Source organism: Jatropha curcas, chromosome 4, assembly GCF_041381405.1.
Source record: "Jatropha curcas cultivar XTBG-Jc1 chromosome 4, XTBG_Jcur_1.0, whole genome shotgun sequence".
Taxonomy (NCBI): domain Eukaryota; kingdom Viridiplantae; phylum Streptophyta; class Magnoliopsida; order Malpighiales; family Euphorbiaceae; genus Jatropha; species Jatropha curcas.
Window position 1 is genome coordinate 3,473,661 of NC_143154.1, and position 144,179 is coordinate 3,617,839.

The 144,179-nt window shown below is 31.2% G+C and overlaps 10 protein-coding genes, 1 long non-coding RNA gene and 1 pseudogene across 12 annotated transcripts in view; 7 read left to right on the forward strand and 5 right to left on the reverse strand.

Moving 5' to 3' along the window:
- Positions 1–4,573: 4,573 nt before the first annotated feature.
- Positions 4,574–10,845, forward strand: LOC149496700 (uncharacterized). The gene is made up of 2 exons (XR_016320533.1): positions 4,574–5,891; positions 10,388–10,845. It is a non-coding gene; the product is annotated as an uncharacterized LOC149496700 (long non-coding RNA).
- STY1 (Lateral root primordium (LRP) protein-like protein) lies at positions 10,214–12,513 on the reverse strand. Its single transcript, XM_089720534.1, has 2 exons — positions 11,231–12,513; positions 10,214–10,775 (listed from the first exon to the last, which is right to left on the reverse strand). Exons 1-2 carry the CDS (start codon positions 11,865–11,867, stop codon positions 10,366–10,368), a joined length of 1,047 nt encoding a protein of 348 aa, XP_089576660.1. The 5' UTR covers positions 11,868–12,513; the 3' UTR covers positions 10,214–10,365.
- A 38,643-nt stretch (positions 12,514–51,156) lies between these two features.
- LOC105639070 (FG-GAP repeat-containing protein) lies at positions 51,157–59,470 on the reverse strand. Its single transcript, XM_012223009.4, has 13 exons — positions 59,199–59,470; positions 58,908–59,066; positions 58,563–58,814; positions 58,373–58,492; positions 57,807–57,887; positions 56,966–57,061; positions 56,436–56,531; positions 56,021–56,074; positions 55,726–55,929; positions 54,465–54,590; positions 54,095–54,160; positions 52,561–52,860; positions 51,157–52,168 (listed from the first exon to the last, which is right to left on the reverse strand). Exons 1-13 carry the CDS (start codon positions 59,259–59,261, stop codon positions 51,692–51,694), a joined length of 2,094 nt encoding a protein of 697 aa, XP_012078399.1. The 5' UTR covers positions 59,262–59,470; the 3' UTR covers positions 51,157–51,691.
- A 1,728-nt stretch (positions 59,471–61,198) lies between these two features.
- LOC105639069 (protein MICRORCHIDIA 2) lies at positions 61,199–79,820 on the reverse strand. Of its 2 annotated transcripts, none has more exons than XM_012223008.4 (18): positions 79,284–79,820; positions 79,113–79,187; positions 78,829–78,863; positions 77,524–77,602; positions 77,315–77,404; positions 76,535–76,610; positions 75,305–75,383; positions 75,077–75,205; positions 72,579–72,677; positions 71,073–71,177; positions 70,834–70,983; positions 68,373–68,468; positions 68,083–68,134; positions 67,888–67,999; positions 65,341–65,521; positions 63,211–63,287; positions 62,032–62,074; positions 61,199–61,561 (listed from the first exon to the last, which is right to left on the reverse strand). In XM_012223008.4, the coding sequence occupies exons 1-18, from the start codon at positions 79,582–79,584 to the stop codon at positions 61,442–61,444; spliced, it is 1,899 nt and encodes a 632-aa protein (XP_012078398.1). In that variant the 5' UTR covers positions 79,585–79,820; the 3' UTR covers positions 61,199–61,441. The 2 variants fall into 2 exon arrangements, with proteins under 2 accessions (XP_012078398.1, XP_012078397.1); XM_012223007.4 differs by having other exon boundaries at positions 65,332–65,521.
- Positions 79,821–96,026: 16,206 nt separating this feature from the next.
- Positions 96,027–98,279, forward strand: LOC105639068 (WAT1-related protein At3g53210). Its single transcript, XM_012223006.4, has 6 exons — positions 96,027–96,362; positions 96,439–96,501; positions 96,674–96,790; positions 96,877–97,282; positions 97,486–97,637; positions 97,766–98,279. Exons 1-6 carry the CDS (start codon positions 96,145–96,147, stop codon positions 97,941–97,943), a joined length of 1,134 nt encoding a protein of 377 aa, XP_012078396.1. The 5' UTR covers positions 96,027–96,144; the 3' UTR covers positions 97,944–98,279.
- Positions 98,280–98,619: 340 nt separating this feature from the next.
- LOC105639067 (purple acid phosphatase 25) lies at positions 98,620–100,921 on the reverse strand. Its single transcript, XM_012223002.4, has 8 exons — positions 100,710–100,921; positions 100,394–100,618; positions 100,192–100,303; positions 99,856–100,082; positions 99,600–99,738; positions 99,275–99,495; positions 99,054–99,175; positions 98,620–98,965 (listed from the first exon to the last, which is right to left on the reverse strand). The coding sequence occupies exons 1-8, from the start codon at positions 100,863–100,865 to the stop codon at positions 98,779–98,781; spliced, it is 1,389 nt and encodes a 462-aa protein (XP_012078392.2). The 5' UTR covers positions 100,866–100,921; the 3' UTR covers positions 98,620–98,778.
- Positions 100,922–102,233: 1,312 nt separating this feature from the next.
- LOC149496702 (uncharacterized) lies at positions 102,234–105,161 on the forward strand. The gene has a single exon (XM_089720413.1). It carries the CDS (start codon positions 102,234–102,236, stop codon positions 105,159–105,161), a length of 2,928 nt encoding a protein of 975 aa, XP_089576539.1.
- Positions 105,162–113,522: 8,361 nt separating this feature from the next.
- LOC149496703 (uncharacterized) lies at positions 113,523–115,544 on the forward strand. The gene is made up of 2 exons (XM_089720415.1): positions 113,523–114,996; positions 115,336–115,544. The coding sequence occupies exons 1-2, from the start codon at positions 113,523–113,525 to the stop codon at positions 115,542–115,544; spliced, it is 1,683 nt and encodes a 560-aa protein (XP_089576541.1).
- Positions 115,545–119,031: 3,487 nt separating this feature from the next.
- On the forward strand, positions 119,032–120,639 carry LOC149496704 (uncharacterized). Its single transcript, XM_089720416.1, has one exon. It carries the CDS (start codon positions 119,032–119,034, stop codon positions 120,637–120,639), a length of 1,608 nt encoding a protein of 535 aa, XP_089576542.1.
- A 1,741-nt stretch (positions 120,640–122,380) lies between these two features.
- On the forward strand, positions 122,381–124,652 carry RTH (RTE1-homolog). The gene is made up of 3 exons (XM_012223011.4): positions 122,381–122,520; positions 123,561–123,852; positions 124,104–124,652. Exons 2-3 carry the CDS (start codon positions 123,589–123,591, stop codon positions 124,527–124,529), a joined length of 690 nt encoding a protein of 229 aa, XP_012078401.1. The 5' UTR covers positions 122,381–122,520; positions 123,561–123,588; the 3' UTR covers positions 124,530–124,652.
- Positions 124,653–127,505: 2,853 nt separating this feature from the next.
- LOC149496705 (uncharacterized) lies at positions 127,506–132,969 on the reverse strand (annotated as a pseudogene).
- A 10,515-nt stretch (positions 132,970–143,484) lies between these two features.
- TRX1 (thioredoxin H-type 1) overlaps positions 143,485–144,179 on the forward strand; it is a 2,718-nt gene continuing 2,023 nt past the window's right edge. The window contains exon 1 of the mRNA XM_012223012.4: positions 143,485–143,650. Coding sequence (XP_012078402.1) covers positions 143,561–143,650 — 90 coding nt within the window. The 5' untranslated portion in view covers positions 143,485–143,560. The remainder of the gene's footprint in view (positions 143,651–144,179) is intronic.

Sequence of the window (144,179 nt, forward strand, 5' to 3'; positions counted from 1 at the left end):
CTCCACCTGCCGTTCCAGCCCCTTTCGGCCGCCAACACCACCAGTTCCAACCGAAGACAAGCTCCAGTAGCCATTGGACGGTGAATGGCAGCCAAGGGAGTCAAAAAAAAAAAAAAAAAAAAAAACGGTGTTGAAATCACAAATCTCTAAACTGCAATTTCAAAACTAATTCGCCGGCAACAATGGAGGTTCTCAGGTGGGTTTTGAGGTGTTAAACCAACGGCAACCATGAAAAACACAATCTTTGTTCAATAATTCCCTAAAATCATCAATGGCGTTATACTCAAGCCAAGATTTCGATCAAAATCCACAAACCTATACTGTTTTTTTTTTTTTTTTATTAAACAAAACCCTCTATCCGTAAACAGTAGGGAAAAAAAAAAAAAACATTACGAAAATCAATCTAAAATCTAGCAATTATGCACAAGGCTCTGATACCACTTGTTAAGAATTAATCTCAAATAATTCAATAATAACCTAGATCGTGCAAACCACTAGATTCAACAAAATAGATTGAATAAGAAAAGGTTACGTACCTGACATCGTTGTTCGTCGATCTTGATGTATAGAATTAGGTTTGCAGCCTTCCAGAGAATTGAAGAATCGATTTAGCGGAAGCAATACGAAAGGAACGTAAAACTGAATCGTATTCAACTCCTCTGGGGACCACGACCTTTATATACCTGTAGGGTTAGTACAATTCCTATTTCGGTCCTTTAACGAAATAGGAATTATATAATGGTCTCTACACTTAATATCTATAATTAGTTGATACCTCAATAGTCAATTATTCACAATCAAGACCACATTTGAAATTGACTTTACAATTAGACTGCTGTACATATTTAATTTTACATATTAAGCCCACAATAGAAAATTAAATCCAACACTAAGTACCAAAAAAAAAAAAAAAGGTTCTTGTGTTATTTTTTAATTTTATTCTTTCAAAATATGCATTAATTGAGTTAACATTAATATTAATACTATTAATAATATTTAATATTCTTCAATTTTTTAATAATTAACTAAAAATTAAAAACATATTAGTATTATATCATATAATTTTTGGTTTCTTTTTTTAATTTAGTAATATTAAATGTTCAGTTTTTTAACCTGTTATAATATCAAACTATTGAAAGTTTGAGGTGACACAGAAAATAATTATTAAAGTGTTGAGTTTGTAAGGAAAAAAATTTTAAATTATTTTTTAATTTTTTAAGTTAGATATTAATTGAGATAACATGAATGTTAATATCATTAATAATATTAGATGTCGTTCAATGTTTTTCAATAATTAATTAAATAATTAATAATATTACTAATATATTTCAAATAATAAAAATTTTCAATTTTTTCTAAAAAATAATGAAGTCAATAATATTAATTAACAATATTATTATTAATAAAAATTTCAAAATCATTTTTCTTATACTATTGAAAATTTTTGAAAGCTTGCAAAATGAATACGAATAACTGAGTTGGCAAGAAAAATTAGTTTTTATGTTGTTTTGTAATTTCATGTTCTTCACTTTAAATATTAATTAAGTTAGCACTAACATTAATATCATTAATAATATTATGTATCCTTTCAACTGTTCAATAATTAAGTAAATAAGCAATAATACCATTAATATTATTTCAAATAATAAAACATTTTAATATCTTTTTTTAGTAATTAATGAAATTAATAATATGATTTAACAATTCAATAATACAAATTTCAAATTATTTTTCTTATAAATTTGCAAAATGAATATAAATAGAAAAAACACTAAAAAAATTAGAAACTAAAATTTATATGATGTTGTTAATTAGTTTTAAAAAACTGAAGAGTATTTTTATTAATGCAATAAAATTATTGATTGTTATAAAAAAAAGCAATCGAAAAGGTTTTTCATCAATACAGTAAACTTATCATAGAATTATTAATTATTGAGTTCAATTATTATATATAAGTAATTAAATTTTATATCTTTTAAGACTTTGGAACGTAATTATATACAAATATTATATTCATAAAATATTATTTAAATTCTAAAATAATTTAATAAAATTGCATATTCCATAATACGAGCGAAGTTTATACTAATTTCACTAACTAGTCTCACTTCTCTAAAAGTTAGTCACTAGATCCGAAATACAATTCACACACAAGTAATCTTATAATTTTCAAAACATTAATGAATATAATTGGAGAATAAAATTAATAAGTAATTTTTAACTTAGAAACTATTTTGCATTCGTATAGCCTAGTAGTAAGTGCATATACGGCCTAGTAATAGATCCAGGTTTGATTTCCCCTTCCTCCAATACTCGAAAAAAAAAAAAAAAAAAAAACTATTTTAATCATTTGTGTTACAAAATAAAATCATTGAATTTATTTTAAAAACATTGATACTTAATATTCTAAATGGTGAATTTTATTTATTTTGAGCCATTGGATTAAGTTAAACCAATGTGATTAGGTGGGTTCCAAATCAATTGCAATATTTTTCACCAAAAATCTTAAGCCCAATAACATGGGTATTGATCTACATTTGGAAAGTGAACATATGACCCATAAGACAAAGTGACTATAACAAAGGCATTGGAAGCCCATTTTGGAGGAGAGAGATTTTTACCCAAAAAGGATAAAAGTTAATTAGTCCAAATAACATTTCTTAATTCTAACTTGGGTAAATTAAAATTTTTAGAAATTATAAAAAAAAAACCCTAAAATAATGTATATATAGTGGAGAATTTCTTGAGTATTAGTGCTCCATTATTTTATTAAGTGAAGCACTCACCTAATACATGACCCATCAAAGTGAGTCTTATGTTGGACAAAGTGAAGGCAAATGTTGAACTTGCCAAACCCCAACATGGACCCTAAAATAGGGCACCCTTGGCCCCAAATTTTTGAGTTTAGATATATGTTGGGATGATTTGGGTCTACAACAAAACAATAATACTTAATTAGGAATATAATGTTAGGGTTTAGACAACATTATTGCATTCCAAATGTTTTGTTGTCCCTATAAGCTGTTACCAGATTTTGGGAACAAATGTTTCCTGTTTCAATATACTCCTTTAGAGGATTTTTTTTTTTTTCTTTTTACATTTTGAAATTGGAGAAGCAAACTTGAATGTCAAATCAATTATGCAACAAGAGGCCCCATTCAATAATATTTGAATTTAAAACCTTGCAAAAAAAAAAAAGAAATCATTTTTACTTTGATTAGGGTTTCACTCCACAATTTCAAATTCTCTAAAATAATTTTTAGTTTCACTAAGGATAAGTTTGAAAATAATTTTTTAAGTAGCTTTTAGCGTTTTGGTTATTTTTTACAGTGTTCAGTAACGTAGCGGTTAAACTAGATTTTAGAAGTTAAGGTAGCATTTAATAAAAAAAAACTATTCAAACAATTAAACGCTATTAAAACAACTGCTAAAACATCTAATTTTGTTGAACAAACCCATCAAATCTCATGGCTTTTTTATAAAATCTAAAATATGAAGTTATTAAAATATTTATACATTCTAATCCAATCTCACCTTTCTTTTGTAAAAACCAGAAAATTGAATTAGGCAGATCTTTATTAGTGGATTTTCAATAAAGATTATAGCAATTGAAAGTTTTTGATAAAACAGAAAATTTAGTTAGGTTTGAGAAATCAAATCAATTCCAGCTTAATAATAGGATTATACATGACTAAAGAATAGCATATCATGCCACTAAGACATAATTTACCTACTCTTAATACAAGAAATACGATAAAAATCATTTGAAATAAAATGAGGATATGTTTTTTCACTGGAAAAAACTGTTAAAATAAAAATAAAGGGTAATTTATTTTTTAAATGATAAATTTTAATTAATTTAGTGTATGAATAGACTTATATATTAAATTCAGACAAATTTTATATTTAGATTTTTTTTTTTTTGAAAAAAAAAAAGAATCAAATAGTGAAAGATGTAATTTTGAGATTTGGCACCTCTCCTTCAAGTCATGATACAGTAGAATAAAGTTTACCAAAAACTATTACAACATGTGTTTATTTGGAGTAAATGTCAGGACAGAATTTGGACATTATCAATAAAAATCTCCAGCTTTATATTTAAAATAAATAAATAAATTAAGGTTGTTGCGTAAGTATTAAGGATATAATGAATTCTCCCGAAAGTAATATGACCAAATTATCATTTATCTCAAAATTAATAATTTATGTGAAAATATTTATTATGTTAATCCAAACAAGAGTAATATTAAAAAAATATAATTTATTACTCTTTAAAAATACTCTTTAAAATTCAATTATATTATTAATTAAAATGGTAATTCAATAGTAAATATCACGGATTAAATAGTAACATTAATTAAATGTGAATTACCGAATAGTTTAACTCTTAAAATGACTAAATAGCTTAAAGAAGCTAAATCTTAAAGACCGGTAATTATATTTATAAAAAAAAAAGAAAGACGACGCACTCGGAAATCTATAGCTCTTTATCCTAATTCTAAAATTTAAAGAAACACAATCATATGATGAATCGCACGGAGTGCAAAGCTTTCTCCGTTGCTTTCAATTTTTTTTTTTTTTTTTTTTTTTTTCCAGTTGATGGAGAGGACTGAGGAGGGAAATTTTATACAGATGCCTTTGGATCTTTCGAAATCAATTATCAGTTTATGATTAGCGCTTGAAATTCGTTTGAAAAAGGGTAAATAATTTGCAGTAATTGGAAATGACAGATGACAAAAAACACAGAAGAAAATGGTCGAGTCATGAGCCATATAATCAAATCAATAAATCAGCACCGAAAGAGTAATTATGGTGAGTCATTGAAGAGACAATTCAGGGACTAACGTCAAAAAGCCACACAATCTTCCTCAAACACCGCCTCCACTTTAATAATATAACCAATTAATCTTGCAGCCTCAGCTTTTTTTTGTTTTTTTTTTTAAATGTTTTCATTAGGGTTACTTTATATCCACCGGTTTGATTTACCTTATAACGCGTTATAAATTATATAGAAAGTGAAAAATCTCGAATATGAATCTTTACTTTTAAAATTATGATCAACTCAGTGAATGTTATTAAAAGCGGAAAACTAAACTTCCGGTGTAGAAGAACTTGCAGTAATATACCAGGGAAAAAGAAGACCAGCAATTGGCACCTGCAACTTTCTGCTGAAGAGGAGAAACAAGAACTTGCACTCATTTTCAGCCTTTTATTTATTTTTTTTTTTTAAAAAAATTATTTTCCATTGTTGTTGTTTAGTGTCAATGCTTCCCAGTTGCTCATCCAGTCTGTCTCCTGCTTTCTCACAAGTGGAATAGGCTCACTTAACGGTAAAATTGAGCAAAGCAAAGCAAAATGTTGTAGCTGAGCGAATTTTAATTTCTCATTTTTGGCTAATTGGACTTGCTTTGTTTCCATTAGGGACCACACCAATTATGCCCACAAATTACTAAATCCATTAATATAGTACTGTAGATTCCTATGAATCTGCCCTCACTCTATGCTACTCCACAGCTGAAATTGCCTAAAACCCTATTTTATTTTTTTTAATTATTATTATTATTATTATATATACTGCCCTAATACAATAGCAAACCCTAGTTAGTATTCTATTATCTTCCCTATGCTCATGACTTCACAGACTAAAAAATAATCTCTCAAAGATGCTTAATGATTGATGTTGGTCTCTCTGGCTGAGCTTTTTTTTAGCATATACTTCCAAATCAGAAACAGCCAAGAAACTACAAATGTATCAGTTACTCCATCACAATTCTTTGTTCTATTTTTGCTCATCAAGCATGCAGTAATGACTGTGCATGGCAAACGTGGCAGACCTCCAATCAAGAACAAGCATCAATTTGGCGAAGCTGTGACCACTAATTATAATTAAGGTTGGTATGAACCCCTCTTCCCGACTTCGATTTCAAAGTTTTTCTTTCATTTTTTATACAATTTTTGTTCGCAATTGTTCTATATATAATCTATACACAGTGAGATTTGCTTTATTGTTCCCTTTGTGTTGCTCAAGAAAACATGAGAATCCGAGCAAAGTGGAAGTTCCTGAGCAAACAATTCAGGAACTTACACTTTTCTTTATATATATATATATATATATATATATAGATAAGCAACATCTGTGTAGTGTAGGAGAAATGAGGGGAATATTTTTGGCATTGGGAAAGGGATGGGATATGATACCCACACTCAAAAGTGTTTGATTGGGTTTAGCTTTACCATATTGGATTTCAATTCTGGCTTTGTACTAGCATCGTGCTTTCGCATTTGCTTCTACTGAAACTACATAATATACAAAGGGAATATACGCAGAAGAAATAATTTAAACAAACAAACTTCCCATTCATATATTTTAGAAAAAGAAAATTTTATCAATTGGTAAAAAGGATTAGCTATAGAACCAACTCTTTACCAATTAGTACACTGAAACAAACATAATTCTCTGTAAAAGTAAAATTAATTGCAAGCTGAAATTTTCACCATTCTTATTGAAAAATCACTCCCATTACGACAGTGCGATAGTAGATGGTTGAACAAATCCAGGGAATAAGCATATAAAATAAAAAAACAATCATAAAGCATTTAGTAAAAGATATGGTTCTTGTACTTAGATTGTAAAGATGGAATGGAATATGAAGCAAAGTGTTGGATTATGACAGCAATCACTCATAGACCTGATGCATTTCTAAACTTTAAATTTAAGAGGCTTAAATGCAAATATTTTAAGCTTTCAACTTAGAGGTTCTTTTACCCATTCAACTTACTTTCAAAAATGTTATGTTTCTGAATGTGTCATTGAAAAATATGCTACACCTTCAAACTGAAAAGCATATAGTAAAAACAGATGCAGACATGGAAAGAAGTTCTGCATGTAGAAAACATCAAACTAATTACATTATCGAACAAAAAGTAACTAAGATTACCAATTTTCCAATAATGTAAGCACCAAAATGAGAAAAAAAAAATGGAATCATGTTATGCTTCATAGTTATGTAGCCTCCACTTTTCTTAAATAACATGCTAATGCATATAAATATGAAAGAAAATTGCATCAAATGGTTAACAAAACAATTTGCTGCTTACTCGGGTTTATTTTGCATGACTTCTTGAATTTTTTGCAATGTATTTGCATCACATTCATGGCTACAAAGACATACTTTTGTCTTATTGTTTTTTTATTCCTGTACTTTTTCCTTCTCATAAATAATTTGGCAGACCAACAACATACTTGTTTATTTCAATGGGGGCATGTGAAGGGCTTTTACTAAATTATTATACATACTTTAGAAGAGACATTACTAATAAGTATCAGAATCTAAATCACAAAAGGAAAAAGGAAGATGTCCATGATGCTTCTTGATGCAAATAAACAATGCAATCAATGTCCAATGAGTTTTGGTTCAGTGGTATTAGAATGGTCTTCAGAACTATAACATTGCAAATTTGAACCCCAAACAAGGCCAAATTAACCAAAAAAAAAAAAAAAGCTCAATCAATGAGAACAAATAACTCATATAAAATGACAAAATTAAGCTTCAACACCTACAACATTAGTTCCTTTGAGTAGATAAATCTCAATCTAGTTTTATGCATACCATTACTTTCCCTAAAATGGATATGTCCATGGAATTAGCTTCTTTTTTTTTTTTTTTTTCTCTGTTGCAAGAGATGCAAAATTTCATTTAGAACAATCATTTCTGAAATTAAGAACAATTTTTTTTTTTTTAACCGTTAACTGTGAATATATTATCTTGAAAAATTATTTGTGTTTTAAAGAAACAATTAAACTACATTCATATGCTTTCAAGAATACATCATTATACATGTCAAATCATAAATATTTTGTTTTTTCCCTTAGCCAAGATTTCATTATTACTATCTTCATCATTATTACTCTCTTCACTATTACTATATTCCTATATAAAGGTTTTCAGCCAAAGTAGAATAGCAGAAAAAAAAATACTAAATAGGCAAATGATGTACTGTGCTGGTGACAGACACAGCAACAACCCTGCTCAATTATATTTTTTTAAAATACTTTATATAACATGAACATTTAAAACAAGTAGATAGATGCATCCAATAAATTTTCCACAGAAAGTATGTTCCACTGAAATCAAGCTTAGATTACACAGTTTACATATAGCAGAAAATTCATTTCCAGTTATAATATCTAGCCAAACAACTTATAATGCACCTTAACTTTCCAAACCAAGTGTAGATAGCCAATATTGGCTCAAAATGACAAAAACAAATTAATATTTAACAGAAAAAATCCATAATCATCAGCTAGTATCTAAGGTAAAACACTTCACATCACTGATCTGGTATACAAACAACTTCCACATTTTTCTATTAATCATGTATATGATATACATAGTAGTCTACTATATATAACAAAATTATGAATTTTGTTCTAGAGGATTTTTTATTCATTTTAAAACTAGCAATAATAATAAAGTATGCATTGGTTTTGATAGCATTTAATCTCATAATAACTATATTTTTAGAATGAAAATTAACACCTAAAAGGACATTTCTTTGCCTGTAATTGGAAATGAGTGAGATTTGGTTAAAGTAACTTCTTTAATTTAGACTTCACAAAAGATTAGATGCAAATGATGTGAACAAAAATAATATTTAAACAAATTATTTATGCACTTAAACTAAAATAGAGGTAATCATATATATATATATATATATATATATATATATATATATTAATAAAAAGAAAGAAGATCCGTCAGCAATCTTTTTGTTTCTGAGAAAGAAATAAAGAAAAAAAAAGGTCTTTTTTTTTTTAATTACTTCATACAAGAAAATGAACACATTAAAGACAACCAAATCTTAGTTAAACAAAAAGAAAATGTACCCATCTGAAGAGGCGAAAGCTTGTGGTTTCTATTTGATCTTAGTTGATGTTGCAGTACAAAAACTAAACCAGTGCAATATGACAAATATACATTTAATAGGAAAGATACAGAATGGATGTGGGTAGTCTCATTAGGTGTCGGCAATATTGAAAACAAACTGTTTACATCCAAAAATAATAGTATTAGCAAAGAAACAAGAAACCATTTTTCAAGAAACAAAGACTTCTTTTTCTTCTTATTGGGAGGAGAGAAATCTTTTAGGTGCAGAGAGTCTATATATAATGTATAGTAATTAAAAGAAGAGAACATGTTTTGGGTCAGATGGTTTGTAGAGTAAGGAAAGCTTCTCAATCTTTCAGTTTCTTCACATGATCCAAATTTTCACTTATTAAGAAACATTAATATAACCATATCAAAATCACATCAACTCTACATATATAACAGTAGGTGTACATATAAATAACATGTTGCAGGTGCATTAAACTAGAGTAGTTGATGAGTAATATTTCCATTTTTATCATCAAAGTCACATCTTTGCATGTCTATTCTAATTAAGGAACTCATGAGAGAAAATTAATGATATAATAATAATAATAATGTAATAATAAGTGTTCACATGAGCATGTTTTATTTGTTTTGTTTAATTAAATTCTGATAAGTACTAAGACCATTTCAATATCAATTTGCAAAAGAACATTTACGATTTGTGAACTTGTTTTTCAGGAAAGAGGGAAAATTTTAATTTAAAATAATAATTAATTAATAATATTATATAATAACAATATCACATGAGCATTTTTTGTTTCTTTTAATTAATTAGGCTTAATTAGCAACCTTACCCTTGTAAAACCATTTCAATATCAGTATTAAAAAAACAAAAATCATTTATTTGTGAACATGTTTTTCAAGAAAGAGGAAGAGAGAGAGAGTTTTTTTTCTTATTTCAATTTTTCTTTGAGTTACCTTTTGAACTAGAATGATCTCTCATGCATGGCTGGACACTGCCCATACCGCGTTAAGAAAAATGTTGTCGTCTTTGTAGTTTGTCCAACCATAGAAGAAACCATTTCAAACCGGCAAATTTACGGGTAAGCAGGGAAAAAGCACCTTCCAATATCAATATGCTACAACTAGCTAGCTAGTGTAATGCAAATTCAACTCAAACAGACAAAAAATTATATAATAATAACAATAATAGTAAATTTAGAAAAGAAAATCAAGAAACAGCCACATACTACACTACACTATACGCTACATGCTTGTACCAACACAACTTCAGAAAGAAATAAATCAAGAATCAAGAATTAAAGAAATGAAGAACCAAGTAAGAAAGAAAAATATGAATAACTTAAATTTAAGCTATGAAATTTGGACGAGAACAACAACAACAGCACGTTCTCTATTTCTCTCTCTCTCTCTCTCTTTTTTTTTTTCTCTTTCTTTCTTTTTTTTTCTTTTTTTTTATTACTATTATTTTTCATGATCTTGGATTTGGGAAGAATTGCGTACCAGCAATGAAAGTATTGAGTGGAGTTGGGTATAGAGAAGATGCATCCATAAAAGCAGCTGCACTAGATGAAGCAGATGTTACACCACCACCACCAGCAGTGGGAGATATTGCAACTGATGACGCAGAGACAGTACCAGCTGTAATTAAATTTAACGGTTGAACCCCGACGCTACCGCCGCCGGAGGAAGACTCACCAGCTGGAATATAAGAGCTTTCAGATCCGTGATCATATAAAATCCCTTTAAACACATGGCCTCCAATATTAACAGCCGTCTGATATGCGTATTGATCATCATTTTCATCAATGCCACTCACTCTAACGCAGCGAAATGTAGCTGGAGAACTCACTTCTGCTGGAAAATTCCCAACATCCAACCCTAAACCAAACAAAAACAACAATTAGAGTGTGTATAAATATATGAGATTAGAAATGGGTTTTTTATTTAATTATATTTTATGTGATTTATATGAAATAAAATGGGATGTTACACAGAAAATATATACACACTCACACGCAAAGAGGGAGAAACAGTTTCTTCCCTGTCAATCCCTCTCGTCAGAAATACCAAAAACAGTCTTCAGTTTCTTTTTTTCAAGGAAAGAAACAGAAAAGCTGATGGGTTTTACTATGGAAGTCGATTTCATTACACGCAATAGATATGGTGTCTCATTCCCTTTTCTTTTGTTTTCTTTTTATATATTTTTTTAGATACTTCTCTCAAAATTCTTCTTTTAAAAGAGAGTCAATCACTGGAACTGTGAGTTGTTGGTGTCATTGATTTGGCAGAGAGAAAGAAAACAAACTAAACGAGAAAGAAAAGGAGAAAAGAACCTGTAGTGTTGTTTGAGGGTAAGCGAGTGCAGGCAAGAGAAGAAGAAGTGGGATTCTCTCTATGTCTTTTAGGATTTTGATCCCCGCGGAGCTGCAGTTGCTGCTGCTGCTGTTGTAACGCCGCGAGTTGTTGTCTCTCGCGCCGTTTAGAAGCAGGAACCCAAGTGCTTTTTACATGGGTTTGGCAATCAAAGCCACGGCTTTTACAACAAGTTCTACACCGCATGTGCATACAATCTTTCTTTGCTTGGTTACCGCAATCTTGGCAACTCATTCCTCCCGCACCACCACTACCACCACCGGCTCCGCTGACAGACCTCATCATCATAAAAGCTGATCTTGATGAAGACTCATCAGAAACGTTGATTGAGCTTCTGCTGGGTCCTACACCTAACCCAGCAGCTGAAGAGTAAAGATCTTGATTCTGGTGGTGGTGTTGGTGGTGACGATGATGAAGAAATTCTTGTTGTTGCCATAGCTCAAAAGTTGTACCTTTGTAAGGAATGTCTTCATTTTTGTACCAAAACCAGCTCTCTTGTGGAATTTCAGTTGGTGGGTTGTTATTATGTTGGTCGTCTTGATTACTTCCTCTACCACCACCTCCTCCACCACCACCTAATGAGAACAACCCAGCCATTTCTCTTCCTTTAAACCTGACCCAATCCTCAATTTTGACAGAAAATCCATATCAAAAACGTCACTATCTGGGTTTCGCTTGTCTTCGAAACCCAGATTATCAAATGGGTACTCCTCTTTCTGAATTCTTATTATTAATAACTCTAGAAATTCTCTTATGGGAAAAAAGAAAGAGGCGTAATCGAGTTTTTTTAGAATTCTCTATATTTCCTCTCTAACTACAAATCTGCTCACTGACATTCAGTTTTCTCTTCTGGTTTTGATGGTGGGTAAATTGAGACAGCCAGCTAGTAGTAACTAAAGACCAGCAAGCTAGCGTTAATCGCGCCTTGAATTCTATTTTCTTTTCTTTCTTTACTTGACTGTGTTGGTGTTGGTGTTGGTGTTGGTGTTGGTGTTGGTGGTGGCGTTGGTGTGGAGAGAGACCATTAAATTCTAAGAAAATTCTCTCTCTAAAAACTCTGCAACGCCGCCATAGCCACTCTCTCTCTACTGTTAACCCAATTTAATTCTCTCGCAACCCATCATCCATCCTCTTCTTTCTCTCTCTCTCTTTCTCTCTGTCTCTCTGTTGCAGTGCTGACCCTTTTAGCTTCTCTGTCTGAGCAATGCCTCGTGTCTCTATAACAACAACGAAAACCAGAAAAAAAAAAAAAAAAAAAAGAAAAAACTAGTCTCTCTTCCCTCTCTCTTTCTTCATTGGCTATGGACGTCACGATCTCATCTCTCTCTCAATCAGAACGAACGATTTCTCATGCTCATCGAACGGTTCCTTTCTATGCCACGTGTTCATACTCCAGCTTTTTCCCTTCTTTCGTTCCTTTGCACCGGAAAACCCGCTAACTTTTCTTTTTCCTTTTAATTTATTCTATCTATTCGTTTTTTCACGTATTAATTTTAATTTATCACGTTAATCACCTCCCAAAATAAATTAATTAATTTTTACATTCACGTAACAGTAGACTAATGCTTGTATATAGGAAGGATTATTTTGTTGGATATTGGACGTGGAGTTTTTTTAAATATTCGGAAAATATCTTTAACTTTTATTCGCCTCTTTATAATTTAAATTTATCGAATTAAAATGTTCAATGTGAATTTGAAATAATTTCAATTTCGATTATGGGACTAAATAGTTTAAAAACAAAAGAAAAAATAATTTTAATTTTAAGATCTATTTTCAGAAATTTTAATAAAAAAAAATAATAGAGTGTGTAGAATTAGAGGAATATAATTTAAATATTTAATGTATTTATTAGATTTTTTATTTGACTAAAACAAAGATGTTATAATTTATAAATTAAATAAAGTTATCATGTCTTACTTTTATTTTAATTTAAAATTTATGAATTGAATATTTATTTATTAATTATGAAATTTAAATCATTTAATTTTATTTTAAAAATATATTTTAATTTTGTGAATTTTATATATTTAATTCTACTAATTTAACATTCTCTGAGTTCAAACAACTCTAAGAAATAAATATTTTTTTTTACATATTAAATGAATCTATTTGACATTAGAATTAATTGATAAATTTTAGAAAATTATTTAGAAAAATTGATTAAATTTTTTATGATAAATAATTTTTTCAATTAATATTTTATTAAAATAGCAATACAAAACATAACTTTTACTTTAAAAATCAAAATTTATTGTCTGAAATTTTGTCATTGTCCAAATAATTACTTCAATAATAGTCTGATTAGAATTTAAATAGTACAAGTAAAAAAAAAGTGATATTGAAAAAGAGTTATTTCCTTTTATTTTATGTGAAAGGAAAAAGTTTAATAATATTTACTTGGAGGGAGTAGCTGTAAAGCATAGTCTTATTATACCCTTATCCATTGTTTCAACCCCATATGCCTATGTTTTAGGGTCTCTCTATACTGAATATTTGTTCATTTCTCGTTTCATTATGATAATATATATAAATTATCGAAAAAGATATCAATAATTGTATTTATGATTATTATAATTTTCTTTTTGGTTTTAACCACAAAGTGTCATATAATTCGACTATTTTTTTTTTTCAAAAAAACAGGTGTACGTTAAAATGATTTAATATTTATAATCTCGTGGATGCTTAAATCCTCAAAAATTATTTGACACTAAAATTTATTATTATTATTATTATTATTATTATAAATTTTAAAATATAAATATTGTTTTGGAGTTGTCATTATGCTAGCCATGCAAATAATCTCACGCCAAATCTTTGTTTTGTAACAGAAATTTAATTATTTTATTAATATACAAGATAGATTTGGGCAGTGAAAAATAGGAGTATTTTATCGAATTCTTAAAACAAATAAAAATGGTAATCATGTTTTATATATGTCTTGTGCCGGTATAGGGGGACACAGCGCCACCTCCTCGTACTTTTTATTATTATCATTATGCGCTAGATTATTATTATTAATAAAATAAAATATAAAATTTATTATGTTGCAAAAACAATTTTACTGTCAAATAAAAAAGATAATGTTATTATAATATCGTATACCTAGAATTAAAAAATATTGTATTATATTATTTATGTGTACAATAATATTAATTAATTTTCAATCTCAAATTCACAATATAAATCGATTATTTTTATCCTTTCTGACTCATAACTAAGTCCACACTAATAATAAAAATTAATATTTAATTCGAAATGTTTAATTAACTTGCTAATTCATCTTTATTGTCTAATAAAATTATTGATTCATTCATTAAATTGTATTAACGTTTAGTCTTTTATCCAAAAAGTGGTGATTTAACCATTAAAATGATATAATAAGTTACATTAAATATAAATGATCAAAGAATCAAATGTTATATATTACAGGATAAACGAAAAAAATGATATTTTTGGGAGGAAATGATTAGATAATGAAACTAAGGCTTTATATGGTTCAAAATGGCCTACTGTAGGAAGTATATACGTCTAAAAAATTATTTTTCAAAAAATATAATTTGAATGTATTTAATATATAAATTAATTTTTTGAAAAGTAAATTGTCGTTAATTTACAAAAAATAATAATATTTATAACGTAAATTGAAGTTTGTATAAATAATAAGACAAATTCGTAAATCATTAAATTTAATAAGGGAACTTACGTACTATAATCATCTTTAAGGAAATTATTTCCCTTATATGATTAAATAGTCTATTTTTCGAGAAGTAAAATATACAAATCAAATATGAACATTCTATACATTTTTCGAAAAATTACACTTCCCTAATCTACTTTCCTTTAACAAAAAAAATATCTAAATGTCATGAATGAATAGTAATTCTACTAAAATAATAAGGATGAATTAATAATTTCGATCAAAACTTAAGGACTAAATAGCAATGGAAAAAAATGAGAAGAGGAACATAACCAAATGGTACTATAGTAAGTTTTGAGTGATCATACATAGAAAGAAAGAAGGGTAATATTGTGATTTCAAAGATTCTATTCTAGTTTACATTCCATTATCATGAAGAGTACAATAGAATAAAAAGGAATGATGAACCATAAATACAGTTACTGAGCCCGCCGGCCTGCAGTGTCCATGTATTAGGCCTGTTCACACCGATTAGAGTCTCTGTCTACCTAACCAATACCCATTAAAACCAAAATATTTATGGCTTTAAATTGATTATTTTATTGTTCATGTCCCGAGTACAATTCCATCTTAATGTGGAATTTGCTTTGTTTCACATTTAATATTTTTTTACTAATAAACAAAATTCAAAGTTTAACCAATATATATATATATATAAGAAAATTATTTTTGATTTCATAATTAATTACAATATTTTATACTAATTTGTTCATTACATTATTTACTAGGGTTTAATTATTAAGAATAGCATGAAAAAGGTAATTTTTGAATGTCTAAGTCCAATAGTAGAAAAGTGAGTTAAGTTAAAGAATTAATTTCCATTACCAACTAAATTTATTAACCAATGCTTTCGCCTTTTAAAGATTTATCCAACAGTCTCATGTCTCTTTTAATTAAAGAGAGACCTATGTGTCTTATGCAAATTCATGCTATATATATGTATGTATGAGGTATTTTTATTCAAATCTTTAAGAATGAAGTTTAAATTCATTACTCCGAAAGATTTTGAGAGTGTCATAATGCCCTAAAATACTGGTGGTTTATAAAATTTCTTCTTGATAATCTCTGGAATTTTAAGAACAAAAATAAGAACAAGAAGAGAGAAGAGAAAGATCAGAGAGAAAAACTAAATTACAACAAAATTTTTAGTTGCCTTTCAACATAATTGACAACTCTAACGGCACATAACAAACTACCAGCTGAATGGTTCATATTATATAACTGATAGAAATTGATAATAGTTGATAGCTGATGGCTGTTAGCGATTAGTTGATGAATGTCAGTTTTTGGAAGAATTTTGATAGCAGGTGATGTTAAAATATAAAATGACTAGTTAGGAGTATATTTGTTTTCATATGTGAATATATTATTTTATTTTAATATATTAGATAAATAAAAATATTAAATATGTTTTTTAAAATAAGAATTTATAAAAATAATTATAATAAAATGATGATAAAAATATTAAATTAAAAAAAGACTATTAGTTATTATTTTTATGAAATTAACTCAATCCAAATATAATATAAATGCCATGAACTACTAGTTAATATAAAGAAAGCTCCAAAATGTAGCTGGTGGGTAGAATCAATAACTGTTTGGAATTTCTATCGACTATCAGCTGCTGATTAAAAAACTTACTAAACACCTATAATCAAGTATGTATATAAAGTCATTTTTGTATAATTATAAACTGCAAACAAGGTAAATTCGACCTAATTTAGGTTCCATTTATTTATGCGATGTAACTTACCTTTGAATATTTTCTAAGAAATTATTTTGCTTGAAAAATAGTTTTAAAATAATTTATTTTTATTATTGTTTGTTTGAAATATTGAAAATTAATTAAAATATATTAATATCTTTAATCTATAAGGTCATAAAAATATATATAATAATAGAAATATCATATTTTAAAAATTTATTATTAAATATGAGAAAACAATGGAAAAAAAAACTAGTAAATTAGTAAATTATGAATATCATATTTTAATATAATAATACTAATAACGTAATATTTTGGTCTATTATTTTTGAATATTAGTTAATATTTCTTAATTTAATAATACTCAAATCATTAGTGCTTGATAGCCACTTTGCTGTCATTTAGGAAGAGAAACAGGAAATGGTCAACGAACATTGACGGCAAGGATTTGACGCTGTTTCACTCTTTGTCTCCACATAAACCTATATCCACGTCCTATGGGACCTACATTCTGGTGGGACAAACTGCTGACGTGGCAATGAACATCTAACTAAGTAGGATCCACTTTCAGACCAATGGCATACTGGTATGGTCTAATGAAGTGACTAAACTTTAGTTTGGTTCCTAGTACTGGTCTGCTACTTGCCTTTGTATTGAATTGTAACGTTGGATGCTGCTTATGCTTCTGAGGGTGGAAGGGGACAAGTACTTAATTGCGCGGCTTCCATCCATTTATGTAATTATAAATGAATTTGAAATAAATATAGATAATAAAATTACTGCTCATAATAAATATAAGTATAAATTATTAGATATCCACTATTATTAAATGGATTTATGCTATATTTGAAAAGAGAGATGAATTAAAATATTTAGAAGTAAATAAGAGTATAAAATCACACTATTCCTTCTCCCTCAAAATGGAGGGAAATTAGACTAGAAAAAGTGTAAAATAAATTTATTTTACATTCTTCTTAACATTTTCACCTACATCAAATAAGGAATTTTGAAAATTCTAAAGCATTTTCACCTTCTATTTTACATGCTTTATATGTTTTACTTCCATCCAAACAACTCATTTGTCATGGATACCCGTGCGAATACTCGCTTTAGTCCCATTCTTACTTCTTTTATATTTATATAATTAGAATTTTAGAGCATATTCAACCATCCTTTTTCTAGGCCTTTAACTCATCATTAAGATGACTCGAACTCAAGACTTCTCACTTCTCATATAAGCGAGAAGACCAACTAAACCACACCTGATTAGCACAGTACTAGGCTTTTTAGTTGTCTTTCATTGAACTTAAATTCTACAAGTACACCAAATATGGATTTGTGGATATATTAATTCATAATTGATCATATTAATGATAACCCCGAACATATATGCTAATCATTCATTGAATAGCTAGAAAATGAGTAATTTTCTCCTTAATTATAATCTTTTCACTAGACTATAAAGAAATCGAAATTTGAAATTAGTCCAATCTCTTTGAAACATATTAACCACATTACACTTTCTAAAACAAAATAAAAAAAATCATAAATTCTCTCTCTATCAAATTCCTCTACATAAATCCGGCTAATAGGATTATTGCTGATAATAATATCATTAACAATATTTTTCTTTCCAATCTCCTTTTATTTTTATATTATTATATTTTCTTCTTTGTTGTTTTATTATATTTTTATGGATATAGTCTCATTATTTTGCTCGCACTCTCAAAATAGATCTATGGATATACTTTTATTTTTACATTATTGCTTATTAAGCTTCATTCTTATTGGCAACTATTCAAAGTAGGAATATCTCATAGGGGTAGCTAGGTACAACAAAGAACATTTAGTATTCCAAATTATAATGAAAAAGAATTCATAAGATCTATATATTTTAGTATAACTGAAAAGTGTAAGAGAGTGTGTTTATATAGACAATCGAAGAGAGTAAGTTCTCACTCTAACCAATATGAGATTATGGTATTGACCTAGTTTCAATTATATATACTATATTAAAGGACATATCATATATACATAAGCTAATATTTGCTCTAATACTCCTTTCCCTCAAACTCATGGGAGTTAAATAGAGACCAACTTAAGTTTCAAAACTAGTGGTGGAAGTTCTTTGTAAAAAAGGATTTTATAAAACTATCTGCCAATTAATCTGATGATGAGATAGGAATAAGCTAAAGAGTGCCATAAGTGAAATGAGTATGAATAATATGACAGGTAATCTCAATGTGTTTAGTTCTCTTATGAAAGACATTATTCTGTATAATTTAATAACATTTTGACTGTCACGTAAGGATAATAGAGTCTAAAGTAATACCTATGTCCTTAAGCAACTAATGCTGGCAAATAACTTAGTGATGGTTTAATAAGAGCTCAATATTTAAATTCTTTACTAGAGTGAGAGACAATAAATTGTTTCTTACTCCGAAAGGAAGTAAGATCATCACCAAGAAAGAAATAAAACTTGTAGTTGAATATTGATTGATGAAAGCTTTTCCCTAGTCTGCATTAGAGAAGGCAGCAATTGATGATAGATAATACAAGCCATGGAATATTGGCCTTTATGTATTGCCAAAAAAATCATAGAATTGCAGTAAAGTGAACTGAAGAAGGACCAACCATAAACTAATTAACTTGATGAACAACATTTAGGATATTAGGATGAGTCACAATGAGATAGATCAAACTACTAACTAATCACAATATATAGTAGGATCAAAAGATCCTTATCAATTAGTGTACATGCTCCTAATTCTTTTCCGTAGGTGAAGTGACTATATCATTAAAGGAGAGATAAATTAGGTGATCGAATCAAAATCATACTTTGCTTGAGAGAGAAAATATTCAGTTTGATTTGATGTAACCTTAAGACCAAGAAAATACTAAAGCTTACCAAGATCCTTCATCTAAAACTAATTACCAAGAGGAATTTTTAAAGAATAAATGCTTGGAAGTTCTTCAACATAAAGAAGTACTAATATGAAGCCTGAGTTAGTCTTTTATTTAAAGTGAGCAAAGTCATATATACTAGGAACAAATTTAAGTAATGTTAAGATAGAGCTAGACTTAAAAAACCAATCCTATGGACCTTACTTAAGTCCATAAAATACTTTCCGAAAATGTCACTCCTAATGTGGAGGATGAGAATAACTGGGTGGAGGTTTTATGTATACCTCCTCTGTAACATCCTAGTGAGTTGAGTTGAGTCATTTCATAGAGGTAAGTTGAGTTGGGTTGAATCAAACCTTGTTGGGGTAGAATGAGAGTATAAGTGGACTTATGTGAATGTAAAGTTAGGACTTGCTTGCATTAAAACATACAGCTTGGGTATGAAGTTGTAGCCTTTGTACACTTGAGGTACCAATTAGATATGTTACACAGCCAACTCACTTCTTCTAGAGACTACCCGTTCTTATCAGTTCACTTTCCTATTTTCATGTTTATCATTCTCTTCTTACTTGTCCCGCCCATTTTCTTTCCATTGTCAACATAGTTAAGCATTAAGTCAACTGCAAGTAAGTAAAATTCCTTGAAGTGTGATGTTATTTCCTATTTCATTGAGTTATATTGGAGATGAGTTATGAGAATTCTTGTGTATAGGAGAAGAAAGTTCAACAGTTGCAGAAAAGAGAAGCTAAAACAGAGTCCCAGCTTTTTGAAACCAAGGTTTGATATCTCTTGTTATTTCCCATGTTCTTTGCATGTAAACTTGTATGGAGTGTTGTTCATGAGAATTCTTGTTGAGTATTGTTGGATGAAAGAAGTGGGAAGGAGGTGAAAACAGGGGATAAATATATGAAGTGGAAACAGAGTTTGCTGGAAATTTTACCAGCAACTTTATCTTGATTTTGACCTCATTTAATGATGGAACTAGGAATTGTCATAGAAGAGTTATTTGTTCCTCTATGTGTTATCTTTACGTGGGCTTTTGAATCATTCAATTTGGAGTTGTATATTGAGAGTTATGGCCAAAAGAACACAGACTGCACAATCTGGAAACACGGCGCGCGCTCGCGCGGTCTGGAAAGCAAGTCGCGCTCGCGACTTTCACATGCGCGGTCGCGACTTTGGCCAGAAGCTCTCTGACTCTCAGTGTGCGCATCTCGCGCTCGCGAATCACACAAGCGCGCTCGCGACTTCATCTCGCGCTCGCGACTTGTGCTGCGCAGTCGCGACTTCAGCCAGAAACACACTGACTCTCAGGATGCACAAGTCGCGCTCGCGACTTTCACATACGCGGTCGCGACTTGAGCCAGAAAACTCTCTGACTCTCATTTGACATTCTCGCGCTCGCGACTTTCAAAAGCGCGCTCGCGACTTACCTCTTCAGTGTAATTCGCGCTCGCGACTTGGCATGTCGCGCTCGCGACTGATGCTTTGACATTCTTTTTGTCTTCATTTCCTATGCAATTAACTTCCCTTGCTCATCATGCATGCATCCAATCATTTTTCAGCAAAAAATACAACATAAGAACATGGATTAAAACAACATGTAAGCATTTATATGGTGTGAAATCAAATCAACATGATGAACTATGAAGTTATGCAACCATTTATGTATTATGGTGTTATATTATTGACATGTACATAATAAGCTCCATTGAGGTTAGGGAGAAACCATGTAGATAAGGCTATGTCGCGACATAGAATAGCAGATCTGCGCCCCATACAGTTTGGAACTCCGGCTACAGGCCGTTGAGTGGATATGATTAAACCGTGCGGTGCAAATCCGGTTAGGGGCACCAAAGCGGACAGTATCTCACTAGGTCATACAGTGGCATAGGCGAATCCGGTTCGGGGCCTATAGCCTACAGTATTCATACAGTTTATCTTATCACTTCGGTTTCACTATAACCTTATGGAGCCATACAGATATCTTGACATAACATTGCATGAATCATACAGTATACTATACAGTAAGAAAGATCATCAAGTGAAACATGACAGTATCATGATATGTGTGCTTACATTCCATATGCGAGTAAATGTGTATTTATTTCCACATATGTATGTGCTTATATGTTTCTTCATTCATTGTGATATTCACTGAGTTTAATCAAAGTTGCAGAGTTCATACAGCATAAAGAACATCAGGTAAGATCATGAAAGTATAATGTTATATATGCTCACAAGTTTATTTATTTAATTCTTAAGAAGCCATACAGTCATGAGTTGTTATTAATCATAATTTATATGATGTGACTAAAAGGGCATAAGTCATACAGCATAATGAATAGCAAGTAAGACAATGAACATATACTGCTATGTATTCTTACATATTTATTGATTTCATGCAGACAACACAATGAACAGCAGGTAAGACCATGATAGTATCATAATGTGTAATATACGGTTCATGTAAAGGAGTTATGAGAGAAGTAGATTAATATGTTTATGAATTAGAAGTTTATTCGTTGCTACAAAGAGACATTCATGTTAAAATTTACTGATTCTATGAGTATCAATGCTTTATGAAATTGGTATTTGAAGTTAGTTGCCATCGCACTTTGTTTAGTATGTGAATTATGAGCACCACTGAGTTTTATACTCAGCGCGTCGATTTTCATCACGCGCAGGTTGAAGATCGTGGTTGCTACTTGAAGACTTGAGGAGTCCTATCAAAGCAAAAGTGCTTAATTTGGTCATAATAGATTGAGAGATGTAGAATTAAGATTTATGGCATGTATTAAGAGTTATGGCATGTATAATTCTTTTATTGTTAGAGCTTATGTGATTGTAAATATAAGTGAAACATGTAATTATTTTGGTGTAAGTAGTTGGTGATAAGAATAATATTTATGAAATGATTGAAGATGAAATAGTTTACTATAGTTGGTATGATTAGGTCATGAAAACTTGATATAGATTCTGAATGAAATTAATTGCTAGATATTAAATGCTTTTGAGGATTTATATAATTATGTAAAGATATTTATATAAAGGGTTATTGTGTTATGATGATTCTTGGAGATGTTGGAAGTTTAGAGTGTAATTGGGAGTGTTTATATTCATATTTTGCATACAGTATGCTATCAGCATGACAAGATATAAGTGCAACCAGATTGTAGCGTCTCGGCTTGGTTCATTCGGGTTAACGGGTGGACCGGGAAGGGGTGTTACATCCTCAATGGGCTCCCCACTAAGGAAAGCATTCTTTTTTTTTTTTTGAAAAGGTACTTCTTTAATAAGAATAATGAGAAATCAATACATGTGGTATGATATCCCACACATGGAGATGAGAATGATCATAAGAGGCTCTGGCTAAAGAGAAATTAATACATGTGGTATAGTATCCCATACATGTGGTATATTATCTTGTCTCTTACCTATCTAATTGCAATATTAGATCTAACCTGAAACAAAGTTTTACAATCCTCAATAACAGAACCATCATCAGAAAAATCTTGAGAAGAAAAGCTCAATGCAAATAGAAAGCATTGGGAATTAATATATATGCAACCATGGGATAAAATATTATCTTGAATCCAAGTCAACGTGGTCCGGAGTGCTAAAGCTTCAACCATCTGTGGGTCTTAGATAACTATCTAAAAATCTTGCCTTGAGAAATTCTCCCCCATATCCTCAAATATCGCTCAAAAACCTCCCAGCCTAAGCTCGCGGAAGACAACACCATCTATAAAGTATTACCACCCTATATTAGTCAAAGATCCCCATGTTGGAACTAACGAAGACCTATTAGCTCTCCCGTGAACACGTAACTATGGCTGTTGCATGGCAATCTGAGCCTCCTGTCAATCCCTCATGAATGTATGTGCCTCATGCAATATATGCATGGTTGTGGTAACCCTCTGCTTCCAAATAACGTCATTATGTGCTTGCCATATTCTTTATGCAATAGTAATTATAGTATATATTATGGCCTCATCCTACATCTCCAAAACCTGCATAATAAATAGTATAAAAGATCCAGCCTCCAACAAGACCTGGATACTACTAAGATCCCACACTTCCTACGCCTTATGACATTTTAGTAAAGCATGATCCCTATCTTCATCCAAGTCATAGTAACAACATTGTCCCCCCTACCTCCATGCCCCTTTACCTTTAGTTTTACTTTGGTAGGTAAGATCCCTTTTAGTGCTCGCCGTATGAAATCCTTAATTTTCAGATAATACTTTAGACTCTAAACCCTCTTCCATACATCTCCTTCCAAAGGCTCCCCTCCCCTCCCAAAAACCCTTAAACATAAGCAGTACCCATTTTTAACATTATATATGCCTCTCATCTCATAATGTCTTATAATTCTATCCTCTCTATCCCTTAAAATTAAAGGAATATTAAGTATAGCCCTTATGTCCCTCACATTAAAAAGCACTAAAATTTTATCAACGTCCCAAGATCTCTTCTCCTTATCAATAAACTCGCTCACCTTCATGTGACGGTTAATGAAAGAAAACTCATCTTCCACTATAAAATTTCCATCCTTTGGTACCCAAGGGTTTGTATATTCTCCCTATTCCCAACTCGCCACCAGTACCCCTGTTTTAATATATCCCTAGCAGCTAATATACTCCTTCAAGTGAAACTCGGATTGCAACTTAAAGCCACAGAAAAGAAATTCCATGTTGGGTAGTATTTTACTTTGAAAATACGAGAAAGAAGGGTGTTAGGATTAATAACTAATCGCGAACATTGCTTGCCTAGTAACACTATATTAAAAACTATAAAGATCCCGGAATCTCATTCCCCCTCCTTCTTACCATGGCACAAACACCTCTAAGTAATCCAGTGAATTTTCCTATCCCCCCCTCTCTTAGACCCCCACCAAAACAAGTTCATATTTTGGAGATCCTTAAAAATAGATGATAAGAGCAAAAAAAAAAAAAAAAAATGCTCATGCAATAGGAAGGGATAACATGTGCTATGGATTTTAATAACCTCCTTCCTAGCTCTTGACAATATCATATTATTCCAGGTATTAATGCGACTCCAAAGTCTCTCCTTAAGGTAATTAAAAATTCAATTTTTTTTATGACCTATAAAAGACGGTAGCCCTAAATTACTTGCTCTCCCCTAACGGACTAAACACCCCTAAAATATTAGAAATAACACTCTTAATTGTACCTGACACATCAGGACTAAACAATATCTACTTTTGGAGATTAACAGCTTGGCTCGATGCCTCCTCATATACTTTCAAAATATTATTGATTCTCCTAGCCTCCCTATCCTCCGCCTTAAAAAACAAAAATGAATCATCCACAAAAAGGTGATGTGTCACCCTTGAGCATCTAATCCCAGCTTTAGTCCTATGCACCCAACCCTTTCTCTCATCTTCCTCAAACAATAAAGACAATCCCTTAAAGCAAAGTATAGGGGGACAATAGGTATCCTTGTCTTAGACCTATACTCAGAAAAATAGGTCCCACAATGGGACCATTGCAAATGACAGAATATTTAACTGTAGACACACATAAAATAATTCGGTCCAGCCATCTCATAGAGAAACCCAAGCCTAGCATCATAGCTTTTAAAAAGTTCCAATTAACACGATCATAGGCCTTAGAAATGTCTATCTTAAGAGCAGTAACGCCTTACCTATTCCTATATCTACGTTTCATTCCATGAAGGATTTTAAAGGTTATCCTAAATAGACCTTCTTGGAACAAAAGCTAATTGGCTTAAAGAAATAATTTTAGACAAAATAACATTAAGTCTATTCGCTAAGACTTTAGAAATAATCTTACACAGCACATTACAAAGGGTTATGGGTCTAAAATCTTTCACATGTTCAGGATTGCTAGTTTTAGGAATGAGCACAATTAAGTGTCATTAAGAGACTCAGGGAAAATACCTCATTCAAGTTAGAATTTTCGACCTTTAACCACATCGCCTCCAATCAAGTGCTAAAATTTAAGGAAAGTAATCTTAAAGGTAGACATTATGTCATTTCGATAAATTGTTGACTAAACCTGCTTCACCAATTTATCGAATTAAATTTTTTCACTTTACCAATACTGATTGAATTTTGACATTTATTGAGTTTTGATTTACAAACCTAGTTATTGGTTCGACAATGGTAAATTAGTAATTTCATTTTTGTAAGATAAAATCTCCATAACATGAGCATACTAGAAAACAATATATCTCTCAACTCTAAAAGAACTAATATGTTTTAAATACATCCCAATATTATAAAATACACTGTAAAACAACAGTTCAATATAAATCAAGAATATAACTTATAGAGCAATAACATGTCAATCATCAAATATAACCAAATTAAAATAGGTAATATGTTATAAAATAAAATTCCAATTACAATATTAAATATGGATCTTGATACTTGTTACAACATAAATGTTACCATGCATGGTCTTTGATAACATGTCCCAGGGCTTCAAACTCATCTTCTTTCGTAAATCACAATATACATTCTTCTAAATTTAGATTAAAAGAAAAAAAAATTTAAATAAGTGTTAAATAATCAAACTAATAGAATTTTAGAGGCAATAATTAGAACATTTATTGTTCTTAAATAAAAAATATTAGAACTATAGAAATAATTTATAATATGGCAAAACTGAAAGCAAATATATCAATTTAAATATCAGAACTTCAAGCACAAAACCTAAGCTATATATGGAAAGTGCTATAATATTGACTTATCTTTTATCAAATGCTACTCATATTCTCATTTGTGTCACTCATAAATAACACTTAATATGTTAGTCCAAATTATATTTATTGCAAAAAAAATAATAAAAATAACAAAATATAAAATATTTTTAATAAATTTTAAATAAAGTGAAGCTTGTTATGAAGGGAGGATGATTAACCTTTTCTTCTTCATGTGAGTTTATGATAGTTTTATGGAAGCCTCTTCATTTAAACGATATAGGGACTTAGATTTGATAGTTTATGTGGAATATCAATTTTTTATTTTTATGCATACTAACTGTTAGATTAAATGTGTGAATAGACATATTCAGTTTTTATTTGTTTTCCACAAGCTACCATCAGTCCACATGAAGCAGAAATGCTCCATCGCACTCTCCACATTAACAACCTTTACTTTTTGGTAATTCAAAAGTTTAATAGTTTTTGTTTGAGAGAAAGGAATGATATGATTTTGAGGCTAAAGGCAAACAGAGGAAGTTTATTGGTAAAATCATGTACTAGGCATATGTAAACAGTAATGTGGGTTTATTTTTTTCCATGTAAGATTCCGTCTTAATAAAAATGGATTTCATATAGTGTCTGTTAGCTTTTCGATCATCGATCATCGTGAGCAATCTTGCATACCGCAAGTATATTGGTCGTGCAAGTAATATAGAAAAGTATCGATCCTATAGGGATTGGGTTATTGAATACTAGAATCTATGGTTATGATTATCTAGAATTCAAAATGGGTTTATAAATGAAAAAAGTAACCTACTAACTAAAGTGTAAAAAACACGATTGATAAATAATAAATTAAAGAAACTAAAAAAAAAGTTAAAAGTCTAGTGTCGGGTTGTACTATATTAGCCTAACATGATTTATCAACGACCTTTCCAAATTGTATCTTGAAGGAGGGTTGGTCCAATAATATTTATGCCCTCTTCCAAATGACATAAACATGCAGAAATCACAAAAATACCTACTTTCATGGTTTAGTTATGATTTTAGCCCATTAATCTCTATGACTCTCTTTAATCCTCAAGAGTTATAGTTGATCCCTAGGTCCAAATCTCAGGTTCAATAATTAGCCATTCTGATGCTAGATTTCATCTTTCGATCCATCGTCTACACATCTAAAATCATACAAATATGGAATCCATCATATTCATAGGCATTAAGCTCACCAAAGTTGAATCAAAGAGTATAGACATTCATTAATAAAGGAAAATGTATTTTTGTAAACATATTAGAACTAATTTGTACCAACCCAACACTAGAAAAGGTTTTAATCTAATATGTACATGGAATCATTACAAGCAAATGAAAAATACCCATAATAAAGTAAGAAAGATACAATCCAAAGAGGGAGTGTAGAGTAAGAATAAACTCAGTTGATGCTCAAGATCTCCTCTTTATACAACACCTCATATTAAAATTCAAAACCTCTCAAACCTCAGATTAATGAGAAAACTAATTATACAACACCTTATTAATTTATCCCTTCTAAAACTAAATGGAATCTAAAGGAACACCTCTACCTAGCCAAGTTTCACTCTATAATCAAAATGGAATGGTAATTTACTATAACTTTGGGCACTCGCTTCTAAAACTAAATTGAAATTGATTTAATACTTTTGGTTTTAGCTTTTGAAATTTGGATTACGTTTTGATCACTTTAAAATTGAAAGTGACCGTGATTTAGAAAACTTATTAGGACTTGATTAAAAAAGAAAAAAAAAAAACTTAATTTCAAAATCTGAATTTTTTTTTTACTCAATTTAAAAAAAAAAAAAGTAAAGAATTTTTTTAGCAAAAAATTATCCAATCATTTTCTGACAATATTATAGATTTTTATTATTGAACCAAATTTTCAAATTTAACATTAAATAGATTGTATTTTACTATTTAGTAAACTTTAAAAATTGACTCAAAGGTATGAATCTTTTCAACTAAACCTTTTTGTAATCTTCACTGAAAATCACTTTAGTGTCCAATGAGAGAAGATAAAGAAAATAGTTATAACAATTCGCTTAAATATTTAAAGAATTTTAGAAATATTCAGAAACCTTTGAAAAAAAATTTTTAAAAAAATATATTTTATATTATAATATTCAAAAAGATTGGAATAAAAGAAATAGGTGATAGTGCAAGTAGCTTTCATGAATAAAGAGATTTCCTTTTAGTTATTGGTCAAGGATTAGCATGCACCTAACTAAAATTTTGCTATCGCAAAAAAGAAAGAAGAAAAGTGGACCCCACCTTACAAAATCTGCATGTGGTTTAATAGTAAACAAAGTCAAATACTTAAACCAAATATCCTATGAATTTGATTGATGGACCACCAAAAAAAAAAAAAACAAAAAAAAATTTCCTCCTATTTTCACCATCCTATAGAATGGTCCTTATTTTAATAATAAGAGACTCAAAATCAATAAATAAATAAATACATTAAGTAATTTTTCATTTCAATAATTTAAATTTTAGAAATTAATTCTTGAATTTTAGTTCCAAAAATTGAATTTTTGAATAATTTGTGCTATTTTCAAATCAATAATTGTTTGAATACTCTCTTCAAAATAATTTACATCTCTTGAAATTCAAGTTGATAGTTTTAAGTATTAGTATTTGGATTTCGATTATTAGTCATAATTATCAATAAGTCAACAGCTAACCACAACCACTTGATCAAACAGGTTTTCAAATAATAATCGAATCAATGTATCCAACATTTAAAATAAAAATCGATAATATGTTTATATTTTATACTAATTTTTTTTATCAGCAAAAATTTTCTTTTATTATTAAAATTCGTGAAAAACTTAATATAACCAAATATCTAAATCTGGGTCATCATGCGTTCTCAATATACCCATTCTACCTCGTGCCAATACATTCATCCTAACTTGAAAATGTTAAGTAAAAAAATCTAATAAATTATATATCAGCTTAAAGTTTCTCCTCCAAAGAAAAAAAAAATAAAAAAATAAAAAATTCTCTAGAAGGAGAGCTTGGAATCTCCCATCTTGTGATTGACAGCCACACTCTTTAACCAACTAAGCTATTCTAACAATATTTACATTGTATAATATCATCATAGCATATGGTCAAACTTTGATTTTGATACATAGGTATGATAAAATTTCTCTAAATGTCATATTTTTTTTTCTCTAAATGCAATATTTTTTATTAAAGGTTTGAATTAGCTTGGTTGTATCTAGTTTTCAATGTAAAAAGAAGAAGGGAAAAGAATAGGTTAATTCTATGAAATTAAATGTCACATTGATATTTAGTTGATATGTCACATGAAATCATAGTGCAATAGTCTTGCATTTGATTATGATGATTCTTTGCTGCTATTTCAAGAGAAAATGACTTTGTGTAAACACAAAATCAATGTAGCTTACCTTTCCAGAATTGCATTATTATTAGAAATTTTACAAAATCATGTTTAGAATAAATTCTTAAATAAAAATTTATTTATTTTTATTTCTTATAATACTCTTGAAATTTACGAAATGGCCCAGAATGTTTCTGTTTTTGCAAAATAAACCCAGAATGTTTTAATTTATTTGCATAAATAGACCAGAACACTAAATTTTAACATTTTCAACCAAAAATGTTAATTTTATTTGCAAAATTGTCTTAAAAATATATTATTTTGCAATTTTGATTATAATTAATTTATTTTAATTATATGAATTAATTTGTGAGTGGTTTTTTGTTACTTTCTAGTTGTAATTATTTGCATTTCTTCCCCATCGGAAGATGTCATGTTTTAATATAATTACTGAGCTAGTCTAATTTGTCTGTATTGATTTAACTCTCCATCTGAGTAAATTAATTAGTGACATGAATCAGATGTAATATTTTCTCACACATTAATGTTAATTTAAGAGGCATGTTATCTCCCATCGAGTAGTATGTGCCGGTCTTATCTAATTATAATATGCAAAACATGTGATTGGTTGAATTCTCCCATCGAGGTTGCTATTCATGAGTGTTGTGAATGTGTATTTTTTTTTGAATTGTGATATCAATGTTGTATATTTGCAATTTTGATTTATTCAATGTTTATTATTGATATGCTATTTTTGTTTAATGCATTATATAGAAATGGCATCATTCAGTCCCCTTGCAAACATCTTAACCCAAAACAAACTTGAGGGTCCAAACTATGTTGACTGGAAGAGGAATTTGGACATTTTGCTTACTGCTGAGGAGTATAAGTTTGTGCTTACTGAAGTTTGTCCTGAAAAACCCGGTGAGGGTGCCTCTGAAGAGGTCACCAGAGCTTACCAGAAATGGGTTAAAGCTGATGAGATGGCGCGATGTTACATTTTGGCTTCTGTGTCAAATGTTTTGCAACATCAGCATCAGAAGATGGACACAGCTTTTGACATGCTCGAAAATCTCAAGGAGATGTTTGGAGATCAAACTAGTGCAGCAAGGCAAAATGCACTGAGGGAGATTCTTACTTCCAAAATGGAGGAGGGAACTCCAGTTAGAACTCATGTCTTGAAGATGATGAGTCTTCTGAATGACATGGAGGTTCTTGGTGCTGAGGTTGACAATGCTACACAGGTAGAAATGATCTTGAACACTTTGCCAGCCAGTTTTCAGCAGTTTCGTTTGAACTATAACATGAATAAGATGGATTTCACTCTGTCTAAGTTGCTGAATGAGCTGGTGGCTGCTGAGACTATCATTAAGCAAGGAGCTACACCTGTTGTGCTTAATGTTGAGCGAGGTTCTTCTTCTGCCCAGAACAAGGGTAAGAAGAAGAAAAATGCTCACAAGGCTAAGCCTAAAACGAGTGGTGCATCTACTAGTGCAAGTGTTGCTGTGAAAAAGCCTAAGGGTAAGTGTTTTCACTGCAAGCAACCTGGGCACTGGAAGTCACAATGTCCAACATGGTTAGCCAAGAAGAAGCAAGGTATGTCTCTGTTTTATATGCTGATAGTTGAAACCTGTTTAGCGGTGTTGACTACACTCCAATGGTGTGTAGATTCTGGAGCCACTAATCATGTCTGCAATTCATTGCAGGGGTTTCAGGTAACTCGTCAGCTAAATAAAGGAGATGTAAGCATTTTTCTGGGAGATGGCACAGAAGTTGCAGTTCTAGCTATAGGAAATGTTTCTTTGAATTTTGAGAATAATAGAACATTGTTTTTGAAGGATGTTTTATATGTACCTTCAATTAGAAGGAATTTAATTTCAGTTTCTAGTTTGAGCAAGAATGGATATTCGGTTTGTTTTAATGAATTTTATGATGATTCTGTCGTTATTAAATTTAGAAAACAAATGATATGTTCTGGCTCAATGATTGATGATCTTTTTATTCTCAAAGTTTCACCTGAACTGCAAATTCCCAATTCTGAAGTTAATAACTTTGATGTCATTGTTCCATTGAAAAGAAAACGTCCTATTGAATTTAGTCATACCTATTTGTGGCATTTAAGGCTTGGTCATATTAATTTAGATAGGATTTCTAGGTTGGTCAAGGATGGACCATTGAGTTCATTGAAAGTGGAGGCACTACCAACCTGTGAATCTTGTTTAGAAGGTAAAATGACTAAGAGGCCTTTTTCCTATAAAGGGTAATAGAACTAATGATGTACTTGAATTAATTCATTCTGATTTGTGTGGTCCAATGAGTGTCCAAGCTAGGGGTGGTTTTGAGTATTTTGTGACTTTCACAGATGATTACTCAAGATATGGATATATTTACCTGTTGCGCCGTAAGTCTGAATGCTTTGAGAAATTCAAAGAGTTCAAGGCAGAAACGGAGAAACGACATGGAAAATATATCAAGTCGTTACGGTCTGACCGTGGTGGCGAATACCTCTCTAGGGAATTCATTACTTATTTATCAGAACAAGGAATTACTTCACAGTTGTCTGCACCTGGTATGCCACAACAGAATGGTGTAGCAGAAAGAAGAAATAGGACGCTTATGGAAATGGTTAGATCAATAATGAGTTATTCAGATTTGCCCATTTCGTTTTGGGGGTATGCCATAGAAACAGCAGCATATATTCTGAATTTGGTTCCATCTAAGTCAGTACCTAAAACTCCTACAGAACTGTGGACTGGGCGAAAGCCAAGTCTAAGACATGTTGGGATGTGGGGTTGTCCAGCCCATGTGCTGAAAGGGAAAGCAGATAAGTTGGAATCAAAAACAGACTTATGCTTCTTTATTGGATATCCTAGAGGAACGAAAGGTGGTTTATTTTATAGTTCTCAAGATAAAAAGGTCATTGTTAGCACCAATGCACATTATCTTGAGGAAGACTATATTAAAAACCATATTCCCAAAAGTCAATTAGCCTTGTATGAATTGAGAGGAGAAAATATACCAACTAGAACCTTTCCAATAGAACAACAACCTAAACCATCACTGGTTGGAGCTGACATTCCATTGCCTAGTCGCAGTGGAAGAAATGTTAGTCGACCAGTAAATCAACATCAGCCTGAACATTCAGTACCTAACATTTCACTACCACCTGAAAGTAGTGGGAGTTATGTAGAAACTGAAGTGGCAGCTGTTGATCCAAATATACAGGAGCACAATGTTGGGGCTTCTAACATTTCATTGCCTCCTGGTGATGACAGACATGTTGAAGTTCCAGAACATGATCAAAATGTAGTCCCACCAGTCATGGACTTGCCGGCTTTACAGCCACAGCAAGATGAAGGTGTGATTGTAGAACCTGTAGTACTTCGTCGTAGTGGGAGAATTAGACGACCACCGGTTCGATATACACTTTTGGGAGAAGCTTTTGATAGAATCCCTGAAGAAGTGAATATTGAACCTGTCTGTTACGATGAAGCACTACAAGATAAAGATGCTGATAAGTGGCTTGTAGCTATGAAATCTGAGATGGAGTCCATGTACTCTAATCAAGTCTGGGAACTTGTAGAACCACCTGAAGGGGTTAAACCCATCGGATGCAAGTGGATCTATAAGAAAAAGAGGGGTATAGATGGTAAAGTGCAAACTTATAAGGCAAGGCTTGTTGCGAAAGGGTTTACTCAGAAAGAAGGGATCGATTATGAGGAAACTTTTTCGCCGGTAGCCATGCTAAAGTCTATTAGAACTCTTCTATCCATTGCAGCTCATTATGATTATGAGATTTGGCAAATGGATGTCAAGACAGCTTTCCTAAATGGAAGTCTTGATGAATGCATCTATATGAAGCAACCAGAAGGTTTCATAAACAATGGCCAAGAAAATTTGCTTTGCAAATTGAATAGGTCCATTTATGGGCTTAAACAAGCATCTAGGTCATGGAATACTTGTTTTGACCAGGCGATTAAAAGTTTTGGCTTTGATCAGTGTCATGATGAGTCTTGTGTGTATAAGAAATGGAATGGTAGTAAGGTTGTTTTTCTAGTTCTATATGTGGATGATATTCTGCTTATAGGGAATTGTGTAGGTATGTTGAATTCTATCAAAGATTGGCTATCCCAACGTTTTGATATGAAGGATTTGGGAGAGGCTGCTCATATTCTTGGGATTAAGCTTATGCGAGATCGCAAGAAAAGGATGATTGGCTTATCTCAAGCACTTTATATTGATACCATTCTTGCTCGTTTCAGCATGCAGGATTCCAAGAAGGGTTTTCTTCCCTTCAGACATGGAATCACTCTATCTAAGGACCAATGTCCTAAGACACCTGAGGAGATAGAGAACATGAAGGCAGTTCCATATGCTTCTGCAGTTGGAAGCCTTATGTATGCAATGTTGTGTACCAGACCTGATATCTGTTTTGCTGTTGGCATGGTTAGCAGATTTCAATCTAATCCTGGGCGAGAACACTGGACTGCAGTCAAGCATATAATCAAGTACTTGAAAAGGACTAGGGATTATATGTTAGTTTATCAGTCTGACGATCTTGTACCCATTGGGTATACAGATTCGGATTTTCAGACTGATAAGGACTCTCGGAAGTCAACCTCTGGTAATGTTTTTGTCTTGGGAGGTGGAGCCATAAGTTGGAGGAGTATTAAGCAAACTTGTGTTGCTGACTCCACCATGGAAGCTGAATATGTGGCAGCTTCTGAAGCTGCAAAGGAAGCTGTATGGCTTAGGAACTTCCTTATGGATCTAGGCGTAGTTTCTTCAGTGCAATTGCCTATTACACTTTATTGTGATAATAGTGGGGCAGTTGCAAACTCGAAGGAGCCACGGAGCCATAAAAGGGCAAAACACATTGAGAGGAAGTATCATTTGATACGAGACATAGTTCAAAGGGGAGATGTGGTAGTGACAAAGATTGCATCGGAAAACAACCTGGCAGATCCTTTTACAAAAAGCTTACCAGCAAAGACTTTTGACAGTCATGTAGAAGGAATGGGAGTTAAAGTTATAGATGCATGGTTATGAGTCTAAGTGGGAGATTGATAGAGATATACTATTAACCATGCATATGTAATAGTATAGCTATGAATGATTTTCTATTGACAATTATTTCTTTGTATTTAATTGGAAATTTGCATTAAATAAATGTTATTAGCATATGAACAATAATTGTGATTAGTACATTTTGTATGTATTTAATTGGACCAAGTAGAGAATGGATGTTTAGTACTGACTGTTAAACATATTCTCTAGGACATTAGAAATAATATTTATTGTTCTTAATCTTGATTTATTTTAATATGAGCAAACATTGATTGTCTTGTGCTTTGATTCATTAAAGGGTGAGTTTCATTATTGGAATAATATTCTCGGTGAATTGGGCAAAGATTTTTTATGTTTGTGAAATATTAATTAATGATAGAATCCATGTCTCGGTTTAGAGATTGATGATGCACTTTAAGTAAGCTTATAAGGTTTCATTGTGTAAACCCTGCAGGTGGATTTTAAATCCGACACATGAAATAAGTTGAGCGACAATCTTAAAGTTATATTGTGATTTAAATAAATTGTCAGTAAGTTATTTAAATGACAGCATCTGTAATCTTAACGTGGGGAACATTATTTTATTATGTTGTGGAATTGTAAAATAAATAAGGAGTTCAGTCATGAGTTTTTAGTGGAATAATTCATGATTAATTATAATAAGAATATGTTGGTCTACATAGGTTCTTATTATAATTAGTAGCCTGATTTATTTTATTCTTGCGGTCCCTGTAGTGCCCTAATTATTTGGAAAGTTAAGGGTGTATTAAATAATAGATAAATTATTTAGTTTTAAAATAATTGATAATTATTTTAATTAAATAATTTTTTATTTAATTTATTTTATATTAAAAAATATCTTCCTATCGAAGAGAGGTTTTTTAATATAAGATTTGAAAACTCTAAGAATAAATAGACACACGTTATTCTATTCTCTGCCACTCAGAGAGTTCAAAAAGAGAGATAGTTAGGGATTACTGCAGAAGATCGTGGGTGACTCCAAGATCTCTGGAAAGAAGACCGGTGAGCGATTCTGCGCTTCAAGAGGTCAGTTTATTGATTTGTTCGATAATGTTTTTAGTTTGCCTCATATAGTTTCGATGAGGGTTGTTTCCGCTTTATACCCGCTCCCATCAAAAGAATAGGTTAATTCTATGAAATTAAATGTCACATTGATATTTAGTTGATATGTCACATGAAATCATAGTGCAATAGTCTTGCATTTGATTATGATGATTCTTTGCTGCTATTTCAAGAGAAAATGACTTTGTGTAAACACAAAATCAATGTAGCTTACCTTTCCAGAATTGCATTATTATTAGAAATTTTACAAAATCATGTTTAGAATAAATTCTTAAATAAAAATTTATTTGTTTTTATTTCTTATAATACTCTTGACATGATGATTTAATAGAAAATAAATAAAAAATGCCAATTATATTTATTATATACAATAGAATAACTTGTTATTTTTTATTAATTAATTAATTAATTAATTATATAAGTATTAACATTCATCATAATGATTATTTTAATTGTTAAAAGTCTTATTGATTTAAGTAATTAATTTGAAAACTAGAAAAATATTTAAAAAGGTTATTACTGTTTTCAATTGAATTTGAAAACAATTGTTGATAGTCAATTTTACAGTTAGTAGTTATTACTAGTTTGGATTTTTCAAAAAAAAAAAAACAAAAGGAAAAAAAAAGTAAAAATATAAAATTAGCTATTACCATATTTCAAGAAAAAAATAATGTTATGGGAATTTCAAAAAAAAAAAAAAAAGGGAAAAAAAGAGTAAAAACAAAAGAGTTTATGGCGGAGGGTAATTTTGTCAATAAAAATTTCAATAGTTTAATTTTGTGAAATTCATTTAAAAATTCCGTTAATTTTATTATAATTTGAATTAGTCATGTCTAATTTCATAGAATCAAATTCGTGAAATTCAAATCTGTATTTTTTTTCGTTCCAAACATAAAACTTTGAATTTCCACAATTTTATGAAATTTATTTGTTCCGAATGGGCTGTAAGTGTTATTTTTACCCCATTAAGGTAAGCATAATAACTTTGTCTTTTAAGTCTTAGTATTCTATGATTTTGTTTTTGAAAAAAAGTATTATATTTTTTAAAAAAAATAAAAAACATTATTCTATATTATTAGTAAGTCGTTTTCTCTAACATTAATAATAAAATTATACAAGAAAAAATTATTAATCATATATCATTTTACAAGATATGAGTACGTGGAGATTTCAAGTTTAAATCTTTCGTACTATAAAAGTTATTAATAATTGAGTGATGTTATTTGAAAGTGACAGCTACCCTAAAAAAGCTACGCAAATTACTATATATATATATATATATATATATATTATTATACTTCATCCACAACTATACAAAGATTCTATTGTAATTCTCCATCCAAAATGTAAACAGAATCAATTAGTTGAATCAACGGTTGACGTGTGATTTCATATATCAATCAACATATATAATTTTCATCTACTGTCAATTATTAGCTTTATACAAATTATCAATCACTAATTTTTGAAAATATATATTAAAAAGAGGAAAATTACAAAAAAGGAAGCACTTTAAAAAGAATTGGTTTGCTTGTTTGCAGTTAGATGACAAGAAATATCAAAGAACAACTCAACTATTACCTATCAAATTGCTAAAAATATGGCATCCCTTGAATTACAAAATTGACCTTATCTTTTGAGTTAAATGGAAGGAAGAGAACCAAGGTTAAGATGTCCTTATCAACTTTTCAAAATTACAGCTGGCTTAATTTCATCCTCATCATCATCATCGTCAACTAGAGATTTTCACTGTTTAAACACCATTCTAGACTTTTTTTTTTTTTTTTTTTTTTTTACAAAAAAAAGGTACCAGAAAAAATTTAAACTTATTTATTAATAAACATGAAAATCAATATTCACAAAATATAACAGCTTATTACGAAAAATATTTTTATTATAAATATTATATTTTGGAGTAGATAAAATTTTAAAATATTAAAATTTAGTAGAGCAAGATAATTTTATAATTGGTAGCAATTACTACTAACCCATTGGACATTAGTATGAAAAATCAGCTGTTTTGGTAGATGTTATCTGTTTTAGTGGCGAAGTTTAATTGTTTAAGTAGTTTTTTATAAAATGCTAAAAGCTAAATGTTATAGAGATTAACATTTTACAAAATACTATCTTATCCTCTAAAATTAAATCAAACGTTAAGTTACCGAACATTATAAAAAATAGTCTTTAGTCAAAATTAAAAGCTACTTAAAAAGTTATTATTGAACATAGGTGCGATCAGAAGACAGTTTTAATTATCTTACACAATCTTTTTTTTCACGAGTACAATTAGTATATTCTTTGAGTACGAGACTAATTTCGTTTCGCAATTTATTACGATCCTTTTTTTCGTGAATTGAATCCTTAATTAGATTAAACTACCAACCTTGTAGAGATCATCCATTGAATTTAATTATGCCTTATCACTTTTGTCGTAAGTAGTTTTTTTGAACGTGTTGCATATTGTTTGTATTCGGGATTTTTTCACGAAAAGTAATTTAATTTATATAATTTTTATTAATTTTATGTGAAGAATTTATATTATTAAAAATCTAAGAGTATTCACAAAATAAAAAAATTAGGAAATAATAAAATAAAAAATTCAATAATTAGATAAACTTGTTAAAGAAACAACATATCTATAATAATACAATATTATTACAATTTGGCAATCAAATTTCATGGAAATAAAATTAGTTATCAACAAATTTAAATTTCTATATAATAATTAAAATTTAATTAATTTAATTTTTCATATATAATATAATATTATAAACTGTTTATATTACTAAATATGAGAGACCACTAAATATGAGAGACCAATATTAACTATTATAATAATTAATATATTAAATATGATTTTAGAGTATTGTTTATATTTTATTTTTTGCTAAATTCTATGAGCATATAATTAATTTTAAAGTTGCTTTTTAAGGAAAAGATCTTTTAATTAATTTTATGGTTTCTTTTTTGGAAAAATAATTCTTTCAATGTTATATAGTTTATTAATATAACGTGTTACATCATAATTTTATATGTTATATATATTTCTAGTGAGTTTTATTTTTCATTTTATATCAAATAATAAGTCTCATAATATATTTCTTAATAAATAATAATAAATTATATTTATATTTGTAGAATAAATTACTTGTAGAAAATAATTATAACCAATCAAATTAAAAATTTAACATATTATATTCTTGTCATATTTAATATATACCTTATATAATATAATCAATCAAAATTATATTACATGTTATTTTTTCAATCAATAAAATTAAAATCCTTAAAGATATTATATTCTTACCATATTTAATATATATCTTATTTAGTCTACCATATAATTTTTTAGTTTATCGAATGAAATTTAGATTTAAATAAGATATTAATATAACTAATCAAAATTAAGTTCTTTTTTTATTTTTTCAATCAATAAAATTAAAATCCTTAAAAATATTATATTCTTACCATATTTAATATATACCTTATATAGTATATAATATAATTTTTTATTTTATGCAATAAAATTTAGATTTAAATAGAAAATTAATATGATAAGTCAAAAATAAATTATCTTTATTTTTTAGCCAGTAAAATTAAAATCCTTAATACTATTTTTGTCAATCCCTAAACTTAGTAGGGGTATTTTTAACAATTTCAAAATTCACTCATTCCTACTTTTATAAGTAATTAGTATCTAACAAGGTGCATTCCACATTAATACTCGTTATAGTTACTCTTTCTGGTTTTTTATTTTTTAAATATAGTTGACTAATTTTTTTATTATATAATAAAAATGATAATAAGTTATCGAGAAAAATATAAATAAAATTAGGTACTTTTATTTAATATTTTATTATAAAGATGATAATATGTATGAAAAATGAATAAATATTATAAAAATTATTGAAATGGAGTGCACAAATAAGATTTTATGATTGAAACAAGGTGAAAAAATAAAAATAATAAAAACTGAAGTTAAATAATTCCTCTAAAATTGAGAAGTAAGTCAATAAGGAAAAAAGCTTTTCATGTAAAATAAAAATAAATTCTATAACAAAAGAAAATAAAATTTTTATGGTGACTTTTGATAGGGCAAATTCACAAGCGCACGAAATCGCAATAAGTAATAAAGAATGAGTATAGTATTATTACCATGAGGATTGTATACCAAGTACCAAAATTGTATTAATATATTATTATCTTAAATGACAATAAGAAGAATAATTGTAAAAATAAAAGAGATAAAATAAGCAATAAGAAATCAAACAGGATAATTTGATGAAAATAAATGAAGGATTAAAGACTACTAAGGATTTTAACTTCACTTAACCCTTCCAATTTATTTTATTAGTTTGATAATCAATTTTAAACTTTTAAGAAAGGAAAACAACCCTAAAATCGCTAACAAGCTCTCCCAATATATTGTTAGCTATTTTCACGCAATCTAATTACCTATCTTCCAATAGCGAAATTAATCATGAATTAAATCATTAAATTTTATGATTTGTTTATGAATTTATAACCTAAGATTATTAATTTATGAGAACTCCCATGAGTCAAACCATATAGTTTCCGCAATAAGTTATTATTCCCATGCAAATTATTACCTTTTTCATATCAAAAATCCTTCTCGTGATAGTGATTAATGAAATAAATCAATACAGGGAAGAAACTTTACCTGGAAGCATTAAGTTCAATAATAAATTATATCTTAAATAAGGAAAAACAAATCTAATATTATAAATTGGGATAGAAGTTAAGCTACATAAAATCCCTAATATACGAGTTTAGTTCGACATAGTAATTAAATAAAACTCAATTAAACTTAAAAATAATTCCATAGACAATATGAATAATGAAAATTAGAAACAAAATTAAAAGTTTAGAGATAAAAACTAATAAACAAATAGTGTGAACGGCTTCCTTGATTCTTTACACAAACTTAAATGCTCGAAGTCTTTAATTGTTGTAGTGATTTCTCTTTATGTAGACTTTATATGATGCATTTGAATCTAAGTAGGAAACTAGCTGGCCTAATTAGGAAGAAATATTATTTGAGTAGAAAACTGATTTTGTGTTGTATTTCTTCCCAATTATGAGTCTTCTTTGACCAAATAGAGCTGGAACTCAAACAAGATAGGTCTTCTATTATTTCTATGTAACTCCATGCATAAGACATGATGCAGGCTTCAATTCTACACGGGCTAAATAATTAAATTTTGCTCACTTTGAATTTTCAGCTTTCTTGGAAATACGGCTGTGTACTTTATTGACTTGGCCATGTTGAGCTTTTATCTCTATTTTTCAGCTCCAAACTTCTTTGATGCAAATTTGGCTATTTTCCTACTAAAAACCCTTCAAATCAAGCTTATAAGAATCAAGGAAACTTAATTAAAAACATAAATAAATCTAAACAAAAATTAATCTAAATAATTAAAAATGCTAAAAATCCTAATAAAAATTAAACTAAAAATACTATAAAAATAAGACCTATCAACTTTTTCTATAAAAATTAAATATATAGATATTGTTAATTTATAATAAAGTGGTAAGCTAATAAGTTTTTTTAATTTATTTATAATTATAATCCTTAAAAATTCATAATTAAAATATTCTTCATTAATCTTATCTTTTACTATTGAAAATATAACAATAAATTTAAATAATAACTATCAATCTTTTATTATAGGTTATTAAACCTCTCATGGATAAAAAAAAAATCTCATTTCAAATAAATTAGTTTAAAATAACTTGTTTGGCTAAGGAGCATGCAATCTATATATCTCTTTGCTAGTTAGTTCATATGTAACTAAGAAAAAAAAGAATTAGTTGTGGGAGAACTAATAAAAAACGTGGAGCTTAGGTATCATTAAATGAGGAGCCAAAAGTCAATCCCATTGGAATCTTTTATCACAAGATGGGAAAGTCACCAATTCAAAGCAAATCTTAGTTGGTAAATGGAATTTTTGTTGCCCAAACTAAAAAACAAAAACAGAACACTACCAAAGAAGATAAAGTCAAATCCTTTTTTGGCCCACTCCACAAAGTTAATTTCATGACACAAAAGCAATTTCTGTTACTCCTCTAATTTACCTAACTAAAAATATACCTTTTCTTCTTCTCTTCTTTTTTTTTTTTTTTTTTTTTTTTTTTTAAATATTGTTAAGTAAGAAAGTTGTACTTGGCACCAAGTTTTTGTCATTTGGGTAAGAAAATCATCTATCAAATTAAAATTATAATGTTATGAGTTCAAATTTAACTAATTAAGACTAATTAATTAGAAAAAGTACTTGGCCATTAAGAGTTAAACTACTTGTTAGACGTGCACGATTCGTAAAATATTCGAAATTCATTCAATTTTAAAATTTAGAAAGTTTAAAATTAAATTTAAATATATTGAATACATAAATTCACTTTTTGACTCTGTAGTTTTAATTTTATAATGTGTTTAGCTTTTGTTTTAACCTATCAAAAATTTCAACTTATAAAATTACACTTATTAAACACTTCAACTTGTAAAATTATTTTATTGAGCATCTTAATTTATAAAATTAGATCAATTAAATAAATATTAAATAGTTAAAAAATGTATAAATTATTATTTCAAAAATTATGCTTACTTTTCAAATCAATATTTTATATATAAAAGTCAAAAACCTTTAAAATTATTATTGTTAATGTGGAAAGATGTATAATATTAACAAAATTTACAAGTTTAAATACACGAAAGATATATATAAAATTTAGAGTGCAACATGATTAAAATTGTAAAGTTCAAAAGTGAATTTATATACTCGATTCTTGAATTCTAAGTTGAATAGCTTGGATCATTGTACATTGATGGAGGATATTCAATGTGCCTCTTTAACCATTTTGTTAATTATAGTAGTTACTGCCTACATCTTCCATATTTTTGTTCAGAGAAAATCATCCTTTTCATTGAAAATTTTAATTAGTACTAAGGATTTTTTATTCAAACTTTGAGTGCACGTTATATGTGCATTCATTCATTTATCCAATTTTTCTATAATTTTGATTTTGAGAAATATAATATTATTTTTTTTATAGAAATAAAATAAGTTTTCGTTGGTTTAGTAATAAAAATTATGATTATACTTAATTATCCAATACATTCAATTCTAATTTGATTTTTATTTAAAAAGCATCAACTATAATTAGTTAGGTACGATAGGTTACACTAATACTCACCTAACTTTACATTTTTTTTATTAGCAAATTCAATTTATTTTATTAATATATCAGGAAAAATTTAACTTATCCAAGCAACTAAACCGAATTAATAAACTTTATATTATATTCAAAATTTGCTTAGAAAAATTAAATAAAGAATTTAAAAGAAATATAAATGCATAGTGTCTCTTCTTGAGATGAGAATATAAATTACTAGATCAACATCCAAAATTAAGATTTATTTTCATTAATATGACATGACTTCATTTTTTTTTCATTTTTTAGTTAAAATTTGATTTTTTTTGTTTCAAAATGAAATTATTCACCAGAAATTGGTAATTGGAGAGGTAATATAGTTTTAAACACATAAACAATCTTGATTTCCTTCACAATCTAATCTTTTATTTTTATTTTTATTTTTTTATTCAAAATTTCCTTCCTAGATGTTGGCTTGGTTGTGAGGAAGATTAGACAGACACCTGAAAGAAATATTTGTTTTTTTTTTTTTTAATTTTTAATTTTTTAAGCTGTGAATAAAAAATAAAAATGAAAAGTGAAAAATGAAAAAGAAAGAAAGATAGGCGAGAAAATGAATGATGTGTACGAGTCCCAATAATTGTGTACCTGTGGGTGTGGCTGTGTCTGTGTCTGTGTCTGTCTTTGTTATGTGTCTCGAGCCCTGTGTTTGTTCCCATGGTTGACTCATTTCAATTAATTAAACATACCCTTCTCCTTCTGCCATTGCTTTTCTTTTACTTCATTCTCTGCCATTTCCTTTCTTTCTTTTATTTTACTTTCTTTGTTATTATTACTATTTTTTTTAAAAGCTTAATTTCCCGTTATTGAAGTTTTTTTTAGAATTAAAGTTGTATTCGATAATAATTTTTTAATTAATTTTTAGTATTTTGACCGGTCAATTTAATGTTATTTTTTATTATATTATGTAACACAGTGTTTGAATTAGCTTTTAAAGGTTAAAGTGGAGTTTTATAAAAAAATTAACTCATTGTGACGTTTAACTTTTGATGTTTTATATAAATTTACTCTACCAGTTAAATACTACTAAAATAGCTAATAGCTAATAAAACAACTAATTTTATTAAAACTACCGTAAGCTTCAGCGCTTAAATTCACTTTTTTTTATAGCTAATGATTTATAATAATAATAATAATAATAATATAGAAACAAATTGAAGTTGTGTTCACAAGACCACAAATCCCAAAGTTAACAAACTGAATTTTGGGCTCACAAGCAAAGCTATAATTTTCATGTTATTATCAACTTCCTTTTTGGGTAAAACCCAATATATAGAAGTCCCATCTCAGTTGGTAAATAAAGCTTTTTATTTTTATTTTTATTTATTTTTATTTTTATTTATTTCTGGGTTCAAAGCTAAGAGTGTCCTTTCTTCCCTGATCTTCTTCTTCTTCTTCTTCTTCTTCTTCTTCTTCTTTACTGCAATTAGTTTTTTGTTTGCATTTGGCTTTGGAATTTGAGATTGTGAACTTTGAATTGTTAAAGAGAGGCCTTAAAAGTCACTTTCAATGTAGTAAATAGACTTCTGATGGCTACAAGGAAGCATGTGACATTTGGAAGCAATAGTCAAGAATTTGTGTAAAAGATTTAGTTTCCTTTTGTCCTCTTACATCTTAGCAAGCTATGCATTTAGTTATTTGGCAATTTTCTTAATGTTGATGTGCGGTTTATTGGATCTAGGTCCAAATAATAATTATTAGAGATAAATTCAAAATTTATAACTATATAGAGTTAGATATTGATGATTGAAGACTGTTATATATAATTTTTTTAAGCTTGTAAAAAACTATATTTCAGAAAAAAATTACTCCTACCAAAAGTTTCCATTTTGAGTGTATTTTTTATATAGAAAATTTTGCCTAATTTGATAACTTTGAAAACTATGCCAATATGAAAAGTCTACCTTACCCTTATTTTAATCTTTTGTAAAGTTTTTAATGTGGAAGATTCTCAAGATATTGGCAGATTAGAGGATAAACTTCATTTTGGCAATTGTTTATATTCTCTTCATTTCAATAAATCATTTAAAAACTTATTAAAGATTAAAATATAATTTAAGGCATGCATTGATATTAAATGAGGAATAAATGATATATTAGGGGTAAACTAGGAAAATAATCAAAAAAATTAGTTAAACTACTTTCTTAATCTTAATAAAAAATTAATTGTTCCTATATAAAAAAAAAAAAACAAAGGGAGTATATTGATTAAATTAATATGATTGCTCATATAGTTATATAACAGTTTGTAATTAATAATGATTATGCTAAACAAGTCCTAGTAAAACTTAGAACACCCTTCATTTTTATGCTATAACTTTAACCCGCCAAATACACAAGTTTTAGGTGATGTTCTACGATATTAGTTGTACTAATGACTATTAGTTGTTGTAATAGTTATTAGTTATTTTACTAGCTATTAGATATCAGTTGTTAGTAATTAGTTGTTTATATAGCGATTAAGAATAAAAGTGTTCGGTAAAAATAAATGTTTGATTAGTTGTAAAATGAAAAAAAGAGTATAGACAAATATTAATGCAGCAGGCAACAAGGCAAAAACCAGTGATAGTATAGGTGTTATAAAAAATTTTTAAAACGCTAAATATTAGTGATGATAAACATTGCCTCAAACTCGTGAGCAGAGCAGAATACAAAATTAGTGGGGCCAAAATAAAATTTTCAAAATTAAGGGGGTCTAAATTAAAGAACAAAAAATTTTTTTGAACAATTTACGGGTGAATTTTAAATTTTTTTTTTTTTGATTTTGGGGGACCTGGGCCCCCAGTCTCCCCTCCCCCGCCTCTAGTCAAATTCTAAACACTAGGATAGAAGTTATATTACTGAACGCTATAATTAATTAAGATAATATTTTCAACCAATCAAAGCACTATACACTACTTCAACCGCGGTTGTCGAACATGGCTGTAACGTCTAAACGTTGATAAAAAGAAAACCTTATGTGACTCTAAATTTCACTTTTTGTAATAATCTTGCATCTGCTTGCACTAAAGACAATAATTTTTAAAATTTTTAGTTGTTATTAGTTTGATATGTGGTTAATATAACTTTTGGAGCAACAATTTTTAGATGAATATATGTATTCAGCCAATTTTAACCATTAACCCTCTCAATTTGAATGGTCAAAACTTTATTCTCCTAAAAATATATTTCTGGTGTTGCTAATGCTAAAAATAAATTTAAAATCTATTGAATAAAATTAATTGTTTGAGTAACTGTTTAATTAATTTTTCAATGTTTTATAATCCGCTTCCTCGGACACTGAAATTTGATTTTGTTCTAAATGGAACTCCTAAATCAAATGGAACCAATTTGATTGGGTTGGTTGAATTGAATGGAGGTATGCTCAGCAAATAGAAGGAGTTATTTGTTAGATAAATTTGGATTGTTGTGTGATAAGGAAATCCACATTTTATGGTACTTTTGGACCATGTATTGGCCCACTATTCCTCGTTTTATCTTGAAATTTTGTTAATGTGGGGCCCTTTAGAATTTAGGGTTTTGGTCCCCCATTCTCTATTGTATCGTATGACTTTCTAATTTAAAAGATATTACCAAGATTCCATGAATATTGCATTTTCCTTTTTTTTTTTTTTAAAGAAAAAAAATAGCTTTAATTATAATTCAAAATTGAGAATTCTTAATAATATTTTTCATGGGTAAACATATATCGGAATTCTGTTTATAAAGATCATGAATTTTTCAAATTAGATCAAATTGCAAAATGTATGCTTTTTATAATTTATTATTAATAATAATGTATTTTCATGTTTGAAAACCATTCCTTTCATCTAAAAAAATAAGGATCAAATTAAAACTTCCATTCATATTAATGCATATACCATAGCTTCTTTGAAATTAATTATTCTTTCTTCTTTTTCATTTTTCAACGTTCTCATATTGGTTTCCAAACAAAGAATATCATTAAGTTTCTTCTTTTTGGCATAATTTTCTTTTTTTTTTTTTTTTGGTAGGAATAAAGAAATAAAAAAAACACTAACTATTACAAAAACAGGCATAAGCTATGCCACATATATCATGAGCCATAACAGGCAAAACACTATAAGAAGAGTTATAAAAAACTTGAAATCCTAAAGAAATTAATGAAGTAAATTTGAAAAGAAAGTCGGCGCATGAGTTAGCTTCGCGAAAGATATGAGAAATAAAAACTTGAAACAGAACGGAAGAAGACTCTAAATTTGAGAGACCACCTAGTGAAACTTAGCTAGATGATCGAAAATCTCTTTAACAAATTGAATTAGCTAAAAGAATATTAAACTCCACAAATAAATCAAGATAACAGAATTTCCAAGAACAAAGCCCATAATTTTGCACCTAAAATAGTAGTTATGAGAAGAAATATTTTAAAAATAGGTGTGGGCATTACATGGTCTATGAACAAATATTCAATTTTCCTCTCATTTAATTTAATATTCTAAAAACAAATATATGTATGTATAATTAAAATGCATTTGATGAATATGACAACATAGAGGTCTTCTATCAGAATAATATGGGGCAAAAAAATAAATGAATAAATAAATAAAGGGGAAGAATTTCTGTTCCAAAATCATAATGAAAAGAAGAGGAGAGAGAGAAGAGAATTTATTAAAAACCCTATTCAAATTGTCAATAAGTGTGAAACTCATTGAAATATTAAATCTGAAAATGACCCAATTCCAGTTTTAAAAAATAATTTTTTTTAAAAAAAAAAAAAAAAAAAGAAAGGGAAAGAAAATGACCCCAACTAGAGTCCAGTTAAGATCTAATTGGCAGCCAGTGACAGATTCCATGATTTGAATAATTGAAGACAAGACTACTGGAATATTATTCCCTTTCCTTTACACCATTTTGCAACCCAAATATTTTTCTGCTTCTTTCTATTCTTTTTTTTATAGGAATTTACTTCATCAAATTTGGTGCTTCTTATTTTATTTGGTTCTTCTACAAAATTATAACTCAAAAATCAATTTTTTTTTTTTTTTTAATTACCAACAACTAATGATCATTAATTGTAAGATAAAATATATTCTTAACTTTTTCTTATGGTTTTGCGAAGAAATTTACAAATCAACTGTTCATACAACAGCAAGGGCAGCTGTTTGAAATGCTGATTTCGAATGGTTTATACTCTTTATGAACATGCTATTGAATGATATGAGTTTTGAACTCTTAAAAGAAAGTTGCTTTTCAAAAATCCCGAATATCTTGAATGATATGTCAGATCATATCATGCTATTGAATGATATGAGTTTTGAACTCTTAAATGTATTATGACCCTTGGATTAAATCATGAAGACTTTGTATAAACAAAATTAAAATTTTGGTGCAGCTACTGAAATAAATAATGCATGCAATAATAACTTTAATTTGCAAGAAGCAATTTGAGGTTAATGAAGAAAGGGACTTATGTACATGCGTGTGTGAGAGAGACAGAGTTAAAACTTTGCCACTCGTGTGGTGGGTTAGGCTTTGACCACAAAAATGCATTACAGCCAGTGACTTGCTCAATTTCTTGAATCAAAATTCTTCGGTTTGGTATAAACGTGCTTGTATTGATGTGATTAAGTTAAGTACTTAAGAAGAGAAAATCAAAGCCTCTGGACCTTCAATTAAGCTCTCTCTCTCTCTCTCTCTCTCTCTTTCTCTCTCCTTTCATGTCCTTTTTACATATAAGGACTAGAGGCTGTAGTCAACAAAAGAATACTATCTTGTCTACATCTAAGGCTCAAACCCATGACTTGAATTTTGACAAATATGATTTTTGTTTTTTGGGTTCTTTGTAGGTTTCACATATTGTTTATATTTATAGGTTGGGAAATTTTTGTCTTATTTTGGTTAACCTTGAAAAGTTTGTTTCATGAGTTTAATCAATCAATGGTCACTTCAACAAGCTAGTTGAAGTGATTTTATTTTTGTTCTAGATAGTTGTATATATGAGCATGGAGTATTGTCTCTTTGTGTGTATTTGGTGGTTATTGGATTTTTTTTTTTTTTTTTTTTTTTTATAACCAAGAGATTTGATCTCCTTGGATCGTAGAGCATATAGATTTTTAACTCTCTCAATAAAGTGCATTTTTCGGGAATCAAATTTGTATTCTCACCTTTACAATGATTGAGATCGCTAACCACTTCAACCAACACCTTAATGGTTATCGGGTCATTTTTAGTCTGTCCCCACTCTAATAATAATAAGAATTAAGACTCAAATAATGAATTAGAGTCATTGACTTGCTCATCTTGTGCCTAATTTTCTTTAGGGGGCAGAAATTATGGAGTAATTATGGTGATATTTACATTAACGGGCTTTGAATTGAAAGTAAATCAATTAATTAATCACTTTTCATTTAGATTTTTTAAATAGATCACTAAGTCCAAATCCAAAGTTTATTAACATTTTGTGATAAAGTCAATTTTAACAAACTCATTTAACCTTGCAAAAATGTCATTTTGTGGTTGACCACACTAGTCAATTATAACTAGCTAGCTTGCCTGTCAATAGTTTAAGTTGGGTTGTCATTATGCCAATCTATTGAAGTCAAAAGGTTCATAAATTATTTATGTAAATCTATTGTCATTATTATCACTTTATATTAAATTATTTATGTAAAATACTCTTAAAAACATAATTTCTTAGTGTTGCATTTTGATATTTGGAAAAGATAAACTTACCAATTTTCAGCTTTGTCAAAACTTCAACTTGAGTAAGTTATTTTGTTAGGTAGTATATATAATAATAAAAAAATGAAATTATTTCAAATGAAATTGACATTTTTCAAGGAACTATATAACTAATTAATAAATAAATTGATTTTTTCCGATAAATTATATAAAAAAAAATTAGTTATAAGATTTTTTAAGATGTCTCAACTATATTATAAGTATCAACTGTTATTAAAAAGATAACAATGATGATAGTAATAGTAGTAATGTTGTGAGCATAATTCTATCATTCAGATTCTATAAATCCAAATTACAATTTAAATTAATTTTGTCTCATTGGAGATAAAAAAAAAAAAAGAATTTGCACATAAAATTTTTTAATTTTTTATGAAGTAGATATTTAAATGCTAAAACATTGATTCAATAGCTCATCTATTGATTTATAAATTTAAACTAGAAGAGAAAATAATAATAATAATAATAATAATAAATGTAAGTTATACTCTATTCTAAATTTATTTTTATTAATGCAAATGCATTGCATTGGGAATTGTCCCAATGCAATTTTGATGATTTTAAAGATTGCCAGGATTAGACAAACAGAGCATAAATACCATTCTCACAGCGCATGGTGAAAGTGATGCACACCCCAAATTAGTAAAACATGCCCACATCACACTTTTACTTGCACCTCTTCACATTTTTTTAATACCAAATATATTTAATAATATTGCTATATGTTCAAGAAAATTTATTTAATAGAACGAAGATTAGTTTAAAATAATTAATTAATTTGGTGCAGATAATTAAAAGAGGAAAATTACTCCTAATGTCCATAATGTTATTTCGATCGGTTTATTTTCTCATTAAATATAATAATAATAATAATAATAATAATAAAAAAAGGCTCTATATCATATAACGTGACATGTAGATATAAAAACATAATTTCTCAGAGGTTTTCTTGTGAGTTTAATTAATAATAAGAAATGGTTCGTTTTTCTGGCAAATTGGGATTCTTTCACGCAGAATCAGATCACGAGGAGAAAACCTTTTTATTTTTTATTTGGTTTTTGTGAAGGATGGTCCTGCTCTGCTTATCCTTTCACCTGACAACCCTAACCCTAACAATTCATCACTGCAACTTCATTTAGTTTATAATTATTATCTACCTTTTCAATAAATAAAAACTCTTTTCCTAAACAATTAATTCTTAATTTTTAAACAATTATCTTATAAAAATAAAATAGAAATTTGTAAATATTTGGAAAAAAAAAATTTTAAGTCCGGGAGATAAGTTTTATGAAGCCTCCTCCATTCCCAAATTTTATCAAATTTTCTACAAAAGAACAGCCAATGGAAATATTTTATGAAAGCGAGTTCAGAGTTCTACTCCTGATAATTTTTGAATGAAAGGAACGAAGAAATTGTAAATCAGTTCAAATTGACCTTAAAGAAAAAAGAATATAATAGTTTTGTGCCTCAAAAGAGCGTCTGAGATGCAGAATTTTTGACAAATGTGTTCTTAGAGAAGTCTCCTAAATAATATACAGCCTGGACCATGCAGCAATATCCCTTAGAGCCAACATTTTACCAAACTCTCTACAGTAAAAAAGACTCTCCCAACACAGTTAATATAACAAGGCATAACTTCTGACTTCTTAGATGGTAAATTTTCCGTAATTTTTTAACAATGAAGCTACAAAAAGGAAAAAACAAAACTCTTGCACTACAAGTTAATTCAAGATTTTCTAAAAACCACACTGAGCTAACTGCAGTCCTCCATAATGTTAATTCTATAAATTTCACAGTAAGATTAAACCAGGCAAGACCATCAGATCAAAATTCTTCTCTCTGATGCGTGCTCTGCAGTTCATACTTTATATCGGTTTCCCATAAAACCATTTTGATGCCTCGTTTTTGTTCAGGGGCTGCCATCATTAGTTTTGAACAAAGATTTGAAGTATAAATTGCTGTCTTCACCGAGAACCAGATGAAGCCCGTGGTTTGCCCTTCATTGAGTTCAAGTGTTGGGTGACAAAGATGACTCCCATCACAATCAAAAGGCAACCAACTAGTGTACTGAAGAAGAGGGCACCTGGTGTTCGTGTCTGTACAAAACCATACACTCCGTTCGATGTCACAACGATAATGTCAGTAAGTCCATCATTTGAGAAGTCTTCGCAGATTAGGGCATGGGTGGGTGGTGCTGGAAGATCAATTGTTGTTTGTATGCTTCCTCTTGGAGATATAACTACTGCCTCCTGATCTCCTGCTGCAAGAATCATTTGTTGATTGTCATGAAGTCGTAAAGTGAATGCTTTCAGTGTCGGGACAACTGTGCCACCTTCCATCATCCCTGATGGAGATGGAAGATTTGTCCAAGTCGCATCTGTCAACAGTTGCCATTGCCAGATTGCATCATGGCCATGCAAGCCAGGAGAGTATGATGTTACCTGAAAGATGTGGTTCATTTGTGACTCACCAATACGTCAGAAATATTTGTCTTAAAGCTAATAATTCAACCTAGTAAATAATTTATGTACACCACATAGGCTCCGATTTACCACTGGTATGGCTAAGGTGGTGTTAACTGAAAGTGCACGCAAAAAATTTAAGCACTGAATATTAGAAATTCCAAAGTTGTTCAAAAGTCCAATGACTAAATCTATTCAATGCAAATTTTAATTTTTGACTATCATTTTTTAAGTGAATTTTAGCTCAATGAATGTAGATTAAGTGTAATCAAATAATCATTTAAAATTTAATTCTAAACTACTGAATCAAAACAATTTCTTCACCAGATAAGGATGTAGCTACAAGAAATTAGAGTCAGGCCACAGCATACCTCCCCGCGATTTGTCAAGAAGATGACATCGCCATGACTTCCCTTGCGATGCCTATGGCCATCACTTCTTGGGATGAGAATAGGTGTTGCTACCTCCAATGAAGAGACGTCAGATGCTCGACCAAAATTCCTAGAGAACTCTCCATGTTGGAATAAGTTAAATGGGGAATGATGACATATTGAAGCATTAAAGAGTTGTTCTCGAACTGGTACACCAGAGGTCGCAACTGCCCAACAGGGTCGCAGCACTTCCATTGATCCACTAACGACAGTCTGCTCAGCTCCATTTCCCCCAACAGCCTGAAGAGAAAGAATCATGATACTGTGCCACTTTAGCACCCATATCTAGCCAACTTTTTCTAGTAATAAAATTGTCTTTCTCCAGCATTATTTTATAACTGGTCTATAGAAAGGATGTAAAGTATAAATAATGAAAGGCAATGTATTAATATTAGTATATTCAACTTGATTTAACCGTGGACCTGGGTTACTGTCATAACTAAATCATGCATTACGACAATGTCTTTAAGAAATAAATTTCTGTAAAAATAGAAGTGCATGGAAAAGAGAAAGTTAAACATAAAATTTGCAGATTAACAATGGATATATAACTCTAGGACCACAGAACCCATCAATTCAACTATTGTGATGCTTGTTAGTCTTGAAACTATCAATAAAGGACCACATAAATGTATCTGCAGTCGTATGAGTAGACCTTAGCAAAGGAGATATGGAATACTGGCACCTATGATGCATGGACACGGAAACGGACACGGGGAAACGGCATTTTCAAAAATATAAGAAACAGAAACGTGGGGGAAACGCATAAATATAAAAAATATAGGGGTTTATTTATAAAATTTAAAAATATAGGAATAAATATAAAAATAATTTAGAAAGAGTAAGCTTATAATTTTTAAAGGACAATCAGCCACAGTTAAAGTTTTCTAACTATAACTGAAAATAAATCATTATAATTTTATAAATCATATCCAAAAGAGAGAAAAAGATGTTTATAAATTCCATACTCAACAAAAGAAAAAAGAAAACAAAATATTCAAATGTTAAAATGGAAAAAGATAATGAAATTCTATTAAATTTGAAGTTTGAATATTGAAATTAAAAGTAGCATTATTTGTCCTTTCCCAAATAGGATTTGCAAATCATCCAAATTTAATTTGGATTTGAAATCTGATTTTTTTCTTTGATGCAAAAAACGTTTCTGGGGAGGGGAAAAGGGTGTCCGATTTTCAGTATTTATGGAAACCGACCCGACATGTGTCCGAGCTGTTTCCTGGTGTTTCTGTTTCCAAAATGCGGAAATGTCAAGCCTCTCGCGTGTCCGTGCAACACACACTGGCACTATGCAACATATGATTGAAAGGAAATAAACTGCAATATTTTGATCAAACCAGCAAAATTGAGATGTAGATAGAGCTCAATGAACAATAACTCCAACAGTCACCGATATAGTTCTTATTACAAGAATTGAGATACACATCAAATTGGAGAGAGAGAAGAAACAAACACACACCTGGACATGATCTAGGACACCATCCCCATTAATATCAGCATGAAGGCCACCTTCTTGCAGATGAAGCTGATGAAATTGATGAATTTCCATTGGACTTGTTAGACACAATAAATATATAAAAAAAAACATGACAAATTTATTGGTGGCTATAATGATATTATTGATGGAGCACACACAGATTTCATTTGTCCATAAACAGGCAAGCATAAAATAAAAAAGGCTGGCCATTCTCACTGTTTAATACTATTAAATTATGATATTAGGTTTGGCAGCTAGAAAAGTAACTTCCTTGGCAGCTGCATATTTACTAATTCACTAGTATGTTATAAAACACTCTTCTTGGAACAATGTTATGGCCTTTACTATCTACCTTACAAAGTGTGCGCCCAGATGCCAAATGAACAGCTTCTATCCCTTCTTTTTGATGAGCCACGACAACATTAGGAACCCACCAAAGCTGAGTGTAGTTTGTTATGGTTGGAATATAAGGTAATGACTGCATGAACAAAGTGAAGTGGGTTATGAGAAGAGTATAACATTTATAAGATAAATCCCAAAGGAAATTTTCGTGTGGATACTGCTACACGTGACCCCCCCCCCCCCCCCAACACACACACACACACACACACACACACAGCAAACTTGTTAGTGTGGTTTACAAGCATCAATCTGTTTTTTTCTCCCTATCTTTTATATTCTTTTCCTAGCAAGTAATAGATAGAACTGGCCCACCACATCTAACCAGTTCTACATTACAAGCAATTTCTGCTCAAGGAAATACTCAACCTACCAAACTTAAAATTTAACAAACAATATTCAAGTCACTCCTTTTTTATGGAATGGATTGTGTTCCTCAAATGACCAACTTTTCAGACCAAGTCTCAAACTCAGAATGAAAAGGTTAAAACCAAAATTTAATTTTTAAAATTCCATTTCAATTGAAAAAGCAGAATGAAATACAAAGGTGTGACTAATTCAGTAGCATATAAAGGATTTATGAGTGAACAGGCAAAAAAATTTATAATGGAACAGGTTCATGTATTTGCAAGGTGACATCAGGTTTGCAAATACTTGGAAAGACTCAAAAGGTAGTGAAAAGTGGAAAAGTATTTGATTACATAACTGCTTAGATGCTCAAACAATTATAAGCATTAGCAAATGTGATGGGCATAAAGGTTTAGAGGCACATGACTACATAATCAATGAATTATATGTCTGAGTAATTGGACAATGATAGAATAACCGAAAACCAATTCACTTCTTTGTTTTGATCTTGTGTCTTCTTTTATATGCTAACACCATAAAACTTCGCATGTCGACCAAAGCATGAACAAACTTCAAAGCATTGCAATTTGTCAGTATTATGGTATCCATATGATTTTACTATACGAAGAGATACTGACTGGTAAAGTTGCCAATAAATGAAATCATGGAGGTCAAATGAAAAAGGTGGTTACTTAGAAAGAGAACTATTTATTCTTATAAACAGTTATAAACAATTTTTTAAGCAAAGGCCATATATCAAAGGTAACCTGCACAGAACATCCAGCATATAACTTCAAGTTAACTAACTGTAGCAAGTTTCAACTATATCTAAACTGCATATAGACATGATAAACAACAGGCCATACCTTCTTAGATTTTGCTGAGCCAGCATAATTTGCAGCTTTTCCAATGATGTTAGAAATTTTTTTGGTCGAGTCCTTCCCAGGAGGATGATGCTCCTCAGGCTTGTGAAAAGGATAGTTTGTAGTCTTTCCTGGAACTTTTTTCAAAGTTTTTCTTTTGTGACGCCTGAAGTGCGCCAACTTCAATTTAGTATCTTCTCTCCTCTCCTGATATAAATACAAACATAGTATGAACCATTCCCATCATGAAGCATCTTATGAATTAAATGCATAAACAAAGGATATCTCATGTACTCACCCAATGATGTGGCATAACTCCAAGGATTGATTCCCTAAATTCCCTGCATTCAAACTAAGGTGCAATATGTCTCAGAGCTTCTATGAGAGCCAATAGAAGTAAAGAGGGAGTATAAGGACTCTTATCTACAGAGCAAATCATTTTGGGTTGAATATTAGTTTGGGGCTTCAAAATTTGTGATAGAAGCATATTCAAGTTGATTTCAATTTGAAACAATACAACAAAAGGACCGATTAAGATAAATCAATAGAATCCGAAACCTTAATATATACAATGGCTTCAATGACTATTTTAGAATAGTGTAAAAATAAAAATAATTACAGATATTAATATCAACAAAGAATTATGGTTTATATAAGAAATGGGCAAACAAAACTCGTAGAGTAGTTGTTTTCAAAATGGCTTCAAGGCCTACCTCTCCAGGTTGACGGCTATTTAGTGCATGCACATCAAGCTTGTAGTTATGTTGTGGAATTAGTTCGGATGCATCTGAAGATTGTGCTTCAATGTTCTAAACCACAAAAATGATGACATTAGTAATTGAAAAGATAGCTGATATTCTATACAAGTACTACAATAATATTATCAGGTATCAGGAAGGTGCTATCATGAATTGTAGTTTCCTACTCAATGTTATGATCATAATTTTTTGAGAAAAAGTAAGACAAAAAATAAATTGACCTTACAAATTCCCTCAAAATGAAGGTTTTGCAACCCTTCATAGGAGGGGGTTAGTGAAATCCCTCATTTTAATGAATCAGGAATTCTAAATCTTTTTTAGTGCATAGTTATCTTTCAATTTCACAGATTTTACTTGCATAGCGAACAAGGGAGATTTTACTAATACAAGCAATTGAAAGCTTATGAAAAACCTAGGTTGTCAATCCAAGGATTTCTTTTGGTCCCTATTCAAGTACAAGTAATAATAATTGATGAGCCAGTCACCTCATTCTTTCTGCTCCATCGAAGGACGCCAGTTCGACCAGCAAATGCATAAAAGGCAAAATGGCGTAAATTCACAGTTCCAGAGTTCTCTGAAGCCTACAAAGGATATAAAAAGGAATTTTAAGAATCTCACCACTAAAAGGAAACAAATAAAATAACATCAGATATGATTGCAACTGAGGAATAGGATACAGAGAGCTTGAAACAAAAAAGGCTACTATATAAATCAATTAGCACATGCCAAGACAAATAATTACAATAAATGCAAGAGGAGAAAATCTCTTCATATTATACAAGTATAATAAAAAGATTTTCAGTCAACACAAACCACCAGTGATTTTAGAATGATGTAATCTCAATACAATTGCATCAATGAAACGCCATAGACAAATGTTACATGAAGCCATTTAGATGGGATATGTATATATGCACATTAGTAATTGTATTTTCCTAATTCGAATTCTGAAGTGCACAGCCATCTTCACATATCTGTGATTCTCAAGAGTTCAATTCCAAGACAACTTTCTGTAAGGAATAACACCTAAAATTAGGACTTAATATTCAAACTACAAGGCAGAAGTGTCAATAATTTTGCACAATACTAGGATAGTGCGTCAGCTTTGGTGTAAGAGTAAGGTTGCATCATGGCTTGGAGTTCATGGGTTTAAACTTTTATTGTCCTAAGAGACACTATTAAGTCACATAATATGCAAGAAAGTTGGCCACCCTATATGTGTTTCAGTTGAGAAATGTTTTGTTCATAATTCCTTTCGGGCAAACAAAATAGATATAGGATTTACTTCACGTTAGAAGGTGTAATTCACGTTTAAGATGTCCATACCTCCTTCTCATTAGCACTTCTTCTATGCTGCTCAGCATTTCTCTCAGCTGTTCCAATTTCTTCAAATGGATCCAAGTAAATCTGGAAATGATAACCAGAGATATGCACACGTAAATGCATTTAAGTAATGATATTATTCAATTTATACAACCTTATAACATCTCTATGCAAACTATTTAAATTTATCAAGTCAACATGTTGAAAAAAAGTCAAGTCTCCATCATCTTCAATCTGGACCCACAGGTTAGCAAGGGCCGCATCAAAGGATACATAGAAACTTGCAGAAGTGAAACAGTAGGAAACAACGAAAACAGTAGGCAAAAAACTTGGGGAAACAAAAAATGACATGGCAAGCCCAATAATAAAACTTATTTAAGATTTCTATAGCCCCAAATAAAACGAATATTATTAGGAGATAACTTCTTTATTATTTCAAGTTCTACCTGTCAAACTTGAAAGCTATTACAGCAATAACGCTGAAACAAAAAAATATATGGCCTGGTGGAAACAAAGTAGAAATGATTAAATACAAAACAAAGTGCAACCTAAAATTACAAGAAACATACATGTGGTTGCACTTCCATTCTCCCACCAACAATAACCAATCCTGTATCACCATGCTTCAAGGTATAGTTACTTATTGAGATTGATATTTCCCTGTGGTGAGCATTATGTGGAAAATCCTCCTAAAAAAAAAGGTGTTAGTAAACAAGAAATTGCAAATACCGCACAGGCACAAGCACATTAGAGATTGACCTGCAAATTTGTTTCCCACAGCTTTTTGAGGTTGTGATCAAAGCACATCACTGTCCAACCTGAAGTAACCACAACCAACACCTGCTTTTGAGGTTGGCCTGGCTTATAAATTCTATCAATAACGCCAGCAGCCATGGCCACTGCCCGTCTACCAGATGCAACACGAATTTTGTCGGGCAACAATGACAACTCCGTAAGCACTCTCGCTTCACTGAACCCCTCGTCCACCCGCCTAGAATGAGGCTCCAATACCTAACACATACACCCAATTAATAAACCACCGATTTTCTACTGCCAGAGAAAGCAAAAAGGTTCAAAAATTAGATAAACGATTTTCAAAAGTACCTGAATTTTGGCATCATGAGTGGCAACAAGCACCTCCTTCTTTCCATCGCCGTTTAGATCGGCGACTATAGGCGGCGGGAGACGATCAGCTTCATATTTAATCGGAAAATCATCGGATAAATGAAACCATGCTTCTCTAAACGAGAAATCGCCTTCATGCTTTAAATCAAGAATTAATCCAACAAAAGAAATGCTTTAATTACAATTAGAAAACAGTAATTAGCAAAAACTCTATCAAAATAAAGGTGAAATTGAGGGTTTTAGGGTTTTGGAAATGATTATTAGTATTACCTGAAGAGAGAAGAAGATTGCAAAAGCTGAAAGCATAAGAATAGCTAAGTCACGTTTCCTCATGGTTGGCTTTCTCGTATTAATGGATCACGATCGCATGTTAAACATTCGATAAATTTCTCGTTTTGAGGAAGAGCTTCAGTGTCACAGCGATAAAATTAACACAGCTGAATAAAAATAAACTCAGGGAGTATCACAGGCCAAATAATCTATGATCTCTATCTATCGGGGGTGTCCATAAAACCCCCGCAGGTGCCCAGACCGATCTACAACCCAATTTTTAAGAGTCGATGGTTTGAGTTGATTTTTAAAATTAAAAAAAAAAAAAAAAAAAAAAAAATGAGCTTTCGGTTCGATTTATAATTCTATGGTGAAATCTTTGTCTAAACCGAACCTCCGTATATATTGAATAATAGATAATTTAATTCAATTTTTGAATGAAAATTTATTTTGTATTGCACAGTTTATATTGAATGATAATTATATCATAATCCCATACTAGTTAGATAAATTATATAATTATTTTATAAAAAGTTTAAATGTTAAAGGTTTTCATGAAATATATATATTATCAAAATTAACTACAAATTATACACGGGTGAAACTATAATTTTTTTTATAATTTGTATATTAATAAATGTAGAATAAATTAATACTTAAATTTATATGAATAGGTTGCTAAGTTAAACTGAATATTTTTTTTTTTTTTGAATATGCTCAGATGAACGTATAAAAAATAATTTAAAAAATTTTAACCACTATTTAAAATTATGTATGTTTTATGTGATTGTTTGTATATATCATTTTTTATGTTTAATATAGTAGTTTTTTTTCATTAACTAGATGAATGAGAAAATTTAATTTCTCTTCTTTTAAACCGTCTTCAATTCAAACCAAACTAAATGAATATATATATATATAACCACCTTTACACTTACATCGGTTACAACCAAATCCAAACAAACAATAGAAACGAAACAGAGAAAGGGGAGTTTAGAACATATATATATATATAAAAGCAATTTTTATAGATAATCCTATAACAATATTTATTGACATAGAATATCTATAGATATAATAATTATTAATTAATAATTAACAATATACGAATACTGACTCCATTCTTTTTATATAGATAAACTTTCTTCTTTTTTTTTTTTTTTTGTTCTTTTTATACAGACAAACTTTCTTATTTATAACATTGGAAAAAAAAGCTAATGTGAAAACCTTATTATTACTCGTCTTATTCTTTGTGCAAAGTTTTATTTAGGAGATTATAATGGTAATGACAGATAAAAGTTTAGATTAATATTAAATGTGAAGAAAATTTTGTAACATAGTTAGTTATTCTTTAAATTTACGTTGGAAAAAATAAATATGGTCCAATTAAGAAACTATGCTCTGATTAAATGAAACTTGAGTTTTTAAAGGACACAAAATTTAAAAATGGAGCATAGTTAAGGGTGTAAAATTGAGTTTCCAAAATTTAAATTTTTATCCCCTAATCAAATCTCTTAATATCCCATTTATTTGCAACACTAAAACAAATCACTCTTTTTTTTTTTTTTCATTATTTAATCAAGAAAGTTATTAAAGACAATTTTACATTTTAGAGGAAGAGTTAACGTATAAAATTACATATTTCAATTACACAATTAAAAATTTAATGTGTAGAATTTATATTTCAATTATCCATAATTAAATTTAATGAGATTTAAATTTAATGTGTAGTATTTACATCGTAAGCGTTCAATAAGAATCATTTTGGAAGCTATAATGTTCAACAAATACGATTTTACAAGTTAAAAGCTCAGGAAGCCATAATCATATTGAGGGGAGAAAATAAATCTAGGGAAGAAAATTAAGAGACTGTAACATATCGGGAAAGAGAAAATTAAAAACAGTTGAAAAAGTTAATTCTCTATTTAGATAAATAATAAAATGAGAACTTTCTTTCTTTTGTTTTTTTTTTTTTTTCTCATTTTTACCTGCAAGATAAATTTGAAACTAAGATTTTCAAATTAGGGTTAAATAGCATTTTTACATAATCTGGGGTAAAATTGCAAGGCATAAAATTTGAGGTATTTAAAACCCATTGGATCATCTGTTTCTTGCAATTCAATCTCGGATGCACACTCTCACAATAGACTTTGGCATTTCTATACACTACAAAGTTGGTAAATTGGTACCACAACTGAGCTTTACAAAACCTAAAAAACATTACAAGTAACAGTTTAGTATCATTATGAAACTTTATGGGTTTGCTGTTCTAATGCCTTCTGTTTCTTCTTCGTCTCCAAGTGCACAGAAAGTTGAGCAAGCTTCCTCTTCTCTTGTTCCAATTCTTTCTCCAAGTCTGTTACCTGATAATTTGGCCAACATAAACATCACTATATAAACATTTGAAGAAAAGTACTCCGGAACCCTTGGATTTGTCATGCTTTGTCCATTGAGCCTCCAAATTTTTATTTCTCAGCATTAAGCCCATCAACTTTCATTTTACTTATTGCAAAAGTAAAATTGATGAGAAATTTGTTGACAATATTTCACAAATTACTAAAAAGTTGTGTTGCTTTTCAAAAAAATTGTGCTGCTAATAACGAAGTTCAAGGGCACAAAAATGAGTTCCTCCTCTTTTTTAGCTTGAATAATTTCCACAGGTTAATGAATTTTACTTTGGCACAAAAATGTCCTGAATGTCATAAAAAAAAAAAACAAAAAACACAGATTTCAAAGGCTCAATAGACAAAATACGATGGGCCTCGATGGTGTTTTCATAAACATTTATCAAAAAACTTGCAAAAGGTCATGTTTCCAGCTTAAAGATACCTACCAGGCGTTTTAACTCAGCCTCTTTCTGCCTGTGTTCCTCACACCTGTAGAAGGCATTAGATGCAATTTAACAACAAATGTATTTGAGACAATTAATACATAATCGGCTAATTGTAAAAAATAAATAAATAGGAACATCAAGGAAGATATCACAAGGTCCCGAGAAGAAAGGTCCAATTAAACCTCTATATCTGTTCCTTGTATTTAAAATATATGAAGGAAAAATAAATTGATCAATTGAACGGCCATGAATAGTTTATGTCGATAGCCCAGATAGGACAATGTATGAATAAAATCTAATTTAACGGTCTAAATATCCCTTAAGCTGATCAAGCCAAAAGCTGTCATTTTCAGAGAAAACAAGAAGAAAGTTGAAGGCTTCATGCATACCCAGTACAGTGCATTTGCCCTGTCTACCAAAATGCATTCTATTAAAGAACAATTCCATTTACACCACAAACTGTTTGCTTGGATGTGTATTCTTTTTCCTATCACAGCAGTTAAACTCTACAAGCTATTTATTATGTTTCTCTTCTCTATTTCAATCACTAGATTTTAATATCTACTTATAAATTCCAATACCTTCATTTTTTAAATTCTTATTCCTCCACCTAAACACTAAGATGGGATCCTTTGCTCCTACAACCACTGTCAGGTTGCATTAATATCACAGCAAGCCTTGCCAATGATATAAAGGATGCAACTTTAAGTAGCACGATTATGCTTCCCAAGCACATGGTTGACCAAAATGATGACTGATGAACCCAATTCACATCTGGTATGGACTGTTTAACTTAAGCTAGACATACAATTTCCTTTATGGTAGGATATTTGTGTTGAACTTTAACAGCTAGAGAATGGGCTGAACATACACTAAAAGTGACCATATGTTCAATGCCTCTAATCATTCTTTGTTCTTTCATAAAATAAAGAATCCCAAGGTAATTAATTAGTTCTACAATTTGATATTTATCCCTTGTTATAACTGCATGTTATTCTTGCGCCACTATAACGTAAGAGGCAAAATGTTTTTCTTCCTCAAAATGGTCACATTTGAATTGGAGTACTGCTGGAAGTAAATTTTGCGAAAAGCATGTATATCCTAGCAACTGAAGATGGAAGGAATCAATATATAACATGATTATTCAGAAATTGCTAGATTGAAAATAAAATAATCCACCTCATAAAAAGTTGTATGTTCTCTTCACAAATCTGATCAATTGATATGAACCCAGCAATATCTTCATCGAGTGATCCCTACAAAAAAGAGGCATTTAACCATGAATTGTAATTAGACAAGTGAAAAATATTGCTCATCCACTAAGATATCAATAAACAGAATAGGCATTCTGAACAGAAAATATTCCTCTCATCAGGTGTAGCTGAAGCCCTAATTATGAAAGCAAGCCGGTATAGATAGGACATACTTTCACTTATTCATTCTTCAGCCATTCTATGAGTAGCAGACTATGTAATTTTATGTTTCTTAAGGCAGTTTGTTGATTTTCTATTTTATTTCTCCAAATAAGCTTGACCCTCCATAGGCACACTAGTTTTGGTTGAATTGTAGTATTTAGGTGTTCAAACCTAAGCTTCTGCTTCACATTTCTGCCCATTAGCCATGCATCATGACAAATAGACAAACTCATTAGTTAGCAGCAACTATTATGGGATTTTAGACGCCATCTCAGATTGATTTGCCACAGTCAACTTGTCTATCAACTAAATTTGAATCCCACGTCAAGTACATATCCATATATTTAAATGATTCCCCAACACAGACTAAAACTTGACATAAAAAGTATTTGCAATTTCAGGTTCCAATACCTTGAGAAAATTGAAACTACCATCCAAAAAAAGCGATCACTTGAGCATGCCACAATGGAAGAATAACTGTAATTTTTATTTCCCATTTATTAGGTCTTAACCTAGCAGAATGGAGAAAAAAGATCTGCTTGTACCAACTATGTTCAGATTAACAGTTGATTTAATTTGATCATTTAGACTTTAATTTTAACTGAACATTTTATTTCTATCTCATTGTAATTCAAACTATTTACAGTTTACATTAAATTTAGGAATCAAACTAAAACTGGAAAAAAAGTATTTTATTAGGCCTACTCCTTATGAGAGGCAGTCAGCTCTCTGCGCACCCAACCCCCACAGGCCGCGTCCCCCACAAATCTCTCTCTCTCTCTTCCACCACAATAGAAGATAATATTTTACCTATTTCTTGTGAGAGGCAGTCATCTCTCTGCAAACCCCCACCACCCCTCCCACAACAATCTCTCCCTATGTCTATATTGTATAGACATGGAACACCTAGAACATAAAAAGCAAGCTGATCTGAACCAATTGGCGCCTCAGCCCTCATCCTCTTTTGCCATTGGTCACTGCTATGTTTAGTTTTAAAAAAATGTCTCTCAAATTCAAAATACAAGACATAATGACCAAAAAAATTGAAAAAAAAAAAAAATAATGAGGAAAAGCTAGAGGACCTTGACATGCATTGCTAATGACTTTATGTGTCAAATTAACTTGGAAAGAATAAATGATTTTGATATGGTTAAACTTAAAGGGTGTTTAATAAAATTAAAAATTTAATATTTGAATTTTGAACAATGAAAATTTAAGTGATAAAGTTTCTCAATAGCAAAAAAATTAAAAATTTATCGACTTATTATATCCAATGCAAATTTTCAAGTTAAAAATTTAAGTAAATTTTAATTTAATCGAAAATTTAGGTGATATACAAATAAGTGTTACTAAATAATTTAAAACTAATAGTAAGTACCACAAAATTTTAATTGTATATGTACTAAATCATGTTGTCACGCTTAGCCATTAAATTGACATGGCACCTAATACAAGAATCCATTAATTGGGTTTTCGTTTTCCATTAAGCTAGGATAACTTGTCCAATCAAATTATAATATAAGAAGGACCATAGCTATGTATATTGGATGAGTCTTTTTTTTAAATAGTTTAAACTAAATATATATGTAGTATCTTTTTAATATTATACCTATATACAATGATATGTAGACATTTGAACACCCGGAACATAAAACCAAAAGCATGCTGGTCAGAAACAATTGGTCTCTCTCTCTCTCTCTCTCTCTCTCTCTCTCAACTGTTATATCGTAGGCATCTGAATGCCTAGAACACAAAAGCACACTGGTCTCAACCAAAAGATTTTATTAAAGATTAGAATTAGACTCAACTCGTTGCAGATGGCCTGTGCTCATGCCTCTCTGGTATAATGAAATTAAATTTGCAAATGAAATAAGAAAGGACGTACATCACTTACGTCTGCAGACCCAGTAATCGGATGTTCCAAAGGAAAATTAATTTGGCCATCATTACGAGGTTGATCGAGATGCATTTCTTCTTCATCAAGCTGGTTGATAGACAATGGCATCCTTGATTTAGCAGAATGTTTCTTTTGTGCCAGACCATACTGATATCCGACTAAATGGCAGTGATTATTCCTGTCAAAAGGGCAAAAAAAAAAAAAAATCAGCTTCCAAATATTAGATATACATATTCAGCAACAGTTCATGAATTTATTCATTAACAAAACCATAAAGCATCCATTAATTGATCATTGTGGATGATTATTAATAAGAGCAATGATTGATGACTTGATTCGAGCCCGATACGAATCAATAAAAAAATGGTACAGGCCCTACTAGATTAATACTTTTTGGTACCCCTATTGCCATATTTAATCTCTCTCTCTTCACCATGCACTCCTTCATTTCCAACTCCAACTGCTGCTGCAGCCTCTCCTTTGGACAAGCAATCATAAACTCTGGCTTCAGCACCATCACTCACTCTATTTTTCCATGTGGATTATTCTTGTTTTGATTTAGTTATGATGATTGTGGTGGCGTTTTCCTCTCCCTGTTGAGCTCAATTTGAGGTCTCAGCAACAAAGAGGATAAAAGATAAGAAATGGGTCTTAGTTTTGAGAGAAAGAGTAGATGTAAAGTAAGAGGGGTGTGATAATTTTGCTATATTAGTCTTTTTTTTGGTTTTGGTAGTTAGATGATTCATATTCTTCCCTAGCACTCAGTTGTTGATCCACATGAAGACCATGGTAAATGTATTTACTTAGTGGTTTATGTTGATGATATAGTTATAACAGGCAATGATCATGAAGGGATTTCTCAACTCAAACAACATTTGTTTAGTCATTTTCAAACCAAAGGTTTAGGAAAGCTTAAGCATTTTCTGGGAAATGAAGTGGCACAATCCAAGACAGCATTGATATTTTACAAAGGAAATATGCTCTGGACAGCATGTTAAATTGCAAACATGCGGATACTCCCGTGGATCCAAATGTTAAACTTGTTTTTAGACAGGAGAAGCCATTGGAAGACTCAGATAGATATCAAAGATCGGTTCGTAAGCTCAACTATCAAACAATCACACGTGAAGAGGGTATTTACGTTTGGCGTGCCCTTCATATCGAAATCCGAGGCCGGAGGACCATTCCTTTAACTCGTACTAATGAGAATTTGACTCCGCCGAGAAATTGAGCAAAAAGTACAAGTTGGCCTATTTTTTGGGTGCACCAATTGAAGTAATTTGAAATGAGCTGAAGAATGAACATTTTCTTAGGAGTGAAGAAATCCAAGAGTCTTATATTTTTGCTATAGCATAACTTAACTGAAAATTCTTCACAATGTTGATGAACCAAAGAATACGGAGAATATTCTTTTGCTATTATAAGTGTGTTTAGTCAATTTCTCCAATCCCCATTGTGTTATGATTGGAGGGAATTTAATATCTTCAAAGAGTAAAAAGCAAGACATTGTGTTCAGATCAAGTGAAGAAGTAGAACACTAAGCCATGGGATTAGCCACCTGTGAACTTGTTTGGTTGAAGCAACTTCTTCAAAAATTAAAATATGGAGAAATCAAACAAATGATATTGATATGTAACAATCAAGCTGCATTTTATAATGCCTCAAATCTAATATTTCACAAAAGAACAAAACATATAGAGACAAATTATCACATCATCAACCAGAAAATTGAGTCAGGATGTATTACTACCTCCTTTGTCAATTCAAACAATCAGTTGGCAGATATCCTTCTTATATCTCTCAGAGGTCCTTGGATTGAATATATTTGTAACAAGCTAGGAGCATATGACATGTATGCTCCAGCTTAAGGGGGAATGTAAAATTTGTTAGGATGCTGTTATTAAAGCTAGAGTTCAAGAATATAACTGTGGGACTGATGTGCTGTGGTTGAGGCAGGAATTAAGGCTATAATTTAGGGCTGTAATTAGGTGACTACACAGCTATTATCATGGGATTGATGTGCTGTAATTAGGGTATGAATCAAGGCTATGATTGGGCCAGCAAATATGGGATTTATTTATATATACTAACAAGCTTGAAGGAATAATCGAGCTGAATGCTTCAAACATCTCTCTTAATCTTCTCTATTTTCACCTAAATCCATCTTTGTATCCTGGGAACCCTAAATTCCTAACCTAATTGCAATTACACCCTAATTTGATAATGATGATAAAGATCCTAGTTAGGGGTTTATGGTATGGACCATTGAAAGAAGAATTAATATTGCCAGCAGAGAGGAAAAGGAGTAGTAACCAATAAAAAGATGGCAAGCAAGTGGTGGGGGTCCTTTTACTATCATCAACTCTAATTCTTCCAAGATGCAAACACTAGAATGAGGAATGGTTACGCACAAACATAATGTTAGTGAATATCATTCGCTCGAATTCTTACAGGATGCTATACTTAATTGACTAATGATATTGGTTATGCAAATCATAGTGTTCCACATAAAGAAATTCGAAGATCCACAAGAACATTACAAACCAGTAATCCGTCAATATCTGTTTAAGTTTGGCTTCCAGTCGAATGAACACTGATGACCTCTCAAAGTCTTGCTTATCATGTGCTGGTTCTATAAAATTTGCTTCAAGGACTCCTGTAATATATCGACAAAGCAGCTATTAAAGAAAATTTAAGGAAATACTTTGGAACAGAAAAATGTAGACGAAAGTAGAATACCAACAACACCGTTCCCCTTCGAACTACCATCGCTGGTGACTTTCCAGAAGGGCTGTGAAAATGAAAACAGCCCAACTAATTAGTTTAGAAAAAGCAACTATGCTACTTTTATTCAAGACAAAGACATGAACTATGTTTAAACCATAAAAGTTTATTGAACTTGCTAATTGATCACAGAGGTTAAAACCCAAATTTTAACAATATTCATCTACATCAAACATGCCATTGCAACTATATTCATGGATATAGAACAAGGCACAAAAAGACGTGTGGAAGTTACTAAGGGATACCCTTATCAGGCGATTTTTATGGTATACGTTGAATCCAGAAATACAAAGAGCAGGTGCCTCTTTGATGAAACCAATACTTGTTTCCACAGCAGCAACCTAGCAGCCACCAAAAAGAAAAACTCAAACACACATGCCTTTTGATCAAACAACTAAGATGCTCAAAATAGATTGAGTTCTCAGACTTTGCAAACAAATGATTATTCCAAAGAAACCATAAGATATTAGACATATGTTAGGCATATAAATTTCCTTTTGTTCTGAAAAGACCATCAAGGAGATGCAGAAGATATAATTAAAAAAGAATAAAAACGGAGATGATACATTCATGCAAAAAACTAGCAACAGTACTGAAAAATTCTCCTCCCAATGTGGTGTGAAGGTATTAATCCATTCAAAAAGTTCAAATTTGTTAGCATACATAAACTTATATAGAATGAACATTTAAAAGAAATTAAAATAAATAAATAAATAAATAAATAAAATATAGGACATTGCACAAAAACCAAGTTCTATAAAATGCATAAGCAGAAATTTTGAGATTTTGCATCAATTGGATAGCAAACGCACCCAAAACACAAATTTCTCTTCATCACCTTGCAAGATGAGGCAGAATATGGCAAAATTCAAGAATTGGATTGTTTTTAGACAGCAGATGTGCAGATTTGAGTCAAGATATGCCACCTGAACTCGTTGGTAAAAATTTCCTGTAATTATGCGTAAATTAACTTATTTCTAAAACGACAGTTACAAGCAAAAAGCTATCTGTTCATGTTTGGCTTGTCCATTAAACTGGCTTCATTTTAAGGCTTGGAATTGCTCATGGTTTTAACTAGAAGACTTGAAACAATTTCTTGATGAGCCAAGTCTCACAACTTATTTGTTAGTATCAACAGTCCTTAACAACTTTAAGTAGTCAAGTTGCTAGTGAAACTTTAAAGAAAATATCAACAGCTTCAACAATCATTATAATTTTAGGGTAAATTACAAAACCCCTTGAAGTTTAGCAAAATTAATACATAGCTCCCTCCTTTTATGAAAGCACATTAAATGGTCCTCAACTTTTGAATTTCACTATAATTTAGTACTTATAATAAATTTTAGTCCCTCACATTTTGAAGTACAATAATCTTTTAGTACCTTACTTTTAAAATGATATAACATGTTAGTCCTCCACCTTTTCACTTTATAGGGATTGAAAAGTGGTTTCACATGAAAACTGAAGGACTAAAATGTTGGATGAAATATATAACAAATTTTAATGCAAGTAGTAAAGGGTGGTGAAATTAAAAGGACAATCACCACTTTTAAAGAAGAGGGACTATTAAGCATTCACAATAGAAAACTTCAGGAAGGTTTTAGCATTTTTACCCTTAATATTAATATAGTAAGACATGATAGAATGCATGATGTCTGGAACAAAATTGTAAGTGATACGTCATTCAAAATGCTATCTTTTTTCAGTAGGATACTTTCGCCCCAAAAAAAAAAAAAAAAAAAAAGAAAAAAAAAAGTTACATGTGAATTTACGAGTTAGTTGGTTTCAAGGTTTAAATAAGTTGATTTCGCACAAGTTCAAAAAGTAAGCTGAACTTGGCTTACTTAATGCCCTAACTGCTTTTGAAGAGTTTGCTGGAAATCAGAGGCATGCAACTCAAACAGAAAATAGTATAAGAGACGTACAAAGAGAAAGGAGAACAAGACACTGGGATTTTTACATGACTCAGCAATGTGCCTACATCCATAGAGAACACCTGCAATTTTTACCTTTTAACAATGAGGGAGAACAGTGCATGGACCTACTTATAGAGATGTTAGATTGTTCCTTTACAAATGGGAATAGGAGAAACTCACAATTATAAAATATTATTCATAATTAGAACAGCCTTGGGCAATCCAACCGGTACCATATTATGGGCCTGAAAAATCTTTCTTGAGTCGTTTGACAAGAGAGACAAACACCCCCCCCCCCCCAAAAAAAAAAAAAAAACCTTCCCCAGTGAGAAGACATTCCCTATCCCTGAAAATTTTAGCATGCAGTATCTTCTGTTGAATATGATTCACATCTCAACATATTTCTTGTAAATTAGTTTTATCTTGAGATATTCACAATTACTAAAATATGCAAAGAACTTCTAGTTATAAAATTTTCATTATACTGAACAACAATTATGCTAAAGAATAATTCCTAAATCGTCTTCAAGACCACCACTAACACCAAAGATTTGGGTTTTTTTTTTTCAATGAATAGTTGTTATCATTAGTCAAAGTGAATAAGATTGTATGTTGTTAGTCAAGCCATAAACAGCAGGTAAGAGAGAAAACATTAGCAAAGATGTGAGCACCCAGCAACTAGAGGAGGAAATAAGGTCAGGCCAGACTTGAGTCGGGCTTCGGTTTGTTTCCTGTGTTTTCTTTTTTCAGGGAAAAAAGCATGTCCCTTGCTTTTTACTATGTATCTTACCTCTTTTGATGCCATTCCAAGCTGAGGCTTGTAGGTCACCAGTTTTGAGTATTTCAAGTCATCTGCAATATTGAACTGCTCTACAGGCTTCCCCCTTAATATAATACTGAAGTTTGTGAACTTTCTTAGGTATAAAATTGAAGCATAAGCCTGTAGAAAGAAAAAATGTTTTTACAAGTCAAGAAAGTAATACTAAAGAATAGAAATCAAATACAAGGACAAAATATTTGAAAGCTTACCCTTAATGAATAGCGAATGCGATAAGAAATATGAGATTGAAGTTCAACAACTTTTTTATTTAGTTTTTGACCAGCACAACTAGCTTCGTCCCTCAAACGTATATCCTACATCAAATATCAATATATATATTTGAATGGAACACGGGTCCTCAAAACAAATAGGGATTAATAACACTAACGGGCTCAAAACTTCCACTCTATTTGTGTTGAAGTTTCACAATGCATGCTTAAATGTATTTTAGTTATTTTAATTAAGTATTTTTGGTTAGAATCTCTCACTGAAATGCCTTTATGGTCATTTGGGATATTTTTGTCATAAATCAAAACCTATAAAGGAAAGTGGATTTTTTTGATGTCGTTATTTAATTTTCCAACAGTAAGTCAGCTATTTATTCATATTTTTATGATGATATCATGCTTGAAAATGATTTTGATGGTGTCCTTAGTAGGAAACCCAAAAACAGACTTTTCCTTAATTAATAATGCTATAATTTAAATAGAAAAAGAAAAAAAAAAAAAAAACTCCACATTTTAACCTACAAAAAGGAGACCTTAATGTCGTGAAACTTGCCACTAAAAATACACTTCATTAGAAAAATTTGCTTGCTAAGACAATTAAGTCCAAAAGGTTAAAGACAAAGCATTTGTAAAGTTTAAGAAAGGAATTTTTCTTGGCACAGAATGGAGGGGAGTGAGCATGGATGACAAAGGATACTCCTAAAATCACAGGAAACAACAAAAGAAAAGAGCATAAAGAAAAGCTAAAATAGTAATGCTTTCATATCAAGTTGAATAACACTAAAAGGAACCTCTCTAAAGCATGTGTCCGCATAAAAGCCAAAAACACCTATTACTTCAGAATATATTAAAAGATGAAATCAGCTTTGTGAAGATGTGTGCATATTTTTCCAACCTAAACAGTGAAAAAATAAAAGAGAAAAAAGAAAAAAGAATACAGATTTCTCCACCTCCTTCTAAGTATAATCTCTGACTCTCCTTTGGATCCTTACCTTCCTGAGATTTCTAAATTTAATGCAATTTTTGTTTAGACATGAAAGAAGGTTCAGGCCAACTCATGTTCAGCAGAAAACTATGATGGAATTAATATACAACTTTCTAATCAAATAAAATATATCAAGGAAAGATTCTTACTTGCAACTTTGCATATTTGTCAAATAAGCATAAGCAATCAAAGAAAACCCTTCTTTTTCAAGTCCCCAATATATAGGTCCTAAAAATTCTAGGTGAGCAAATCCTTATCAAGCAAAGCCAAAACGTTTAGCAAAAATAGCCAAATAAGTACAATTTTCCAGCTTTAAAAAGTATAATTTTCCAAAAATGTAAAAATGACAAACGTTTGGTACAAGGTAGATATTAAATTTAGTGTAATAGATTCCGCAGAAACAATACCATAGCAAGCAGATTATTTTGCAAAACATATTACAAACACATTAAATGAAAAAACTAGTAAGTTGTCAAACAGACCATTGTGCCAAAACAACATACCTCGTCGTCGTCATCAAAACTCAGTTCATAGATGCCTTCATCATTTAGCCATAAGTTGTATATTATTATTTTTGTTCCATGTCGTCCAATATCCTCAAACTGGGAACAAAAACAAATTAGAGACGCACATAAGCATGTTTGTAAATGCATCCCTAAGGTAGAAAAAAGTAGCCATCTAATGCTTTAAACATGTTATGTGAAATTATGCAGTGAGGACATCAAACATTATGGCTCTGTAATGGCATTAGGCAAACATCCTAATAAGTAATAAGGCAAGAATTTAATGTCAGAGGCAGTGGTGGGCTGGTGTCACCAATACATTGTCTATGATAAAATAACAACAACAATAACTAAGAATAAATCAAACTAGTTGGGGTCGACTATATGAATCATTTGTCTCTACTCCATTATAGCTACACATGCACTAATGTCAAGGGACTTTAGATCTTTTGCAACAAGTTCCTTCATTATAGTTCTAGGTCTACCTCTTCCCCATTTAGCACCGTCCACCATCAATGTTTCACATGTACAGATTGGGACATAAGAGGGTCTATATAAGATATGACCAAACCATCTCAAACATCCTTCTCTCATTTTATCCCGAGTTGTGCTACATGTACCTTTTGTCCAATGTAGTCATTTTTAATCTTATTCAATCATGTGTGACCATATATCCATCTCAACATTCGCATCTCTACAACATTTATCTTGTGAACATGTTGGGCATTTATACCCAACATTTACTCCAGTATAACATTGCAAGTCTCACTGCCATCTTACAAAGAGTGCCTTTCACTTTGTTAGATATCTTCCTACCACATAGCACACTTGCATCACTCCTCCCTTTCAGACATCCTATTTTAATTCCATGAATTATATCTCCATACATCATATCGCCCTTCTTAAAAATAGAGCCTAGATATCTAAATTAACTGCACTTTGGCACCACAATGCCATCCAATCTAACCTCAACTCCATTTTGCTTATTGGAGTAAAACTCACAATGCAAGTATTATGTCTTACTTTTGCTTAGCCTAAAATCCCTAATCTCAACGCCGTTCTTCTTTGCATGTATTATATTCGACTTTTGCTTAGCCTAAAATCCAACACTCTCAAGAGTGCTCCTCCGTAATTCCAACTTCTAATGGTATAAAAAAAATCATACCTATTAACAAAATGGGATATTGAAAAGAACATTCCCACAAACTTCCACAATGAGATTGTTCACTTAGCATAATTTGCACCAAAATATTATACATCCAACTAAGAACTATGCTGAAAAGTAAATGTTGACCACACCAATATCATTTGCCCTTTAGCAAATGCTTAAGGATATAGGTAAAACCAACAACAAGAAAATGCGTTTCCCACACTAGAATTCTACGAATGCATCCAAATAACATTTCCTAGCTTCTTCAAGAAAAATATTGTGTTTAACAAGGTTTCAAATAATTTGAGAATGCTATCAAACTATATATATATATATATATATATATATATATATATATATATATATATATATATATATATATATATATATCAATGTATTTATATATGAGGGGTGGACATTCAACCAATTTGGTCAACCATTTACTAATTTATTGATTGAGTATTTACCATTTATCGACCAATTTACATATTTACCGATTTACCAATAAAGTTTTACCATTTACCGACCAATTTACCGAATTGACCGATTTACCATGCAAGGTTGGCTTTTTTCCAAAAAAAGAATTAAAACGAAAAAACCTGACTTGAATGATCCTATATTAAAAGCTAAATTGGCTAAGGGAATGGGTCGAATTATTACGGAGAACCTGCATGGCCCAATGACCTTTTATACATTTTTCCAGTAGTAATTCTAGGTACTATTGCATGTTATGTAGGATTAGTAGTTCTAGAGCCGTCAATGATTGGTGAACCTGCAGATGCATTTGCTTTTGGGTTCTTTTACCGAATTTTGTCTAAATAATTTACTGACCATTTACTGTTTACCGATTTACCAAACCATTTTCACCGAACAACCTCAGTTTGGCTCGGTAAATCGATAATTACTGAAGTTTGTCCACCATTATAGTACTTCAAATACTTAAAACATCTACTAATTTTGGGATGTGCCTATCAAGCTCTATTGTAGCTTTTCTTTTCTTTTGCGCCTATGAAGGTCCAATAAACCAAATTCTTATTTAAGAAATGGGAAGCCATTTTCCTTGAAAAGTATTCCCTAATGTCGAATATATCTACATTGAATAATTTTCCTCCAGAACTAGAAAATGCAGAAAAAATGTGTTTTGAAAAAACTATTCTACAAGAAACAAATCATTTTCTCTACTAGTGGCAAACAAATTGGCTTATCACCAAAAAATCATGCACCTAGAAACTTTTGAGTGATGAGCAATGAGCCTATAGTGCTGAAGACAATGTCCTCCTTGTTAATAAAATCAAGACACATAAAACTTAATCATTCCATAGTTCAACTTGAGACTAACTCAATAAACCTGTTGCAAAAGCTCATCCTTGGATGAGAAAGGAGACCATTCAAGAATCGTTTTCAAATTGGCAGACCAATCATCTTGTGAGCTATAAATTATTGGTTCTGCCCAATGGCCAGAAATGTCAAAATCTACCTGAAATGTAAGTGAAACCAACAGCGCAAGGTCAGGATAATAAGTAATGACTAAGACATGCTTTAACAGAAATTATACATTAAGAATAAGAAGAATTACCATAGGAACAATAACATCATCCTGCCCAGTTTTCCGCAAAAAAGTATAGGATAAAAGACCAACACTCTGAGTTGCTTTGCTAAAAGAAAATTTTAAAAAGAGAAATCAGCTTTAAAAATGAAGACTTGGATTTCAAGATAGTTTTATGCATATGATAGTTTGCCCCTTTTTCCTGAACAGTGATGCTATATTAATTTCATCCCTCGTGGATAAAATGTCAAACATAGTTGTAAGATTTCTGAAAGTGAGCATTTTATAGCAAACAAAATTATGTCAAGATAGGAAAAGTATACAGAGATACAACTTGGATTTGCTCCAGATTCCGCTTCAGGCAATAACACCCATTGTCAAGAAATCAAAACACCAATTACGTTATGCCTTTCTTACAAAAATGCCACTGAAAGAGAAATCAGACAGTGAAAGAAAACGCCCAGCTGTGTATTTAAAAAGTGGGAAGGGTGGTCCTATCATCAAATGCTTGCAATATTTCTTTATCCAATTATTTAAAGTAAAAAGAAAGCAAGGGGTGATGCACTCCAAGAAAAAGATATAGAACTTTCTTTGATTTTATCCTTAAGTTTGATAATTTAGATTTTTCTATTTAGGAGTATCATGTAACTTCCCATTCAGGAATATAGGTTTATTATTGTTTAGGAACTTTTGATTTTCATTAGGAATCTTCTAATTTAATGGATTCAAAATCCTTACTGAACAAGGAAAAGTTTGTTTAGGAATCTTTGTTCCTTGTTTCTTCATTTTTGAGAAGAAGAAGATCGGGAAAGAAGGGGGGATGTCTGATAATGGAATTAAGAGTATTTTTATTTATTTGGACGAATGAGTTTCTAGCATGTCTCCCCTTTCTCCCCCTTCCTTCCTTTCATTCACAATATTGCTGAAACAATACCATGTGATACCATAGCACGGTATCAGGCACCAAATACTTCTGAATGTAATTTAATTCAATTTCCCAACCTCAAACTCTGTTCTTATCTAAACTCTACAACTCATCAATTCATTGAACATGTATCCATTACGAAGCACTGATCAGGAGATTTCCCAACATTACAGATCTTCTCAAAATAAAAAAGTCTCTATTGCATAACCAAAAAGGTATGATTCCGAAAAGAAAGAGAGGAATAAAAAGAATAAGCAATAGACATTCCATAAAACACATAAATTCAGCTGAGATATGATGTTGCATATGCAAAAGAGGGGAAAACAAAACATTACCTTGCATGAGAAGCACGGCTAAAAACAATAACATCAGCGCCCAATCTCATGGTACTAGTCTTGAATCCATTACCATCTGAAAACATGCTAGCCTTAAGAAATGCAAAATCTAGGAGTTGAATACAAGTAAAGCAGAATAACCAAATTTGATTGCAATTAGAGCATACATCCCAAGAAAATATATCAGCAATATTGCATAATAATTATCTTAATTATTACTACCACCTCAGCACCATCAATAATACAGCTTATATAGCATTAAGAATACTTGCCAGGAGCATATTAGAAAAGATCTTAAGGCAAAAAGTTATTTTAGTTCCAAAAAAGATCAATAAAAAAGCCCCAGTTCTGCAGGCCAACCTGATTCCCTTCATTTTTTTATTATTTATTTTTTTTTTTTGCACACAATTCAGTTTCTCAATTCTCCTGAGTTGGAAATGACATGAGAGTACAGGTCTCAGAAGAACCTAACCAAGCTTACCACATTGATCTTCCCTAAGAAATTAACAAATAGCGATGGAGAAACAGAAAAGGCCAAGTAGCAAATCAAACCACTAATTTCAGAGTTTTAAGCACCAATATCATTTTGGAAATTGATACACAGAAATCATGCAGAAAGTAAATACAAAAATCTCGATATCCATAACTGAAGTTTACAACCAAAAGGTGAAAATAACACAAAAGAAAATGTGTCTAAGAGAGAGAAAATAGTCATACAATGTCAACTATCATGCAAAATGGAGTGAAAAGCTGCATTCAAAAGAAAACCATGATAATTACATTGTCCAATCGTTTTGTTTGATTTCTTTGAAGAATAGCCCAAGCTCATGCATTTCCGGATAGATTCAGGATCCATTCCACCACCATCATCTGTATAGAACATAAGAAATTATGGCTTTCAACATTAATAAAAAAAAAAAAAAAAAAGGCACATGAATGGAAATGCATCCTTTGATCAATAGCAGCAGTTGACACATATGGATGCATGCCTTGAAACAATAAAGCAGGAGAGTTGTCCTTCAAGATATCAATTTTATCAACCATCACAAAGGTTGCACCATTCTGAATCTGAAAACAAAAACAGACGCATGAATGCAGTTTACTCATCTAATCCATAGCTGGTATACATTCTCAAAAAAAAATGTTGAAAAAGTTGTTTGGTACCCTTAGTCCACTCCAAAAAGAAAAAAGGAGCAGGAGAGATATGAATAGTTATATGAAACTAAAAGATAAGTAGTACTGTTGCCTCTTTTCTTTTAGAAAGATTACTAAATCATCCCTTCCCTCGATATATTTGCTCTTTCAAGCTTATGGTTCAGATTTTTACACTGAATTACAACTCTAGCATGAGAATTGGAGTAGTTACCTAGCCATGTAGAAATATTCAAAGAACGGTATAGGAAGCTTAAAAGTTTTTATAATCTAAATAGAATAAACTGCCATTATATGGCACATGCACCGCCCTCTCGGGGGGAAAAAAAGATTGCTCCCAAAAAGAATTAATTATCACACTTCCTCAAACTACACTGAAGGAAGCAGCTGGATGCATACACAACAACTACCTCCTGAAGCCCACAACACTCAAATCTGGGAGAAAATAACTCACCAAAACTTATCAACTATATTTTATTTATCCTTTACCATCAACCAAAGATCAAAAAGAACTAGATGAATCTAAGACTAAAAAGAAAATGAACAACAAACAACTAAGAAAGCAACAAGAATGACATTGCAACTTGCAACTAAGGTGAACATAATCAGAAGTCAGGATTGGAAAACGAACACATATCAAACATCTCAAGCTTGGATTAAGAAATAGTAAAGTCTGCTGGTCTAAGAGAGGGAGGGAAATCAGCCTTCTTTCTACAATTGTGAAATGCCAGTGCAATATATAAACTACAAGAGAAAGAGAAGGGGAAGAACAGAAAAACAGAACCTTCAGTTATGCAATTGCAAGATGTTGATCATTGCAGCACAACAGTTCTTCTCTAACCCAAGCGCTTTCCTTACTAACAGTTCCAAAATTTGATTATCAGCTAACATATGCAAAATCTCTAAACTTTTGGTTTAATGGCCCTACATTCTTTCCACATATACCAATATCAACTGAAAGGTAGGCCTTAAATTTCTGTTTCAGCTATCCATATTGTGATACAGAACTTAGATAACTGATGTGCAGCAAGGAAAAGGGTAAACAAAAACGCATAATTGTATGGCATATTATAAAAATACTGTTTATTATTAATTAATGAGTAAAAAATAAATGCAACTTGACTTGAATAGTTGAGCGGTACCTCATCAACAGCATTATCCAGTAGTTCAGCAATTGCTGTCAAAACACAATTACATAATTAAGAATAAGAAAGGAAATTTAATCAAAGTAAATACAATTTATGACTAAAATTTTATATTATTATTTGAGTACTGTGACATTTTGAAGCAGGTGCTTGCTATGCCAAAACTAACTTCAATTCTGCTAACAATAATACAAAATAAATAAAAAAATTGAAGTCAGCGTTATTTCTTCTGTTTTACCGATTAACAAATTAATAAAAAAGATACTATAAAAAATAATTACCTCCAAAAGCCCATTTATGTGAAGTTGCATTTGAATGAAGAAACTTTGGATGAACTCTTGCATGTTCTAACTCACCTGTAAATTAAGGATTAAAAGATAATAACTAGGGCATAAGTTTCCCATAAATGATTAAAACAAACATGATAAATAAGCAACTTAAAAAACTAAGACCTGTAGGCAGAGAAGTTCTAGCTGTGAGAACCACATCATAAGCTTGAGCTTTCCAGAAACTGCGGCAAAGGAGACTTTCAGACTGCGGCACCGGGGCCGGGGCAGGTGGTGTTACTACGGTTTCTTCAGAGCTCTGATTCTGCTGCGGGTGTGGTTTTGGTTTTGGTTTCAATGAAAATGATGAGGATTTGTTAGTTGTTGTTGATATAACCACTGCTACGCCATCATCGTCTTCATCGCTGCTACTATCGATTTGTACCACATTGATCGGTTGCGGTTTCTGCTCTTTTTTATGAGGCATTTTTATTGTGTGTTAGTGTTTAGGGTTTCGATATATTTGTGTCACAAAAAGGAAAACCATAATTTTTCAGTTTTGATTGAGAGTTAGCATTTGATTCTCCGGTGTAGCCTGAAAACCGGGAGCTCTCTCCAATCATAACTCTTTCAAAATTTATATACCAGTAACATTACCGTGCACCGGTAAGAAAAATAAATAAAATTGAAAGGAAAAAACAGATGCTCTGTCCCTAGTTCCACTTTAACATACACATTTTAGTTTGATGCATTTTAAACACTCTTTTGATATTTAAAAAATGTATTGATTATTTCTTTCAAATTTTGTCCATATTGATAGTCTCAAAATCTTTAAGATATCTCAAGAATGAACCATGTTTTATTATATTCTTTGATGGCGAAAAGATAATTCATCTTTTTTTATTTATTTTAAAATATAATTTACTTTTTTTTCATTATAGTAATTTTTAAATTATTTAATACACTTTTGTTAAATTTTACCTTATTTTAATAATTTTTATTAATTATTAGTTATTATTTCAACACTCATGTATTATTTAACTCATGTATTATTTAAGATGCGCATAATAAAAAAGTTATATGAATAAAATTGCACTTTAACCATATTTTTTAATATGCGTAGCGAACTATCTTTTTGGAACGAAAGGAGTATCAGATAAAATGAATTTGACATTAACCTTTGTTAGGAAAAAAGGTTCATCCTTATATACATGACTAGTCATCAGCTCAAGCGTTGCAAGAATTTTAAAATTTTTTATTAATTTTTTTATTGACTTTAATTGAAAATTTTAGGAAGTAAGTTGTGTTTTTATTTATGATAATTTTGTTTTATACTATGATTTTTTTTTTATTTGGATATTTATGTTTGAGAAGCATTTAAATATAAATGTGTTTTATCATTTACATACAAAAAACTATATAAAAATTGATCAAAACCTATATAGTATTATGTACCGTAAAATATACATATTATTTTAATTCTAAAATTTTATTTTTTTACAATAGAAACATTTTTGTAGAACGCTTATTTTAATTTTCATGAGCTCTATAGCAACCTTGTAAAAATACATGTAAAAGAATATTTTTCATTGTTGTAACCAAACATCTCTCCTATTTTTCCATCATTTGCTTTAACATTTTATCATGCGTAATTAAATTTGACATACACAAACTTCATATCCCATAGAGATGATCGTTATATAAGATTATTACATGTTTCACATTTTTATTTTTTGTATCCTGAACGAATTGAATGAAAGCCAATTAGTCCCATTTGTCTGAAAATTTCAAGCATCTAACGAAAATTTAAAGTTATTGGCCCTCGGTGAAAACTTGTTCCATAAGAATTATGTCTTTAAGAATTTGCACAAATAATAATCAACGGTGCCGCATGTTTTGATGATCATGGATAAATTTATAAAGCAATGATTTATAGGCAAAATAGAATTCCTAACAAATGTTCCTACATCTTAACCCAGCAAAGCGAAAACAACTTAGTGATGTGTTTCAAACAGTAATGTTGTGATCAATTTTGTAGAAATGATGTTCTTTCTTAATGAAAATAATTTACCTCCAATTTCATCTCCAAAGCTAACGACATTTCCAAAATTATGCATGAGAGAAAGATGATGATTATGTGAAAGAATAAACTGCATTAAAATAAAAATCTTCTTTATACCACTATTAATGTAGCTACTCATTGAATTTTAATCAATAAATGACTGTAAAAAACCAAATCTTTATATTCATTAGTGGAAAAGCTGCACAAATCGCTTAATTGTAGGTTTAAAACTTAAATTTATTGCCTTTTTAGTTTATCAATTAATAGTCTTCTTGCCATTACTACTATTATAAGGACCTAATTTAGAAGGAGAAGAAGAAACAAAGCAAAGGAATAGAAATTATAGATATTAACTATTCTAAATTAAAAACTCTAGATTAAAAATATAAATAAAAAAAATCAAATCAACATTTTAAAATTCTAATTTGGTGTGATATCATCATCCAAGTTTCTGTTTTTATATATTTATATAGATAGATAGATAAAAGACAATAAAATATAACATATATATATATATACATATATGGCTTGATGACCCAAAAAATTAAATTTGAAAATTTATAAAATAGAAGGCAATAAAAATGCTCTCCATTTTAATAGAAAGATATGTTTAAAATTAACTAATTGCTGAATTTTCGAAATTAAAAGATGAGTAGTTTTTTTTTTTGAAATTAATTCTCCCTCCATTTTAATTAGGAAACATAAGTTTTTAATTACTCCATTTTAATGAGAATAAAAAGTCAATAAAAAGCAAATGATTCTCTCTAATTAAATACTTGGGATTTAAAGTCTTTCTCAATCTTAAAAGATAACTAAAATTTAATCCAAATTAATCCTGGTCAACCTAAAAAATAAAAAAAAAAAACTCAAATATTATACACTCTCTCTCCTTGGTGAACATGTCACGTTAGCATTGAGGAAAACAGCCATGATTCTCCTTTATATGATATGATGATGTGAATGCTAGGTAGGTTACTCGAATAATAGGTTGACACTATCTTCTAATATCAAGTCCATATACTCTTTCTATTATTTTGAGATATCATATGGCCCTCAAATCTCGATAAGATTGGTATTTATCACATATGTATTAGGTGTAAGTTTTTTTATATATCCATTAAGAAGGACAATTCAGATATTTTACTATATATTTCTATAAAATCAATAAATTTCAATCATTTTTTAATCATTGTGAAAAAGAGCAAATATTATTATTAAAGCGGAACGGAGAGAATAAAAAGTATGAGTGAAATTTTTTATATTATACAATTAAAAAATATAAATAAAGATAGATAAATATGAAAAATATGACTGATTTTTTAATTATGAGAGGTATAATTAATCCGTAGATACAAAGGTAATTAAAAATATATATTAAAAACGGTGAAATTCATAAAGATAAATAAGAAAATGAAAGGTAAAGAATTCATTATTTTGATTTATTTTAGAATTGATAGAAAGAATAACTCTTGATCATGTAAAGTAATAAAGATACCTATTAAAAAAAAAAAAAAACTCTAGCCATCTCTCTCTTTCTTTTCTTTTAATTTTGTTTTTCGAGCCATCCGACCATTTTATTCGATCGCCAGTACTAGTATCATTTTGATTTCATTCCTTCTCTTCATTTTATTTAGCTTTTTTTTTTTTTTAATAATTCCCATATTGTAATCATTTGAAACAAATATTGAGTTTAGTGTCTCGTATCTATCATCATTTAGTGTTTGTGGTATCCCCTTATTAGGAATATGTTTTTTATTTATTGTCTTTTTTCTCCTTTCATGAAATTAATTGTTTCTCGTTTTTGAGGAGGCATTTGTTATTTACTATATATATTTTAAATCTTCATGTTCATGTAAGTTTTTTTTATCAATGGAGCTTAATAACAAGAACCTATTCTTCATTTTAATATTTATTATTTTAGATTCTTCTATGGGTTTCAAGTGTAGCAAGTTTCTAATATGACGAAATTGTAAAAGTTTCTGTTTTTGTCCTATTGAAAAACATACCATTTTTTACGTGAAAGATTAATTTCTTCTGCCAAAATCATCTTCAACCAGAAGATTTCAATTTTTTATATTTGTATTTTTAGTGAGAGAAGGTGTTGTGCAATCTCGCAAGGTGCAGACATTAGGTTGAGGTCTGTCCTGAGGATTAACTTCATCGCCCATGTTTGTTTGTTATTCTGATTCGTTCTCTCGTGCTCTTCTAGCAGCATTTTTCCTATGACAAGTTTTTTCGATTTCTAGATCAAAGATCAAGGGTTCAGTCCTACCTGATCTGCTTTGCATAAACACCTGAAATAATCTTCTAAAAAAAATTAAATAAAACAAAAAAAGTAAATGTCTAAATTAATAATAGGGTAATTAGCATTGATATTGATAACGCCAATCCCCGGCAATAGCGCCAAAAATCTGACAGTGATTTTTCGCAAGTGTACGAAAATCGCAACAAGTAGAGTATCGTTTCCACATGGATTATATATCAAGTACCAAAATTATGTTAACCTATTATTATTTAAACGGCAATAAAGGGGAATTATTTTAAGAAATTTAAAATAAATAATTAAAAGAGAACAAAAATAAATCAAGCAACAGTATTTGAAGAAAAGAAATCAAGGATTTAAAGCTACTAGGGATTTTGATTTCACTTAACTCTATCCAATTTATTTTATTAGTTCGTTAATCAATTTGAATTGTTCAAGTTTGGAAAACAACCCTAAAATCACTAACAAACTTTCGCGATGTTTTGTTAGCTATTTTAATTCAATCTAATTACCTATCTCCCAATAGCGTAATCAAACATGAAATAAATCATTAAGTTTTGTGGTTTGTTTTATGAATTCATAACCTAAGGTCATTAACTTATGAAAACCCCTAATGAGTTAAACCATATAGCTTCTGCATCAAGTTATTATTCTCATATAATTTATTACCTTTTTCATATCAAAAACCCTTCTCCCAATAGTGATTAATGAAATAAATCAATCAGGGGAGAAACTCTGCCTGGAAGCATTAAGTTCAATAATAAATTAAACTTTGAACAAAGGAAAACAAATCTAATATTATAAATTGGAAAAGAAATTAAGCTACATAAAATCTCTAGTATAAGAATTTAGTTCGACATAGTAATTAAATAAAACTCAATAATATTTGAATAAAATTCCATAATCAATCAGAATAATGAAAGAATAAAACAAGTTTAAGAGTTTAGAGATAAAAACTAGGCAACAAATAATGTGGACGGCTTCCTTGAATCTTGGCACAAATCTTGAATGTTTAAAGTCTTTGAGAGAGAGAAGAAACAATAGAACAAGAATTGTCAAAGACTGGAGATGATCTCTACAATGAATGACTCCTCTCTTTATATAGACTTCCTGGGAGAAAATCCGACTTCGTTTAGGAAATAGAATCTTTATTAAGTAAGAAATCTTTTTGGAGATAGGAAACTGTTTAGGCTTTGGATTTCTTCTCAATTAGGACTTTTCCATATTCTTGAATAAGATTAGATCTTGTGTAACATCCCTTTCCGGTCCACCCGTTAACCCGAATGAACCGAACCGAGACGCTACAAACTGGTTGACTTAATGACCTGTCATGCTGATATAATAATGGATATAGACTCTTATATCATGTTGATGCTGTCTACATTAATAATGTAATTCATATGTACAAGACATGATACTAGTTTGCAAAATGAAATGGGCCCAACTGTGTGCCCTGTACATGCCATAAAAAGGATAGACAAAAGATACACATCAAAATGAGTAGCTACCCTGAAGACTGAGTCTTCTACAGATGAACTGCAGCAGTTGTAAGCCGACTCCCTACGGTCCAGTCTCAAAACCTGCGAGTTAAACAGGTAACTCGCTGAGCAAATAAAGCTCAGTGGATATCTCAACATAGAAAGAAACAATTAAGCAGATACATGTGTAGAACGAACCATGTAAACACATATGGCACATATAAGCACACATATCATGATACTTTCATTTTACCTTGATGATCTTTCTTGCTGTTTATTATACTGTATGATTCATGCAATGTTATGTCAAGATATCTGTATGGCTCTATAAGGTTATAGTGAAACCGAAGTGATAAGAAAAACTGTATGAAACTGGATGAAACTGTATGCTTGGCTGCTATTGCCCATATATAATCATATCCACTCAACGGCCTGTAGCCGGAGTACCAAACTGTATGGGGTGCAGATTTGCTATCCTATGTCGCGACATAGCCTTATCTACATGGTTTCTACCTAACCTCAATGGAGCATAATGTTGGTATGTCAATAGTATAACACAACAGCATATTAATGGTTTCATAACTTCATAAATCATAATGTTTACTTGGTTTCACATCATTTGCATGCTTGCATGTTGTTTTGATACATGTTCTAATGTTGTCTTTTTGTTTTAAAATGATTGGAGGCATACAAGTTGAGCAAAGGGATCCAATTGCATAGAAAATGAAGTCCAAAAGAGCATAAAAACACAAGTCGCGAGCGCGAGAAGCACACATGAGAGTCAATGAGTTTACAGGCCAAATTCGCGAGCGCGCAATGAAAGTCTCGAGCGCGAAAAGCACCAAATGAGAGTCAGAGAGTTTACAGGCACAATTCGCGAGCGCGCAATGAAATTCGCGAGCGCGCGACGTGTTTTCCAGCCTGCGCAGTCTGTACTCTTTTGGTCATATCTCTCAATATATAACTCTGATTTGGGTGATTCAAAAACCCATGTAAAGCTAACACATAGAGGAACAAATAACTCTTCTATGACACTTCTTAATTCCATCATTAAATAGGGTCAAAATCAAGGTGAAGTTACTGGTTCTTTTTCCAGCAAAACCTGTGTCAGCATAAACTCACTATTTACTTCATTTATTCATTTCATCCCATGCTTTCTCACCATTTTCAGTCCTCTCACTCAACATTAAGCAACATAGTGTCTCATTAGCAACACACCACACAAGTTCTCATGCAAAGAAAATGGTAAATAACAAGAGATATCAAACCTTCACTCCAAAAAGCTTGAGCTCTTCTTTAGCTTCCTTTTTCTGCTATCTTTGAACTCACTTCTCCTATACACATCAGAATTCCTATAACTTATCTACAATATAACTCAATTAGAGGTTGAATAACATAAAGTTTCAAGAAATTCTACTTACTTGGAGAAAATAGAGGTTGCCTTAATGCTTAACTACCATGAAAATGGATGGAGAAAGGAAGGGAAAGGAAGGAGATGAAGAAGATGAAGATAAAGATGAAAAGGGGAAAGTGAGATGGTTATCACGGGTAGGCCATCAAAATATCAATGAATTTTATGTGAAACTTACTAAATGATACCTCAATTGTCAACAGGTTACAACTTAATACCCAAGCTTGATCTTTTAGTGCAAGTAAATCCTAACCCTTATACTTTGATCTTTTTTTCTCATTCAAGTAAGTCCACTTATAATCCCATTCTCCCCAACCGGGTTTGGTTCAGCCCGACTCAACTCGACTCTATGCAAAGACTCGACTCAGTAGGATGTCACATCTTGATTTGTACGTCAGGAAAATATTTGAGGTGGGCCCATGTAAGTTATAGAAACTGGCTGGCGTTCTTGATTTAAGACAACACCTAATTCGTAGCACGGGAGTAATGTTTTGCACGGTCTAGGCGTGCCAGAGTCTGAGTTCTAAGGATGGTTCAGCATGGGCCGTGCTCAGCGACATGTCCAGAGAAGAATTTGTGGCAAGAGCGTGTCCCATAGCACGGCCAGGGCATGCTAGGCTCTGAGTCTCAAGGATGAAATGCATCACAGGCGTGCTTTAGGTCCTCTTAGGCACAGGTGTGCCAGATAGCACGGTCTGGGTGTGCTAGAATCTGAGTCTCCACTTGATTTTTCTTGAATCTAGCATGGGCGTGCTGGATTGCACGAGCAAGGCGTGCTAGAGCCTGAGTGAATTTGCTTTATTTTGTTCTTTTCTGTGCCAAAACCTACAAATTTCCTAAACATCAAGTAAATTATGATTCAAGGAAGCTTTGAACAAAAACATAAATAAAACTAAATAAAAACTAATTAAAGTAATTAAAACTACTAAAATTCCTAATAAAAACTATATTAAAAAAATACTATAAGAATAACACCTATCAGTTACCTTGTCATGTTATTAATTCTCTAACATTATAATTTTTTTAAATACAAGAGGAAGGGACAATACCCAGTGGAAATTAAACATTAACTACTCTCGGCCAAGCAGTGCCATACTGATCCCAACGGACTAAATCTTTAACCTGAACCAGAAGAGAATTATAAAACTGAACTCTATGAACAACACCCACCGCCATATTGGCTAAACCATCAACAACCCGATTAGCTTCCCTATAACAGTGCTTCAAATTCACTTGCCAATCTCTCGCTAGCCAACCACCAATAGTAAACAGTAAATTGGCAAATCGCAAGTTTGGTTTCCCCTTGTCAGAAAGTAGCTGAAGCACTACTTGAGAATCAACTTCTACCTCCACCCGTCTGCTACCCATTCTCCATGCCATCTCCAGACCATGCAACTCAACACTAATAGATGAACCATGACCAAGATGAATGGAAAAACCTTGAACCCATATCCCATTGTTATCATGCAACACACCCCCACACCCACTAGGACCTGGATTCCCCTTAGAAGCCCCATCTGTGTTGAGTTTGAAACAACCCCCTAGAGGAAGTGACCAAGCAACTGGGATCCCAGTAGCCTACTTTAGCGTCAGGTTCCCCGAATTCAAAAGCCAAGCCTTATCATTCACCAAAATCTGATGATGGAGACTTCTCCAGTTTGCCTATGCATCAAACCAACAATCTATAAAAACCACCTCATTTCTCCATTTCCGTATATTCCACAAAGATAAACACAAGATATTTATATAAGGTATAAATGGAAAGTTATGGTTGTATAAAAGATTACAACGAGGAACCCACTCCGAGGCTGGCTATCTCATGAATAACTAATAAGACTCATAATTCCAAATCCTTGTCCAAATTTGACCAGCATACTGATAGCCTTGAAAAATATGTTCCATAGTTTCAGCAGTGGAACCACAAATAGAACATGTTGAATCATTCGCAAAACCCCTATAACACCTTTCCATATTAATCATCAGCTTCCCATACTAGAACAACCAAATAAATTGCCTCACTCGCTGCACTGCCTTCACCTTTGAAATTAGCTGCCAAACTTACTCATGCACTGCATCACAGATTCCTCTCGCCAAATCATATGTCGACCGCACCGAGAAATTTCCAGAAGACTTTACCTTCCAAAACAGCTCACCCATGACATCTGGCCTTGGAATCAAAGTCACCAATTCAATCATACTGCATACATCATTCGACAAAAACGGGGAAATTAAATCACACTTCCAACTAGTATCAGTCCAAAAAGAGGCAATAAGCAACTGCAAAAGATGCGGTGGAACAGGTGTTGTGCATATGTCACCCAACGGGACTGAAGTGATCCAAGTGTCAGTCCAAAAGCTGTCAACATCCTATTGACAACTGATTTAGCAATCTCTTTAGCCAAAATCGAGACACTACTACAAATCCCACGCTAGATAATTGATGCTCACCTTTTAGTCACCAAACAATCCAGACCTCTTTTATGAGCCATACATTTACCTTACAAAATTTAGCCCAAAGACTAGTATCATCCTGTAGTAGGCGCCTACCCAACTTCGCAAGAAAAGTTGAATTCAATTAAATCTATAAAAAGTTATTTATATCATTAAAAGCTATATATTGTTACTTAATATACTATTAATTCTCTAACGTTATATTAATCAGCTAGCCATATGCTTGTGCTAAAGCACAATTTCAATAAATATTCAATTTTATTTTTAACATTTATTTTTTATAAATCTTATCATGTTATGAATTCTCTGATTTTATAATTAGTTAATTATGTTTAACACAATTTAATTCAATAAGTAAATAATTATTCAATTTAAATTATTTTGAAATTAATATAAAATATTAATCGCTCACATCATTAAAATTCATAAATAAAATAATTTATTCATATCATTAAAAGATATATAAATTGTTACTACCTTCATTCCTAAATACTTATCGCATTTGAAATTTCACATTCTTTTAAAAAACCATTAATTTTGTCAAAGTAACACTAAATCATTGAATAAATTGACTATATTACCCTTAATTTAATATATCCAAATACTAACTTTTTGATGAATTTAAGCAATAATTGTTGATCTCATACAAATGGTAAACATTAAAAATGAATTATTACTCCTTGAAATCGTGAGAAGTATTTTGGAACATGGTATTTTCTCAGATGTGACAAGTATTTAGGAACGGATGTAGTATTTAATAGTTATTAATTCTCTAACCTTACACTTAATTAATTGATTATATGTAACACAATTTAATTCAAGCAATAAACAATCATAAATTCAATTTACTTTCACATAAATATACAAACAAACAAAAGTACCATACAGTCATTACTTCGAAATTCTATGTTGCATTCAAATAAATATAAAATCAAGCAATTAAACATTATACATATCACTTCTTTTAAAATCCTATATGGCAGCAGCAAAAGAAAGCACACCTATATATATAATCATAAATTCAATTTATTTTCAAATAAATATGAAGAAAAATAATTAAAGTCTTTTGAAGGAAGAAAGAGTGGGTCTCATTCCACCAATCACACTAAAAGGAAATATCATCATTATATCATTATCATTATATATATATAAAGGAGGATTATGAGTTTTTCTTATATGCTGACATGATGCTTCATTTGAGGAGAGAGAATTTACAATAGTTGAGTATTTTCTTTTATCTTAATTAGGAGAGATTCATATTTTAAAGAGAGATTTCAAAGAAAAAATGAAGTACAAAAAAAAAAAAAAAAAAATCTTGTGTGGCTTTAATTGCATTGAATATTAAGAAGCAAAATTATTTAACCGTAACTGAGCTATATCCCGCATTAAAAGTAAATCAGTTTCGTAAAAGGTAAATTAAAAAAGGAAACTTTTTAAACAAAAATAAAAAAATGAAAAAAATTTGGCATTTAATTAAAAAAATGAAGAACGAAAATTAGCTAAATGAATATCTACAAAAAAGGAGACAAAAATTTATATCTAAAATTAAAACCACAAATAATGACACACATTATTAGCTAATTTATTATTCTAAAATTATGTCTAAAATTTATTTGTTACAAAATAATAACAAAAAAAATATTACACCACTCATCTTCTAATAACATAAAACAGTAATAAAATAAACAATGACTAATTATTATTGCGCTTATTAAAAAAATTTATTCAAACGTCTTCAAAACTCTTCATTTATCATGATAACATTTAAATTCTTTATTTACTATAATAAAATTCTAACAAACAAAACAACAAATCATTAATTAAACATACATTTATTAACAAAAAAACAAAATAATCTATTGTTAAATGCTGCTATTCCTAAAAAAATAAAGAAACTCCAATCTGTAGAGTTGTAGCTTAATTAACATAACAAAATGATCCAAATGAATCACCAATAACATTACATAGACCCTTAGTTACTCCATTATGTATTTGAAGTTAGAAATTAAGGTGAATAATATCATTTAACGTCTCTTTTTGGCTTCTTTTTAATTTATGGATCTATAATATTTCTATTTTTAAATCATTTTGTGTGTTTTAGGTTCGAAAGACAACCAACATTGTCAAGAAATATGATTTTATAGGCTGCTTTCAATAAAAAAATGAAACTTAATCGATTCTAGAGATGACTGTGAATTCACTATCAACTTAAGCAAATCCCTGCAATTTAATTAGTATATGTTCATACTTTGATGACTATGATTTTAAAATATAACATTTCATATTCATATATACAAAATTATATACTTTCTTCTATTTTTAGTAGAAAATTTAGCATATGCTTATTCTTGGAGGAAACCTAAGCTACACATGATCATAGGCAAATCTTAGCAAAAAAAAATTACTCAATATGCATTGTGAACTATACAATAAACTATGATTAGAATTATCTTCTTAACCTTTTCTTTTTTAAAACACACACATTTCTTAGAAGGTGCAATATCATTCTTCACATTTTGAATTTTTAAAATTTTACTCAAAACTTACCTTATGATTCAAATAAAAAATATTTTTGTATAGTTACGCAAAGCGAGGGAAATTGCCTTCAAATAAATATAAAGCAAATAATTAAGCATTACATATGTCACTTCTTTGAAATTCTATGTGGCAACACCGAGGAAAATCTACCTACTTTATATATAATGAAACATGTTAGTTTTTTATTTTTTTGGGGAAAATAAGAAAGAGAAGACAAACTAACTAGAGCTATTTCGGGTATAAACAACACATGTTACTCATGATTAAGCCAAACCAAATAATAAGAGGCTACTCTAGAGCATGAACACCTAATGACAAAGGTAAATTTAGAAAGCTAATTAGCACAAACATTTACTCAAAAGAAATATGAGAAACTCTAATATATGAAAAATTGGAAAGCGTTGCATGAATGTGAGAAACTAAAGACCAAAAAGCAATTAGAGGTGGCAGATTATAGTTGACTAGATTAACCACCAAAATAATTATCACATTCAGCTTCCAAATGAAAATAATTTATACTCAAAGCAAGCCTTATACCTATTAATAATGTCCATAACTCAAGACCTAAAACCAAAGTTATCCCAACACTCGTATCAAACCCCACATTTCATAATAAATTATCCAGATGCCATCTAATATAGCTTTGCAGTAACCGCCAACATCCATAAATTTGATAAGAAAATAATTGTTACCTAAGTCTAAAAATTGGTGCCTATTAGGTTTCCTCAAAACCTGCAGCTTTGGACATAAAGTTTTGCATTCAGTCTTTCTTCCCCATAAGTGCATCACCATCACTTTTTACCATTTTTTAGCCAAATTAATCTATAGGCTTTTTGATACACACATCTCTAAAACTCCCCCATTACAATCTATTTAGATCATCCGATAATATAACAAAATGATTATCTAGGTTTTCATCCTCCATCTATACATCTAACCCCTAAATGACCTTGTTCCAAAATGATTGTCTAACACCTAGAGCAAGAATCTCATCACCATCATTGCCCATCTCCTCTCCTTTCTCTCTGTGTTTAACTGTTTTAATGGCCTATCTTCTTTGTTAGTGTTTTCATTAGGATTCTCTCTACTAGATAATTTTTCCTCACTCATGTTCTCTCTTTTTGCCTTTGTAAGTGGCAAACTTATTTAGTCTAATGCATAAATTTGGCATGGTACTTTCGGTGATTATCCCTAGGCCTTGTCCGGATGATGATGAGGTTTTTCCTAAAGAAATAGAACTGAGTGCTGTCAATCCTCCATAAAAATCATTATACGCACTGTGGCCTCCTGATTTGTGGGGACCAATCATGACATTGCGCTTTCACATTTCAGTTATAAATATGCCATTCGCCAAAATAAAATGTGAAACTGCATGATCATTATTGAATCACGGTAAAGTTATTATATTTTGGCGATGCACATAATTATTACTGAAGTATGAACGTGTAAGGTCATGATTCAATCTCTACAAAGTTAAATTTATACATTATGTCAAACTTATCAACACATATCTTCTTTTATGGGTAGTCATTATTAAAGCATGAGAGTGACAATTTTGAAATTCAAATTTTCATTTTCTTTCCACCGAGCAAAATTCATTAATTTATTAACTATATTATAGTATTTTATTCATTTTTTGTAGGATTCTATTAAACACAGATTGTGTCATTTAGTACCAATCAAATAATATTATTTAGAAAATTGATAAAAAGTTAATTCATTTACAACTATTTTTGCCTAAAATTTTGATTGCTTAATGATTCCCTTAATTGTAAAAAACAGTTGTAAACGCGAAGACAATACTACAAAAAATTAGAGTAGTGATATTTGGCTCATGGTGATTTTGGATCATAGCACCTCAAATGACAGATATAATGTTGAGTGCTTTTGGATGGATAAATGACTGAGAAAGAAATTTAATTTTGGAAGGAAATGTATATATTAAATACATGTTCCCATAATTAATTACTTCACTTTATCACATAATTAATTATATATATGTGGTTGAAAATGATGATAATCATTAATTTTATTGGTCATGGTTAACTTGGTTAAAGCTAATCAAAATAATTTATATACATAATAAAAATTTTTAAATCTAAATTAAATTCTATAAGGATTGAACAACACTCAAGTAATAAACTGCACCGGCAACTAAATCGGTATCGTGACTGGATCAAGGTTGGATTGGATGGGTTGGACTGGTTCAACCAGATTCTTAATTTTTGAATTTTTAATATTTTTACGTGTGTGTGTGTGTATATATATATATATATATATATTTTTTTTATCAAACAAATATATTTTTTATTTTATTTATATCTCAAATATTTAGTCTCCAATAATACAATTCCTTTAATTAAATGAGGCAAAGAATTAAAAAAGGTAAAAGAAATCTATATATATATATATATATATATTGCAAAAAAATAATTTTCAATCCAGTTTTCTAAAAAGAAATCTATTTTTTCCCAAAAAAATCGATTTTTTTTAAGAAAATTCAATTTTATCCTGTTTTATCAAGAAAATCCAGTTTTTATCACCGATTCAACTTGATTTTCTAAAAAAATTCAATTTTTTTTCAAAAATCGGTCCAACTTGATAATCAAACTGAACAACCAATTGGTTTTGATTTAACTAGTTCGACTAGTCAGTCTGATCCAATTCCAACAATACTGTATATGAATATCCTTTTAATTTATTTTAAAGGATATAAAATCCTAGCATATGAATCCTTTTAATAAAAATTTTTAAGTCTAAGTTCTATATAAAAATTTTGACCAAAGTATGGATCCTACCATTGTTCATGCTTAATCAAAAATTTTTTAACTGGACTAAATTTAATTTAATTATTGTGTGACCAAGCGCAATTTTAACTAATTGTTACTTAATCTCATTCCAATTTGGTTGTCTTAATTTAATTTAGTTCTAAGTACGACTCATCAATCACTACTCGATTTAATTTCAATTAGAGTATTTTACTTTAATTTAATTTTAGGTGTGACTTAATTTAATTCAAATTAGTTTGTCTAATTAATTTGATTCAAGTGTGACTACTCAATTGCTATTTCATTTAACTTTAGTTTAGATATCTTAATTTAATTTGATTTTTAAATATGATTTAATAAAATGTAAATTAATCATTCAAGTTATTGCATATCATTTTAATATGTGTAAAGAACGTCTAATTAATTTAATTCAAGAGTGACTTACTCAATTGTTATTTCGTTTAACTTTAATTCAGATATCTTAATTTAATTTGATTTTTAAATATGATTTAATAGAGTGCAAATTAACCATTCAAGTTATTGCGTTTATCTATATGCATTGAAATTATATGCAGAGAATAACTAATTAATTTGATTCAAGTGTAACTAACTCCATTATTACTGCATTTAACTTTAGTTTAGATATCTTAATTTAATTTTATTTTTAATTATGATTTAATAGAGTGTAAATTAATCATTCAAGTTTCTGTCTTTATCTATATGCATGAAAATTTATATGTAGAGAACATTCTATAGACTTATTGTAAGAAAATGCATAATAAGTGTCACAACGATTTGCACGATGATTGATCCTGAGATTTTACTTATATTCATGCCAAAATGTGTGTTTATATGTCATTTGAGTTATAGCTCTCAAGTGTGACATAATCAATGGTTATTTAGTTTAGTTTAATTTTAGGTATAACTTAATTTAATTTGATTCAAGTGTGACCAAATGTGATTTATTTAATTGTTAATTCATTAAATTTCAATTTGAATGTAATTTAACTTAATTGTTAAATATGACTTAATAAAATATACAGTAAATTTAAATAAGGCTAGTTTAATGGCAATGAACACTTACGGGATCAATCACAATGGTTTAGATTATGAGTTTAATCCTTTATTTGATTATTTTTTCATTATTTATTCACCGTTTTGCCACTCCATCTACAAATAAAATACTTATTTTCGTGTTTAGTAGTTAAATTTTCAATATATGTTTAGCATACACTCTCTATCACAATAATTCTCATTTTTCTAATTCATGATTAAATTTTTAATTCATCTAATTTAACCATCTTTATACACACAAAATTCTAGAAAATATTCGTAATATTTTTTATGCATTTCACAACTTAATTATTCTTAATGTACTTGTAGTGAAATTTATATGTAGAACTAGTTTTCAAGTATAACCAATACGACTTTTTAAATTGTTACTTAATTTAATTTTAATTTGAATATTTTAATTTCATTTGATTTCAAATATAAACGAGTGTAGATTAAAAAAAATAAAGTTAAATGAAAATTAAGTGACATATGATTGTTATGTCTCATAAATCACTAAAACACTTGTAAAATATGATTTATTAATTGATGTGGTAAAAACAAAATAAATGTGCTGCACTTCCACCGCTAATCTCATCCATTTAATATTTTGTTAAAGTTATTAAATAATGAAAGAAAAATATTTAAAATTTAAAATTTAAATCTTTCTTTGTATCAAACCTATCAATTTTAAATGAGGATTGAAGTATCATTTGACGTATTAAATTTGGATAAAAATATCCACAGAGAACAAAAATCCTTTCTCAAAAAATTAATATTTAATTTTAAATCTTTTTCCGTGTCAAACCTATCAATTTTAAACGAAGATTGAAGTATCATTTAACATTTATCCGCACAGAACAAAAACCCTTTCCCAAAAAATTAATATTTGAGGCTGTTTTTTTTGGACAGTTCCAAATAAAATACATTCAACATGTGCCTTTCTCTCACTCTTAAGGGGCAACTGGAAAACTTTTTAATCTCTCTGCCTTGGCTTTGACTCTTTTCGTTTCACATGCTTCTTCAATGGCTCAGCTTGGTTCCGCACCCTCAAAGGGGCTGTGCTCGATCCCTGAACGGACAAAGCTGCATATAGCCATGGGAATCTTTCAATTAGGTTATGCAGGGAATCATGTAATTTTGAGAGCTGCACTTAACATGGGTATAAGCAAGCTTGTTTTCCCTGTTTATCGGAATATCATTGCTCTGCTTCTACTGGCTCCCTTTGCTTATTTTCTAGAGAAGTATGTGTTTTCAAGCTATATTTGAATTTTTTTTATGTAATTTTTTTATTTGTATTTATTTTTATTGTTGATACAGGAAAGATAGACCTGCAATGACCATTTCTTTTCTCATACAGTTCTTCCTCCTTGGATTTATTGGGTATGATCTATTCTTGATATATGATATATAATATATTAGAATGAAAGTTAAGTAATTTTACTTTTACAAGTTGAGATTTAGTGACAAAAGCCTAATTAACCAATAAAAAAGAAATAAGTTTGATGAAAATAATTTTTTCCCCTGAAAAGATTTTTGTATTTTATTGTTGCAGGATAGCATCAAATCAAGGATTCTATCTATTGGGTTTGGATAATACCTCACCCACATTTGCTTCTGCTACAGAGAATGCTGTTCCTGCAGTGACCTTTATCTTGGCTACCTTGCTCAGGCAAGCCAATATAGCTTGGCTACGTTTATGCCTTTTCTTTTGGTTTAAGACCCTAAGTGAAATTGGTTTTTTATTTTGTCTTGCAGATTGGAGCAGGTTCACTTGAATAGGAAAGATGGTATAGCTAAGGTACTTGGCACTCTAATTTCCTTTGTTGGAGCTTCAATCATAACCTTATATAAGGGACCATCCATTTACAGGCCAAATTCATCATCTCCTAACCAATCAAAGTTATTTTTCTTATTTGGAGATGCCAATTCCAAGAATTGGACCTTGGGTTGCGTCTCTTGCTTTGGCCATTGCTTGTGTTGGTCTATCTGGATTGTATTACAAGCAATCTTCTTGAAGAAATACCCTGCTCCATTTACAGTGTATTCATTTACTTGCTTCTTTGGTATTCTGCAACTTTTTGGAATTGCAGCATACATTGAGACAGATCCTCAGACTTGGCAGGTTCACTCTGGTGGTGAACTCTTTAGTCTTCTTTATGCGGTTAGTAACTAACTCAAACTCGTAGAACGATAATTTCAATTCAAGTAGTTCTTCATGCACTGTTCAGTATAAAATGAAAGAAAATGTTTATTTTAGTCCCGGAATTCAACATAACAAATCAAATTCTACCATATTTATAAATTGATTTTGTACTTCAAATTCATCTACACCAGTCTTGGTTTTAATCTAATTGGTGGAGGCAGGGCTTAGTTGTTTCAGGAATTGGATTTGCAATACAAATATGGGTTATACAGAGGGGTGGTCCAGTGTTTGTTTCAGGATATCTCCCTTTGCAGACTATGCTAGTAGCTTTAATGGCTTCCATTACCTTAGGTGAAGAATTTTACTTAGGAGGGTAAGAAGTTTTCCTTCCTTGGTCTAAGCAGACTTTTCAATCGAACTATGTATATATATAACTAGAAAGATTACCTGGTAACTTAATGTTTGTCAAATCTTATTGTTTTTTATGAATTCAACTTGCAGCATTATTGGAGCTGTGCTAATTATAGCCGGACTGTATCTTGTTGTTTTGGGGAAAAGTGAAGAGAGCAAGCTTGTCATCAGAAAAGCTGTCAGCTCCTTAGTGTCTGAAAATAGTCAGACAAACAGTAGGGGAAAATCCTCTTTTCTTCAACCATTGCTTCCTAGTTCAAGTGAATGATGCATTGAGAAGTAGACACAGGATTTTTGGAGAATATTTATCCCTAACTGGTCATTATTTTAAGAGACCAGATGAAGAACAGGTTTCTGCAAATTGAAGTGAATAAAGCTGAAGACTTCGAAAGTAAATGATGAAGAAAAATGAAGGAACGATTAGTACAGAAAAGCTTTCAATCTTTTTGATAATGAAAGATGTAATGTATTTATTAATTGATAAAGAAAACAAAGAAATCTTTGTGTCAAGGCTTTGAAAAAATAGAGATAGTGTCATGACTTTACTGGTCATTTCTTGTCTTCCACCATTTTGACATTAGACTCATGCTAGTCAGATTTTCAATTTGTAAGACTACAAACATGACATTTTGTTCATTATCTAAGGCTTTGACAGGAAGGGTCGAAATTAAACGTAAACGGCAGGAGAGGCAAGTGTTTTTGCCGGTTGAGTTATTAGATTTGATAAGTGTATATATCCGGTGTCGATAGGATTAGGGATGCAAATGAGCGACTGAGTTCAGCTTGCCTGGCTCCATAAAATTTTTCTCCGCTCGAAGTTTTAGGAGCTTTAAAATTTTGAGTTGGAGCTTGGCTTCACTGAAGTTTACCACTTCCTGATATGTTAGTATTGTATAACTTCAATAACTTGAGACAGGACAAATTCTAAAAAAGAAGCTTTCAAGTTAAATAAAAGAAAGAAGAAATGTAGATTCCATTGATGAAAGAGAAACAAGAACCAAAATAGAACTAGCAATTTAGAGCCTAAAACACGACTGACTAGTCCTGCTAACTGCTGAGCTAACAAAAACATGAACTCTTAAACCAAGTATTAATTAGAAGAACTATGCTTGCTCTTCTTTAGGATACCAAAACCGGTTATAAATCCAAAGTGAATCAGCTGCAACTGGCTCGTTATCTTGATTACGATGCCAAGAATAATAAGCATGAGTTCTATTCTTGATTTCAAGAATGGCATGTCCAAAGCTTGCCTCTCGAAAAGCAGAGTAACTAGGCTGCGGTTCAGTAAAACTGCATAAAGGGCGGGCAATTTTAGAAGAAATTAACAGATATCAGTTCTAACAGAGAATTTAGAAAAAGAAAAATGGTATAACTTTACCTATCAGCAAGTCCTTCTATGTTTCCACCATCTCCAATAGTTATGTATATTGGTGCTGAAGGGTCTTTGATGGGTGTGCTTAGTCCATTTGTTATATTGTACCTTATATTTGATACTCTATGCTATTATATGGATAAAAATGAAAAAGATTATCAACTAGTTAAGTGATAGAATCGAATGTAATAATGAAACAAAAGTGAATTGGAAGAGAAGGAACTTACACTGCGCTCATAACAATGAACATGACCAGCGAAGACAAGGTCGACTTTGTTTTGGACGAACCATGGCTCGAACATGACTCTCATGGTCTCACCTTCCATGTAATGGTAGTTAATGCTATTATACCATGGAGAATGAACCAGCACAATCAGCCATGGAGTCTCTTTTCTGTCAACTTTCTTGAGTTCTTTCTCTAGCCAAACATATTGTGGAGTATATTTTCCTACATGTACATGCAAACACCATCAATATTTAGGCTGTTTAGGCTGTGTTAGGTAACAGACCCTTAATTTAAAGTTGTTAAAAAATGAAAGCAAATAATCATACCATAAGCTGAGTAAGAAGAGAGGACAATAATGTAAGCAGAAGCACGCTTGATGGAATACCAAAGGGGAGATATGCTATTTGATGCCTTGTAGGGTGTAGGAAACCTATGCATAAATGGCTTAAAAGGAGTGGTTTCATCCTGAAATAACATGGAATAGTTTATTTCATTATGGCTCACCAAACAGAACTTCAATGTTTATGATCAATCAGACAGAATAGAATGTTACAGCAATTGCATGAAAAGAAATGGATTTACAATTTCAGGAGCAAAATCAAGTTCATGATTCCCAGCAGTCCAAATCCAAGGCTGATATGCAGTGCTCTTTTCAGCGAACCGGCCCCACGTGTCCCACTTGACATTGTCATGAAAAGGATGATTATCTGCATAAGAAATATCACCAACAAATAACATAGCTTGTGCTTTTGGATTAGACACATAATGTTCTAACGTTATATTAGAATCATATGTTTGCCCCAAGTCACCTGCAAAACAAGAAAAAAAAAAAAAAAACTCTTAATACCAAATGTAAATGGGACATCATATGATATCAAGAATCAATTTTTATTTCTTCTTACTAGTTCCAGAACTTACCCATAATACCAAATGTAAATGGGACATCAGGTCCTACTTCAGGAGGAGTAGTAAAAGAAAATCTGCGAGTTGATTCGTCACTACCAATCTCATAGAAGTACTTAGTGTTGTACTGAACAAAAGTTGAAAATTTTCATGTTAATGCTAATTAATTCATATAATGCAGTGAAAAAAACAACATGAAAAGCATAAATTAACCGACCTGTAATCTCTTAATGGTGGCATGATGAATGTAGCCAGAATTGTAATTATAGTATCTGTAATATGTAGTTTCTGCAGATGCCTTGTGCCTGTGCCTGTGGCTGTGGCTGTGGCTATGCTTTTTCCCTGCAGGCCAATAGGTCACTGTGTTTGGATATTTATCCACTGGTGTTACCCATGAAATGATTACACTTCTTCCTATATGATCTCCTTGGGTTATATGAACCTGCACATATATTTATTATCACTGTGAAATTCCTTCGGCATTCCTTGAAACCTTGACTTCGTAAAATGTAAATGTTTTAAAGAATTATTACCTGCTCAGGAGCATTATGGCCAGATGGAGGAGGAAAAGCTTCACGTGGCATGTCAATGGAAGCTTGAGTTTTTCTAACGAAATGACTAGTGATGCCTCCATGGCATGAGCTAGCAATATTTAGCAATGACAGTATTAATAAAGCTATTGCAGTCATTGTAGAAGAAGAAGAAGCAGCAGCTTAGTGTTTGACCTAATAACGTAAAAGAAGGCCAAAAGAGTGAGTCTTATTTATACTTCGATTGTGGCTCGTGGTATTAGGTTTCAGTTTAGATATGGCTGACATATTGACAGCTGAATATCTCAAAATCAAGGAATATTCCCATTCTTATGCTTTGGAAACTCATTTTAATTTTCTCTCCCTTTTTTTAAGTTTTAAAATAACTTCTGATTTGTGATTTTTTTTTTATGAGTATTAGAGATGAGAAAATTTTGTACCGATGAGATTTCAATTGTCGAAAATTCCAAATTGAACTTTAATAATTTTTTATTATCCACTAATTCCAACTTTGAATTTTCTATTGGTTTTGATTAACGTTTATGCTATATTTTCAACTTTTAGTTATTGATCGGAATAGTTGAAACGATGGTGCCAACAAACATTTCATTTGGTATTAAATAAATTTAAAATGCATAATAAATTTTTCGTATTTGATTAGAATTCTGTTAGATTTTTTAAAAAAATTATTGAGTTTGACAGAATTAAAGGACTTTCTAAGATTTTTGCAGATTCCATTAAAATTCTACGTTGAGTTTTATGGACTAGGTGAGTTTTTTTTTTTTTTTATAGATTTTGATTGACTTTGATGAATTATAATGATTTTTATATATCTAATAAAAATTAATTTTAAGACCTAATTTAACAATTTAAAATGTTTTGAAAGCCAATTGAAAAACAATGAGGACCAAAAAGTAAAATACGTCATTTTCTCCAAAATCATCTTTTCTTCCATAAACCTTATTGCTGCTGACAGTGAAAAGCCTGCAATGGCCAGCGTATCCAGCAATCATCTTGTGCTCTCAGAACAGTCGTGATGTGGTCGGAACATCGCTGGCTTCTTATTTTTTGACTGAATGGTAACCGTCTCGACAGAAAACCGCCGGTATATATATATATATATATATATATATATATATATATATATATATATATATATATATATATATATATATATATATATATATATAGCAACCACCGCTAGCTAGGACATGCTATTGGAAAACAGAAAAAGGAAACTAACCTGGAAAGGAAAGTTTCTATTCAGCATCAAGAATCCCTACAATTAGGGATTGCAATTAATTGTAATTAGACTAATTAGGAAAAGTTTTTTGTATAAGAACACAATGACAGAAATAAGAGATATAGAATTCTTTTATCAAACAGACATGGTATCAGAGCCTGGTTCAATCACAATGAATCGTGTTCTTATCTGAGTTTCATCATCTACCTTAATCCAACTTACCTGGAAGCATAAGTGATCAATCCGAGAGCTCAGCTTCAACAGGAGCAACTGAAACACCAAACATGGATGTTTCTGCCGCTCAACTACTACAGATTCTCCAAAACTTAACCAACAAACCAAGCCAAATAGAAACCTCCAACAACCAGGCTGTTAATTTAATAGTCAAGCTCAATGAATTTAATTACACCCTCTGGTCTCGATTAATGGAGATCGCAATCAGCAGAAGAGGAAAACTCGACCATATACTGGGAGCCTCTCCTCCACTTTCATCTGATGGAACCTGCATCAAATGGAAACAGTCAGATTCAATTGTTTTTTCATGGATAATAGAAAATATGGAAGTAGAGCTAGCGGTCCAATATGTTCAACATGCAACCGCCAAAGAACTGTGGGAGAGTCTCGCCACAACATTCCAAACAGGCAGTGATTCCCTGCTGATTTTCGATTTAACTGTTAAAGCTAATAATCTCAAGCAAGGGACTATGACCATTGAAAAGTTTTTTGGAAACTTACAAGCGATTTGGAAAGAGATTGACCGCTGGATGCCCAATCCGATGAAGCACCAGGAAGATATTGAAGTCTTCAATCGGATTCAACAAGAAACGAAACTTTTCCAGTTTCTCGTCGGAATTCATGACCGGTTTGAAATTGAACGGCGGGACATCCTTAAGCAAGACCCTCTCCCATTAGTTGAAAGGGCGTATGCTATGATCAGAAGAGAGGCTGCGAGGCGAGGCATACTGGGACCAGAGAAAGATGAACAGGTAAACCCAGAAATCTCACAAATCGGTCAAGGCCTTGTAGCCAAATCCCGGTCAGATCTTGCCCGGACTGTGGCTAAATCATCATCCCAGAGCGAGGAGGTGGATAAATCGAAACTTAAGTGCAGCCATTGTGGGGGAACAAGGCATACGAAAGAAGGTTGCTTTAAGATAATCGGTTACCCCGATTGGTGGACAGAAAATAGAAGGAAGGGAGCCAAAGGAAGAGCTGCGGTGGCCACGGTGGGCAACGAAATCGCTACCAGCATCGGAGAGGAACAGATTACGAGAGGAGTTCCGGCGGCCAACGTTTCGGTTGGAGGAGGGGATGAATCGCAGAACTATAACAAAGGAGGTATAGGGTTTGAGGGAAAACTTCTCTTAAATCCCTGCTCTTCTAATTTTACCTCATTTAATCATGATTTTTCTGAAAATTATAATTGTGCCTCTGGAACTTCTGAAATTGATGAAGGAGGACCTGAATTTGTTGAAAATTGCAATTTAGTGCCTGCTTTGTTTACAAGAAGTAGAGATGATCCTTTAAAAAGTAAAAATGTTGAAAGAGAACAAAATTGGCTTTTAGATAGTGGGGCTACGGATACAATGTCTTATGATCCATTGGACTTTAAATCTAAGACAACTCCTCGGAAAACTTGTATTCGGACTGCGAATGGGGGTTACTCATCTGTTGAAGGGGCAGGAGAAATTGAAATCTCTCCAAACCTTAGAGTTTCTAATTGCTTATATGTGCCTAGTTTATCTCATAAATTCTTATCAGTAAGTCATGTTACTAAAGAGCTAAATTGTTCGGTACTGATACACCTAACCTTTTGTATTCTGCAGGATATCCAGACAGGGAAGATTATTGGGCGTGGCACTGAACACGGAGGTCTGTACTACGTGGACGAGGTGGACAAAAAAGGTACCATAATGCTGGCTCATGGGACTGTGGATCGGCAAGTTTGGTTATGGCACCGACGACTTGGACATCCATCTACGGGGTACCTTAGAATTTTATTTCCTAAGTTTTTTAAGAACAATAATCATGTGTCTTGTGAGACTTGTATCCTAGCCAAAAGCCATAGACAAGTTTTTCCCCAGAATAATACTAGAACTGATATGCCCTTTGCACTTATACATTCTGATGTCTGGGGTCCTGCACCCATACCTAGTAACCATGGTTTTCTATATTTCCTTCTATTTATTGATGATTGCACTAGAATTACTTGGGTTTATTTTTTGAAAAATAAATCAGAGGTTTCTGAAAAATTTGCTATGTTTTATAACCTTGTTCAAACGCAGTACCAAAAACAAATTAAGATACTACATTCTGATAATGGAGGGGAATACATTAACCATAATATGCAGGAATTTTTTAGCACCCATGGTCTCATTCACCAAACAACCTGTCCTTACACTCCACAACAAAACGGGGTGGCTGAGAGGAAAAATAGGATCCTTTTGGAAATGACCCGAGCCCAACTGATAGAATCTTATGTACCAAGAAACCTATGGCCAGAAGCCATTGCCACAGCTGCTTACCTCATAAATCGCTTACCCACAAAAATTTTAAACTTCAAAACCCCACTAGATACCTTAGCCCAACTTATCCAGATTCCATCCGTCCTCACCCTTCCTCCTCGAATTTTTGGGTGTACAGTCTATGTCCATATCCCGAAAATTAATCATACAAAACTTGATGCTTGTGCGGTTAAGTGTGTTTTTGTGGGGTATGGAGCACACAAAAAGGGATATAGATGTTATGACCCAGTTAATCGACACTTGTACACAACTATGGACTGTAATTTTCTGGAGACAGAATATTACTTTCAACCTCAATCCAGTGGTCAGGAAGAGACATCAAAACAAGACCCACTGAATTGGCTCATTAGTCCAAACTTATCTGCCAGTCCAGACTTGTCAATTCCGGTCCAAACAGAGCAAGCAGGTACTGAGTCTACCCCGGAACACGAGGTACTACTTCCGGAATCAAATTCTCCCATATCTTCTCTGTCTGATATTCCTGAGGTAAGTACCCATAGTACAGAACCTAATGCTTCTACTAATATTCCTGAGGTAAGTACTCATAGTCCAGAACATAATGCTTCTACTAATCTTGAAACTAATGAGATGTTAGACAGGAGTGAGACACAAACTAAGTATATATTACCTCCCAGGAGTAATCGAGGAATACCACCTAAGAAGTATGAGCATGAGCATATACCATGAAATTCCAGATATCCAGTGGTAAATCTAGCTATGAGGAATCTTTCCAAAGAAGCAAAAGCTTTCAACAGTGCTCTGTATTCAGAAAAAATACCAAGACCAGTAAGAGAAGCTCAACAGAGTAAGGAATGGCAACAAGCAATGGAAATAGAGATGGAGGCACTCATGAAAAATGGCACATGGGATAAATGCAGTTTACCAGTTGACAAGAAACCAGTGGGTTACAAATGGGTGTTCACAATTAAACGTAAACCTAATGGTTCAATTGAACGCTACAAAGCAAGGCTAGTAGCTAAAGGATACACTCAAACCTACGGAATCGATTATTATGAGACATTCTCTCCTATTGCAAAATTGGACACAATCAGAGTGCTCTTCTCTATCACCGCTAAACATGATTGGCCGTTACATCAATTTGATGTAAAGAATGCTTTTTTGCATGGTGATCTTGAAGAAGAAGTCTACTTGGAAGCTCCTCCTGGTTTCTCAGGAGATTTTAAAACTGGAGAAGGGTGTAGACTGAGAAAAGCCCTTTATGGGTTAAAGCAATCTCCGAGGGCATGGTTTGGTCGATTTACTACAGTTATGAAAAGTTATGGATACAAGCAGAGTAATTCTGATCACACCTTGTTTCTAAAAGGAAGAAATAATCTTGTCATGCTTGATAATCTATGTGGACGACATGATCATTACTGGGAGTGATCACGAAGAAATAATGGAACTCAAGAAACAGCTATTTAGAGAATTTGAGATGAAGGACTTGGGGAGGTTGAAATACTTTCTTGGAATAGAGGTCCTAAGATCTAAACAAGGGATCTTTATTTCACAAAAGAAATATATTCTAGATCTACTAACCGAAACAGGTTTAGTAGATTGTAAACCTGCAGAAACTCCCCTTGAAGTCAATCATGGTTTAAAAATAGAAGAAAGTGGTAAACATGCAAATCAGGAGCAGTATCAGAGATTGGTTGATCAGCTCATTTATTTATCTCATACCAGGCCAGATATAACATATGCAGTAGGAGTTATCAGTCAGTTCATGCATAAACCACAAGTGCAACACATGAATGCTGCTCTAAGAATTGTACGTTATCTGAAGGGAACAATAGGAAAGGGGGTACTATTCCAGAAATATGGGCACCTTGATATTCAAGGTTATACAGATGCTGATTGGGCAGGAAGTCCGACAGATTGAAGATCAACATATGGATATTTTACTCCTGTTGGAGGGAACTTGGTGACCTGGAAAAGTAAGAAACAGAAGGTAGTAGCCCTCTCGAGCGTAGAAGCTGAGTTTAGGGGAGTGTCTAGAGGATTAGCTGAGATACTTTGGCTACGGAAGCATGTTAGAAGAGATTGGATTTCCTGTTGAGGGTGCATGTCAGTTAAGGTGTGATAATAAGGCGGCGATCAGTATCTCCGAAAACCCAGTGCAAAATGATCGCACTAAACATGTGGAAATAGATAGACACTTCATTAAGGAAAAACTCGAAAATGGGATCATAAGTCTTCCATATGTAAGATCAGAAGAACAACTTGCAGATATCTTGACCAAAGCTGTTCCAGCACGAGTATTCAATAAAGCACTATCCAAGTTGGGTATCTGTGATCCAATAACTCAACTTGAGGGCGAGTATTGGAAAACAGAAAAAGGAAACTAACCTGGAAAGGAAAGTTTCTATTCAGCATCAAGAATCCCTACAATCAGGGATTGCAATTAATTGTAATTAGACTAATTAGGAAAAGTTTTTTGTATAAGAACACAATGACAGAAATAAGAGATATAGAATTCTTTTATCAAATAGACATATGCATCAGCTATCGGAGCTCACGCAAGGAGGTGGCACACATCAAGACAGGCCCGATGCACAGCCCGCTGCTTGCGGCTCACGGAGCCTAGCGGTGCGGTCACAACAATGGCAGACTATATTCTTCAATTCATTAGTTATTTTAAAGCTTTTTCAATTTTTTATGTGATTAAATCATTATTTAATTAAAATCAACCCATAAAAATTTTAAAAAATAATTAAATTAATCTAAAAATTTGTAGTAGCATTAATATTAATTTTTGTCAAAATAGCAAATTTTCAGCTCATGAATTAATACGAAACTAATTCAATAATCAATACATTATTTTACACATTTAAGGGGTAAGGATGAAAGTGGTACGAATATTTTAGAGTGCCGACGCCGCTTCAATTCGTTTAAAAAGGATATTGGCAGTTATAAATGAGTTTGAAACGGATATGGTTAGTGAAATTACCACGTGTAATAGATGTGGGTAAGATACGAGTCTAGATTTTTAGATACCCGCTATCCGTTAAAAGTTATATTAAATAGATTCGGTAGTGAGTACTGGCGGATACCCTATCCATTATTAATAAAAAATATATTTTACATAAGTTCAAATTTGGATAGTTTAAGATTTGTGGGTACCCTTTTATTTAAGAGGTACTTTAAATGAGTTTTAGACAGATACATGTTGTAAAAAATTTAAACGGATTTGAATATAAGCTTTAAACGGATTTAGAATGGATACGAGTAATAAAATTTTTAATAGATACCTATACAGGTGGTGTAAAGTTCACGGATACCCGCTGCTTTCATCCTTATTAATAGATGTATTGGATTAAGACTATTAGATTTTAAAATATTTTAAAATTCCTATAGTATTCAATCTTGATGTTTTTGGAGTCTATTACAATTTTGTAGTATTCAATTCAGACTCTTATAAAATCCATAAAAATATGACAGTATTCAATTATGACTTTTTAAAAGTTCATACAAATTTGATAGTATTTAAAAAATTGCTGATTTGGAAGGATTTCATAAAATTACTGATTTCATTGGATTTTGAAGCGCTAAGTATGAATAAAAGAGTTGTTTACAAATCCATCCTCCAACCCAAAGATTGTACAGATCTTTTAACATAATAGAGTTCTAATTTAATATACTCCTTAATAAGGATGAAAGTGGCAGGTACTCGCAAATTTTAAACTACATGTATAGGTATCCCTTTAAAATTTGATTACTAGTATCCGTTCTAAACCCGTTTCAATACTCGTATTTGTATCCGTTTAAATTTTTACTACCTATAACTGTCCAAAAACCTCTTTAAAATACCTTTTAAACAGTTAGGGTATTCACGAATCTTAAACTGTCCAAATTCGAACTTATTTAAAATACATTTTTTACTAATAACGGATAGGGTACCCGCGGGTACCAACTACCAAATTGTTTGATATAGCAGTTAATGGATACTCGATATCCAAAGATCTATACTCGTATCCTACCCGTATCCGTTACGGGTAGTAATTTACCTATCCATATACGGATAGTATTTTCATTATCCATATCCGTTTCATACCCATTTACAACTACTAAGATCCTCATTAAATGGATTGGAGCGGAGCGGGTACCCTAAAATATTCGTACCACTTTCATCCATATCCCTTAAGGTGTAAAACGATGTATTAATTATTGGATTAGTTTCATATTAATTCATGTGCTGAAAATTTGATATTTTCAAAAAAAATTAATACTAATGCTACTACAAATTTTTCAGAATTAACTTAATTATTTTTTAAAATTTTTATGGGTGGATTTCAATTAAATAATGATTTAATCAAATGAAAAAATTGAAAAAACTTTAAAATAGTCGAAGAACTGAAAAAATACAGTCTGCCATTAGTGTAGCCGGACTACCAGGCATCGAGAATCGCAAGCGGCAAGTTGTGCATTGGGCCTGTCTCGATGCACCTCCTCCTTGCTCGAGCTCCAATAGCCAATTTTCAGTTATATATATATAAACCTATGATTTTCTGTCAAGACGGTCGTCATTTAGTCAAGAAACAATAAGTCAATAGTCTTCCAACCACATCGTAACTGTTCTGAGAGCACAGGATAGCCACCGTCGACGCTGGCCATTATAGACTTTTTACTGTTGGCAGCGATAAGGTTTTAATGAAGTAAAAACGATTTTGGAGAAGATGGCGCATTTTACCTTTGGTCCTCATTATTTTTTAAAATTTTAATTGAGTTCTAAAACCCTTTGATTTGTTTATTAGGTCCTGAAATTAATTTTCACAGGATATATAAAAATTGTAATCCCATCAAAGTCAATCAAAATCTATATAAAAAAAACTTACAAGTTCCATAAAACTCGATATAGAATTCTAGTGGAATCTGTGAAAATCTTAGTAAGTTCTTCAATTCGGTTAAACTCAACAAAATTTTAAAAATCTTATACAATTCTAATCCAATATACACCTAAGTATAAAATTAAAAATTTATTTACTTTTATATTCTAACAAAATACTATTGTCACGACCCGTTTCCGTGGGCCGGACCGGCACTAGAGCCCAGGTAAGCTTAAGGCTCTCGAGGCCCGTAGTAAGCCTGAATCACTAAAATTTATTATTTCAATATAAATTTCAAACATTCAGCCCATATTATAAAAAAAATAAACCTCAATCCTTTTTATTAAATCTCGGCCCAAATTTATCAGCTACAACATTCCACGGTTCGGACCCAATTAATAGTACATCACATTTTTAATATGGGCTCACATAATTATATCGTCTATGTTAATACACGACTAATTGTATGCAAATTCTACAACTGCGGAGTCACTAACTAATAGATATAAATAGATTTTTATATATCTAAATACATAGCAAAATATTTATTGGTCTAGGAAAAATTTTCTTTCTAGCTCTGCGACGAAGGAACATAGCTTAACCGAATTAAAGAGAAACTTACTTCCTGAAAAATTAAACAAGATATGTGAGCTTTCTAAGGAGTAACTATTATTGCACAACACACACATTCACACATATGTGTAAATATATCAATCTAGTCATCCGACTAGTTATATGCTCACGCAGCCAGTCACACAAATGACATGTCACCAGCACTCACAATCATTAACATCTTCATATAATCACATCACGTGGAAATTAGTCAGTGGAGTCACCGAACCCCCGATGAGCCGTCCTCCCACATGGCTCATCCTCTCACATGTGCACCAGGGAGCCGATCCCCCATACTGGCCGACCGGTCTAATCCTCACTTGACTAGCCCTCTCATTGTTTTTCTATCCTCTCTTTTCTTTTTCATACCAACAGGAGGCAACCCGGTCGTCTCCATCAAATCTAGATCATCAGGCGCTCACAACAGGAGGCCACCCTGCGGGCTGCGATCAAATCTAGATTATCCGGTGCGCCCAATAAAGAAGCCAACCTGTGGTTAATAGTAACGGTAACAGTAGGTGCACACGGGGGCGCCGATCTCCCATTTACCCGGCTAACAGAAACAGAATCAGGATCCATATAACAGAATCAGAATATAACAGAAATCAGAATCAGGATCCGTATAACAGAAACAGTCTCACAAACCCATGGTGACCCACTTCATCCCAACTCCACACAAACAAAGCATAGCATAAACACAACACAATTAATCAAACATTGCAATTAAGTGCAGACATATTGATCAGTTGGACAACGTAATAAAATGCACAACTAGACAACCATTCTCAAGTGCAATTAAATAAATAACAAATAATAGTAAGAATAAACAAACAATAAAATAAATTATAATAATGGAAATAAATAAATAATTGAATAATTCAATGAATAATAATGAAAATAATTAAATAATTAGAGCACTCTATTTAATATTTATTAAGTTATAGAATTAATCTAAATAAACTTATTAATTATGTCATTACTTAAAACTAGTCTAAGTTCTATCGAAATTTCGGCAGCACCTCCCCTAAAAATTGGACTATCTACCTGCTCAAATATCGCAATATTATATATATTTATCAATCAATGTACACAGCCCATCCGTCGGGCAATCAACAAATTTAAGTCCCATCCTCCTTTCAGTACAAGTATGTCAACGTTCACTAAATAAATCTACAAATTATAATAACCTACAACATGTTCCAATGATTGTATTAATTGTCCTCTAACTAATTATCAAATAAATGTATACTTTATAAATAAAACTTGCGTCGATAAGTTAAATTCTAAACTAGCCACTAAAAATCAATGCTAACCTAAATAAAAATTCAATATATATATGTATATTTCTACGTTAGTATATCTAAAAGGGCACCTGTTACCTGAAATAGCTGCTGCCCACCAAGAGAAATAGCTTCAACTTGACTTAAACTTATATACAGTAAACAACTAACTCATTTCCCATCAAAATTTAAACTTAACAACAACATATAATTCATATCAAAGCAAAAACTCAAGGGAAAAGCTGAAATGGTCGCTGCCATCTAAAGTTTCCAACTTCTTTCGCCAAAACCTGCTGTAAACTAAATAATTGATTCATATAGGTAAGACTTCAGTTTATAGTTCAATTAAAGCTTCATTTTCCTCCATTTTGGCATACCTCTACCATTTCCATTTTTAATTAAAGCAAATCCATGATCAAATTGTTTATCTAGCAAGAATAATATTATCGAGTACTAACTGACCTTAGCTCAAGTATTGGTAATTTAATTGTTGTAAAATTTATGCTATGCTTATACTTAGGAATTATACTAAATTTATACATTATATTATAGCCAGCAATGTCTCTTAAAAATTCTAAGTTAACATGTATAGATAATAGCTAGATTTCTCATTCCTAGACCAAAACTGTTAACCATAATAACCCACTCAACTTCATCAAGAAACTCAAATAATAATTCCTAAGTAGCTATGCTTATATAATTCCTGAGCAAAACACAGACAGTAGCTAGAAATGTACATTCTTATACCCATATTATTTAATTCATGATACCCTTTAAATAAAATTTAAAGGAACTATAAACATATTATAAATGGTTAGAATTTAATTACCTAGTTAAACAATTAGCGTCGGAAAAATGAATTTTCCGGTTAGGATGACCGGAAACAGCTCCAGCTATCTACATTTGCCCCCTGCCGGAGTTGAGGAAGACGGTAGCCAGTGGAGTCGCCAGAGGTGTTAGAAGGTGTAACCAGCCAGCCCTTGACTGGTTTCGCCGGAAATAGCAAAGAAGATCGGTGAGTCGACTGTCCCGATCGCCTAAGACCGCATCTCGCAGCTCCTTAGTTTGCTGCGCTAGCCTGAGGCAACAGAGGTGAGGGGAAAGGAGAGCGGCACGGGAACGGCAGCGGGAGGCGATGGGAATGGCGCTGGCTTCAGGTGATTGGAAAGGCAAAAGGGAAAGGGGGAGGGGGTGGAGGTCGCGCACATGGCGCTGGCGCCAGGAAGAAGAAGGGAAAAGAGAAAAGGAAGGAAAAGAAAAGAAAAAAAATCTTGGGGCTTCTAGACCATTCCGGTTCGATTCGAACCGGTTTGGTCTAATTCAATGTCTTGGCTCGATTTGCTTGGTTCTCGGGTTTTTCACTTGGTTTTCCAATTATTCGTGTGGTTTTTGAAAAATCAATTTGATTTCTGAATCCGGTTCAATTCATTTGATTATTTTAATTAAGTTCTGTAACATTTCCTCCTTTAACCAAAATAAAATATAAAAATAAAAATAAACTATAATTAGTAAGGAGATTTGTTTTTAGGGAAAATATATATATATTAATCGCTGGGATTTTATATTATTTCTCGAAAACTTTAACTGTTTACGATTCGAAATTTTCGACATTTTATTTGGGCTTGGGCCCAACTCGTAAAACTTTGGGCTCAAATTAGAATTGCTCGATCTTTACAACCCATACTATCAAAAATTCAGATTTTTGATTTAATAAAAATTCCTAAGTTTTGAAAATAAAAATTCGGGATATTTCAACTATTGACATATTAATAATTTTAGAAAATTAGTTAGAACGTTAGATAGTTTTTGTGGAATTTATTTGAAAATTTCATTTATTTTGGTAGAATTTAAATGGATTATATTTAATTTCATAAAACTGAATGTATAAAACTAAAATATTTTGTAAATTCCATTTATTCCAAATGGGGTAAATAAACTTATGCATAACCCATGTTTTTGAATTGACTCATAAGGAACTAATAATTAAAAGTTTAATATTTTATTGAATGGTCAATACTTTAATATATATATATATATATATATATATATATATATATATATATATATATATATATATATATATATATATAAAGCTATGTAAATGGAATTTACAAAAAATTATATATATATACAAAGCTATGTAAAAATATTAAATCATAGTTTTGTTGGTATCAGAGCCATCCCTTTACAAATTACTAGCAACTATAATATAGAGAATCCATTTGGAAATATCATAGATAGTTTTGGGTATGCCAACTGAACCCGTGAATAGCCAAGTGTTGGGCTTAGAAAGGGTATAACAGGCAGTGACCGCAACTTGTTGATATCCTAAAATGGATCCTTTATTGTGTAGATCTGTTAGTAGTGTTAAATCGGATGATTCTGAATCTTCAGAAATAAAGAGAGTAATTAATAGAAATGAATTAATTTTACAAGATTTTAGTAAAGCAATTGATGAATGGGAAATACCTAAAGTAGATAAAGAACAAATCTATAAAGTTTCTAAATTTAATTTATGGAAAACTGATTATGTAATAAAAACAGAAGAACGAGATTTTCAATTAAGTAAACCATTTGAAAGGATTACTCTTTTCTCTTCTAAAACATTACAACAACATAAAGCTAAAAAATATAAGTATATTCATATAGGATTAATCCAAGTAGGTATAAAACCTTTAACTAGAGAAGGATTAAACACAAGTATATTAGCAGTGGTAAGAGATGCTAGATTTTTAAATTTTCAAGATTCTTTATTAGGATCAGTTGAAACTAGTTTAAGTGAAGGACCCATATCCTTTGAAGTATACCCAGATATGACTATCTCATTAAATGATGTAAACATTTTAGAAAGTATGGTCTTAGAAATTAAAACCCATAATTATAAAATGAAACAAGGATCAATTCCTATAGCATTGATATATAAGATTCATTACAAAGCAATGAATTCAACATTTGGTACTAAATATAAATTACAACCTAAAATAGGAGAAACAAGATTCCTACAGACAGATTTAACTAAAACTAATACAGTAATTCCTAAAACCATTCAATGGAAAGACATCACATTACCAGAAGAATGGATCTTAGAAGGAATAGTACCCCCTCCAATTCCAGAAAAAGTAAAACCAAATATAAATTTACAAAAAATTGAGCAATATGAAGATGGTAAAGTAACACTAAAATTTAATAGAAGTCAAAGTTCAAGATATACAGGGTCATCATCTTCTGTCTTAACAGATGATATGGAAAAACCCTCTTCAAATATACCTTCAGTCATTTATGCAAAATATAAAGATACTGAACCTAAACCTATTATTCAAACATTAGTCAAACCCAGGTACTCTACTTTAGATATTCCAAGTTTAAGTCAATCTCTTAAAATGAAAGGTGTTGATTATAGCTCTTCAATTCCGCAAGCAATCTATAATCCAATAGAAAGCTATGTAAATCAGCAATCAAATTTAACACATTCATCACCTGAATCACCAACAGCTTCAGTTATAACTGAAAATATAAATAAAATAAATAGAGAACTAAATGTACTTAGTAAAGAAGATATTGAGAAAGGACTAATAAAAGAATTAACAAAAACCAAAAATTTGATGAAACTAAAAAAGATACTAAAAACTCATACCTTTGAGAATTTAAAATATGAATACTTGAATTATAAACTAAATACTCAAACTAAAATCAAATTCTTTGATTGGTTTGCATTAACTAAAGAAAATGGTTCCACTAAAAGTTTAAATCCAATCACCGTTAGAGATAAACGACCAGAATGGGTTGTAAATGATAGAACTATACAAAGTGATTTTCCACCTAAAACAATTAGTAAATTAAAATATCAAGACAATGAAATTGTCTGTGCCCCATATAAAATAGCTAGAGAGAATGATACAGATAAAAAAATAATAGAACAAAATAATTTTAGTAATGCAAGTTTAATTTGTTTAAATACACAATTAAAACGAATAGAAAACTTGTTAGAAGAAAAACCCAATTTAGATGATAACGTAAAAGGAAAGGAAAAGATAAAATCTCACATTTTTAAACCATATCAACTTTCTCTATCTAGTCAAAAGGAATTACAAAATAAATTTCTAGGAACATTAAAAGATCAGCTAAGTAAACTCGAATTACATTCAGAATCTACGCAGCAGGTAGCACCTGAAACCCCTCAAACATCTAGAAATATAAATATAATAGAAGAAAACTCTCACTCTGAAATCAGTGAACCTGAATCAGAAGATATTAAACAATTTGAAATTAACCCTATATCACATAGAGAAATAGTAACTAGAGCACCAGATTTAGGATTAATAGATAAACCAAATCACATATCTCAATTCAAATAAAATGCGACTACAATTTATGAATGGAATATAGATGGATTATCTGAATATAATATATTAAGTATATTGCAACAAATGACTATGGCAGCTAATGCTTATAAAACTCAGTCAATTATATCAGATAGGGCTATAGCAGAAATAATTATAGCAGGATTTACAGGCCAATTAAAAGGTTGGTGGGATTATCACCTAACTGACCAACAGCATTTAGAAATATTAAATTCCATTCAAGTAAATAGTGAAGGAGAACCAATATATGATGAAAATGGTGAAACTATTCAAGATGCAGTATCAACATTAATTCTTACTATTTCATTACATTTTATAGGAGATCCATCTCATTTAAAAGATAAAAATGCAGAATTATTAAGCAATCTAAAATGTAAAAAATTAAGTGACTTTCAATATTATAAAACTACTTTCCTTACTAGATTAATGTTAAGGGAAAATTCCAATCAAGCCTTTTGGAAAGAGAAATTCTTAGCCGGATTACCTTTTTTCTTGGGCGAAAAAGTTAGAAATTATATAAAACAACAATTTGGTAATCCAATACCTTATAATAAATTAACATACGGACAGTTAATCAGTATAATTCAAAAGGAAGGACTACAAATTTGTCAAGACTTAAAGCTTCAAAGAACTTTAAAATATGAGTTGCATAAAACTAAATAAGAATTAGGATCATTTTGTAAACAGTTTGATTATGGCATGACATCTACTCAGCGATGTAGAGGCCAATGTCCAGAACCAATTAAACCTAAAAAACACTATAAAAACAAGTATTATAAAAAGCAATACAAATCTAAACCTAGTCAAGATAAATATTATCAAAAAGAAAAATCAAAACCTCATAAGAAATATAAAAGACAGCAACCATATAAATCTCCAAATACAACTTCTTATAAAGATTTAACTTGTTATAATTGTGGTAAGAAAGGACATACATCAAAATTCTGTCGCTTCAATAAAAAATTAACTGCATTAAATCTAGAGGAAGAAGTGTTAAATAAAATTCATGAACTATACCTCGATTCAGATACCTCAGAATCAGAGCTAATAGAAAGCGAAAATCAAATTGATGAACTAGGCACAACAACTAGTTCTTCAGAGCAAACCATAAACATGCTTACTAAAGATCAAAGTACGCTCTTAGAAGTGGTAAATAATATAAATGATCATGAAACTAAAACACAACTTCTTAAAAAATTAATAAAAAGTTTTGAAGAAGAAAAAGAATTAAAAGAAATAACTCCTAAACTACAAACTAACACTTATGATTTGACTACTATATTAAATAAACATAAAAAAGTAGAAACAGAACTCTCCAATAAAGAATTACAGAAAGAAATTAGAACTCTAAAACATGAAGTAAATGACTTAAAATTACAATCTCAACAAAATGCTAAGAAAATAAAGTTATTAGAAACTCAAATCATATCTAGTTCTTCTTCAGAAGAACCAGATGATGACATAAAAGATGAAATAAATCAATTAGAAGAAGAAGAAGAAATAAATCATAATTTTCTATTTTTATTGCAAGAAATTACTTCAACAAAATATTTAGTAAAAATAAACATTAAAATAGGAAATGATTTTATCTTAGATGCAATAGCATTATTTGATACAGGAGCATATTTAAATTGTATAAAATCAGATCTAGTACCTAAAAGATATTGGTTAGACACTAAAGAAAAATTAAGCACAGCAAATAAAACCAAATTAGATATAGTGGGTAAGGTAGAAGCACTAATTATAAACCAAGATTTAGAAATAAGAACAGTATTTTTAATTTCTCCCCAAATAAATTATATGGTAATCTTAGGAACACCTTTTATAAACCTAATAACACCTTATTCAGTTAAGGAAGATTGTATTAAATTCAAAATAAGAAATAAAAAGGCCAGACTTGAATTTACAGAGCGACCTAAGAAAAAGAACTTAAATTTACTAAAAGCTCATTCTATTAGGACAATAGAAATCAATTCATTAATAAAATCCAAAGAAGAAGACTTAAAAGATTTAAAGAATAATATGTGTTTACAAAGAATTAAAGGACAACTAGAAACCGAATTTATACAAAATAAAATAAAAAACCTAAAAGATTATATGAAGAAAAAACTTTGTGCAGATCACCCTAATGCTTTTTGGAACCGTAAACAGCACATAATTGATTTACCATATGAAAATAATTTTGATGAAAAAACCATTACAACTAAAGCCCGGCCAATTCAAATGAGTCCTGAATTAATAGAACATTGTAAAAACGAAATCAAAGAATTAGAAAATAAAAAATTAATTTGTAAATCAAGAAGCCCATGGTCATGTGCGGCATTCTATGTTAATAAAAATGCAGAGATAGAAAGAGGAGTACCAAGATTGGTAATAAATTATAAACCACTAAATGCAGCATTAAAATGGATAAGATACCCAATTCCAAATAAAAAAGATCTTTTAAAGAAATTGTACAATGCTAATATTTTTAGTAAATTTGACATGAAATCAGGTTATTGGCAAATACAAATTCATCCTAGAGATAGATATAAAACCGCATTTACTGCCCCTTTCGGTCAATATGAATGGAATGTAATGCCTTTTGGATTAAAAAATGCGCCTTCAGAATTTCAAAGAATAATGAATGATATATTTAACCCATATTCAAAATTTTGTATAGTATATATTGATGATGTGTTAGTATTTAGTCAAACTATTGAAAACCATTTCAAACATTTAAAAACCTTCTGTATGATTATAGAAAAGAATGGTTTAGCACTTAGTCAAACTAAAATGGATTTATTTAAAACTAAAATCAGATTTTTAGGACATTATATTGAACAATGAATAATTCAACCTATAGAAAGAACTCTAGTCTTTGGAGAAAAATTTCCTAATGAAATCACTAATAAAATACAACTTCAACGATTTCTTGGTTGTTTAAATTACGTCATTGATTTCTATCCTAATTTAAATTGTATGATAAAACCCTTACATGATAGACTTAGAAAAAATACTGGTCCCTGGACCGACAAACATACACAATTGGTAAAAAATATTAAATCATTGGTAAAAGAAATTCCTTATTTATATATCCCCAATCCAACTGCATTTAAAATTGTAGAAACAGATGCATCCAACATAGGTTATGGTGGCATCTTAAAACAAAAAATCAATGGTAAAGAGCGTATAATCCAATATACGTCAGGACATTGGAACCAGACACAGATAAATTATTCCACTATTAAAAAAGAAATTTTAAGCATAGTTATATGTATAAATAAATTTCAATCAGATTTATTAAATCAAAAGTTTTTGCTCCGCATTGATTGTAAATTTGCAAAAGATGTTTTGCAAAAGGATGTTCAAAATCTTGCCTCTAAACAAATTTTTGCTAGATGGCAAGCACTCTTAAGTATTTTTGAATTTGATATAGAATACATTAAAGGAAATACTAATAATATCCCAGACTTTCTGACACGAGAATTCTTACAGAACAATGGGAAAGAAGAAGGATAAGGGAAAAGAATCTATCCAAGAGCCAGATTCACCCACTAAAGCTCTTTCTGAGCATTCTGAAGATCTCCATAAAACCTTTACCTTAACTAGTAAACAAACCCCTTCTAAAGACCTCAAAAAATGGATTGAAGAACTTAGTCAATCTCCAGAGGTACTAAAGGCCTTGCAAGGTATGGCATCTTCTTCCACAGAAGATACAGGTATGGTTTCTAAACCTCAAGCGATCGTACCCGTTCATGGTATGGCTAGTCTGTCTCAAACGGTAGACAGTAAAGACATATCAAATCCGTTGATGGCTGTGGATTTGCCAAAAATCCAGTATTCTAATACTAGTAGTATTCATAAATGGTTTGGAAAAAATGTTTATGATTATGAAATTGAAGTCGAGGACGGATATAATAATATTAATCCTTGGCAAATCATAAAGCATTATTATCCCGAGGATTGGTATTTTGTTCCAACTGATTTTTCAAAACCTCAGGAGTATTATCATAATATTTTAATAGATACTGGTTCTGTAAAAATAAAACACACTTTTGATCCAAAACATAAAAATGTAATTTCTTATTCTTCTATTCAAATAAAACGGGTTATTCATCCTAAAGATTGGCCCGTATCTTCACTTTCTACTCCAGTAAGATTTAAAGTTTTACATAAACACAATACTACATATAATTATTTTGACTACAAAGAAGCTTGGGAAAAAGTTTTTTGTATTCAAAATCGAACTACCACTCATTCGTGGTTAGTATATTTTGATCAACATATCCGAACCGATTTAAAAATCCCAAACTGGTTTAAAAAGTGGTGGCAGTCAAGAGGTATCTCCGAGGAAATTATCCCTCCTGATATCATTTCTTTATATCATTATTTTAAATCTCACTATAAACCTAATCCTGGAGAAGTCCATATTCCATCCTTGATGTATTACTGTATGACTTTCTTCACCCCTTGGGTATATCAGTGGTATTTTGATTATCAATATGTTCCAGGAACTCAAATTCCTATGTTGGTAAAAAGACACAAATTCAAATGGTGGGGATCATTTAAAAATACCACTACTGAATTAAAGATCAGTCAATGGATTCGTACTAAAATAACTAAATCCTCCATGCCAGCATTAACCTATGCAAATACACTAGCAATTCCGGATAACCCTACATTTGGAATCCAGAAAGCACAGTGTCAAGCCCGGTTAGCTGCGGCTAAAACTCCAGAAGAATATAAATTGATCTGTCAAGAAATGTTTCAACATCTTTCAACCAGCTCAGAATTCCCAGTAAACCCATCATCCAGTAAACCTCGAGGAGTATCATCTGGTCAATCCTCATCTAAAACCAGTCATAAAGGCAAAAATAAATGCATTTCATCATCATCATCATCTTCAGCAGTCTCTCTATCTTCTTTTGAAGACAGTGATGAAGACGATATTATGCCAGCAATAAAGATCAAAAGTAAAGCAGATAAAAAAGCAAAAGCCAGAAAAGAAAAACTAAAGCAGAAAGAAAAAAGAAAAGAAAAAATAAAAAGAAAAGAAAAGAAAAAGAAGGACACATCATCGTCCTCGTCTTGTTCTGATTCACTATAAAATAAGGCAGAAGGAACCTTATTCCTTCCACCCATTAATTTCCACAGTAAAAGCCAAGCTACTATTTCCACAGTAGAAGCCAGGTTACTATTTCAACAGTAAAGGTCAAGATTCGGTGGCAGACCAACCACTGTTCATCCACAGTAAAGGTCAAGATTTGGTGGCAGACCAACCACTGTTCATCCACAGTAAAGGTCAGGATTCGGTGGCAGACCAACCACTGTTCATCAACAGTAAAAGACAAACAGTAAAGATTCTTAATTTTCTTATAAGTAGGGAGCCTCTCCCCTTGTGAAGGCATAAGCTAGATATACCTCTCTTTTCTTTAGAAGTCCCTCTCCCCTTTTATTCTCAGTTTATTGTAAGCGTTCAAAGTTGGAGAAAGTTTAATTATAAAACCTTGGTAAGTATTAAATATTGTATTATATTTAAATTTAGTATTTTGTATTTAAATAAAATTGTTTAAATTTGTTTAAATTTGCTTCCATAAGTCCGTGTTGACGGCACCTTTCTCTTCTTCCTCCACACTCTGACTTAATTTTGGGGATCCCAGGTTAAGGTTGCAGGAACCCTAAACTTCCATTTTACAGAATTGTTTTGACGTGTTCTGTGCGTTTGTTGCTAAATCATCTTTAAGTTAATTTCATTTATGTAATTCATATTATGTATTTCGATCCATATTATGTAATTCATATTATGTATATATAATTTACAATATATATATATATATATATATATATATATATATATATATATATATATATATATATATATATATAAGTTTAGAAACCATTTTTTAGATTCCATAACAATTTTAAGCAAACTTACTAATTTATCTTTATATTTTGCCAAATATATAATTTTTTGTTTTTTCAGGAATACCTGATTTTATTTATATCTTTTGCCTTTGTTACGCTATTATACCGTTCTGTCAATTTTTTTTTATTTCTTTCTTCTTAAATATAGGGATATTAGTTAATAAATTTTATCAAAATATGAAAATAATATAGTTAATAATTACATAAATAGATAAGTTAGTTTGACAAAATAGTAATTTATTAAAACAAAGTGTAAAAATTTGACATAAATATATAACAGGGTAATGAAAGTAAAAGTTAAAAATAAAACTATGGCTCCGTTTGTTTACGTAAAATAATTTGAAGAAAAATATTTTTCACATTTTTCTGTTATTTGGAGGAATTCAAAAAAATAAGTCTACTGAAAATATTTTTCTGATCAAAGGAAAATTAAGTCATTTTTAAGAAAAATGACTTCTCAATTTTAAGAGCGTAAAATATTTTCTAAACTTTGACAAACTTACTGTAACCTTATAAATTTATTTTTTTTAATTTATTAATGATAGATAGCCACTACCCCCACTAACCTTTCATCACCACCGTCGGCCACCACCACTGCTCACCGCGACTTTTATAATTTACCTTTTTTTGCATTATTATCATATTTAATAATAAAATTTTTAAAATATAAAATTTATATTATTATTATTATTATGGATTTATGAGTTAAAAATTTTAATATTTTTAACTAATTTTTAATATTGCAGTCAAACAATAAAAAATAAATCATTTGAAAAATATCTTTTAAGGAAAATTAAAGATAAGTTATTTTTGAGAAATAAATGGGGACCCAATATATATATACACGGAACAAATCATAATTTTTCAGAATTTTAATTGAATTATCTAAGACAAAAAAAAAAAAAAAAGAGAGAGAGAGAGACGTCCAACTCATCATCCGGCCCAGAAAACCCAAAACAAGCCCATTAACTATCAAAAGAAGTCTGTTGTTGACCTGACCGAACCTTACTGCCTGCTACCCAGTAACTAACCAGAATAGATCGCTACTCGTCTCTTCTCAAAGGTAACATTTTTATCTTCAGTTCTTTCTCTATAATCTATAAAATTCCTCTCTCAAATGCATCCTTGTATGGGTTTTTGATTCCGTTGTGTTCTGTTTTCTCTTACTGCATCTCAGTTTTTATAAACTGGATCGTGATTCATGCCCATGACTCTATGGTTTTTCTTTTCACAATTCTATTTGATATTGATTCTCTTAATTACATCTGCTAACTGTGATTTCATATCATTTGATCATTTTTATTAAAAAATCAACTAAAATATTGTTTAGAAGGTGACTGATTCTTATCATTTTGCTTGGTTTAAAATTTTGGTTGAACTTACAGTAATTAAGTTTAGGATTTAGGACCACCAGTTGATTTGATAAGTGGGTATTGCCAATTTTGAATGTAGTTTCTTGGTAAGCTAGATAAGGAAAGTAGATGGGAAGGTGAATGCATGAACAGTGAGGTTTAGGTGGAGTGCATGATTTCGTTGGATCTAAGTTTAGGATAGTAATGGCTATGTGTGTTAATATGTGATCCATCATATGTATGGAAAGGACTAATTTAGGAACGTTTGTATTTACATTGCACACACAATCTTACATGGGAGATAAAGTCGAATCGGAATGATGCTTGTGAGGAGATTAAATGTACAATAACCTCATGTGAGTTCTTTAGTTTTGTATTATTCTAGTGAATTGCTTGTTTCAGGTGTAGATGAGATAGTAGACGTCTTTATGGAGGATGTTCTTTCTTCAAGTACTGTCCAGTGCTCACTATTAGTAGTTTTAATATTAACCTTGCAGAATAATAATGCTCTTTTTCTTTGCTCCATTTAAATGTATGAAAAAAAAATTAAACATGAATTTGATAGCATTATGTTGATTATTGGATTGCACTTGTATTTTCTTTGAACTAGCACTTGCACTTTATATGTAAGATAAAGGACTTTGCAGTAGTCTAATGTGGTAAGATATTAGCCTTTTACAGCATATATTTGTCTTCTTTTAATATGCTTAATTGTACAGTACATTTGTTTTCATGAGTCTAATTGGTTCAGGACAATCTAGTGCACCGCAATTTCGGTGATGGAAGAAAATGTAGACCCTGAGCACCAGATGATGTTTGAAGAATCACAAAGCATGCAGATTGATCCTAAAAGAGCTCGATTTCCCTTCTGCATTGTCTGGACACCCCTACCTGTAATTTCATGGCTGATTCCTTTCATCGGCCATGTTGGCATATGCAGAGAGGATGGAGCTATTCTGGACTTTGCAGGGCCGAATTTTGTTTGTGTTGACAATTTTGCATTTGGTGCCGTAACTCGCTACATCCAGATAAACAAAGAAAAGGTATGTCTAGATTCCTGTATATGAAGTCTGAGTTACGGTTGGATTGAAGCATTTTGCAGCCCTCATAGCATTATGGGGACCTAGCAACCATTTTTAACTGTGAGGCTTGGAGTTTATAACATTGACTGTACTTTTATCATAAATCGATCAGAGTCTCTCTTTGACCTTTAATTACAAGCTGCTTTGAATTTGATGCTTATTGTTTTATTTCAATTTCTTTATAAAATAATACTCCTTGAATTGTTGTATAGGAGTGTTCCATTTCTCTCCATCCATCCGTCTCCAAAAGTGACAGTGAATACGATCTCGATATGTCTGGAAGAGAGACATTGACATGGGATGATGCATTACGAAAGGGCACACAGGAATTTCAACATCACACGTACAGTCTTTTCACTTGCAACTGCCATTCTTTTGTTGCAAACAACCTAAACAGATTGGGATTTCGTTCCGGTGGGTGGAATGTGGTGAACCTCGCCTTGTTAATGTTCCTCAAGGGTCATTGGGTCAGTACAGGATCCATGGTGCGATCTTACTTGCCTTTTATTATGGTTTGTGGTGTTGGACTTCTATTTGGTGGCATGACCTTTCTAACTTTTTTGGCCTTCTTCACATTTCTTCTTGTTGGATGGTTTCTTGTTGGTACCTATTGTTTCAAGAATTTGATCCAGCTGTAGCCTTTTTGTTAGTTGATTGATCATCTTGCTGTATAAGGATGTAGTTCGAAAAACTCCTAAAGTTAGTTTCGGTATATAACTATATATAAACTTGATTGAAATATGAAAATACTCTTTTACTTACGGCAGTGACTGCTTTGATGCAAATACCCAGCTGTTTTAACATTCACTGAATCTGGAAGGTTATGGTGAAAACCCATACTCGTACGTATACAAGCCTACTAGGCATGACCATATTTTGGTTCCAAAGCGAAATTAAATTGAATTAAAACAGAAAAAGATCAAGAAAATTAAATTGAATTGAAATAAATTAAGTTGATTGTGTAGCAAGAAAATTATTTTAATTAAAAATGGTTAAATAAAATATTATATATGTAATTTTATTAACATTAACATAAATGTTTGGACAAATGTAAAAAATTTTACAAACACAAACAACATAAATAAGTCAAAAACAATTTAAATAATGGACGTTGATATTATACATATTGTAGGTACTACTAACTGTGATATAAAACGAAATTATGTCCCATCAATATTACATTAAGTATATATCATTAATCATAATTGGGATGTTTTAATGAATCTTAAAATTCTATTGTGGAAGTTTTTTATTATCATACCACTATATTTATTTTTACTTTTTTTGGAGAAAAATCACCACAAATTTAGAGATTAGAATCATACTGTGAAAGTTTTGTCTTATTATACTACTGTATATATATTTACTTTCTCTATGGAAAAAATACCATAAAGTTTATTTTTTTTGTTAAATAAATTTTATTTTCTTTGGTTATTAACTTGAATTTGTCAAATATGAGATTTTATTTGAATTGCTATGTACAATTTTTGTTTGCTATAAATGACATGTTTAAGACCTTTTGCCTTAATATTGGTAACCCATTTTTTGTTTTGTTATTTAAATGATAATTTTTAATATTTTTAACTAATTTTAAATTTTTTAGTCAAACAATACAAAATAAGCTGTAAAAAATATTTTTCGAAAATAAGTTAGTTTGTAAGTAAACGAAGCCTTAAATTTAGTGTCACTTTGTACCTTGTAGGAGGAAGATTGTCACTATTTGATATATAGTTTGCTGCATATAGACATAACGTGTTGCTTATGGTAAATTTGTAACAATTAGTTTATATAGTTGATTTTTTTCATAGTTGTCAAATATATATTGATTTTTCTATATTTGATTGCAACATTTATTTATTATTTTTCTAATACATTTAATACTCTTAATCAGCTTGATTTTTGAACTGTAGTCGTGCGGATTCTTCCATGTTTGTTTGTCGACGTCATGGTCGTTGCCTCATTCTTCTTTTATATGTACAGGAGATGGATTTGTCTGCAGATGATGATGATGTCCACTCCTGGCTCGATGCGCTTAACGAAAGGGAAGGGAACTCTACTCTATCATGTTGATTTTCTATATTTGATTGTGACATTTATTTATTACTTTTGTAAGAAATTTAGTGTTCTTCAATGAAGTTACAAGTTAAAGGGGTGAGTAGGCATAATTAGAATAAGATTAAATTATCTTTATTGCGAGTTCCCTCCGAGATGAGGGTTAGGGTTTCCTCAACATGAGGCTTTAGGGTTTTCGTATGATTGTGGCTTTGTCATCTAGCTATTGAGAGTTTGGTCTTGTGATCGCTACTGTGGCCCATCTCTCATTTTCCTCTTCGTTCTTTGTTTCTTTCTCCTAGTTATTTTTCGATTTTTCTCCTCCTTAATTCTTTTCTCTGTCGCTTTATTTTAGTTTTCTTTTTGGTACATTTTTCTCCTTTGACTCTGCTTTCTTAAACTCTTGCTTTGCTGTTTTAGGTATTTCGTCTTCGAGTCTGCACCTTTGTTTCTACATCCCTGACAAGGACGACTATAAGTTTGGTTGCAGAGGATGAGTTTTGTGAAAATAAACCAACCAACCCTAGAAGAGTCAGAGGCAAAAGAGATTCCTGCAGCTAAAAATACCCCAGATCAGAGACAAGAAACACTTTGCTTGGCAAGTTATGGACATATAGGTCTTTTAACAAATATGCATTGATGGACGCTATGGTTAGGGTATGGAAGGCTAAACACAGAGTTGTTGCAAGAAAGTGGGGAAAAGAAATTTTCTCGTTCCAGTTTCACCATTAGAAGGATATGCAACATGTCCTAAACAACTCACCCTAGCATTTTGATAAGAGTCATGTTTCCGAAGGAGGTCATAGGGATAGAGCAACCATCCAATATAGAATTTCACTCATGTCTTATTTGGGTCCGTGCGCATGACCTCCCTCTTCGATGCATGATAGAATTGGTGGCTAGGGGCATCAATGCAAAGTTGGGAGAATTTATAGAATGGTATAAGGATAAGGGAGTAGGCTAGGGAAAATACATTCGTTTTCATGTGGATTTGGATCTTCATAAGGCATTATTATGAGGAACTATGATAAATTTTTGTGGAAAACCTTTGTGGAACCCCTTAAAATATGAGGGACTACCCCTTTTCTGCTATTTGTCTGGAAATGTGGCGACTCCCAAAAATCATATGACCTAGAAGACAACTCGGAGGATCAAGATAAGGAGAGTTTGCCTTATAGCAATGTTCTAAAGGCATCACGTTTCCGTAAAGGCTATAGTTTTGTGTCTCTGACCAATGACAAGGGTTCAGCAACAAGGAAGTTAGTGTTTCGACTTATTATGCAAACTGTCTAAAATCAGTGGCGGAACTAGAAATTTAGATTGGGGGGGTGAAAATAATATTTCTTTTATTGATAATTAAACCAGGAAAAACTTAACATGACACACCAAAATAAAAATCAATCAATAGGATTCTTTAATTCTTATCCTACTACATTAAGTGTGATATATTAAGTGAAAAAATCTAGTAAGAATTATAAGAAAAAATGACAGTGAAAAAAGTAATAAAAGAAAATAGGAGAAGATTCAAATAAACATCTAAGATTATAATTTATCTTGTCTATCTATACTAGATGTCTTCTTGGCGTCTTGAGCTGCACCCGTCGCTCTTTCATTGTATAAAACTCATCAATTATAGAATCGATACTAAAAGTCTCAGCTATCTCTTTCTCACTATATATAATCAAGGAATTTACAAGAAAACCATCTCCCATCTTATTACGAAGCTTGTTCTTTATAAGACTCATAGCCGAGAAAGCACGTCCAATAGTTGTAGTTGAGACTGGAAGAGTCAAAAGAAGTCTAACTAACCTATCAATAAGAGGATAAATTGTTGCTGTCCTCGATTTAGCTAAATACTGGCACAATTTAGAGATAGTTGACAGTGTTTGCATCTCAGAATAATATAGAATATCAAGTTCAAAAAGCTCTAATTGATATCTTAAATGTAATCTTTCTTGTTTTAAAAAATCTTCAAAATAAAACTTATTCATAAGGCTGCAAACATCATCAATTCTAAATGACTTGAAACCATCCCTTGGATCTAAAAAGGAGCTAAGAATAAGCAACTCCATCATATCTTCCTTAAATCTAACATTCCATTCTTGCAACTGTGAGTCAATATTAACAATGAATACATCAACTCGAAAATAATGCTCCAATGTAATTGGGTCTAGAATGAGCATTCATATTGGGGATATCAACTTTATGTTTCTCACAGAAAAATTTGACTCTTTAAAACAATGAATCCATCCATTTTCTCTCATTTTCTGAATCAATATTTTTGTTGTTAACATTAAACGCATTGCATTTAAAATATCTTGAGACTTGCGCTATAAAGCCTGACAAAGGTTATCTGTGATCTCATGTATCTCTTTCATAAGATGCAAAACAAACACAAATTCAAAAGAAGTGATAGCATTATAAGCATAATCAACATCGCCCCTTCGACTATAAGTAGCCCCTTCAGCATTATGATTTTCAAAACTAAACAAGTTGCTTCAAACATATTCACCAAGCTTCTAATAGAACTTAAGTGAGAACTCCATCGAGTATCACCAGCCCGTTTTATAGTACCAATTTGATCTAATCCTTTACTAGTTTCAAGTTCATCTTGAGCAATTAATTTCTCTAGTTCAGTAATTTGGGTAGCTTGCAATTGATCATGCCTTTTAGAAGTGGACGTAACAACAATGTTAATGAGAGTCAATTTAGAAAAAAAAATTGATGAATTGAAATTATCACTCTAGATGCTGCAACCAATGCCAATTGGAGTCGATGAGCAAAACAATGTGTGTAATAGGCATATGGACATTCACTCAAAAATAAAGCTTGTAATCCAGACCATTCTCCACGCATATTACTAGCTCCATCATAACCTTGTCCTCGAATATTTTTTATATTCAAGTTATGCCTAGCAAGGACATCTGAAATTTCTTTTTTTCAAAGTTAAAGCAACAGTATCAAAGACATGAACTAGTTCAAAAAAATGCTCTTGTACATAGCCATCTTTATGAACAAATTCAACACAATGGCCATTTGCTCTCTATTTGCTTCATCACGAGCCTCATCAATAATAATGCAAAATTTTTCATCACCAATCTCATCACGGATTGCATCTTGAATCTTATTAGAAATGATATGTAAAATTTCTTTTTGAACTTTAGGAGAAATTAAAATGCATTTTGAGGAGCATTTTCTAAAACCACCGATTCCACCTTATCATTATAAGAACCAAAAATTTAACAAGTTCAATGAAATTCCCCCTTTTTTTTTGAATTGGAGCTTTCATCATGACCTCTTAGAGCACATGCCTAGAATGTCAACCATTTAACAACATTACATGAGACTTTTAATCTTAGATAATTATTTTTAATTTGTTGACAACATTGCTTTTCAATCACCTTCTCAATATGCTAATTTTGATTCATAAGATCTTTAGACTTTCCCACTGCAATTTTATGTAATGAATTAGGATTTTTTTTTTCCTACATGACATAAGAATGCAAAATTTTTTCCATCCCTCACTTTTTTCCATGAATTGAATCCTTCAACTGTAAATGCAGAATAACTAGGATATCTGTCAGGCTTCTTAAAAAGATAAAAAGGACGGCAAAAGGTTGCATCTTTGGTTGGTGAATATTCTAATCATTCAAGAAATAGTTTGAACCATAAAGTTAGAAAACGACACTGATTCTTATCAATGGGATATTTCCAGCTCTGATATATGTCCTTCGAATTTCATCTTGTTGGTTGGTAGGATAGTCCCACATATTTGGACGTTTTCTAGGATCACGTTCTGAAAAAGAGAGATCAATTTCTTATAATTCAATTCGAGGAGCTTTAGATGTACAACCTTGAGAAATTGAATTCTCAATAAGAATTGGCTCTTGTTCAAGAATTAATTAGACTTCTTTTCAGAAGAGTGGTCACTCACTCTCAATTGGAGTTGAAAATGTGGCTTCTAAATTTAAATTTTGAGAATCCCTTTTCGCAAAATATGCATCAATAATTTTATTCTTGCCCATGATGTTAACTTGTGAATTCTACTAACCTGAATTTGTTTAAAGAAATTATTAATATCTATCATATATACGCTAGCTTCCTTAGGTGTAACATCATATCAATTTACATAAAACAAGCTCAATATAGTCAATTTATAATAAGATTCATATTAATTTATACTATTTACCAATAATTTCTAGAAAAAAAAATTGGAGAGACAAATACCTTATTATTGGATTTTCACTTTTTCTTAATGCTCAATTCAACAACCTTCAGTGCCTTCTTTCCACTGTCAAAACAATTAGCTGCATTATCAATTATAAATTTATTATAGAATCAAAATTTAAAAAAAGATGGCTAGACATGCATTGACAAATTAGTTAAGCATAAATAAACTGGTTTATACTAAAAGTAAAAGAAATAAAATTTATTGATCAATTCTATTTTCACCTAATTAAATACAAGCATTCAAATAAGGTTTTGGTACTCAAATTCTATTTTTGAAAATAAATTTCATAACTAAATAAATATAGAATCATGCATATGTCTAATAGAAACAAAATAATAATAATAACAATAATAAAATAAATTAAAGGGGAGTAGAATACTTACAAATTCTTCAATGTTAGATTATCTTCTTCATTCTTGATTGAAGAATATGATTTGAGATTACTTTTTCCTTTGGCTATAGAAAGAGAGGTTTTTTTTTTTTTTTTTTAAGCTACTGTTGAACGGCAAGTAAAGTTAAGAGGCAAGTTAACAAACAAAAAGTTATTGCTTTTAATATATTATTATCTAAGTGAAAGCCTGCGCTTTGCGCGAGTTGCTTTGATAGTTTATAATTTACAAATACATATTAAAATTTTATTTTTCTAGAAAATTACTTCATTGTTAAATTTTTTTTTTATAAATTGTATTTATTATATTACTATAAAAAAATTTATTTTTTCCGTGGGTTACTTTATTAAATTTCCGTGTTATAGAAATTTAATAAATTGTCATGTTATAGAAATTGTAATGCCATTAATTTATTTTAAATAATTATAAAATTTGATGAAAAATGTCTAGATTTTAGTTAAAGTTTATAATTCAAACAACATCTTATCAGATAAAGTTTTAAGATTCAGATCATTCAACATGGATAATATATAAGTAAATAATATTTATTATTTAATTATTTAATAATAAAATAAAATATAATTATTTATATTGAATATTAATTTTATGAAACATAGAAAAATAAAGAAAAAATTAAAAATTCCTATAATAATATATATTAATCTCAAATAAAAAATAATTTAGTTCAAACTTGACATATATAATTTAAATGATTTTAAAAATAGAGTTAAGTAGAGAAATATAGATAATCAATAATTTAAAGTTTTTCAAAGCCTAATTATCTTAAAGAAATCAAAATTTTCTAATAAAAAACTAAAGAAATATAGAAAATTTTGAAAAATGAAAAGAGATTTAGATAAAGGAAATAAAAAATGAAAAATTTTCAAAAGATAAATATTATATACATAACTTTTCATTACGACTCTTTAATATATGAAAAAATAACCTATAAAGTTAATCTAAAAATTTAGTGAAATTACTATTCCTATTCTTTAATTAATATAAAAAATAGTTTTTAATGTTTAAGTAACTTCTTTATTTAGTTTATTAATGTCACTTTATTTTTGCTATAAAAATATAAGGTCGAGTCAATAAAATAAATTTTCAATAAAAAATAATAAAAATTCAAATATAAATAGAATTAGAACAAATGACAAAAAAATCCATCTCGATTAAAAAGTCCGGATTTTTGGAGTAGTAATCTGAATATACAACCTCAGCTTTAATTTGCATGCCAATAAATATAGTGCACAGTACAATAGCACTAAAATATATTTAGTTGATCTATTTTTCTAAATTGATACAACATTTATTTTTTATTACTCTTTCATATTCTGCATCTAATACACTTGTAGCCTCATCTAACAGTAATATCTTTAAATTCTTCATTATGGCATGAGCTATGGCTACTCTTTGCTTCTGTCCCCCAGATAATTGTACTCCTCGTTCCTCTACCACAGTTTCGTACCCCTGCATTTTGAATTGACATAGCAATACCAATCATGCTTAAGAAAAAAATTAAAACAAAAAAGAAACCTTAATGATTATTTTTCAAAGGAAACTTTTGGTTGGCTAGCCAAGTGAATTTATCTGCTTCTTCTTTATTTACTACATGATAAACATTAATTAGCAACAAAAAAAAAAAAAAGATATACAAAAATCACTGTAAAAAAGATATTGGCAATTACCAAGAGAGGGAGACCTTCAAAAAAACGAAAAAGTAGAGAGAGACATTTGACTTCTAACGAAGGAGTTTCAATAAAAGATGATAGATCACTATTTTATATATTTATTTAACATATAGATAGTTAGAATAAAATAACAAACTAAGATTTTTAGAATCATAATAAAATAATATTTTCATAATCAAATAATTTATAATAAAGAGTTTGTAAATTGTAAAACTGAAAAAAATGAAATAAATACATTAAAAATGTAGAAAATTTATAAAAAAAGAAAAACACAAATTCTGATAAATTAGAGTGCCAAGTCAGCATTTTTCAAGTGTTTTTTATTTCGAGATTATATATAGAAATAGATACCCTAAGTTTGTAAGTTGTAGAATATAATGATCCACTGTCTAAAATAATGCACAAGCATATGAGGTTCACGACAGTTATTCTAACGCAAGAATGGAGCAGCTATGTCCAAGAGTTGGTGAGGATGACATTCTGGATCAGTTATGTGACGTGAATGTGGCGATAAGTAAGAAAGTATCAGGCCATTCTCTTGGTAATTTTGAACTGGATCACTATGCTACTGAACCTCACCTGCAACCATTTTCTTCTAGCCAGTCACCAATTCAAGTCTAGCACCCTATCATCCCTGTTCTTGACGAACCACAACCATAGCCACACCTTGGTACCTCATCAGTTCATACTCTCCACTACTCGCCCCATCCCACATTAGAACTTGTCACAACCCTACCCACAATTCAACGACCTAATGAACCGATTCCTTTTACCTTCACACCCACCAAGTAGTAAGACTACTCTTCCAACTGTTATGGCCGCACCAAAAGAGAACCCTACCCTTATATCCATAATTAAGGATACTCAACCAGACCTTTCTCTCAAAGTCCAAACCCATCTAGTCCAAAACAAAGTCTCCTGGAAGAGGATGGCTTGCAGTATAGGCAATAGCAGAGAGATGGCTTCCTTGGGTCCTTCGAAAGGTAAATGGTCAGCAGTAGAAGCGGAAAATGAGTTAGTTGATATGGAAGTTGACCTTAGAGAAAAGAAAACAAGACATGGTGATGCAACTCAGCTGGGTTCTACTTTTTCATCGGCGGCAACTGCTGGCAATCTCGCCGGCAGCCATGGTTACCTTATCTTGAAACTGCAGGGGGCTTGGGAACCCCTATGTAGTCCGACAACTGAAATAACTTTTAAAGTTGTAAGCTCCCAACCTTGTTTTTCTCATAGAAACTAAGCTTGAAACTTGGGAAATGGATTAACTTAGTTCTAGATGTGGATTTACAGGGTGCATTACTGTGTCGTGTGAGAGAAGTGTTGGTCGGAAAGGGGAACTTTGTATATATGGTAGAACTCTAATAAGGTCCGACTTTTGTCTTCCTCGCTACATCACATTGATATAGTAGTTGATGAAAGGTGGAGATTCAAACGTATATATGGCTGGCATGATGATGGATCGAAACACCTTACTTGGGATTTGATTTCTAAGCGCTCTTCGATGTAGTTTCCTGTGGGTGTGTGGGGGGGATTTCAACGAGGTCTTTTATCAATAGGGAAGTCTGGGGGTAATCTCAAGACCAGTAGAAACTCCAAATATTTCATGATGCTCTTAGTAGTAGTAAACTTTCTGATCTGGGTTTTAGTGGGTACCGTTTCACATGTAGTAATGGCCAAGGGAGTGCTCAGAACATCGAAGAAAGGTTGGATCATTACTTAGCTAATCAAGAATGGATCGACTTGTTTCCTAGGGCTATATGACGCGGAACCTTATGGAAATTTATTCCAAGAACTCTATGACAAGATTTGGAAGAGATCCAAGATCAAACTAAACTCCCTTCTATGGCACTCAAAGCTTAAAGAAGCAAGAATATCAATAATAGAGTAAAAGAATAAGATAAACGCCACAAGTTAATTGATAAGTTTACCTTGATTCTTGATGCAATTAGAAGAATGCAATCTCACACTCTCTCTAAAGCAAGGAACACGCCTAAGCATGAAGTTGAAGAAATTCTATTCCATTGAATGATTGTATGAATACAATATAACAAGCTATTTATACTAATTCTAAGAGGTCCTGATCCTTAAAGGATTTAGAATAGTTAGTCTAAATCAGCTAAGGATTAGGATTTAGCAAATCTAAATCAACTAAGGATAAGACTAGCAAATCTAAATAACTTAAGGATTTGGTTAACTAATCCAAATCAACTAAAGATTGACCAAATCTAAACAAATAAGGAAAATAACCAAGGGTGGCCGAATTATAGGAGGCCCAACCCATTAACATTGTTAAAACTCAAAATAAACTAACTAATCTAGCTAGAGGCAGAGGCGGGCACGGCCTGGGGCGTGCCAATTGGCACAAGCGTGCTTCAAGTCAAGTGTTTCTTCGCGAGAGGCAGAGGCGGGCATGGTCTGGGGCATGCTAATTGGCACAGGCGTGCTTCAAATCAAGTGTTTTCTCACGAGAGTCAGAGGCTTGCACGGCCTGGGGCGTGCCACCTTGCACGGGCGTGCTAACATAGCACTGTCTAGGCATGCCATATGCTGGAAATTCAGGTTCCAACTGAACATGTGCTTCCATTAATGTGAGAAACTTAGGTGCTCTCCATGCTTCCTTGAGCTCTATGGTTGAGTGGTAGCGAATCTGTATCATTCCCCCTTTCCTCGTAAAGATTCGTCCTCGAATCTTAGTTAGAAGTTGAGGTACCCATGTTCCCTTGTTTCCTTGAGCTCCATGGATGAGTGATGGCGGATTCGTATCATTCCCCCTTTCCTCGAAAAGGTTCGTCCTCGAATCTACATCCATGTCAAAAGGAGACAAATCACCAACATTGAAAGTAATGTAAACACCATACTCACCTAGTAAGTTTATCTTGTAGGTGTTGAACGTGCTCCAAGACTTGGAATGATCCATCTCCACATTCATCAAACTTAATCTTCCTTTGGTTGGGAAACTTTTCCTTGCGAAAATGTACCCAAACCCAATCACCTAGCACAAATATTATCTTCTTCCTTCTCTTGGTCACATGGTCAGCATATTGTTTGTTCCTCCTTTCTATGTCTCTATGATCTTTAGCCTTAGCATGCATTTCCTTGACTAAAGCGGCCTTCTTTTCATCATTAGATAACTCCTGCAACAAAGAAACAATACTAGATGGTAAAGTAGAAGAGTCAATGTTAGGCAAATTAAGCCAAAATTCTTTTAACCGAATCATCAAGACTGGTGTACCCTCTCCAACACTGCTTCATTTCTTTCCTTTTCTTAAATAAAGAGTTTGTTTCTTTCTCTCCTCTTTCGGTGTTTCACTCTCTAATAGGCCATTAATTTGTTTTGTTTGTTCTGTGGCCTCTTTCTCTTCTTTTTCTTCACTCTTTTCACACTTTGGTTCTTTTGAATTCGAAGCCTCACTCCAATTTTCTCTCAAAGTTGAGGTCACTTTCTCAGGTAGCTTCTTTTGGTCATCATATACTTCAAACTTTTGCAAAGGATCAACAAACACATTGGGCAAAGATGGGTTAGGATCATTGATGGTCAAACAAACTTCTTTGCACAAAGGTACAAATATAGGTTGAATTTGTTTTTCCTTTTCTTCTCCCTCTTTCTTTTTATTTGCACGCAGTATTTTTTCACTCATTTTATTTTTACATTCTTCTTCTTTATTGACAGCCTCAAAACTCATCTTTTGCTTTTCACATTGGTCTTCATACACTTCTTTTGAGGAAAATGATCTTGGACCGGTCATCCACCCATCCTTTATGAATGAATTCCTATTGAGGTAATCCACATTTTTCCTTCCTTGTACCCTTCCTAACTTATTGTTCAAATTCCTAAAGTAATGATTAGGATTATCGACCTCCTCATCTTCAGGTGTTTGAAATCTGGTTGGTGTAGTACTAGGACAAGCTTTCCTTGTATTAGAGCGTTGGGCGACTTTAATCTCCTTCAAATCCTTTCTCATATCTTGGAGGAAACTGTTGTAGTTTCTAAACTGTTCTTTGATTGACTCCATTACAAGTTTTAATTGGAATTCCTCTATTTGACTTTCATCCCCACTATTATCTCCAAACTTGCCTGCACTCATGGTTAGTATTCAAAATAGAAAACACAAAAAGATTTGAGTTTATAGTAAAGCACTCCCTCACGTGTTTACATTCTTTAATCACTCCTTGCAATTCCTCTAATTGTACTTTAGAATCTTAGGTCAACCAACCAACTCAAAAGCACGTTTAAAAACAAGGAATAAACCTTAACAATGAAAAGCAAGCACAAATTCTAGAAAGAAGATTAAAAACAAGATGGATAGCAGCACAAGAACAAAAACAATGCACTACTTAATTATCAATTAGAGTATAGTAAACAAGCAAACACACCCTAATAATGTAATAGAAGCAAAAGAAAGCTCAAACAAGAATAAAGAAACTAGAATTTAAAGACAATTTCTGGATATAATGTATGAATTTAGCTTACTACAAAGCAAACCAAATATTGACGTATTTAATTCTACCCAAAACAAAGCAAGCAATCAAAGAAAATCAAAAAGAAATTTTTTTTTTTATATATATATATGGTCAGAACCGAGCACGGGCGTGCTAAATGGAAGCACGGGCATGCGTGTATAGCTTGGTCCGACAATTGAAAGTCAGAACCGAGCATGGGCATGCTTGTGGTGAAGCACGGGCGTGCTGAATTATCACCTCCTTATCCTTCAATATAACCCAATTTGGTTAGGATTTAGATTTTGATAAGGATTATAGTGGATAAACTAAATCTCAAAAAGATATGGACAACTAATTCTTGTTACCTTATTCACAAAGTAGTTAAGATTTAGATTTTATCACAAGATTATAGTGGATAAACTAAATCCCACAAAATAAGGTCAAATCCCTAAGATTTAGGAACAAAATCCCTATGAATTAGGAACAAATCCCTATGAATTAGGAACAAATCCACACAACACAAACAAGCTTTTCAATGGTGGATGACTTTTTTTTTTTTTATCAAGAACGAAATTAATAAACAAATTTGATGCAAATTCAAAATTAAAACTAACAAACAAGAAGACAAACACGAAAACAAGAAAAACAAGAAAACAAATAATCACAAACCCTAGAACTAAGATAAATAAGAATTTACCTTAATCTTTGGCTCTAATACCAAACTGAAGCGGAACCCTATGGAAATTTATTCCAAGAACTCTATGACAAGATTTGGAAGAGATCCAAGATCAAACTAAACTCCCCTCTATGGCACCCAAAGCTTAAAGAAGCAAGAACATTAATAATAGAGTAAAAGAATAAGATAAACGCCACAAGTTAATTGATAAGTTTACCTTGATTCTTGATGCAATTAGAAGAATGCAATCTCACACTCTCTCTAAAGCAAGGAACACGCCTAAGCATGAAGTTGAAGAAATTCTATTTCATTGAATGATTATATGAATACAATATAACAAGCTATTTATACTAATTCTAAGAGGTCCTGATCCTTAAAGGATTTAGAATAGTTAGTCTAAATCAACTGAGGATTAGGATTTAGCAAATCTAAACCAACTAAGGATAAGACTAGCAAATCTAAACAACTTAAGGATTTGGTTAACTAATCCAAATCAACTAAAGATTTACCAAATCTAAACAAATCAAGGAAAATAACCAAGGGTGGCCGAATTATAGGAGGCCCAACCTATTAACATTGTTAAAACTCAAAATAAACTAACTAATCTAGCTAGAGGCAGAGGCGGGCACAGCCTGGGGCGTGCCAATTGGCACGGGCGTGCTTCAAGTCAAGTGTTTAATTCTTCGCGAGAGGCAGAGGCGGGCACGGTCTGGGGCTTGCTAATTGGCACGGGCATGCTTCAAATCAAGTGTTTTCTCGTGAGAGTCAGAGGCTTGCACGGCCTGGGGCGTGCCACCTTGCACGAGCATACTAATATAGCACTGTCTAGGCACACCATATCCTGGAAATTCAGGTTCCAACTGAACATGTGCTTCCATTAATGTGAGAAACTTAGGTGCTCTCCATGCTTCCTTGAGCTCTATGGTTGAGTGGTAGCGAATCCGTATCACTATAGCACAACATCTCCTCTGGCAAGGTTCCAACCACTGCCCGATCTTACTGTCTCTTATTCAAGCTGTGAATAAGAAACGAAGAAGAAAGAGACCCTTCCATTTTGAACTGATGTGGCTCCAGGAAGAATCATGTGTTGCTGTAATACAAGATACTTGGGATTCATCCTCTTTCCTGCTAAATGGCGATCAGGTTGAAGAAAAGATCAGACTTTATGGTGAAGCTTCAAAGAAGTGGAAGCATACCCATTTTGGACAAGTTACTTGTGAAATTAGCAATCTCCAAGAATAGTTGAGCAAGTTACAGAATGGTCCATAATTGAATTCGGCTACTGGACGTCAGCGTCATATTGAATCCAGAATAAAAGAATTATTGGCTCGTGAAGAGGTAATGTGGTGTCAACAAGCTAGAATGCAATAGCTTAAAGAAAGGGATCAGAATATTGGCTTCTTGCACACCAAGGCTGATTTGCGACAAAAAAGAACCATATTGCTAAAATAGGAGATGACCCAGGGACTTGGTACCATGAAGATGCAGAGATACCTAAGGTCATGACCAAATACTTCCTGGACCTATTCTCTTCTTCCAACTTATCTGCTCCTATGGATATCTTGGATGCTGTAGAAACAAAGGTATCAGCGGAGATGAATGCCCACTTGTCTGCACCTTTCACTAGGGAGGAGATTGTTGTTGCTCTTAAACAAATGCACCCCTCAAAAACGTAGGGACATGATGGTATGCCTCCTTTCTGTTTTTCCAAATTTTTGGCACATTAAAAGTGATTCTACAGTTTAAAAAATATTAGCTATCCTTAATAATAACAAACAACAACATCCATAAATCACACGTTCATTACCCTAATCCCGAAAATTAAGAATCCAGAACACACCAAGAACCCTAATCCCGAAAATTAAGAATCCAGAACACACCAAGGATTTTAGGCCAATTAGTCTTTGCAATGTTTTGTTCATAATAATTACAAAAGCTATAGTTAATAGGCTTAAATCGTCCTCCCCCATATTATTAGTCCTTCACAATCTACTTTTGTCCTTGGTAGGTTGATCACAGATAATGCTTTCATGGGTTTTGAAATTTTTCATCAAATGAAAAATAGATCTAAAGGGATGAAAGGTCATTTTGCACTTAAATTGGATACGAGGCTTATGATAGGATTGAGTGGAATTTTCTTGCAAATACAATGTTAAAAATCAGGTTAACTCAACATTGGGTGGATCTTATTATGCGTTGTGTTTCAACTGTCTCATATGCTTTACTCATTAATTGTAAATCCCAATAAGTCTTCTATCTTAAGAGGAGACTTCGACAGGGTGATCCTTTATCTCTTTTTTTCTTTCATTCTGTGCAGAGGTTTTCTCAAATTTGATTTGGCGAGAGGAAGTGGAATACAAAATTCATGGATTCAAATTTACAGGAGCTCCATCGATTTCCCACCTGTTTTTTGCTGATGATAAACATTTTTTTTTTTTTTTGTCGAGCTTCCATTCAAGAGGCAAATATTGTGGTGAAAATCCTAGCAGATTATGAAGCGGCTTCCGGACAAAAAGTGAATTTGGACAAATCATAAATTTCTTTTAGTAGAAATGTCCCAAGTGATGTCAAAGTAAGCGTTTAACAACATTCTAAATATCTTGGTTTACCGGCTACGATTGAGAGAAAGAAGAAACATATGTTTAGCAATATTGCATTACAAAAAAACTGAAGGGATGGAAAGAGAAGACCCTATCAAAAGTAGGTAAAGAGATTCTTTTGAAAGCTATAATACAAGCTATTCCTACATATTCGTTGAGTTGCTTCCTGTTGCCGAAGGATATTTGCTTGCAAATTGAATCGTTGATGGCCAAATTCTAATGGGGACAGAAGAGGGATGAACGAAAATTGCATTGGGAAAGTGGTTGAAGTTGTGTCGACCTAAACAAAGCGATGGGGTCGACTTCAAAGATCCACAGTGTTTTAACATAGCCATGTTGGGAAAGCAATGTTGGCCACTGGCCTCTGATGAGATTTAAAGGCCACTACCGTCCCCGGAGTTCCTTCTTGGACGTAAAAATTGATTATCAGCCTAGTGTCGCATGGCGAAGTATCCTAGAAGCTCGGTGGCTTATCGGGAAGAGCTCTAAATGGTTAGTTGGTTGTAGTAACAAGATTCGAATGTGGAAAGGCAACTAGAGTCCTAATCAAGTCGGTTTGCGAACTTGCTCTGTTCCTTCTTTTTTCGATGACAATGCTTTTGTTCATGAGTTCATAGATCACAATGCTTTTACTTGGAGGTCCCCCTTATTCGAGCCATTTTTCTTCCCCAGGAAGCTGACGCAATATGTCGAATCCCTCTGTGTCGGAATCAAGGTTCGGATGCTCTGATGTGGTCTTTGACAAAATCAGGTATTTATTTTGTGAAAACTTCATATCAATTGGCTTTAACGTCGATTGACTCTGATGATGTTGCTGGTCCCTTGCACTCCCTTGAGAATGGGTTTTGGAAACCCATTTGGCAATAAAAGCTCTCCCAACTGATGCTTGAGTGGGACTTGAAGGAGGGGAAATGATCGCATGAGGGAGAGGGATCGACTGATCTTGCCCCTGACGTTGGAACCGCCAGTAACGGCGTGAATCGCTGGTGAATTGACAATATTATTAATTACAAACTAAATATTAATAATTACCTTGATTATATTTTGACCAATAATTATTAATTATTGGTATTAATATTAGTAATCATCAATACACTCTTATTGATGTTCTATAATAAGTGTGTACCTTTGTTATATGAGTAGTAGTGTCTATCTTGGATCAGTGATTTTTATCTATTACTTGTAATCTTGCAGCTGCAACGAAAGCAATTACATGGAAGATCTGATGAACAGTCATCCTCGCCAGGGATTCTCTCAAGAATTATATCAACGTTTTTCTTCTAAAAAATTTTAAAAAATTCTAAAGCTATTATACAGGATTTGTTATTTGGTATGAATCAAATTATGTGATTTTCAAATAAGCATAACGGAGTCGGAATATAAAATCTATCTAAATAAAATAAATAAGATATAAGGGTGTGCAAAAATATATTTTGATCTTTAAATATTCAATTACTCCAAATAATTTGATTTTTGGACACATAAAATAAATAAGGATAAAATATTATTATTAATCAAAACTTTAATTAAAATATATTCAGTTATTTTTATTCACAAATCAAAAATTTCTTGTACAAATAATAATATAATAATATTTCTTCAAAAAATATATATGTTAATATATGTTAATATTTCTTTAACATAATAATAACACCTGGGCGTGAAGCATGAAATAACAACTAGTTAATATATGTAATCTGTTTAATGGGAAAGCCTAAAATATGATTGAATTTTTCAGAAGATTTGGCACCTGTAATGTTTTTTTTTTTTTTTTTTTTTTTTTTTTTGAGTCATTTCCCACCTACTAATCAGCCAAAAGAATTGATTGGAATTTAATGGCAAATGAATTCTTTTGGTGATTATGAATAACAATTAATGATTATGATTCCGTAAAGAAATTAAAGAAAAACATGGTTGGCAAAATTAAAAATTTTACTTTTATTTTAGGATCGGATAATGAAATTGAAAACAAAAAACCTATTTTTATATTGAAATTCCTCCTTTTTCAATTAATTAAATAATTATTTTAATTTCCCTTTTTAATTGCTTGTTTCCATATATATATACTTTATTTTATTTTCTCTATTAATATATTTTATTAAATTCTTAACTTTACAAAATTGGTTTACATTTTTTTTAACAATATAATTTAGTAATAATATAAATTCTTAATTTTATCACACGTTGAATTTACTATCATATTTTATAGACAGTTTGGTGATCTTTTAACAAATTAAAAGAATTATCTATATTAGTTTAAAAAATAAAACTAATACTAAAAGAGACAATATTAGATTTTTTCACTTGAAGGTTATCTTGATACATATATAAATCTTTACAGTAGCAACTAATTCTTTAATTTATTTGAGCGACAAAATAACTTTTCTAAATCTTCTATATTCTCAAATTGATTTTTCAAAAACTTATTGTACATTATTTACACGAACGAGTTATCGTCATTATGCGTCAATAGAGAAACAAACACACTATGAAACTCCATTGATTAAATATACATATTTACAAATCAAGATCCAAATTCTATAGTCAAATAAAATCAAATATCATATATTTATTTAGTACTAAACTCTCATAAAGAAATAATCAAATCACTCATAAAAGAAGGGATAAAAAACTCTAGATCTGGTTGTAAATATGCCACCCTAGCAAGAACATGAGCAGCTCCATTTTCAGATCTATAAGCAAAAGCACATCTAGAATCAAGTAATATGATAATAATATTATTATTAATATAGTTACCATTATTGTATTAAATATAATTATATTTGCTTATTGATTCAAACTCTATAATTATAATTTGATTCTTGATTCAAAGAGGTATAAATTCATATTTAAATACGTACGTCAAACGTGGAGAGCGTGGCTTGAATTTTTTTTTTTAACTAGTTTTATTATTCATAAATATATAGGATTACTTAAAAATATCCCAAACTACTCCAATTATAAATGATAAAAGTACAAGAGATAATTATATTATAAAATATAATTTTTATTTCAATAAAACTCTACTTTATCGTTAATTGTTTTCAATTACAATCAATGATTTTTTAATTAAAGTCAAATTCTACAAAACATATTCTTTAAATATTTTCCACATAAAAAATAACAAATAAAAATATTACTCCTAGTTGCGAAAAAAAAAATCCTCAACCTGGATTAAACTTTTATAAAAAAACATTAATTGGCAATAAGAAAAGCTTACGTCACCGGAAATATGTTAAAAAACAAGCATAACTACAAACTGAATCTACATGAACTTCTATTTTCCGTCAGATTGATCAAGTCAACCCACTTGAACTCATCGAACGGTTCTAACCCAACAAAAACAAAGCTACGTCCTCTGTGTATACACGTCACAGTTTGTTTTCTAGAAGCTCTGTGTTGCCCTCTTGCATGAGAATCTCCGCTGGGGGAGACACATCTGTGGCAAATCTGTAATATTTTAGCAAAATAGGCCCATTTATAACCGTGATACTTATTTAAAGAATGCGTTGCATAACCAAACGCAACGAAAAAGCCAAAAGCTAAAAAGAAGCGTTTTAAAATTTCCTAGGAAGCGAAAAAAGAGAGAGATGGCAGCAGAGGAAGGACAAGTGATAGGTTGCCACACCGTTGAGGCATGGAACGAGCAGCTCCAGAAGGGAAATGAATCTAAGAAACTGGTATTGTATATATATAATTTATCTCTTTGCAATTGTTATTTCTTTTGTTATATTTCTTGTTTGATTTACAATTCCATTTTGTTAATTGGTGAAATTTTGTCAATATTTGTTTGATTTTAATTTATGATGAAATCCTTATTTCTTATTGAGCATTAAAGAAATATGAAGATAACTGTTTGTTTTACTGAATATAATTTAAAAAAAAAAATTTTTTTTGTGATTATTGTGTTTCTGGGCATATGGATATGTAAATTGTCGTTCAAAATTTTCTGGGAATATTTTTTAGATGGAGCGAAAATGATTTGTACCGGATTTTTGCTGTGAAAACGACATGAAGGTTCGGTTGATGATGATGGGATTTGGTCTTGGGCATCGTTTGATATGTGGAATTGATAAATTTTGTCCATGTTTGACCCTGTTGTCGGTCGTTCTTTTGCTATTTTATATTTAAAAGGTTTGTAAGCGTTTGGGGATTTGGATAGTGACTATTATACTTGTAGGCGGTGTGTTGGCTTTTTCAATTGCAAAG

What these genes read in the sequence shown, in the direction of transcription:
- STY1 (XM_089720534.1), bottom strand. Translation starts at nt 11,867, where the DNA reads ATGGCTGGGTTGTTCTCATTAGGTGGTGGTGGAGGAGGTGGTGGTAGA. An exon ending in ACCCTCAAACAACACTACAG is followed by an intron (nt 10,776 to 11,230) that starts GTTCTTTTCTCC and finishes TGTTTGGTTTAG; the next exon opens with GGTTGGATGTTGGGAATTTT.
- LOC105639070 (XM_012223009.4), bottom strand. Translation starts at nt 59,261, where the DNA reads ATGAGGAAACGTGACTTAGCTATTCTTATGCTTTCAGCTTTTGCAATC. An exon ending in TGTGGGAAACAAATTTGCAG is followed by an intron (nt 58,493 to 58,562) that starts GTCAATCTCTAA and finishes CTTTTTTTTTAG; the next exon opens with GAGGATTTTCCACATAATGC. An exon ending in GTGTCCTAGATCATGTCCAG is followed by an intron (nt 52,861 to 54,094) that starts GTGTGTGTTTGT and finishes CTTTCTCTTCAG; the next exon opens with GCTGTTGGGGGAAATGGAGC.
- LOC105639069 (XM_012223007.4), bottom strand. Translation starts at nt 79,584, where the DNA reads ATGCCTCATAAAAAAGAGCAGAAACCGCAACCGATCAATGTGGTACAA. An exon ending in AAACAAAACGATTGGACAAT is followed by an intron (nt 76,611 to 77,314) that starts GTAATTATCATG and finishes GCATGTTTTCAG; the next exon opens with ATGGTAATGGATTCAAGACT. An exon ending in AGGCTGAGTTAAAACGCCTG is followed by an intron (nt 61,562 to 62,031) that starts GTAGGTATCTTT and finishes CCAAATTATCAG; the next exon opens with GTAACAGACTTGGAGAAAGA.
- LOC105639068 (XM_012223006.4), top strand. Translation starts at nt 96,145, where the DNA reads ATGGCTCAGCTTGGTTCCGCACCCTCAAAGGGGCTGTGCTCGATCCCT. An exon ending in TTTGCTTATTTTCTAGAGAA is followed by an intron (nt 96,363 to 96,438) that starts GTATGTGTTTTC and finishes TTGTTGATACAG; the next exon opens with GAAAGATAGACCTGCAATGA. An exon ending in ATCTTGGCTACCTTGCTCAG is followed by an intron (nt 96,791 to 96,876) that starts GCAAGCCAATAT and finishes TTTGTCTTGCAG; the next exon opens with ATTGGAGCAGGTTCACTTGA.
- LOC105639067 (XM_012223002.4), bottom strand. Translation starts at nt 100,865, where the DNA reads ATGACTGCAATAGCTTTATTAATACTGTCATTGCTAAATATTGCTAGC. An exon ending in GCCATAATGCTCCTGAGCAG is followed by an intron (nt 100,619 to 100,709) that starts GTAATAATTCTT and finishes ATATATGTGCAG; the next exon opens with GTTCATATAACCCAAGGAGA. An exon ending in TTGATTTTGCTCCTGAAATT is followed by an intron (nt 99,739 to 99,855) that starts GTAAATCCATTT and finishes ATGTTATTTCAG; the next exon opens with GATGAAACCACTCCTTTTAA.
- LOC149496702 (XM_089720413.1), top strand. Translation starts at nt 102,234, where the DNA reads ATGGATGTTTCTGCCGCTCAACTACTACAGATTCTCCAAAACTTAACC.
- LOC149496703 (XM_089720415.1), top strand. Translation starts at nt 113,523, where the DNA reads ATGGATCCTTTATTGTGTAGATCTGTTAGTAGTGTTAAATCGGATGAT. An exon ending in AAATGATAGAACTATACAAA is followed by an intron (nt 114,997 to 115,335) that starts GTGATTTTCCAC and finishes AATTACATTCAG; the next exon opens with AATCTACGCAGCAGGTAGCA.
- LOC149496704 (XM_089720416.1), top strand. Translation starts at nt 119,032, where the DNA reads ATGGGAAAGAAGAAGGATAAGGGAAAAGAATCTATCCAAGAGCCAGAT.
- RTH (XM_012223011.4), top strand. Translation starts at nt 123,589, where the DNA reads ATGGAAGAAAATGTAGACCCTGAGCACCAGATGATGTTTGAAGAATCA. An exon ending in TCCAGATAAACAAAGAAAAG is followed by an intron (nt 123,853 to 124,103) that starts GTATGTCTAGAT and finishes ATTGTTGTATAG; the next exon opens with GAGTGTTCCATTTCTCTCCA.